General features: G+C 41.1%; 3 protein-coding genes and 1 long non-coding RNA gene across 5 annotated transcripts; 2 read left to right on the plus strand and 2 right to left on the minus strand.

The window, feature by feature from the left end:
* Window positions 1–32,831: 32,831 nt before the first annotated feature.
* Window positions 32,832–43,057, minus strand: SNRNP40 (small nuclear ribonucleoprotein U5 subunit 40). Its single transcript, XM_072136943.1, has 10 exons — window positions 42,783–43,057; window positions 41,756–41,885; window positions 39,330–39,423; window positions 36,748–36,913; window positions 36,358–36,480; window positions 36,112–36,232; window positions 35,687–35,769; window positions 35,545–35,606; window positions 35,336–35,439; window positions 32,832–33,340 (listed from the first exon to the last, which is right to left on the minus strand). The coding sequence occupies exons 1-10, from the start codon at window positions 42,867–42,869 to the stop codon at window positions 33,291–33,293; spliced, it is 1,020 nt and encodes a 339-aa protein (XP_071993044.1). The 5' UTR covers window positions 42,870–43,057; the 3' UTR covers window positions 32,832–33,290.
* On the plus strand, window positions 43,032–58,422 carry ZCCHC17 (zinc finger CCHC-type containing 17). Of its 2 annotated transcripts, none has more exons than XM_072136944.1 (8): window positions 43,032–43,174; window positions 49,949–50,035; window positions 53,457–53,514; window positions 53,891–53,991; window positions 55,444–55,535; window positions 55,617–55,717; window positions 56,638–56,771; window positions 57,260–58,422. In XM_072136944.1, the coding sequence occupies exons 2-8, from the start codon at window positions 49,994–49,996 to the stop codon at window positions 57,434–57,436; spliced, it is 705 nt and encodes a 234-aa protein (XP_071993045.1). In that variant the 5' UTR covers window positions 43,032–43,174; window positions 49,949–49,993; the 3' UTR covers window positions 57,437–58,422. The 2 variants fall into 2 exon arrangements, with proteins under 2 accessions (XP_071993045.1, XP_071993046.1); XM_072136945.1 differs by lacking the exon at window positions 43,032–43,174 and adding an exon at window positions 44,477–44,495.
* A 4,813-nt stretch (window positions 58,423–63,235) lies between these two features.
* LOC140116626 (uncharacterized) lies at window positions 63,236–64,507 on the plus strand. Its single transcript, XR_011852866.1, has 2 exons — window positions 63,236–64,130; window positions 64,416–64,507. It is a non-coding gene; the product is annotated as an uncharacterized lncRNA (long non-coding RNA).
* A 5,066-nt stretch (window positions 64,508–69,573) lies between these two features.
* LOC140118711 (fatty acid-binding protein, heart-like) lies at window positions 69,574–79,535 on the minus strand. The gene is made up of 4 exons (XM_072136946.1): window positions 79,378–79,535; window positions 75,234–75,406; window positions 72,242–72,343; window positions 69,574–70,496 (listed from the first exon to the last, which is right to left on the minus strand). The coding sequence occupies exons 1-4, from the start codon at window positions 79,448–79,450 to the stop codon at window positions 70,443–70,445; spliced, it is 402 nt and encodes a 133-aa protein (XP_071993047.1). The 5' UTR covers window positions 79,451–79,535; the 3' UTR covers window positions 69,574–70,442.
* Window positions 79,536–144,179: the final 64,644 nt, after the last annotated feature.

Raw genomic sequence — 144,179 nt, forward strand, 5'->3', positions numbered from 1 at the left:
CCCGGGGCTGCCTGATCTCTTCTGCAGTCTAATCCCTTTCATGAGCATGCCAGACAGTTTACACTGCTCTACAATGTATTAGTATTGTAGAGCAGTAAATTGGAAGTGATGCAGCCATCAGAGCATCACTGGTTCAAGTTCAAGTTTGTATAAATAGAAAAAGGTTAAAAAAAATAACTTAAACATCAAAACATTAAAATAAATAAAAATAAAAGCCCCTAAAATGTCACTTTCCATACAAACATTTAATAAGGTATATAAAGCACAAATACACAAAAAAACACATATTTGGTATCCTTAACAATCTTTATAATAATACAGACTTGGTCCTAGACCCGCACGGTAAACGCCTGAAAAAAAAACCCCAAAAAAACTTTACGTTTAAATAATGTTACATACTCTAAAATAAAACAAAACCACTGCAGTGAACAATTCTTCTCCCAAAAAAAAGGCCTTAACCAGATTCGTCAGCCGAAAAATAAAAATGTTATGCATATGGTGATGCTAAAATTTGATTTTCTCCAAATTAGTTTTTATTCAGTAAAATGGAAATAAATACACAAAACCTCCACATATTTGATATTGATGCATCCATGACAATCTGTATCATAAAACAGAATTGTTACTGGACCCGCACAGTGCACCCCGTAAAAAAAAAAAGATAATTTTTAATTAATGCTCTTTTAAAAAAAAGTGTGCTAAAAAAAGTGTGCTATAAAACTTGCTTCAAAATTAATTTAAAAAGAACAATGCTTCTCACAATTTGTCAGCCAAAAAATAAAAGTTATGTATTTGACGGTGATACTAAAATTAACAACATTTTCTCCAATTTAGTGTTTATGCAGTAAAATTGGGGGAAAAAAATAAATCTATATAAATGAAGTATTTTCACAATCATATAAATAAAATAATATAATAATGTATATTATTTTTATGGTATGGTGAACGGCCAAAAAAAACGAAACAATAAATATTTTACCAAAAATTGATGATTTTCTCCTCCAATAAAGAGTTAATAAAATCCTATCAATTAGCTATAGATGCCCCAATATTATGTACCAGAAAAGTGCATCTCATATGGCAAAAAAATAAACCCCTATATGTCCACATTAAAAAAAGAACAAAATTATGGATTGTACAATTTGACAATACAAATCTGCTCCGGAGGGAGCCTCCTTCCATTCTATGCCCATCCGTACGCCCATACACCAGTTTACCACCACATATAGGGTATGGGTATACTCAGGAGAAATTGGGCATCAAACTTGCAGAGTTTTTTGTAATTTTATCTATTTGTATCTAACAATGTCTCACCATAACAGTATTATCATGCTGGCCACTGTCAAAACCAAACATATCATGAGAATGCTGTAGTGACACTGATGCAGAAACATATCTTGTTTAATCCCTGAACTAAGTGGTTTTACTCAAAAAATATTTTGAAATTCAGAATCTTGGAAAAGCTGGGTTCCCTGGATGCCATACAGAAACAAATTACTTCAGGAGCTGCATGAACTGTCCAGACAGGACTAATCAACCTGAGTTGGATCACTCATACACAGCAGCTGGGGGACGGTGCAGCAATTGTCTACTTCTCCCTTTCAGGGACAACACAGTGATGACCTATTCTCAGCTTATACTGGGCAGGACAAGGCTGAAGCAGTGCATAATTAGGGCAAGAGGAGAAGTGCTGGAGCAGTCCCAGGAGCAACTTAAACAAGATATGTTTCTGCATCAGTGTAGCTACAGCATTCTTAAGGTATGTTTAATTTACAATGCATAAAAATAAATGGTAGATTTGTTAGACAAGCTGGGTGGTATACCAATTAAAAAAATTAGGATGAGGATTGATAAATACGGTTTTTCATAATCTTTCCTACAAAATAGAAAAGTTAGTGGCCAGTGGCTATTTGAATTTGGCTTATGTTATTGTGATCATAAATATCATCACTGTACACTTCACAGTAGAAACTTTCAGCTGGCTATATAATAATAATAATAATAATAATTCTGGATAAGATAGTAAGATAAGATAATCCTTTATTAGTCCCACAGTGGGGAAATTCCCAACATTACACAGCACAGCAAATTCCCAACATTACCAGTAGTCATGAGTAAGAGCACGTTGTGCTAGAAACGCGTTGATGTTCATATCCTGTGTACCTGTTATATGCTGCTGGATGCCATGTAATGAAAAATAAAGGCGGTTTTATCCCTCACAACAAGCTGGATCCGTAAAGTACACTTGTGGCCAAGTTGGATCCATGCTAAAAGGAAGTTGTTACCGCTAAACCGAGGTGTGCTGAAGACATTCTTATTTTGTGTTATCGTAGCCTTCTCTGACGCTTCCTGTGAAGTGCATTAATGTTCTCTGCCCACTCCAGTTTATTGTTGAGGAAGACACCCAAGTACTTATAGGACTTCACCGCCTAAATGTCCGTCCCCTGCAGGGGTGTACCAAGCCTGTCTGCTGCCTGAGGCGAGACATAGAGAGACGCCCCCCCCCCCTGTGCACATATATGTAATATATCATGGAGTGTCAGGACCAGATCCTTCATATTGGTTTGGTGTGAAAATAAAGCAATGCAAAATGCATACACCTCACCACCATGTAGTATAAAATGCACACAGCGTGCCACCATATAGTATAAGATAGATAAAGCATACCACCATGTAGTACAAAATGCATACAGAGTACCGCCATGTAGTATAAAATACATACAGCGTACCGCCATGTAGTATAAAATGCACACAGAGTACCGCCATGTAGTCTAAAATACATACAGAGTACCGCCATGTAGTCTAAAATACATACAGCGTGCCGCAATGCAGTATAAAATACATACAGCGTACCGCCATGTAGTATAAAATACATACAGCGTACCGCCATATAGTATAAAATGCATACAGAGTACCGCCATGTAGTATAAATGCATACAGCATACAGTCATGTAGTATAAAATGCATACAGCAGATTGCCCTGTAGTATAAAATGCATACAGCGTACCGCCATGTAGTATATAATGCATACAGTGTACCACTATATAGTACAAAATAGAAGCTCTTATAAATATCACAAATACAGCATATATATACAGCATATATGTACATATATACAAACAGTAGATACACCATATACACACACTGTACAAACAGCAAATATACACACAAACTATATATACACACACACATACTATATATATATATATATACACACACACACACATACACACACACATATATATATACACACACATATATATACATTTATACATATACACACATAAATATAAACACACACATATATACATACACACATATATGCATACATAAGATAACCTTACCTTCCTTTCAGGGTCTTGGTAAGTTTGGTCTTCTCCTGCGGCGGTAGGGAGGTGGGGGGACGGCTGGCCAGGGAGCGCGTTGTTAGGGACGGGGGGCGGACGTTCCGGGAACGGGGCGGGACGGTCCGGGAGCAGGGGTGGATTATGGTTGGGCTGGGAACGGGGTTGGACTGGGAACGGGGGTGGGTTGTGGTTGGGCTGGGAGCGGGGGTGGGTTGTGGTCGGGCCGGGAGCGGGGGTGGGTTGTGGTCGGGCTGGGAGCCGGAGCCTTTGCCGGAAGACAGGAGCGAAGGTATGTGGGGAGTGGGAACAAGGTGCCAGCCGAAGCACTGAAACGCCAGGCGGGAGTTCGATGCCAGAGAGCGAGGGGGCGGACGCACGCTGCTGGCGCGGAGCATGATGCATCAATCCACAAATTCCCAGATTAAATCTTTGTACTCCCTGTCGTTCTTGCCGGTAATGAGGCCTAATATAGCAGAGTCATCAGAGAACTTCTGAAGGTATATAATTTTTGTCCACATTGTCGAAAAGCAGCACCTAAAACATAATGGGACATTGAACATAATGGAGCATTAAAACATAATGTAAATGACCTTCTAGAAATACAATGTTTTTACCCCTACCTTTAACTTAAAACCAAGGATGACTGAAAATATCCCCTTCCCTTCCCCACAGCTGTGCCTGTGTGTTGTCTCCTCCCCACCACCCCAGTATGACCTGTTGTCTCCCTTCTGTTAACCTGGACTTTGAGCCCTCCCAACCTGCCCCTAAGATCTTCGTGACAATACCATTGGGTATATTGGAAAGGAGTTATTAGGCCCACAATTTCCAGTCTACTGTAATAATTCATTATAAAGGTTTTCCATTTTTGGAAAAAAGGTGTTTGCTCCTTTTTGCTTATGACGCGATGTATCTATACTATCTATACTGAAAAGATACTTTAGCTGTTCAATCAATTCTGGAACCGTGGGTGATGAGCTGCAGCCAGTGAGACAATATACACCGTTTGGCCACTAGCAGCACTACATGCGGAAACCTCAGTCGTTGTGGAATACTTCCCTCTGTCACTTTTCTTTCCTGTCCCCCCTCCTCTTCAACCTCCTCGCTTTGACTACCAATATCATGAAACAAGCACTCCTGGGGGTGTCCTGTGATATTTGTGTGCCAAAACCTATTGATGTACTCTACAACCTGTGGCCAATATCTTTGGATATCTGGGTGAGCCCTAATACCATGTCATAAATCAGGCAATACTGCCCCACATTTGGTACAGTCAGTTGTACGATCTGGTTTGGATGAGGAGGGGAGAATATCTAGGCTATATATTGCCTGATGCATCAAAAGCCTGATCAGAGAGTTCCTTTCTAACATCCCTCAACCTTTCTCTGCAAAAGTGCTTTGGCTTTTGCAGGGGCCCCATCCCCCAACTCCAACTGCGAACCCCCTTGTCCCTGCCAAGGTGATTCTGGATGTTTGGTTAATGGCATGTGTTTGGATAACATAAATGGTAAGCCATAGATACTCCTTACTCTTTTCCACATGATTATGGTATCCCTCAGTAGAACGGAGGACTTTGTCATCTTTGACCATCTAGTGTGTAGCAGTGGTATCAAGTCCCATGGAGCAGCTAGATCTCTTTCTAGATCCCAATTAGAAGAGGCCCTATGTCTGAATATGTCTGAGTAAACAGACTAGATTGTATCCCATCATGTTTGGAAAGTTTAATCCACCCTCCACCCTTGGGAACAGGAGCTTCTGAAGGGCTTTTCTTGCTTTACCCCCTCTCCAAATAAATTGTGTGAATGCCCTATTAAGTCTAGTGACGTCATTGTGTTGTAATAGCAACGGTAGTGTTGCAGCTGATATAGGATTTTGGAGAAGCTCATCATTTTTATTAGATGGCATCTTCACAATAGCGATAATGGTAAGTTTCGCCACCTTTCCAACTCCACTATTATTTTACATATTAGGGGAGGGTAATTCAGTTTCTAAAAAGATCCTGGGTGTCTACCTATTGTAATGGCTGAATACGTGATCTCATGGGCAGACACTTTAATCTCTAGGAAGCCCCTCCCAATCCCTAGGGTTGCCAGACTTTTTCAGCTCTAATACTTCACTCTTCCCCACTCTATATCCTGAGAATTCCCCAAACTCCCTTATAGTTGAGAACACTGCAGGAAGATGTCTTATAGGGTCTGATAAAAATAATATTACATCATCTGTGACCAACGCTATTTTCACCACTTCTTTTTTTATATGAATACCATCATATAGATCTGAGTCTTCAAAGGAGCGGGCCAATGGTTCTAGTGCAACATCAAAAAGAGGTGGTAAAAGAGGGCATACCTGGTGTGTTCCTTTTTGTAGTTGGAAAAGGTCCGATAAAAAGCCCTGTGTGCTGAGTTGTGCTGTGTTGTACTGTATACCCCCTTTAGATATGTGCTCACCAGGGTAGCCATCCTGCCCAGGAGATTTCCCCCCTGCTAACGACAATAACGCGCTCTTCACTTCATCCTCCAAGGATCATTCAAGGATATCTTCCTCTAGCTTTGTGTAGAAGGGGGGCAGATTTACCATTGGGACCATACATGTTGTATAGATCATATGCTTCTCCTAAATAGGAGAAGGTTAGACAAGACACCCAACCCTCCTGGTCAGGAACATGCAATAATACCTGTATGGGTAGATGTCTATTAATTAACGTTAGGACCCCTGCTTTCCTATTTCTGTCTGCCGATCCAAATACCCTCCCCAACCACATTTTGTGCATCCATTCAAAATCGTCCTCTTCCAGATGTGTCTCCTGCAGCATCACTATATCTGGGCGCAAACGCTTCAGATGGCGCAATGTTGCCATGCGCTTATTAGGAGAGCGCAGCCCTTTTACATTCCAAGTTATCAACTTAATTTGGGGTGTTTAAATAGGGGCTAAAATCAACTGTCATTCTTATTATTTTGTAAGGAGTTATGTGGGGTGATAACAATCCCAGACCCCAAGGGCATAGGGCAGACCAGGTATCCAGATTGGCATCAAGAGACAACACACAGGCACATCCCTCCCCCCTTCCCAACAAGAAAACTACACTCCCCTTAGTAAACTCATAACCATAAAGGAATAGTACCCTTATCCCCAACCATGTCAACATAAAATAATGGATCAGGGTAAGCCTTGTCCAATTGGTTGGTGTATGTGACTTCTCTTTTTTCTACCATGTGTATATTGCTTCTCCCTCCCTCACATTATAGTCGCAAATCGCCACATTCCATTTTCCCCTTTGGGGTATCATATCCATCCTCAGTAACATTAACCTTAGACCCTTTTAAGTAATGCTCCCCAGTTTTCCGGAGGTTGTCCCCTTCCCCTTTCTGTGAGCTACAAAACTGCAAAGACTTGGTTCAGCTTATCTGTCCTCAGTGTCCTCAAGTAGCTTGCCGAGATTTTTTCTGTCGTCGTCTGGATTCCCTCTGATCTTAAAGTGATGCTCATCTCTCCTCCTGCTGCGTTGTTGGTATTGCTGCGCCGCTTGCCTTTCTCTCTTGGTTATGTTGTCTCGGGCTCATCTCAGGGGGCGGGGTACATTTCAGAAAATACGTCAGTGCCATCTTTGCCTCTTCCATGGAGCGGAACACTTGAGCCTGACCATTCTCTGGGAACAGCTGGTAAGCTGGTAGGCCAGCTGGAATTTAACTTTGTACTTGTACATTTCCAAGCACACTTCACTGTAGGCCCTGTGTTGTTGTGCCACCGCCAAAGAATAGTCCTCAAACATAAGTACCTGCCCGCCTTTATATTTCAGTGGGCTTCTACGCCTCCTGTAGGCCCTCAAAAGCTCAGTTTTGTCATTATAGTCCAGAAATCACATAATTACTTTTCTGGGCTTCTTCAAGCGGGAATCCGGAGTGTTGCCTTGTATGTCTGGATCAGGCCCAATACGGTGGATTCTTTCGATGTTCTAGTGCCAGTGCTTATGGTAGCTCTCATTCACACAGCACCCGCAAAGCATTCTGTTTGACAGACGACTCTGTGAGCCACACAAGGCGTAGGTTATTCCGCCTCCCACGGTTTTCATGGTCTTCAATACGGGACATAAGTATTGTGTTATCCTCCTGCACCTTTTCCAAGTCAGTCTGCAATGTTGCTCTGTCATCCTTCAACATAGCAGTCCTGTATTCTAGCTCCTTAAAGCGGGCATTATGCTGTTGTATCTCTTCCCCCAGTCTGTTAAAGGTGGCTTGTAGTGATAGTTCGAGCGTTTTCTGAACTTCAGAGGCTAAATGTCTGGCCACCTCCACCACTAGTTGTCTGTAATCAATGCCTGGAATGTCTATTGGTTAGGGAGATTCAGGAGCAGCTTTTTTGGGGCTCAGTGCCTCTTCTCTGCCATCTGTACTGACCTCCGCTCCTTCAGTGGCTTAATGCGCTGCTGCAGCTGTTGTGTAATTATTAGCGCTATACTTAGCAGGTCAGCGAGATGGCATAGCGAGAGCTCTGTTCCTCACCTCCTCACATTGCAGCGCCAGAATCTGGAACCTGGTTACTGATTGCATGCGTTTCCAGAGAAGTGCATATGCGATATGCGATCAAACCAAGGCTTGCCTTACTCGCCCCTGGTACATGTGACCGCACCCTAAGCCTTTATTCAGATGGTCGTATTTATTTAGTATGTGGGCTGTGTTTCCCAGACCAAGCACTTTGCAGGGACATTAACGACCAGTATTATAGTCAGACTTTGTTTGGCCCGAAAAATACAGTATGGCTGACGTGATGATTTCCAACAAATAACAACAAATAAATATGGCTTTTTTAAGACCCAGCCTTTTTGTAAACACTGTTCATGATAGCACTAGCATTTCTGAGACAGGAAGTTAAGGCCAGTCTTTTTCTATAAAGTTATACCGTTTTCCAGTATACTTTCTGCATCAATTTTCACAGTTTTCAAGTGTCTGCAACCCTTAGTAAATAAGCCCAATAGAGTGAGTTATAGTTAACTAAAATGGAGTTCATGGAGAAAAAAAGATAAGTCCAGGCACAATAACCCAACCGTACTTTTATTTTATAAAAACAGAATTTTTTTTTTAAATCATCATGTGCGCTGTGGAGATTTCACCACTACTCAGATTCTAGATCCCTACAGCCTTTCACATCACGGTATTCAGTTTTGAAACTGGGCTCAGTTATGAATAGCCCATAAGATTTTAACCCCTTCGCGCTCCGCGGCGGATATATCCGCCACGGAGCGCAGTGACTTAGCGCTCAGTGGCGGATATATCCGCCACGGCTCCTATGCCGGCTCGGCTCTGGATCAGAGCCGAACCGGCATCGGGAAACACGGGGTGCCGGCTGTAACTAATAGCCGGCACCCCAGTGTAACACCCGCGATCGGAGTTGTCTCCGATCGCGGGTGCTTAACCCGTTAGATGCCGCGGTCAGCGCGACCGCGGCATCTAACAAGTATCTGGGGGGTCTTTCCCCCACGATCGGCCCCCCCGAACCGTTTTCGGGGGGCGCCGATCGTTGCTATAGTAACTCTGGGGTCCGATCTGGACCCCAGAGTTACTAGCAAGAATTGCCAGTAAGATGGCGTCTGTGACGTCATCTTACTGGCAAAGTGCCAGCCTATGCAAGTGCATAGGCTGACACTGATAATACTCTGCAATACATCAGTATTGCAGAATATTATCATGAAGAAGCAATCAGAAGATTGCTTCTTCATGTCCCATGGTATAAAAGTGAAAAAGTAAAAAAAAAAGTTATTCAATAAAAAAATAAAGTCATAAATCACTAAAAATGCCCCAAACCCCCAAAACATATAAAGAGACATATAACTCAAAAAAAAAGTCTAAATCATAACACAAACCCCACATATATAGTATCACCGCGTCCGTAACAACCCGTAGAATAAAAGTAAATCATTATTGAACCCCCACGATAAACGCCGTAAAAAAAAACTGTTATAAACCCTCCAAAAATTATGATTTTTACCTTTTCAATCCCACAAAAAATGATATAAAATGCGACCAAAAAACCATATGTACTCAGACATGATACTGGTGCAAAGTACAACATGTCCCGCAAAAAACAAGCCATCAACCAGCTCCGTAGCCAAAAACGTAACAAAGTTATGCCACTTGGAAGATGGCAATACAAAAATTATAGATTTTTCCCCACATTAGGGTTTTGTTTGACAAATTTAGTAAAACGTAAGAAAATATACTCATGTCTGGTATCCCCGTAATCGTATCAACCCATAGAATAAAGATAACATGACTATTAGTCTATACGGTGAACACCAAAAAAAAAAAAGTCAAAAATCCAGTACAGAATTGATGCTTTTCTACTCCTGCCCTCAAAAAAAGTTCCTAAATTTTCAACAATAGGTGATACCAACCCCAAAATGGTAACAATGGAAAAAGCATCTCATCCCGCAAAAAAAATGCCGTCACATGGCCCCAATAACGAAAAAGCGAAAATTTTATAGCCTTCAAAAGGGGCCAATGAGGAAACTAAATTCCTGGCAGCTGCAGCGCCCTCCTTCCCTTCTGCGCCTCGCTGTGCCCCCATAAAACAAGTAACGGCCACATGTGGGGGGTCTTTGTACTCAGGAGAAATTGCAGAACAAATTGTATGGTGGGTTTTCTCTTTTTATATTTTGGAAATGTGTAAATTTTGGTGCTAAATGAACGTATAAGGGAACAATATGACCATTCTAAATTTCACCTCCATTTTGATTCAATTACTATGAAGATCTCAAGGGGTTAACAATCTTCGTAAAAGCTGTTTCTGATAGCTTGAGGGGTGCAGATTTGAAAATGGGTTGGTTATATAGGGGGTTTTGATGCTAAATATGTAAAATTTCATTCAAAACTGTATTTATCCCCAAAATAGTCAATTCTGAAAATCCGGAAAAGCGATATTCTATTTGCAAGCCGCGTGACGTCAAAATAAATTATCCAGATATTTCAGAAATTATGAAAATGTAAAGTAGACAAATGGGAAATGTTATTCAGCAACTTATTTAGCTGGTAAATCTATCTGCCTGAAAACGTGATGATTTAGAATTTCGAAAATGGCAAATTTTTCAAAAAATTCATCACATTTTCTTTTTTTTGTAAATAAACGCAAAACTTATCTGCCAAAATTTACCACTAAAATGAAGTACAACATGTGGGGAAAAAACAATCTCAGAATCGTTTTGATAAGTAACAGTGTTCAAAAGTTATAACCATATAAAGCGAAGCAAGTCAGAATCCAAAAAATCGGGCTGAGCCTTAAGCTGTAAAATGGCTGCGTCCTTAAGGGGTTAAAAGGTGGTTAATGCCTCAAGGCATGTGACACACAGAGCAAAAACAGTTTGTCTTTTCCAGGTAGTGGGCTGACACTTTTTACTATGATAGTGTGAAGTATAAAAACTTGTTTCCTTACTAAGCTTTGGTTGACAATAAAAGAAATAAACTTTTCTACTTGCACAAGGAATAACCTATGTACAATTTCCAGCTAATAATACATGTCCTTTATTTTTGATGCACTTTTTGAAGCCCAAATCTAGGGGTGTATCATAAAGGAAGATAAAGTATTGATGCCAAATTGAATTTTATTTTAATGGTTTTGGTATTAAAAACTGCATAGAAATTCCTAAATGTGTGTCTTTTCCCTTCAACAAATTTTTTTGTTAAATCCACTGAAGCAGCTCAACTGAAAATCCTCAATAAAAAGGGAGTGAATGGCAAGATTTGCATAACACAAGGTTACCAGAAAATAAATTTAACCCTGGATAACAGAGAGTCTATTTGTGAGCATCTCCCTCGTACCTGCCAGGTAAATTATTTATGGGCAAATACGGCTTGATTCACATCATATTTTCCCATCTCTGTACCAGGCAAGATAAATATTATATGAACAGAATAAGCTAAGCCCCCATTTTAACACTTAATAGCCCAAACTATAATTTGCTGCCACATTTTAAGCAGTAAGTTTGTTAGATAAGAGGCAGTATAACAAGGGTGCCTGTTATTTTCAATGGAGATAGAAGCTCAAGTTGCTTAAATCATCCCCAATGGCCCACAGGTGGTCCTTACCCCCAGTAATTGGAGAAAACAAAACAAAATTAAAAAAGAAAAGAAAAAATGTGTCCTCCAGGGATCTCAGGCAGTGAAGTCCTATAAGTACTTAGGTGTCTTCCTCAACAATAAACTGGAGTGGGCAGAGAACATAAGTGCACTTCACAGTAGGGGTCAGAGAAGGCTATACCTGCTGAGGAGGTTGAGGGCATTTGGAGTGGCGGGGGGCACTTCTGAAGACCTTCTACTCTGTAGTGGCATCAGCCATCTTCTTTGGTGTAGTCTGGTGGGGAAGCAGCATCTCAACTAGGGAGAGGAGCAGGCTGGACAAACTGATAAGGAAAGTCAGCTCTGTCCTCTTGACACAGTGCAGGTGGTAGCTGAGAGGAGGACACTGTGTAAGTTGAAGTCTATTCTGGAGAATATCTCCCATCCCTTGCAAGAGACTGTATTGACATTAGGGAGCACCTTCAGTGACTGACTGCTTCACCCCAAGTGTGAAAGGGAGCATTATCAGAAGTCATTCCTCCCTGCTGCGATCAGGCTGTTCAACCAACAAGGCCCACACAGAAGTAACCTGTGCCCCCCACCTAACCAGTCCCTGCAGGTCCCATCCACAGAATGAATACCAAACTGCCGATCATGGCTTGTCTTTTTTTTTTGTTCATTTATCTCTAAAATGATTTTTCTATCATTGTTTGTACTGTACTCTCTGTATTCTCTCTGCTGCTATAACGTTGGGAATTTATCATATCTTATTTAAAAAAATTGCCATTGCCCTGTTTGCCCCAGACTACAGATATTGTATATCAAAATGACCATCGCACACTTCGGAATTATTTTGAAAACTAAAAAAATATATATACTATACATTGCAAAAAAAATTTCTCCAGTTTTTTTAACTTTAACCCTCCTCCAAAAAATGAAAAAAGGTCCTTTTTCACAAATGCAGCTAATGACAGGTTCCCATAATGCCCTATTAACTAACTTACACATTTATTTTAGCTAAAAATAGTTTCTCTTACATCACCATAAATAAACTTACATTACCTGGCATACGAGGGTGCATGCCCTGGTCAGCCGACCCCTCCCGCCTACATCTCCCCATGATTCTTCCCAGAATGTCATTTGACCAGGGTAATGTTAATGAAGGACTTTTACCCAGTTACGTTTGCAACTGAGGCATGCTGTGATTTCATGTGATGAGATACATACATGGGGTAAACTGCTAATGTAACCATAAATGACAATACCCTGATTACATGACAAGAGGTGGCCACTGATGTAACAGATCTCTCTCTCAATGTTCCACATACCAGCATGTTCTGTAGCTTTGAGACCTGTCAATCAGGAACAAGGAGGCATAGCAATGCAAGCAACCCATGAATATACAAAACCTCATTGGAGTCTCATAGAGTGGGGGAGTTGCATATAAGTTTTTTTTTTAACTGTAATTTTTATTAAACTGACTGTCCGAGTTATTAATAATTTAGGACCGGGCTGGAGCGGGCTATTTAAAAATAATAAACATGAACTTACCTCCTCCGATGCTGCCAGTGTCCCGCGCCACGGGCTATTTGATCTGTGAGCTGGTTTGTTTACAAGGGTGCACAGGGCCGGCTGGAAGCTCCCATCCGACACCATCTACCAGCGCTTACAATGCTTAGCGATAGGGACGGATGGGAGGAGTGCAGCTCCCTGTGCGCAGCTTCTTTGGCCCTGTAAACAAACAGGGGCACGGATCAGATCTATTGTATCTTATGAATAATATATCCCACCCTGTTATTATGTTACATGTGAATTTATATAGAGTACTACCCTGATTAATGTAAATATATAGCACCTCCTAATGAATATATATATATATATATATATATATAATTTATTTTTATAGGCCCCCCAGTATAAACAGTATCCAGCCCCATATAAATATATACAGCCCCCCCAGAATAAACAGAATCTGGCCCCATATAAATATATACAGCCTCCCCCAGTATAATCAAAATCTGCCCCCCCATATAAATATATACAGCCCCCCCAGAATAAACAGAGTATGGCCCACCATATAAATATATACAGCCCCCCAGAATAAACAGAGTATGGCCCCCCCATATAAATATATACAGCCCCCCAGAATAAACAGAATCTGGCCCCCCATATAAATATATACAGCCCCTTCCCCCCAGTGTAATAAGAATTTGGCCCCCCATATAAATATATACAACCTCCCCCAGGAAAAATGGGATCTGGCCCCTTATAACTGTACACAGCCTCCCCAGTAAAAAAGTATATATAGAAGACACCCTCCCCCCCCCCCCTCCCCACATTTAATTAATAATTGGACAATAAAAATAATAAAACTCATACTTACCTAGCGGCAGGGTGCTCCCACGGCGCGCGGCTCCCATATTCACGCGGCTCTTCTGGCAGCCGCGGCTCCGCTGAGTGACACAGGCGTGTGACGTCATCATCCGCCGCCTGTGTCACTGCACTGTACGGAGCGACGCCAGCAGCCGTAAAGGCGCTGCGCCGCTCCGCATGTAAATCGCACCTGTTTCTTGAAGAGACAGGTGCGATTTATCTGAAGGGAGATTCGGGCGCCGGCGGGCGCCCGAATCGCCCACATTGGAGCTGCAAAATGCCGCTTTTAAAGAGGGCCGCATTCTGCCGCCCGAGGCGAGATTTTCATCTCGCCTCATGGCAGATGCGGCCCTGCTGCCCTCTTTCCTCCACTGTTAATAGGGAACAGCAGCCCGTCCCTTCTTTAGTCCCTATCTTGTTTACAGCTCTATGGATCATAAGAGAAAGCAGCACAGCAAGTAGATGATAGCTTAGGCTAAACTGAGGAGAATAGCAAAGAAACTGTTGCACACCACGGTAATTAAGTTAATAAATTGTTCTACATCCCAAGAGCTATTGATTTATAAAAAAAAAAACAAAAAAAAACGTTGACCATTTTCACATATATGTTTCAGGGTTTCATCAGAGTTCAGTCAGTTTTCATTCAAAGTTGTGTCAGTTTTTAATGAATGTTTTTGATCAGTTTTAATGTTTTTTTACATGCATACAACACATTTGAGAAAAGAGTTTTCTGTATTTTCCAGACTATGAAAATATGTCTCATATTCTAGGTTTTTCAGAGTAGTCACCTTTTGCTTTGATTACTGGTTTGCACACTTTCAGCATTCTCTTGATGAGCTTCAAGAGGTAGTCATCAGAAAAGGTTTTCACATCACAGATGTGCCCTGTCAGGCTTAATATGTGGGATTTCTTGCCTTATAAATGGGGTTGGGACCATCAGTTGTGTTGTGCAGAAGTCAGGTGGATACATAGCTGAATAGACTACTACTACTAAATAGACTGTTACTTTTCCTGTCGTTGAATAAACCTTTACATTTTCCCATATGTATATCATTCAGCCTCTTAGCTACATGCTCTACACTCGCCTATGTGGGTGTGTCTAACATGTGCAAGCTATGGTCTCATTGGTCAGCAGCACATGCTCAAGATTGTGTCACAGGAGGCAGGTCCTGCCCCTCCATCTTGCTGATTGTAGGACTTTTCAGAGATGGAAACCATGGTTGCTATTGTCCAATAAAGGTACTAAGTAGGGACCGAGAGGTAAAATACTTTGAGGAATGATTCCCAGGAACACTTGGAGGAGAATGATGTTTTTTTTGTTCAGAATGATGGCTACCCTTTAAGGCAGTAACTCATGAGCAAGTTCAGTCTGAGAAACTAGCTGTGTACTTTGGAGGATATCCTGGACTGAGCCCTGAATCACTGAACTAAACTCAGCATATCAGTTCAGTTCAGTGATCCCATGTTCAGTCTGGGAAATCCAGCAAGCACATAGAGTAGTGTATGTGAGAACGAAATGTTCACAGACAAAATCCAATCAAAATGCCTCATTTAACCCCTTAGCGCTCCGCGCCATAGCTGTCCTGCGAATAGCGTTCAGCGCAGTACAGAGACAATGCCGGTTCAGCTCTGCACAGGACCCGAGCCAGCATCGGGGGTTGCGGGATGTCAGCAGTAATCTACCGATGACATCCCCGGGTAACACCCGGTGTCGAAGTGGACTCCGATAGCCGGTGTTTAACCTGTTAAATGCCACGGTCAGCACGACTGTGGCATTTAACCTGCCTTCCGGGGGTCGCTCCCCCTGCGTCGTTTTCGGGGGCGCTGATCGTTGCTATGGCACATGGTCCCGATCGGACCCCAGCATGTGCATTGGCTGATATCCTGCAATACATTAGTATTGCAGAGTATTATCATGAACAAGCAATCAGATAATTGCTTGTTCATGTCCCATGTTAGAACAAGTAAAAAAGTTAAAAAAAATGTTATTCAATAAAAAATAAAGTAATAATTCAATAAAAATGCCCATAAGCTCCAAAACATATAAAGAGACATATAGCACTCAAAAAAGTCTAAATCATAACACAAACCCACATATATAGTATCACCACATCCGTAACAATCCGTAGAATAAAATTAAATAATTATTGAACCCGTACGATGAACACCGTTAAAAAAACTTTAAAAACTCACCAAAAAATATGATCAACCAGCTCCGTAGCCAAAAAAGTAAAAATGTTATGCCACTTGGAAGACAGCGTTGCAAAAATGATAGGTTTTCTCCAATATTAGGGTTTTATTTGGCAAATTTAGTAGAACATAAGAAAAACATATTCAAGTCTGGTATTCCCGTAATCGTATCGACCCATAGAATAAAGATAACATGATTATTAGGCTATACGGTGAACACCAAAAAAAGAAAAGTAAAAAAATCCAGTACAGAATTGTTGCTTTTCTACTCGTGACCTCAAAAAAGTTCCTAAATTTTCAACAACAGGGGATACCAACCCCAAAATGGTAACACTGGAAAAAGCATCTTGTCCCGAAAAAAAATGCAGTCACATGGCCCCAATAACGAAAAAATGAAAATTTTATAGCCTACAGCTGCAGGTCCCTCCTTCCCCTCTGCGCCTCGCTGTGCGCCCATAAATCAAGTAACGGCCACATGTGGGGGGTCTCTGTACTCGGGAGAAATTTCATAACAAATTGTATGGTGGGTTTTTTCTTTTTATCTTTTGGACATGTGTAAATTTTATGGCTAAATGAACGCGTAACTGACAAAATTTGACCATTCTAAATTTCACCTCCATTTTGATTCAAATACTAAGAAGATCTCAAGGGGTTAACAATCTTCCTAAAAGCTGCTTCTGATAGTTTGAGGGGTGCAGATTTGAAATTGGGTTGGTTATATAGATGGGGTTTAATACAAAATATGTAAAATTTCATTCAACACAGTATTTATCCCCAAAATAGTAAATTCTGAAAATACAGAAAATCCATAATTTATTTGTAAGCCGCGTGACATCAAATTAAATTTTCCAGACATTTTAAAAATTATGAAAATATAAAGTAGACAAATGGGAAATGTTATTCAGCAACTTATTTAGGTGGTAAATCTATCTGCCTGAAAACGCGATGATTTCGAATTTCAAAAGTGGTACGTTTTTTAAAAAAATTCTGCATTTTTCTTTTTTTTGTAAATAAACGCAAAACAATTCAGCCAAAATGTACCACTGAAGTGAAGTACAACATTTGAAGAAAAAACAATCTCAGAATCGCTTTGATAAGTAACAGAGTTCAAAAGTTATAACCATATATAGCGACGGAAGTCAGAATTCAAAAAATGGGACTGAGCCTTAAGCTACAAAATGGCTGCGTCCTTAAGGGGTTAATAGAAAATTGAAACGTACCTTTTTGTAGAATTCGGATTTTTGGCTATTCTACATTTATTTCACACTAAGCCTAAATGCTCATTGTTAATGATAGGGTACTTTATTATGAATAGCCCTCCAATATCCTATTACACACAGATGTGTAATGTCCGTGTTCAGTCCGTATTGTATTCACATCCTTTTTTTTTTTTTTACATCCACCAAAAATTGGATGGGTTTTTTTTTTATTTGTCCTGCCTAGTTGGTTGCCTAACAACATTTAGTCCATTAAAAAATGGACTGCATAAGAATGTCATCCGTGTGCCGTTCATTTTTTTTTGTGCATCTATTGACTACTATGGAGGTCCGTTGTCTGCATGTGAGAAAAAATAGTGCATGCTGTATTTTTTTTCTCACTGACTGCACATCTGCAAGAAACGGGGCTGTGGGTGGAGTAACTTTTTGCAACTTTTGATGACATTTTCAATGCTACCATTTTTAGGACTGTATTTACGGATTTATGATTTTTACTGTTTATTTTTATTTATATAACTTCTAGGGAAAGGGGGGTGATTTGAATTTTTTGTTTTTTTTATATAATTTTTTTTATTTTTTTTTAATTTAGATTTTTACTATTTTTCAGACCCCCTAGGGTACTTTAACCCTAGGTTGTCTGATCGATCCTACCATATAGTGCCATACCACAGTATGGAAGTAAATGGAGATTTTCCTCCTCATTTATTACAATGTGCTAATCGCACATTGGGGCAGATTTATCAAGGTGTCTGAAAGTCAGAATATTTCTAGTTACACATGGCAACCAATCACAGCTCAGCTTTCATTTTACCAGTGCTCATGAATATTTTAAAGGGAAGCTGTTATTGGTTGCCATGGGCAACTAGAAATATTCTGACAGCTTGATAAATCTGCCCCAATGTGCGATTAGCACCATGGTAATCAATGGGTTAAAACGAGACAGCCTCGCGGGTATTACTGGTAAGTGTTTGCTGCAATATGCAGCAAAGACTTACCCGCTATGCACCCACACACAATGTGTGATATACTATTACTTAACTTGTTGGGAAGGGGATACAGGGGAGATTCTACTTAAAATGACATAAAAATTATGTTTCTATGTGCCAGGGATCAGAAGATATGACCATTTGAAGTTGGTCACTGTCAAGATGTTTATAGACGTCCTTTCTGCATTGGGCATGTGCAAATAGGACGTATATAACCGTATAGCATTTTATAGCTTTTTACTAGTATGGTTATGGCTTCTAGCCACTACACAAGAACTCTAAGCAGCTCCATGTTTATACTGGCTGCAACAGCTGGTACAGGAGCCAATCTGTAATGGCCCGATCTATGACACCTCGGGCTCCACCCAGGATATAATCCGCTCCTCAGGACGATGGTATAGAGCTGCTTGGCTGCACAGGATCTGATTGCCGGGTTAAGGTGACTGTGAGAGGAAATTGTTAATATAGTAAATATGCTATATATATATGGACAACTTCCTGAGCTGTTCTGTATGACATATGACATGTATAATAAAAATGAAACATCCCCCATCGGCCTAACCTTTTCTTGGGGCCTGGAGGCAGCCGGGGGGGCAGCCAGAAAAACTTTCAGTACCAGTCCCCACCACGTGGAGCGCTATTGATGGGAATCATTTGATGAGGGTCATAGAGAGGACATAGTGGGTTTTACATAGAACTGTTTTTACAACTGAGATCCCAAAAAATATGCATTTGGGTGATTTCTGGTTTTATTACTTTCATCCTTCACATATACATGAAACAATTTATTTATCATACATCGGCACCCTTGATGTATCCGGCTGAGGGCCTGCGCAGCATGTTTTGCTTTGCCAGGTTCTACCTGGCGTAGATATAAACATAGCCAGCAAATTTTGACAGATAAAATTTTGCAGGCTGCAGCGAGTGCGGAGGGACAGAAACGCCCAGCGCCGGACTACAAGGCTACCCCTGGCCGGCTGGCCTATTCACGCCCTTCCACATGAACTAACATTTGTGATTATTTAGGACATCTACGCCATTGCTGTGGTGCCTGATACATACCCCCTGAAATCTCTATTAAGCTGCTTTCACATAGCCATATGTTCACCTGGCTGTACAACGGGAGAGCATACAGCCGTTCTCTGGAAAGTGCTGCTCACCCATCGCCTCTCCATAGCGATTCACGCTGGCCAACCGTAAACACAGGAAAGGATAGAGCATGCTATATTTTTATCCTCTGCACAATATGTTGACATACACCATAGCTGTATATGGGGACATATATCCGGCCACTAATTGCAGCACTGTAAAAGTGGCCTTACAGTTTGATGTAAGGGATTATATAGGAGTGTAATAATCGCATTGATGACGGCGGCATGCAGCTCCTGGCAGCAGCTATACCAGGATGGTGGACGGAGAGGGAGCGGATCAGCTGGAGGCCAATGACGATACATAGGATTAGTGATAATATTCTGCACATTATGGGGCAGATTTACTTACCCAGTCCCGTCGCGATCCCACAGTGCGTTGTCCGACGTGGATTCGGGTCCAGCGTGAATCACTAAGATTGTGCGTCCGAGTTCCTTCCTGTGCCGCTGCTGCGCCTAGGTCCGTCGGAGTCCACCTGCTTCTTCCTGGTGCATGTGAGTGCTTGATCTTGTGACTTAAAACCTTTTTTAAATTCCTCGGTTTTTCCGAATTCGTCATGTTGTCCGACGGCCACGCCCCCGATTTCTGTCGTGTGCAAGCCGGCACCGATGCGCCAAAATCCGATCGTGTGCACCTAAATCCCAGTGCAATTCGGCGCAAAACAGAAATATTCGGGAAACCCAACAAAAGTGCGTCCGACGGACCCTTAGTAAATGAGCACCTATATCTGTTACTACCCTAGCTCTACATTACTGTCCTCACCAGTCATTCCTCTTCAGGAGCTTCAGGGGTCTCTCCTCTGGTTGGGCTGAGCTTGTATAATTGCATAGTAATAAATGGAAAAAGATTGTAATTCCATAATCTCAGATGTCATCAGTATGATCTGTATAATTATGTCATCATTCACTGCTGTTGAACAATGAATGGTCTTGTTTTCTATAATCAATTTGATAGGGAGTTGTCTGTGGGAGCGATATAAAGATTTCCTCCATTGGGTCAGTTTATCAGCCCCTCATAGCCTCTGTATACAGGACATCTGATACTTATAGCTCCAGGGGCCAGTCTTATGACTCTAATTATGAATATAATGGGGAACCTGGATGATGGATGGGCCACCATATTTTGCCTCCGGCAGCTTGGTTGTCTGTGCTTTAGGCCTGTCTTTATCCACAGAGAAATATAATATCAGCCATTCTATAGGTTCACTATACATTTGTATGTATCTCTGCTGGGACCAGACATTATCAGGATTGTGGGTGGTTTATTATCACACGTCACTTACATATTGGTCTTCTTGGAGACAGTTCCTCCAACAACAAAGAATTAATAAAATCTCACCAATTAGCTATAGATTCCCCCAAATTATGTACCAGAAAAGTGCATCTCATGTGGCAAAATATGTGGAACCTTAAAAAACCATGCCAAAATAAAGCAGACATTTAGAAAATGTTATGAATTTATTTGGGTGCTATGACTATCTACATCAAAAGTTGAGAATTTATAACTCTGGAAATAAAGAATTTTTCCAAATTTTTGCCGAATTTCGTTTTTCTTCATAACTAAACACAAAAGATAAGATCCAAATTTTTTAAACTAATTTGAAGTACAATGTGTCACGAGAAAACAATCTCAAAATCCCCTGGATATCTTATAGTGTTCCAAAGCTATAAGCACTTATAGTGACACAGGCCAGATTAGAAAAATGGGGCCGCGTCCTAAAGTCTGAGTCCCGGAGGGGTTAAAGGATGATTAAATGTCCCGGAGGGGTTAAAGGATGATTAAAATAACTGATAAAATCTGTAATGTGAATTGGACCTTATAGTCTGAGCCCTCATACTGTACATGTTTCTACTGATCAGGGTAAATTACATAATATAAAATAATGCAGGAGGTTTTCCTTCACTTTTGCATGACATGAGCTATGCCAAGTGACACACTCAGCTTAGCTACATCCCTAGCTCTTCTATAAAAATGTTTTACATTTTAAAGTTAAACTGGTCCATGTGATATGTTTATTTAAAATAACACAATAGATGGTTGGTTCCTTCTTTCCTGATCCAGAGGTTGATTTCCGTCCTGTTTCTCCTTAGTCATAGCTTCGGGTTTAGAGTACCGGGCAAATATCTTCTCCATTGCGGGTGTGGCTCCCTGCCATGATGGCAGGGAGCTACAAATCTAATTCTGATTAATATAAAACTCAGAAAATTCTGAAAATCTCTATCAATAAAGACAGAATCCACTGTTCTGTCACCTTAACCAAGGCTATAAAACAGTGGTGCTGAGCAGACCGAGGGCAGTGTTCTAGAGCACAGGTCTCTGTATGACATCATAGAATCACATGGCAACACAGCATTCTGACATCATCACTGACATTATTTTTTACTTGTTATGTTTGCATCTTTATTTATAAATTAACCCCTTCGCGCTCCGCGGCGGATATATCCGCCACGGAGCGCAGTGACTTAGCGCTCAGTGGCGGATATATCCGCCACGGCTCCTATGCCGGCTCGGCTCTGGATCAGAGCCGAACCGGCATCGGGAAACACGGGGTGCCGGCTGTAACTAATAGCCGGCACCCCAGTGTAACACCCGCGATCGGAGTTGTCTCCGATCGCGGGTGCTTAACCCGTTAGATGCCGCGGTCAGCGCGACCGCGGCATCTAACAAGTATCTGGGGGGTCTTTCCCCCACGATCGGCCCCCCCGAACCGTTTTCGGGGGGCGCCGATCGTTGCTATAGTAACTCTGGGGTCCGATCTGGACCCCAGAGTTACTAGCAAGAATTGCCAGTAAGATGGCGTCTGTGACGTCATCTTACTGGCAAAGTGCCAGCCTATGCAAGTGCATAGGCTGACACTGATAATACTCTGCAATACATCAGTATTGCAGAATATTATCATGAAGAAGCAATCAGAAGATTGCTTCTTCATGTCCCATGGTATAAAAGTGAAAAAGTAAAAAAAAAAGTTATTCAATAAAAAAATAAAGTCATAAATCACTAAAAATGCCCCAAACCCCCAAAACATATAAAGAGACATATAACTCAAAAAAAAAGTCTAAATCACAACACAAACCCCACATATATAGTATCACCGCGTCCGTAACAACCCGTAGAATAAAAGTAAATCATTATTGAACCCCCACGATAAACGCCGTAAAAAAAAACTGTTATAAACCCTCCAAAAATTATGATTTTTACCTTTTCAATCCCACAAAAAATGATATAAAATGCGACCAAAAAACCATATGTACTCAGACATGATACTGGTGCAAAGTACAACATGTCCCGCAAAAAACAAGCCATCAACCAGCTCCGTAGCCAAAAACGTAACAAAGTTATGCCACTTGGAAGATGGCAATACAAAAATTATAGATTTTTCCCCACATTAGGGTTTTGTTTGACAAATTTAGTAAAACGTAAGAAAATATATTCATGTCTGGTATCCCCGTAATCGCATCAACCCATAGAATAAAGATAACATGATTATTAGTCTATACGGTGAACACCAAAAAAAAAAAAGTCAAAAATCCAGTACAGAATTGATGCTTTTCTACTCCTGCCCTCAAAAAAAGTTCCTAAATTTTCAACAATAGGTGATACCAACCCCAAAATGGTAACAATGGAAAAAGCATCTCATCCCGCAAAAAAAATGCCGTCACATGGCCCCAATAACGAAAAAGCGAAAATTTTATAGCCTTCAAAAGGGGCCAATGAGGAAACTAAATTCCTGGCAGCTGCAGGGCTCTCCTTCCCTTCTGCACCTCGCTGTGCGCCCATAAAACAAGTCACAGCCACATGTGGGGGGTCTTTGTACTCAGGAGAAATTGCAGAACAAATTGTATGGTGGGTTTTCTCTTTTTATATTTTGGAAATGTGTAAATTTTAGTGCTAAATGAACGTATAAGGGAACAATTTGACCATTCTAAATTTCACCCCCATTTTGATTCAATTACTATGAAGATCTCAAGGGGTTAACAATCTTCGTAAAAGCTGTTTCTGATAGCTTGAGGGGTGCAGATTTGAAAATGGGTTGGTTATATAGGGGGTTTTGATGCTAAATATGTAAAATTTCATTCAAAACTGTATTTATCCCCAAAATAGTCAATTCTGAAAATCCGGAAAAGCGATATTCTATTTGCAAGCCGCGTGACGTCAAAATAAATTATCCAGATATTTCAGAAATTATGAAAATGTAAAGTAGACAAATGGGAAATGTTATTCAGCAACTTATTTAGCTGGTAAATCTATCTGCCTGAAAACGTGATGATTTAGAATTTCGAAAATGGCAAATTTTTCAAAAAATTCATCACATTTTCTTTTTTTTGTAAATAAACGCAAAACTTATCTGCCCAAATTTACCACTAAAATGAAGTACAACATGTGGGGAAAAAACAATCTCAGAATCGTTTTGATAAGTAACAGTGTTCAAAAGTTATAACCATATAAAGCGAAGCAAGTCAGAATCCAAAAAATCGGGCTGAGCCTTAAGCTGTAAAATGGCTGCGTCCTTAAGGGGTTAATAGTAAAACTGTAAACAATCGGCCTGTAATTTAGTACTGACAATAATAAGCATACAAAGCCTTTACAGGAGTAAGTAGTATCCTGCGGTGGTGTCGTTACAAATAATAGTGTGTTTAAAACACAAGCATAAGTGTTTTAGAAGTGTTGTGTATATGATCTGACACTGCTGGGTGATGGGTCTATTCAGTATTGCAATATAAGTAAGGGAACCTGTCACCGCTGTCTTGGGCAGGTTCCCATAGAGCACTTATTCCATAAGGGTACTCTTTGTTCGCCTAAAAAAATCTTTGCTCACAAAAGGATAAAATGAACTTTGATTCCCTTCCTGGTATCTAGCATTACTAAGCAGTAAGCGACATGCAAACTCCATAGGCCGGTGGAGTATGCAGACGACTCAGACCGGCAGCCAGGTGAGAGGAAGCCACTGGACTCGAGCATGTTTACTACACCCACTTCGACTCGCTGGATTCTCTTCCTGGTATCCAGTTCAATCAAAGTTCATTTTATCCTTTTGTGAGCAGAGATTTTTTTAAAGTGAAAGGGAACCTTTCCCAAGACTAAATTTTTGCAAACATCGTTGACAGGTTCCCTTTAAGATACTTTTTTTCCCTTATTAGAGGTTTTGGTTCTGAATATGTTATAACTGGTATTATTCAGGTAGTGTGACAGACCATTAATGTGCCATATATATGGACAGTGGGGGATATTTATCAGAAGTGTCTTAGGTAAAAATGTTCTAGTTGCCCATGGCGCATTTTTAATTTTGTAAATATCTGTGGGAAAATGAAAGCTGAGCTCTGATTGGTTGTCATGGGCAACTGGAACAATTCTGCTCTCAGAAACTTCTGATAAATCTCCCCCATTGAATGTATTGGGAGGATTCTGTGTGGATGAGTGGTTATTTTCTAATCAACAAAAAGGCAGGCACTGATAATCACAGTCAATCGTATGAAATTGGTCATGCATCAAAAATACCCCTGAGGAAGTCACATTGGTGACGAAACGCGTGGGGTCTTGCCTTCCCCTCCCACCTGCCTTCTACTTATCGTGGGACTCTGCCACTCTTTATTTTTTCATACATTACAATCCATTCCAAAGCATGTGGAAAGCGCTTTTCTTTTTTTTTTCCACATGCCTCGACCTCTTTGCTGCTATACTTATGCACTTTACATTTTCTCTACTATTTTGTATTGGCCATTGATGTTATTTGTATATTTATGCATTGGGTCTAGATTACTACAGGAGTTACCTTTGGATTTGCATAGACTGCCTTATTGCTTTGAGTTGGCTTGCTCTCTTTGCACTTTAACATTTTTAGGCGGTGTTGAAGGGGAATGCCACTGTAGCCCTGCTTTGTACTCCCAGGAGCACAGTGTATAATGCAACACATTGGGGCAGATTTATTAAGCTGCCTGAAAGTCAGAATATTTCTAGTTGCCCATGGCAACCAATCACAGCTCAGCTTTCACTTTACCAGTGCTCATGAATATTTTAACCCCTTCACGCTCCGTGGCGGATATATCTGGATCAGAGCCGAACCGGCATCGGGAAACACGGGGTGCCGGCTGTAACTAATAGCCGGCACCCCAGTGTAACACCCGCGATCAGAGTTGTCTCCGATCGCGGGTGCTTAACCCGTTAAATGCCGCGGTCAGCGCGACCGCGGCATCTAACCTGCATCTGGGGGGTCTTTCCCCCACGATCGCCCCCCCCGAACCGTTTTCGGGGGGCGCCGATCGTTGCTATAGCAACTCTGGGGTCCGATCTGGACCCCAGAGTTACTTGCAAGAATTGCCGGTAAGATGGCGTCTGTGACGTCATCTTACTGGCACAGTGCCAGCCTATGCAAGTGTATAGGCTGACACTGATAATACTCTGCAATACATCAGTATTGCAGAATATTATCATGAAGAAGCAATCAGAAGATTGCTTCTTCATGTCCCATGGTATAAAAGTGAAAAAGTAAAAAAAAAAAGTTATTCAATAAAAAAATAAAGTCATAAATCACTAAAAATGCCCCAAACTCCCAAAACATATAAAGAGACATATAACTCAAAAAAAGTCTAAATCATAACACAAACCCCACATATATAGTATCACCGCGTCCGTAACAACCCGTAGAATAAAAGTAAATCATTATTGAACCCCCACGATAAACGCCGTAAAAAAAAAACTGTTATAAACCCTCCAAAAATTATGATTTTTACCTTTTCAATCCCACAAAAAATGCTATAAAATGCGATCAAAAAACCATATGTACTCAGACATGATACTGGTGCAAAGTACAACATGTCCCGCAAAAAACAAGCCATCAACCAGCTCCGTAGCCAAAAAAGTAACAATGTTATGCCAATTGGAAGACGGCAATACATAAATGATAGATTTTTCCCCACATTAGGGTTTTGTTTGACAAATTTAGTAAAACGTAAGAAAATATATTCATGTCTGGTATCCCCGTAATCGTATCAACCCATAGAATAAAGATAACATGATTATTAGTCTATACAGTGAACACCAAAAAAAAAAAAAGTAAAAAATCCAGTACAGAATTGATGCTTTTCTACTCCTGCCCTCAAAAAAAGTTCCTAAATTTTCAACAATAGGTGATACCAACCCCAAAATGGTAACAATGGAAAAAGCATCTCATCCCGCAAAAAAAATGCCGTCACATGGCCCCAATAACGAAAAAGCTAAAATTTTATAGCCTTCAAAAGGGGCCAATGAGGAAACTAAAATCCTGGCAGCTGCAGCGCCCTCCTTCCCTTCTGCACCTCGCTGTGCCCCCATAAAACAAGTAACGGCCACATGTGGCGGGTCTTTGTACTCAGGAGAAATTGCAGAACAAATTGTATGGTGGGTTTTCTCTTTTTATATTTTGGAAATGTGTAAATTTTAGTGCTAAATGAACGTATAAGGGAACAATATGACCATTCTAAATTTCACCTCCATTTTGATTCAATTACTATGAAGATCTCAAGGGGTTAACAATCTTCGTAAAAGCTGTTTCTGATAGCTTGAGGGGTGCAGATTTGAAAATGGGTTGGTTATATAGGGGGTTTTGATGCTAAATATGTAAAATTTCATTCAAAACTGTATTTATCCCCAAAATAGTCAATTCTGAAAATCCGGAAAAGCGCTATTCTATTTGTAAGCCGCGTGACATCAAAATAAATTATCCAGACATTTCAGAAATTATGAAAATGTAAAGTAGACAAATGGGAAATGTTATTCAGCAACTTATTTAGGTGGTAAATCTATCTGCCTGAAAACGCAATGATTTAGAATTTCGAAAATGGCAAATTTTTCAAAAAATGTATCATATTTTCTTTTTTTTGTAAATAAACGCAAAACTTATCAGCCAAAATTTACCACTAAAATGAAGTACAACATGTGGGGAAAAAACAATCTCAGAATCGTTTTGATAAGTAACAGTGTTCAAAAGTTATAACCATATAAAGCGAAGCAAATCAGAATACAAAAAATCTGGCTGAGCCTTAAGCTACAAAATGGCTGCGTCCTTAAGGGGTTAAAGGAGAGCTGTGATTGGTTGCCATGGGCAACTAGAAATATTCTGACTTTCAGACACTTGATAAATCTACCCCATTGGGTTCCATTTTTTAGATGCTTTTATCTTATGTATGTTGTTTTGATTCCTTGTGTTGTTAATTTGGGTCACTACTGCATCCCTTTTTTCTTTACTTTTTGAGATGAGTGGTTATTTATCTTGGATGGGTCTACATTTCCTGTTGCAGCTGGCATTTTAACTACTATTCCTTTCATGTCCGGTTGATGTGTATATATATTTTTGTACAATAAAATTAGAATTTTGTATATATTTATTATTTTGGCCCAAAGTCTTCCTTTGTGTGTGTTTAGACCACTCGAGGACCTTGAAATGCATCATACGGAGCCGCTCCTTAGTTGCCCGGGCTCTTTGTTTTGGGTCATTGTCCTAATGGAAGATCCAACCATGACCCATCTCCATTGCTTATTCCAGCAGGTTTTTGTCCAAATCTTTTGATACATGACCCCGTCCATCTGCTCTTCAATAGAGTGCAGTCGTCCTGCCCCCTTTGCAGAAAACCACCCCAAACTATGATGTTTCCACCCCCATGATGCTTTACGTTTAGGATGGTGCTGTTAGGGTTGTACTCATCCTTCTTCTTTCTCCTATCCAATGGGGCCGTGAAGGAGGCCCACCAAGTGGGGGAGGAGAGGGGAGCTCACATGGGGGGAGGGGGTGAGAAATTCCTGTTGGCAGCTCTAGGATTTCAGTTTTGTGGATCTGGAACTATTTGTAGGTCTAAGGTTTTTGTGTTCTCACTATAATAATGATTCTATAATGGATAAATTACATCACCTATGAGTTGCTACTTTTTGTGTCTGATCAGTATTGTAGTCACTGATTTACCTTCTATTGTATGAGACATTCCTCCGCACCTACATTATAGTGTGATTCCTAGTGTGCCGGTGAAGCAAGCCTGTTTTCTGTATGTGGCGTGGTGATGCAGTGGAATTATTTGTTGTTAGTTATATTGTCAGAATTTTCTGATTTGGTGTGAGCAGGGCCTGATTAAAGGGGCCCCACCAAGTGTGGGCGATTTGGGCAGTCACAATAAGTTCCCTGCTCTGAAATAGACAATCGGAGGTATACAAAGATGGCGGCAGTGCACCACCATCTTGGTACATCTCCGATATCCACTATCCTGACACCGCAAGGGAGGGAAGGAGGTCGGCACGCATCGGGGGAACGATGGAAGGTGATTAAAATTTTATTATTTTACCTATAGTTATTATGGAAGGGGGCTGTATGGAGTTATAACAGGAGTCTGTATATAGTTATAATGGAAGGCTGTATATAATTATAGGGGGTTGTATATAGTTATAGGGGGCTATATTTAGTTGATGCTGGGGGGCTGTACATAAACATTGCTGGGTGCTGTATATAGTGATTACTGCAGGAGCTGTATATATTTATTGCTGGGGGCTGTATATACTGATTGCTGGGGAAGGTGTATATAATGATTCATGGTGGCTTTATATAGTGATTACTTGGGGCTGTAAATAGTGAATACTGGGTGTTGTATATAGTGATTATTGGGGAGTTTGTATGTAGTGATTACTGTTACCTGTCTAGACTACATTCAATGTGGGCCACCGCCAACTTTAATCTGGCCCTTGGTCTATGGCACCCAGTCACTGTGTGGTGAGCACACTGGGAGAGATGTTAATGTGCGGGTGTTTATACCAGTGCAGAGTAGAACTAGACTCTGGTGCGCCGGATTAATCATAGGGAGAGATATATCAATAAACCAAATGCTGCAATTGATGCTAGCAATGATCATGACTTAACCATAGAAATTTAACAATTATAAACACATTAGATCTGCCTTTGTTTGAAAAGTTTAACCAGAAGATAATAAAAATTCAAGCGTTCCAATCCAATTTCTATCTTTGTTTTATATTTTACAATTTGACATCTGATTAATTTGACTTTATGGACACCTGTGATACAGTGGAGATTTATCAATCCATCCCAGAAAACTAGAGTAATGTGCATCTGAAATGCCCTGTTCCACATTTACTGAAGGTTTTAGACCATTTTTAGGCAGTTATCTGAATGCTCCAAAAAAGGGCGTGTCCTTTGTAACTAAGGGGTGTGGTCAGAGAAAAAAAATAGCCACTGCACCAGAAAATACAATATTGTGGTGTAGCAATCCAGAACTAACAAGAGGTGCAAAAATCTTAGGCATGCCACTAAGCGCGGGAGAGGAGGTGACCCTTCCCCGTTCCATAGAGAACAGGGGTGCTCTATCTTGTCCCAGTGTACGTTGCCACACATGTGGCAAATTTGCTGCCACATATACATCCCCACAACGGATGTCTGAATGTACCCTTACATTGTACCAGATTCATCATCCAACATCAGACACAATAATTAATCTGGCACAGCAGAGAACTGTCTAGTTCTACTCCACACTAGTCTAAAAACCAACACATTAAAACATCTTCTCAAATGTTGTAACACATAAGCATGTTTGTGATCTGACGCATATGACATCTGCATTTGTTGGATGCATATGTGGATTTTTAATAACCCCCCCCCCCCTTTTTTTTTTTCATTTTTGACTTTCATTGTTTACACCTATCATTTAATATTCCATGCTGTGTACAGGGAAGCTGGAAATAATACATGCAGTCCCCGGGTTACGTACAAGATAGGGTCTGTAGGGTTGTTCTTAAGTTGAGTTTGTATGTAAGTCGGAACTGTATACTTTATTATTGTAAACCCAGTCAAACTTTTTTTGGTCTCTGTGACAATTGGATTCTAAAAATGTTGGGTTGTCATAAGAACGAGGATTAACAATAAAGATTCATTACAGACACCTCTGATCACTGTTACAGCTGTTTATTGTAGCCCAAGGCTAAAGTACAGCGAATTACCAAAATCCAGAGGTCCGTTTGTAACTAGGGGTCGTATGTAACTCAGGTGTTCTTAAGTAGGGGACCGCCTGTATTTCAAATGCAGTGGAGGTGACAAAAAACGCATTTGCGCCTTACGCTTGTTAGTTGTTTAAGGCATTCACTTATTACACCTCTGCCTTTATTCTTTGAGGCTGTATGCCCAGAGGAAGGCCCATTTTTATAGGTTTAAAAAAAAAAAAAAACTTAAAAATAAATTTCTTCATTCACCATATTCTATGTTAGCAATGTCTTGATACTTCGATGTACAGAAGTGTCAAAGTTGACAATTTTTTGCGTGCAAGGTGACATTTTCATTGCTAGCATTTTTGGGGACCATACAACCTTATGATTTTTTTTAATCCAATTTTTGTTCAAAATGGTGAAAAAGACGATTTGGCCAGTATTTTCCATTACAGGTGTTCACAGCCATGAGTAACTGTTAGATTTAGATCATGGACAGCCCTATTCTGACGCCAATAACTTCTTCTGTATATGGACCGCTTTTCCTTTGGCACACTGCACTTTAGGACCAGTCATTAGGAAGAATGTATAGCAGTCACCAGGCTGCCAAGGATCATCGCTCCCCATTGATGTCACTGGAAGCGACAATCCAACCCAAGGTGGCAGCACCCATGCACTGCTGGCATTCACCAGATTGGAGGAGTCAGCTGTATAATAACACCATGTATGAAAAGGCTCAGCCTGTGAGCCCTCTTCATTGTAAGGGGTTAACTCTAGGGGGTCTTATTATTCTTACCATATACTGCAATACAGCTGGAATCAAAGATTCCACAGATAATAGTGGATATGCCATAAATTTAGTTTAGGATCATATGCTTAAATCTCTATGAACGTGGAGGTGACAGGTCACATAGGACACGCCCCTATTCATGCGGGTCCATTTCATACTCTAGAAACATTTTCACAAAACATTCCCCCATTCTCCTATCACCCTTCCTGGCAAATAAAGCTAACTCTGCAGGTGTCCTATGCGTTTCGCCAGTTCAACATGCTGGTCCACCAGGGACGTGACATGTAACAGCATAATGCTAATGGCCCAGTTGACATCTCCATTAGAGCTTCATTTATATCCTTCAGTTATTATGAGCCAAGACTAGGAGTGGTCAAACATAGAACAGGTCCAAGTCTTACTTGTGACTATACAGAGATTAGGTATAGTGGAAAGACTTGCACCTGTTCTGCGACTCCTGGTTTTGGCTCACAATAACAAAAAGGAAATAACACTTAGTGCACTGAAGTATAAAAAAAAGTTATTGGTGTTAGGATATAGCAAAAGTATTCATTTATAAAAGGTGCTATGCTATAACAAAACTATCCGAATGTGTCATCTCAGATTTTGTCTAATTTATCCAGGTTCTCACTGCACCCAGTTAAATGTGCTGCACATTTCACCCTTTGGGAGCTTCAAACAGCCAAGGACCGATCCAAACAAAAGCCCACAATTACAACATAAAAAAGTTACTCGGAGCAGAGCTCCAGATCTTCTAAATATTTCTTCCAATTATTTTATAAAATAAATTTTATTGAGATACCAGCTTCATGTCCCCTGACCGGAAGAAGCACAGGTTGGCAAAACCCAGGGTCGGGTGAAGCTGGCGTCCCAATTATTTTATATGTGCATTTTAACTACCTGTTTGGTAAGTATATTTTATATCCATTTGCGCATTTCTTCCAGCGATCTACTATGGTGAATAGTTGCAACAAAATTTATATAAAACACCATGGTGATGGTCTTAATAGTGGCCTATTCTTATCAGAGGATCTGTGCAATTGTGCTAGTCCCTGGAGAGAATTTTATTATTGAAAGAAGGCTTGTGGAAAATTTTATTAATAGAAAAAGAAATATTTAAAAGATCTGGAGCTTTGTTCAGAGTAACTTTTTTTATGTTCTCACTGTACATTTTAAGGGGTATTCTCATCTGGGCATTCACATTCAGTTTCATTAATCTGCCATATATAAACATTTCTTCAATTAGATGTTTTAAAAAAATGTTGCTGTGTGAAGATAATTTCTCATAAGTGTAGCCATGTTCTCCCTTAAAAACAAGATAGTGAGTGCACAAAGAAACAAAAGGTTATTGTATATAAAATGTCCGGGAGTTACTACATGTCACACAGCCGTCCTGTGTGACATGTAGTCCTGCTGGATTCAGCAGGACTCTATAGCGCAAGTCTGGCCACTGCTGGAAAATGTGTATCCGTATCCGAGGAAGCCATCTGGTTTCTAAGGGACAACATGACTACATTTATGAGAAATTATCTTCACACAGTGCCTTTTTTATTAACATCCAATTGAAGAAATGTTTACATAAGGCAAATGAATTTAATTAAATGTAAATGCCCAGATAGGAATACCCCTTTAAGTCCTCATATGGCTTTGCACACAAAAAGAAGAAGAACCAAAACAAACAGACAAGAAAAAAAAAAAAAAACCCACTTAGTAGACAAGCTGAAATTAAAAAAAAAAAAAAAAAAAAAAAAAAAAAAATATAATAAAACATGGGGCACAACAAAGACAATTTAGTTTCCAGACATTTTATCTTTTTGGAACTTATGAAACTCAAATAAAATAGGTGACAATTTCGGATTAAAATAACAGACAATTCAAGAAACTGTAATAAAACTGTTTATAATACAAAATAAAAAAGGAATTCTATCAACCATGAGAATTTTCTCGATGTACAGACTAAATCTCCACCTACATACCACTTGTTCAGTGATCTTCATATATCACGTTGGACAACATGAACCTGGGAAGCTGTGAAATAAGTAGCATCCCTACTCCACAGTAAGGATACATTCTATTTTGGCAGATTTATTGTACAAATGGCGACTACTGAAAATTCATCCCACACATATGAAAGAGGTTGCTTATGCAGCATGTACAAGTGACTTACAAACCGCTTTCATATGTATGCAACAGTCACAGAAGTTTCTGCAGCAAACACAAACTAAAGAAGTAAAAGTATGTGGCTGCTTCATTGAATTTCCCCCATGTAAAGTCTTTTGTCACTGGAGGCAGAGAGAACTGTGAAGACAAAAAAAGAAAAAGTTATTTAATGATGTACTGTATGATGGTGAACATACAATTATTATAGCATAATATATAAAACCCTCCACCCATACTACAAAGATTATTACAGTACAAGAGTGTCATCTTGCAGAGATGCAGGGATTCCTTAGATCAGTGATGGCAAACCTATGGCACTGGTGCCAGAGGCGGCACTCAGAGTCCTTTCTGTGGGCACTCAGGCCATCACTGCAGGACAGAGTTCACCAAACAGGACCAAATCCACCAAATCTTCCTGCAGTCCCAGGCAACTTAAGAGTGCTATTTTAAAGTGACACGTCATTGGCTGTTTGGAACTGCAGGAAAAATGGGAAGGTGTGGACCCACCATTCTTCCTGTACTAAGAGACCCTGGAGAGAAGCTATCTGCCCTCTTTCTTTCAACTGTATTGGTAGCCTTAGGCTGCGGATACAATTGAAAGATGTGGAAGAACACGTAGCAATAAGTTACTGCTTAAAATGCCACAATGGCACTTCATGGTAAATAAGTAGATTTTGGTTGTAGTTTGGACACTCAGTCTCTAAAAGGTTCGCCATCACTGCCTTAGATCATAACTATAATGTTGGGAGTCTGGATCCCATAATAATAATAATAATAATAATAATAATAATAATAATAATAATAATAATAATAATAATAATAATAATAATAATAATAATAATAATAATAATAATAATAATAATAATAATAATAATAATAATAATAATAATAATAATAATAATAATAATAATAATAATAATAATAATAATAATAATAATAATAATAATAATAATAATAATAATAATAATAATAATAATAATAATAATAATAATAATAATAATAATAATAATAATAATAATAATAATAATAATAATAATAATAATAATAATAATAATAATAATAATAATAATAATAATAATAATAATAATAATAATAATAATAATAATAATAATAATAATAATAATAATAATAATAATAATAATAATAATAATAATAATAATAATAATAATAATAATAATAATAATAATAATAATAATAATAATAATTAAAAACACCCACTAGGAAAACTGCTTTTGGTCCATCAACCCATATTATGAATGGCTTCTCTTCATGCCGTAGGTGCTAAAAAAAAACCTCTTACTAAATAACAAACAGCCTGAGGATGCAAAGCTGTATACTTGTCCAATCCCCAAACTGAAGATATTGTATTGGATGTGAGTCCTTGGATCATGTAGAAATATGACAAAAGTACTCCCTGTATGCAGTCCAAACTGTAGCACTGGCGCTGTAACCGTTTTTAGCAGCTTGGCTTGCAGGGAGTCCTTGCATTATAAGAAAAACAGATGCACCACTTTAAAAAAAAAAAAAACTGAGTACTCAGTTTTGTTGTTAAGTAATAGTTGGCACTTCCTACAAAAGTGATCTGCTATTTTGGCATTCTCCACATTTGGTGTTTTTATATCTATAAACACAGTAGTTTTGCCTTCTGCTTTGGAGAACACTTGTTTTAGATATTACTGGTAATTTCCATTGGTTTAATTCTTGTATTTCCACTTCTGTTTTACATTGGAACATCCAGAATAGACATCTTTGTGCCCTTGTATGAAAATTCTCATGCTAGCAACTTGTAATCATATAGCGATTAGTCTTTTATTGTAGTTAATCAAATTCATTTACAAGCATTTAGCATATTGCTGTAATACTCAAAACATCAAGGTACTTTAATTATAGGAAAAAAAATAAGAACCATAAGATTATTTGTTGGTTTGCCGGATCTTTGTTTCTACTGTAAATTAGCACAAATCTAAAACAACTAGCAGAGGGAATAAACTCCTGCAAGGGAACCACCATGTCGGCTGTAAACCTACCAGAAAGGTAATAAAATGCCTCAAGACGTTACCCTATATTCTTCCAGACTAGAAAAACGCATTTCTGTTCATCTGGCATGTAGGAAATATATCAGTGCACACTCACCAACTGACTCTTCTGGGTGGAAGACTACCTCATTGACAGAGCCGGCGTGGCCTGGAAGTTTATAGAGAATCCTGCGGGATGTAGTGTCCCAAACATAAACAAATCTGTTCAGGAAAAAAAGCAGAAAATGTAACCCTAGATCCCTCAGTATCGAAGGGTAAAATAAGGACAAGTTAAGGCAGAAAAAAAGACATGTAGATGACACTTACCGGTCAGCTGACCCTGCTGCTATCTTGCTGCCATCAGCAGACCATGAACAACGCAGCAGATTCTGGAATATACAAGCAGCCAGTTAGTTTCAACTTTCTCACTCAGTAAAAAGTCCCAACATCAATTTAAGTAGTCACTAACCTTTTCAAAATTGTGCACATTCCCTTGGAAGATCTTCACACATCTTTCTTTTGGAGCAAAAGGGCGGATATCCCAAACGCGAACTATGACCAAAATACATAGATATAGTTCATTTTGTATTGTGCTCCCACAACCTTTTTTTACAACCAACATGAGTGACTGACCAGCAGAAAAGTAGTGCTAAATAAATCCTATGAAATAGGATTGTATGAAGGACTATAACCGGATATGCAATAGCATAGGCATGTCTGTCAGCATATGACTTGGGTACAGAGAGACAGTCATCAATGACAGATATAGATGACCATAGGAAGATAAACAATGTAAATTATTACATGACAAGTTTAACTTCTGCTCAATAATATGTTGCAGATCACATATCATTTTCATGGAGATAGATTATCTTTCTTCTTTTTGTACAATACCTGTGTTATCCATAGCATTGGAAAGCAAGTAAGAACCTTCAGAACTGAGGCTCAGGCCAGTCACAGAATCTCCATGTCCTCTCATTGTGTACATCAACTTATTTTGCCTCAGATCCCAAACCTGAGAGAAGGTTAAAATATTTTATATTTATAGGTCTTTCATTTGTGCCAAGAATATGACAAAATATAAACTATACCAATAAGATTCAGAACCACTGTATGCAAGAAACAACAGAAAAGACTTACTTTAATGTCATTGTCAATCCCTCCAGAGATGATCTGGTCACTGGTGTCATTAAAAGTGACAGATAAAACCTGATATGTGTTTTGGAAGGTCTGCACTGCAGCTTTTTTCCTAAAATCCCAGAGCTAAAAAGGAAAAAAAAAAATAAAAAAAAAAATAATTAATTAAGAAAGTAGGTATTATGCTACTTATTTTATTTTTGTAAACCAAGACCAGAATTTTCTGTTATTTGATGATCAATAAAACCCAGCAACCATTTTACATCTTGCATAAAGTCCAAAAGCAGAAAGCGATCATGCACTTCAGGGGTGAACTGCAGGGGAGATGTGGTTTACCTTGACAATCATACTACAATAGTTAAAATAGTTTTCCTAGACAAACAATTTACCCACCTTCACAGTTCCATCATCACTGCCTGTACAGATAAGTTGGGGGCCCCGTCTGGCAGGGTAACAGGAATTGACAAATGATGTGTGTCCCTTAAGACGCTTCACTCTCTCTCCCGTTTCACAGTCCCAAATGGCAACAGTTTTATCAGTTGAGGCAGAAAACAGCAAGCTGTGAAATTGATTACAAATAATTCAACTTATTACACTGTACGAAAGTAACTCACATAATAGACACAAAAACAACAGGGAAGATTTATCAATCCATTTACACAGAAAGAAAACTCTTAATTTGTACCACAAAAAGTTAATTTTTTCTGAACAGTTTTAGACACTTTCTCACCAGTTTTGTTGTAATAGTTAAAGGCTAATGGCTACACAGGAGCATGTTGCGAAAATACAGGTGGTCCCCTACTTAAAGGGTATTTCAGGAATCAGCATAATTCATATACAAATGGGTCCTTAACATATAAGCTTATATGTAATTAGTTATTTAAAAATGTAATTTATTGCATCATGGGTATTTGTATCAGAAGTTCATATTCCTTGAATACCCCTTAAAGAACACCCGACCCCCTAGTTACAAACAGACCTTTGGATGTTGGTAATTTACTGTACTTTTCTGCTGCAATAAACAGCAATAGCAGTTTTCAACGGTGTCTACAATTAAGCTTTAATTTTTAATTCTGATGACAATCCAACATTTTATAAAATCCAATTGTCACAGGGAGCAAAAAATAAATAAAAAATTTGGCTGGGGTGACAATGATAAATGATAATGCAACGATACAGTTCCAACATACATACAAATTCAACGTAAGAACAAACCTACAAACCCATCTTATTCGCAAGCCGGGACTGCCTGTATACCTAAACCAAAATCAAAGGAAAATCCAACCAAGTTCTAAATTCTAGGCTTTTAAGACAGATATCACCCAAGTAACATTTCATGAATGTCTGCTTCATTTTTTTAGGTTGTTAGGGGAGTTTAAAACTTTGTTTTGTTTTTTTGCAGTTTTATGAATAATCGGCAAAACCTATATTTATAGGTACTCGCTCAACTTTAAGAGGCCTTTTAAAAAAATAAATAAATAAAACCTTAAAAGTATGGAAAACCAACTTCAAGAAGTTTGTTAACCTTTTAGGTGATTCACAGGGGTTTTAACGAAATGGAGGTACAATTTAGTAAATAATGTGGTGATAAACAGCTGTATGGGCACATGTCCGGGCATAGAATGGAAAAACAGAACAGATTGCATTGTCACAAATTACCGGGTATAAAACGTTTATTTTTTTGTAATGTTGATTTTTTGCAGGAGGAGATCCACTTTTAAAGAACATCATTTAGGGGATTCACCCCAATTATGGCGAAAACCGGTTTAAATAGATTTTTATGGTTTATTAGTTTTGCAGATTTTACTTATTTGGAGAGAAATTTGCTTGCTTTTGCATCGCCACAAAAGGCATAACATTTTTTTTTATTTAGGGAGTGGTTTTAAACCATTAAACCATCATGTTGGGGTAAATGTTACTTTTTGATCACTTTTTATCCTGTTTTTATGTTGGATTGTGAAAATATATTTTGTGCAAGGTTGTTCCCTTTTTGATGGTGTTCACTGTGCAGGTGCAGTAACAATTATATTTTATTGTACAGGTTGTCATGGACATGGCAATACCCAATATCTAGTGTTTTTGTTGTGACTTTCACATTTTTTTATAACTTTTTTTTTTTTAACACACCATTTTCTTTTCCCCAGTGTACTAATGTATTGCAGAACAGGCTCTATGAAGACAGTCCTGGAGACCTTTCAGTGGACATCAGAGCCGAGAACCCACTACTGCCCTACAAACACTGGTCATCATGAACGTGGCATCGTAACAATCACACGATGCAACTAACTAAGCCTTATGACGTACAGCCTCTGCAGTTTACGTATTACTAAAGTAAATTTAAGTTAGGTTCCAGGATTATTAATTTACAGATTATGGCAGAGGCAAGCAGGAGGAATCTACTATCAGATCTACTTTTCATGGTAGGATTCCTTTAACTCCTTAGCGCTCTGCATTTCGTATATCCCTTAAAAGAACAAATCCCTCCAAAACCTGACTCCCACTCCACAATAAAGAATCTCTTCCCCAGATATTACCCAGTATCCCCACAGGTCTAGTCGTCCATCTATCTCCCCCTCTTCACAACACCCCTGCTGTATGTGATTGAGAAACCGAAGGGGCATGTGATGATCATCACAGGTCCTTTAGTCGGCAGGGAGGCTGTAGCAGCTGTATTTCTGTATAAAATACAGTTGCTATAGCCACCCCTGCAGCGAGACCTTGAATGGTCCTGCAGCCACTAGTGTGTGCATAATGGCTTTATGCTACCCCTGTGTTTTGGTCATTCTTCCCCCGGGTTGAGAACCACTGGGTTAAGGGGAGGTTTATAAATATACTATAGAAGAGTGCGTATATTTTGTTATTGTTCAATGTCACTATGTAATGGAGCTTGCAAACTACATTTCATCTGTAGTTGAGAGCCATTCACCCTCCTCAAAAGTCTGTTACCTAAGAGTCAGAACGATGTGCTGACTTACCTGCCATCTGTATTGTAATGCAATTCCATTACAGCTCCACTGTGACCTTTTAAGGTTGCATAGTTATCACAGTCTCCATAAACATTCCACAGAACTGCAAAAAGCAGAAAAACTAAATAAATACATAAGAAAAAAAAACAAGAAAAAAAAAAAAAAAAAAAAAAAAAACACTATACAGTTGGACAATTGTATTACGAGATCCCTACCCTAGCCAAAAAGTGTTTTTGGGAAGGTATGAATTTTTAAAGAGCAAAATCAAAATAACTTCTGTTTAATCCCTTTGGTTCATTGATGTTTGAATGTCCAGGTCAATGTTTGCAATTCTGTTATGCGCTTCTTTAAAGCTTAGGGAAAGCTTTACAATTTAAAGCAAGTTTTACTCATGGCATCTGAGACTATCTTGATAGGATAGTTTTATTAATGACATTTTTTCTTTATAGAAATTAGCCAGTAAATGACTCAGAACAGGCCCAGCGCCAGCACTCAGCTCTCAGCTAACCCGGGCAAGTGCCGGGGCACTGGAGGGGCCCACAGGTCAGCAGGACATCAGGGCCAGTGCGTATACAGGAAGAGGGGGGCGGGGCGCGCTAGTGCGTATACAGGAAGAGGGGGCGGGGCGCGCCAGTGCGTATACAGGAAGAGGGGGGGGGGGGGCGCGCCAGTGCGTATACAGGAAGAGGGGGGGGGGCGCGCCAGTGCGTATACAGGAAGAGGGGGGGGGGGCGCCAGTGCGTATACAGGAAGAGGGGGGCGGGGCGCGCTAGTGCGTATACAGGAAGAGGGGGGCGGGGCGCGCCAGTGCGTATACAGGAAGAGGGGGGGGGGGGGGCGCGCCAGTGCGTATACAGGAAGAGGGGGGGGGGGCGCCAGTGCGTATACAGGAAGAGGGGGGGGGGCGCCAGTGCGTATACAGGAAGAGGGGGGGGGGCGCGCCAGTGCGTATACAGGAAGAGGGGGGGGGGGCGCGCCAGTGCGTATACAGGAAGAGGGGGGGGGCGCGCCAGTGCGTATACAGGAGGAGGGGGGGGGGGGGGCGCCAGTGCGTATACAGGAGGAGGGGGGGGGGGGCGCCAGTGCGTATACAGAAGGAGGGGGGGGGCGTGCCAGTACGTATACAGAAGGAGGGGGGGGGGGGCGTGCCAGTACGTATACAGAAGGAGGGGGGGGGGGCGTGCCAGTACGTATACAGAAGGAGGGGGGGGGGCGTGCCAGTGCGTATACAGGAGGAGGGGGGGGGGGGCGTGCCAGTGCGTATACAGGAGGAGGGGGGGGGCGTGCCAGTGCGTATACAGGAGGAGGGGGGGGGGGCGCCAGTGCGTATACAGGAGGAGGGGGGGGGGGCGCCAGTGCGTATACAGGAGGAGGGGGCGCGCCAGTGCGTATACAGGAGGAGGGGGCGCGCCAGTGCGTATACAGGAGGAGGGGGCGCGCCAGTGCGTATACAGGAGGAGGGGGCGCGCCAGTGCGTATACAGGAGGAGGGGGCGCGCCAGTGCGTATACAGGAGGAGGGGGCGCGCCAGTGCGTATACAGGAGGAGGGGGCGCGCCAGTGCGTATACAGGAGGAGGGGGCGCGCCAGTGCGTATACAGGAGGAGGGGGCGCGCCAGTGCGTATACAGGGGGATGCGTACATGGGGATGGGGGGGGGGTATGGGGGGCAGTGTGACTACTGGAGGGCGGCCCATAAAGGGGCCCACTAGAGCTCTGTCGCCCAGGGGCCCATTAAAACCTGGAGCCGGCCCTGCCGTTTGTCATTTTTCCATTTTAATTTTTGTTTTAAATACAAGTAGTAAAACTGAATAAACTTTTACCAAAATATGTTATACACATGTACAAAATCATTCCATCACCCTTTACCCAAGTTCAGCCACAAATGCAAAGGGTGCGAGTACTTTTACAGTTCAACAAACTTTAAGATAATTCTTTCTGCTCCTTCAACATTCTGCCTTCAGCTCACAGGAGGGGGGCACAATTCAAATCACCCAAATATCTCCTGAAGCCTGGTACCTAGAGGGCGCATTCACATTGCATTTGAAATGCATTACAACAGCTGATGAGAGGTGATTTGCCCAATTACATTACCGTTTATGTTTGTTAACACATGTGTTAACAAAACACGTGTTAACGTCGCATTTATGACACGTTTTGTAAACGTAAATGTTAACAGTGAAGTAATAAGCCAAATCACCTCTCCTCAGCTGTTGTAACGCGTTTCAAACGCAATGAAAATGCAATGTGTGAACACGCCCAAAACACAATTCTTGTTGTAACCCTTTAAAGGCGTTTCAGGTCTGGACGTTGAGAGGTTAAGATACTTACTAAATGATATGCAGTGTACATACCTTCACTTTACAGAAACAACTTTCAGATGTGATCAGAACATGTATGTTTATTTTTCTTATATCATCTAAAGCCAAAATACTCACGTATTAATCTGTCAAATCCCGATGATGCCAAAGTCAGTCCATTGGGATGAAATTTGCAGCAGTAAACTTCTCCTTCATGTCCAGATAGCAGCATAATAGGAGCTTGGAGACTGGATGATCTTGGTGGTCCCTACAAGGCAACAAAAACAATGAATAAGACCAAGATCTTATACCAATACTTACACAACATGACTGCTGATCCTGAAAAACTTAAGAGCGGCATAAACCTCCTCTCGATAAGCAGTTCATAAACCGATGTCTATGCAATATTCTATACACACAAACATCTGCTACAAAACCGATATATTGTTATATAGTAAGGAGCTATCTGGATAAGATTTGAGCTTTGCAGACAGTAGATACAGTATATCTACAGCTAGCCAATGCAACTTTTCATCTTTAACATAAATAATGTTCACATCTATTTCAGAGTTTTCAGTTTCCGGAGAAACTAAAAACAGAAGATCTTCCATTCACTATTAACTGCAATGTACAGAAGTTTATCTATAAAAAATGAGGGGGTGGGGGTAGCTGACACACCATTTTTTCCATAATTGAATAATAGAAGGGGCTACACAACATGCCATCCCAACTGGAAAACTGTTGAACAACAATTTAGATGGATCGGTTGTCATCTTTATTAATAAAAGCAGCATGTAATTTTTCATGTATTTGTCACTGACAATAATTCCCATAGATCTACACAGTTTGGCATGTGACCTCTCCAAATCCTTTGTGGAGATGCACAAGTTAGAATGGTTGTTGAGGGCTCCTGCTGTATTCCCCATAACATCCAGGATAGCGCTTATGAATATCATAACTGCAACAGAGAAGATAGACCTTCATCAGTTGTTTTATCTCCAGGGCAGCTGTGCTCTTTCCAAGAACTAAACATGACTGGAAGCCAAAAATTGTGGTAAAATCCAAAAAGTGGGCACTTCCATTGTCCCTCCACTGCAGTCTAGCTCTATATGTGCACTATATGTGAGTGGGAAGCAGTTACCATGTGTTATAAATAACAACTTACCGCCGCCGCCACCACCACCTCAGTCCGCGGCTTCTTAGCGGGCACCGGGATCAACTCCATCCCTTTCCGCTTGTTCAGCTCGATCATCTTTCACTCTTTCCTACAACTATTACGCGAATAAATGAATAAATCTACAAATTCCTAACATGCAACCGGGTCTCGCCGTTCCGGCACCGAGAGATGACGTAGACTTCCTGCGCCGCGGAGACCAATAGCAGGAAGATCCTAATCACGTGGTAGGAAGTAAAAATGTCTGAGACGCTAATGAGCGACTGAGGTACAGCAGGTGGGAGGAGCTTCGAGCTGATTCTTCTAACAGAATGTAGACGCTGGGCTGCTATTGGCCGCTGAGCAGCGGTTGGGAGGGATTACGACATGGCGGCTTGCACAAGGTAAATGCTGAGAGCTGCACGAGTTTTATTAAGTTTCTGGTCGTAGGTCTTCATTATGTTGGTGTGCGGTGTCATGGGCCATGGGATTCCCACAGTTTTCTTCAATCATTAGGTTCTTTCAGTTTTAGTGGCACACAGGCCTCTAAACTTATCCTCCATTATTCATTTCGTGTTGATGTCCTTTTTTAATTTTTTTTGCTTCCATTTTTTTTTGTTTCCTTCCGTAAAAATATCCATAACTTTTTTCTTCCGTGTACAGAGCTGTAAAAAGCCCACCAAAAGACATGATTTGTACCTATTTCATCCCACATAAAATGCAATAAAAAGTGATCAAAAAAACATATCTAGGATTACTGCAAATTACTACATACCCCGCAAAAAACAAGACATGAACCAGCTTCATAGACAAAAAAGTAATAGTGTTATGCCACTTGGAAGACAGCCATGCAAAAACAATAGATTTTTCCCCATATTAGTTTTGATTGTGAGAAAATAAGTAATTATGGGGTATCCACATCATCTTACTGACAATGGGAAAAAAAAGAAAAGTATATTATAAGCTAACATCGGCTGCAGGTGAATGGAGAGGGCTCACGGGCTGAGCCCTCTCCATAGCCGGTAACTGTTTGCTGTATATTGTAGCAAACCGTTACCGTTAACCGTTAATGCCCAATCTATCAAAATAAAATAAAGTTTTTTCAGTGTTTATCCCTGTAACGGAAATAGCACGCAAAGTCGAAAATGCCACTTTTTTGCCATTTTGAAAAATCTAAAAAAATTCTATCAAAAGTGATCAAATGGCCGCACAGTCCTAAAAATAGAGGCATTGAAAATAATTGCAAATAATTACACCACTCACAGTCCCGAAGTATTAAAAAGTTATTAGTGCCAGATGATAGCAAAATTAAAAAAAATGTGTATGTGTAAATGTATGAAAACATTATAAAACCTATACAAATTTGGTATCCTTGTGATCAACTCGACTCAAAGAATAAAGTAGACATGTCATTTGGGGCGCACAGTGAAAGCTGTAAAATCCACAAGCCCACAAGAAAACGTCACAAATGCTTTTTTTTTCACCAATTTCACTGCATTTGGAATTTTTTTCCTGCTTCCCAGTACACGGCATGGAATAATAAATACCATCACTATGAAGTGCAATTCTCTTTACATGGAAAAGTAAAAAAGTTTTTTGAAGGTGGGGAATTAAAAGTAAAACCGAAAAAGGGCTTCGGCATTAAGGGGTTATAAATGGGATAATTTAGGATCCAGTCAATCACTCTCTGTCCCACCGTCAGTGGGAGCAGGAGGGGATGAGCAGGTATAGCATGTGTGATACTGGGACCAGCTACAATTCAGCCCTACAATAAGAGCTCTCATCTACCTCAGAAACACTGTGAGAAGTATGTATAGGTAATGGGGCAGATTTATAAAGTGTCTGAAAGTCAGAATATTTCTAGTTGCCCATGGCAACCAATCACATCTCCTTTTTAAAAAAACTCATGAGCACTGGTAAAATGAAAGCTGAGCTGTGATTGGTTGCAATGGGGAACTAGAAATATTCTGACTTTCAGACACTTGATAAATCTGCCCAATGTGTCTGATTATGTGTTTTTGTGTAGTGTGCCGTCTGATCTACATGTGCAGGGTCGGACTGGCACAACGGAGGGCCGGAGAATCCTCCGGTGGGCCCCGATTCCTGATACCTCAATGCTTGTGTGAGAAGCACATGTAGTTGTAAACAGCTCCTGAGCAGAAACAAGCTGTTTCCTGTGCACATCGGACCATCCAACTTCTTGAGGAACTGCAGGTCAGCTGAGCCGGCCTCAAAGGTTAGAAAAGAGGAGCATGGAAGATTCCAGGGCCCTCCATCCTCAAATGGGCCCCCACCTTCTGTGGAGGAACATTTCTACAACTGGTACAGTAGTTATTATGTGCCGGCAGGGCTGAAACCCCGAAACTTCTGAGACTTCCTGTCGGCCTCTGCAGCTGCGCTGTGAGCTGCTCGTTCTGCCTGAAAATGGCATAGAAAACACCAAGGTCCTCACCCACCTTGCTTCTACCTCAAATGCCAGTCACAGGAGCAGGGCACTGGTGAGATAAAGCAGTGTTCTCCACAGGGGATGGCAGCAGCCTCTGTCCCTGCCAGCAACACACTGTAGCAAAGCTGCAGATTCCCACATCACAGTCTTCCCCCAGAAACAGTAAGTGAGTTTCTGTGTGAAGTTTTGAACACCATAATGTACACCTTATACATGAAATATACTTGTATAAACTGTGTGTATATGTGCATTTTTGTATGTATACATGTGGCTCCATAGTCCTAAGAAAGCATCTATATCTATTATTATACTGTTCTTTCCTAATGATTAAATTGTATTACCTTTTCAGGCTGGAAAAAGATGCATTTTTTAATGTTTTGCAAAAGTATCAGGAATAAATACATGCATTTTATACCGCAACTCATATGAATGTTTTCAGATGTATTTTTGCTTGATGTGCTAGTAATGCATTTCAAAACTAGTGCATCTTGTGAATCTCACCTTTAGATACTCCTGATAATGTTTCACATAATTACAACCCTTTGTACCGAGTTTTAGAGTGTGCTCATACACCGCAATTTTGGGGATGCATTTTACATGCTATTATGCGTTTGCCTGCTTTGAAAGAGTTTTTTTCTCTCCAAAGCTGGAAGTGTAAGCAGCAGTGTTAAGGCCCGCTCCCCACTGCGAGTGTGATGCCATTACCTTGCCTCACACTCGCAACGCGTGCTTCCGGGATCTCCCGGCCCGAACGCTGCACTCCGGGACTTAGCATGTCATTTCAGTTCCGGTTTACAGCATGCGTTGCGAGTGTGATGCAAGGTAATGGCATCACACTTAATTTCTTAGCGTTTTGCTCTGTTTGTTGTCATTTTATACTAAACTTTGTGGTTTACTTCCTGTACCCTGCTCACGTGATATCACAGCTGCGCGGCTCATTATATCCCTGGTCATGTGATGTCACACAGGTGCACAGCTTGTTATATCCCGGGTCATGTAATGTCACACAGGTGCACGACTTGTTGTAATACACAGCTCTGATTACTGTAAAGAGCCAATCACCTGTGTGATATCACACGGCCAGGGATGAAAACTTCTTTTGAACGACAGCAAGCAGAGAATTATATGACCAATAATAATCACATGTATACTCAGCCTTTTGTGTTGTATTATGCTTCCTGGTTACAGTTCATTTGTGGGGAGTATAGAAGATGGTAGCATTCATTTGTGCACGAAAGTGGACGCTTTTACTATATTATTGATTATTACTTATGCTTGAGTTAGATCAGGGACACACACTGCTTAAATGAAGAAACTCTTCCATGTGCTGCGACAAATAAGTAATTATTACTGAGGATTTCACACATTGGGGGAGATTTATCATTAGGCAGGATTTTGAGCAGTTGTCTATGTGTTAGACTGGCAGGTTTCCGACAGTCGGATTTATAGTCCAGTGTATGTGCGCATCACACGATGCATTGCGTCGCGTTGTGTGTTGCGGTTTTGACGCATTCCACTGGCTTCAGCCTTGATTACATGCCAAGATTACATTGCGTTTCCACTGCATCTGCTGTGCACCTCGCCACGGTGGCGCCGGTATGCAGCACCTCGCCACGGTGGCGCCGGTATGCAGCACCTCGCCACGGTGGCGCCGGTAATCAGCACCTCGCCACGGTGGCGCCGGTATGCAGCACACCACTGTTTAGCTGCTCTTGTGGCTACTGCACAACTACAGAGTCCTGCAGTTCCAGAACAGTTGCGAGTCTGGTTATCTCGGGGGGGAAATAAAGAATATTTAGTTCATGTGTGGGCTATAAAACATAAAAACCTTATGACTTCGATTATCCTGCATTGTTGTTTTAAAGTTGCAAAATGTAAGCCTTTAATGGTAATATTAGGATAGCTGCACATAATGCACATCTTAATGCGGATGATGTGCAGGAAGATTTGCATCAAAATCTGATCCAGTGGGCCCTCCAAATCTATTCCTCTGGTGGGCCCAAGGTACCCCAGTCCGACACTGTACGTGTACATGTTTATTCATATGTTTGAATGGAGTGTGTATTTGCTTGTAGTGCATATGGTTTGTGTAAAAACACCCATCCCCCACACTGTATAAAAGGCCTACTTCATACACAGTATAATGCGCCACTAAAGTTGCTCAATCTCTTATTCCCACATACAGTAGGAGTTACACGATCATTACTGCAATATTTATGCAGTACGGCATGGCAATACACTCGCACAAAGATAGGGCACCGCACCGCCGCCGGGCCCCTATTGTTTCAGAAATAATGTATTAACCATTGATCAACATTTGATGAGTTTTGTACACCGTGTCAATAGAAAAGTGTACCCAAAGTACCATATATCAACATAAAGTTGGTGAACCATGTCGGAGCAGTGCAGGGTGCGCCACAATTCATGAATCTGGCACCTACTTCACAGGCAAACTGCACCTGGTGCATTTTGCATTCTTTTTGATAAATGTGGATGTGAGCCATAGTCTCTAAGGTGAACCTTCTGAGGAGACGATCAAAAGCACTCCTTGTTTAATACATGATGCAAGATTACTATAATTGCCTCAATTTCCTATTAAAGCATAGAAAGCACTGGCTGTAATGATTTTCTTGTATAACTAGTCATATATTAATATATTTATATATTTGTATTGCTGAAAATTTCATACTGTTGTTGTTATTATTATAGTATTATTAGACTTCTGGCCAAATCAGTAGGAAGTGTACACCCATTTTTCTGTGTGACTGGGGCTGCAAGAAAATTGCTGGATGATTGAGTGAAGAACACAAGGAAGAAAGCAGATGTTATTGAAGAAGTTTCTGATACACGCATGCAGTGCAGCTCCTGCTGCAGACAGTATTCCTCAAACCATGACACTTCCTTCACCACCTTTCACTGACTTCTTTACACACCTTGTATTCAGTCTTTCCCCAGTTATTTTCATCACTAAAATGAACTGTGGACCATTTCCACATATCATGATCCTCAGCAAAGGGGAGTCTAGCCTATGAGAGGATTGGTTAAATGCTCTTAAACGTTGTGACACTGTATGATGAGACAGATCCTTACCCTGTTCAGTGCTGAACTGGCTTGAAATTCCTGCTGCATTGTTGAAATGATTTCCCATGGATACTCTCCTCATTATACTATCAACACTTGCATTTGTCTTCCGAGAGTGACCAACCTTCTTAGGGGCCTCAAATGCGTTTGTGATGTTGCAATGGTGCAATATTCTAGAAATCAGACTTGGGACAACCAACTTCTCTTGCGATGGTTGATAGGGTCACCCCTTTGACCTTCATCTCGACAACCTGCTGCCGAAATATTTCAGTCACTTTGGAACAGCACACCATTTTTGCAAAGTCAGTGAAAACTGGACAGATATGTTCCAGCTAAATAGGGTTTGTTAGATAATAAAGTAAACTAGCACCATGAACCAGATAAACACGAATAACTTAAGCGTGCAGCACATGTAGCAGTTACAATCAGTTTTGAGGTGGTTTTAGGTACATTTTTGTTAATTTAGCAGGTGAAAGACATGCATTAAATGGGGAATTACATTTAGGAAGGGGGAGCATGTTCAACAAATGTCATTTACCTGTTCAGATCATAGAGGAGATTTGCCTGATTACTTAGCTGTTAACATTGCGTTTACAAAACAAGTGTTGACATATATGTGTTAACACATTTTGTCTATTAAAGGAAACCTACCACTGCTGATGGTAGGTATTAGATGTAAACACCGGGCACCAGCTCAGGGTGAGTTGGTGCCGGAGCTTACCTTTGCTAGTGTTTTAAACCTCTATATCGCGGTTTAAACTCATTTTGATTTACAGCCCCGAGGTAGCTTCGGCGCTGCGCGTGGCCGTGCGCGCGCGTGTGCCTCCATAGGAGGTGACGGAGGCGTCACGCATGCCGAAGCTACCTCGGGGCTGTTCATTAAAATGTGTTTAAACCGCGATATAGCGGTTTAAAACACTAGCAAAGGTAATCTCCGGCACCAGCTCACCCTGAGCTGGTGCCCGGTGTGTACATCTAATACCTACCATCAGCAGTGGTAGGTTTCCTTTAACATTGCTAACAGCTATGTAATCTGACAAATCTCTTCTCAGCTTTTCTGATGCATTTGAAAATGCATGTGTTACTGCCTCGTGAGATTTTGCCCTCAGTGTGTTCTCTAATTTTGATCAGTGTTCTTCTGCAATTATCGAATTTACCATATATACTCGAGTATAAGCCTAGTTTTTCAGCACTCGAGCTTATAATCGAGTAAAAAAATAGGTTTTTGTGGTAAAATTAGGGGCCTCGTGTTATACCGTACTTGTGTCGGCTTATACTCGAGTATATACGGTACATTTTTATTCTGTGGTTTAGAATGTAAACAATTTATGAAATAAGCTTACAATCCTACTATTTTACTCATGTTAATATATATTCACATAGGACTACACCATTACCTTTTTAGAAAAATTTTATGCTCTCTAATTTTGACCTTCAGTTCATGTCCTAAACAGAATTTTGTACAAGTTTGAAACGCGTACATAATCCTTCAAGTTAAGTAAAATGCACATTGGTGGTGTCGGGGTGTTAATGTGGCAGCTGAGGGCACGACTGGGCATAGAAACGTTAACTTTATACAGTTTAGTAAAGTTCTACATACAATAGAATTATTTTATAGTATATAAAACTAACAATTTATTTTGTCCTTCAGATAAACATCCTAAGAATTAACATTCCAAAGGACTAATCCAGAGCCATGGATGACTTGCCAGGATTATATGAAATTTTTCAAGGAGAGGTAAAATGATTAGGTTGTCTTCTAGTAGCTGTTTTCCTCCGGAGTTTACTTTTTGTATTTAGTTGTATTATTTAGTCTTTGGAGTCTATTATAAATTGCCAGATTATTTATGCAGAGCCATGAATAATTGTACTGCTTAGTTCTTACAATGCTCCCCTTTTGGAACTTAGTGGGACAAGTGGCGAGTCAATTGGATGAACATGAAATAGAATTAGACCCCCTACTTTGTCACGTCTCGAAGATCCCATTGGAGAGATATAGGTTCTCATTCTTAGATCCTTTAGTTCATGCAGCCAGACCATGCATATCTTCAAATTGTAAGAATACATGTACTCCTACATGTAAAAAATGGGTACAAAGAGTTGAGAAGATGAGGAGGATGGAGGAGCTAACAGCATATATGTGAAAGGAAAACCTGTCATATCAGAAGATCTAGGGAAATTGGGTAGAGTTCTAGGCTACAGTAGAATATAAGAGGTTCTTGGAAGAGTGATAACTTTTTTAAGGAGGACTATGAGAAAGACCAAAGGACTAAAGTTTTAGGTGGGTGGAGGGTCTGCTGAGGGTCTTTTTTCGTGTTTGGTAAGTCTATTATTTTAGTTGTAAATCTATGGGAGGGAGGGGGGTCGGGTGCGCTATAGCATATGTTTGTGTTGTTGAAGCATATGTAAATACAGGCAGTCCCCGGGTTACATACAAGATAAGGTCCGGAGGTTTGTTCTTAAGTTGAATTTGTATGTAAGTCGGAACTGTATATTTTATAATTGTAGATCCAGACAAAAAATTTTTTTGCCATTAGTGACAATTGGAATTTAAACATTTTTTGCTGTAATGGGACCAAGGATTATCAATAAAGCTTTGTTACAGACACCTTACAGCTGATTGTTGCAGTCTGGGACTATAGTAAAACATTCAGAAAGCTTCACCAGAGGTCAGAGGGGTCTGTATGTAACTATGGGTTGTCTGTAAGTCGGGTGTCCTTAAGTAGGGGACCGCCTGTATTTAAAAAAAATATATTAAATATTATTTAAAAAGTTCTTATAATTCAGTATTCTTGGTAGTATGTGATTCTGGAAAACTAGACTTCCATAACTAATAGTCACAGTTATATACACATTTATCATCTATACAGCAAATAATAAAATACCCTGCAATCAACAGAATGGTTTAATCAAGGTTTATAATGGTGTAATCACAGGTTTATAATGCCTGTCAGCTTTAAAAGACACCTGTCATAAGGTCTCTGTCACTATTTCTGTCACCTCTACCTGTTGGAGCTGCTCACAAGGATCCCATCCCAGCCTTTATCTAGTTATTTCATACATTAATCATTATAATATCCTCTTTTATTTATTATGTAAATGAGGTAGGTCACATTGTCAGAGGCAGTGATGTTACCCCTCCCCTCTCCTCCCCCTGCTCATGTATGTGTGTAATGTATGGTAAAGCATTGCTAGTGTCTGTGCTTTATCTGCTGACATGCTGCATCCACCACATACACATGTGAGCTGTTGTATCTCTCCTATACACACACAGGCTGCAGGGGGCGCCAGCTCCAGGAAACGCATGGAGGAGCCCTCACACCATTATACCTCACATCATTATACATCACATCGTTGTAGAGGCTGTCAGTCAAGCACTGGGGGTGTGGCTGTACCTCCCACTCATGAATAAGCTGAACAGCTTGAATATGATAATGACTCATTGGACATTTCACAGGTCATTTGCATACAGCTTTAGGACCTCATTGCTTAGGTTTACAGGCATGTAGAGGGACAATGAAGGGATAGAGGCAATGCTTTCTAATGGCAGTTTATGAAAATATATTTAGTTTAGGGGCTTAATTTGCCTGACGGGTTCTCTTTAACCCCTTAAGGACGCAGGTTTTATTTGCTCATTTCTCGCTCTCCACCTTCAAAAATCCATAACTTTTTTCATTTTTACGCGTACAGACCTGTGTAAGGGCTTATTTTGTGCGTAACAAATTTTACTTTCCCGTAATGTTATTTCTTTTAACATGCTGGAAAAATTGAAAAAAAAACCTGACTCACGTTCTTGTGGGCTCAGTTTTTACGACTTTGACTGTGAGCTCCAAATAACACCTCTACTTTATTCTCTGGTTCAGTACTTTGGTGATACCAAATTTATACAGGTTTTATGGAGTTTTAATACATTTTCAAAAATTAAACGAATGTGTATAAAAAATATTTTTGACGCTAATAACTTTTTCATACTTTGGCGCACGGAGCTGTGTGAGGTGTAATTTTTTGCGAAAAGGGGACTACGTTTTCATTACTACCATTTTGAGGACTGTGCGACATTTTGATCACTTTTTATTCCATTTTTTATATGATGCAAAAAGGTGTAAAAGTCGCATTCCGGACATTTGGTTGACCGTTGACCGTAACTGTTTTTATATTTTGATAGATCGGGCATTTTGGGACGTGGCGATACCTAATATGTGATTTTTACTGTTTATTATGTTTTATATCAGTTCTAGGGAAGGGGGGGGTGATTTGAATTTTTAATATTTTATTAATTTTTTTTTCCTTTTTTTTTTCACTATTTCTTAGACCCTCTGGTACATTAACCCTAGATGGTCAGATCATTCCTACCATATACTGCAATACTTCTGTATTGCAATATATGGCATTTCTGCATGTTATTCGTTACAATGAGCCACTGGCTCATTGTAACGAATCTGCAGAAGCCATTTAGCCTTGGGTCAAACGAAGACCCGAGGCTACCATGGCAACCGATCGCCGCCCCCCCGATGACGTTCGGGGATGCGACGAACGGAATAAAGATGGCAGCATCCCCAATAAAGACTTTGCCGGCTGAAACGGAAGGGTTAATAGCCGCGATCGGTGCAAGCACCGACCACGGTTATTAGCGGTGGGGGCTTGCTGCAATATGCAACAACTCCCACCATTGTATGAAGAGGACTCAGCCCGTGAGCCCTCTTCATACAATCCCTGCACCTCTGCGCCATAGAGCTACGGCGCAGAGTGTTAAGGGGTTTAATTGACATCACCACTGCTCAGTACTTTTCTGATACCCTGATATATTAGAATTTCTGATCTATAGTGCTGCTGCTGCGAAAGAGGCACGGTACACACATGACTATGGCAAAGTACATTTTTAAGCACATTTTTCCAACAGCATCAGGGACCCTTGCAATTCAACATACAGCTGAAATGCATTTGTGATCAGGACAAGCCTCTCTACGCTCCGATGAAATTAAATTACATTTAAAAATGCATTTCAATCAGAAAATGTGAAGAAGGCCTCGGTATTGTTAATTTTTTTTTTTTTTTTTTTTTTGCTGTTGTGATATTTTATTATCCTGATGTATATGTTGTCACATATGATGTTTTGTTGAAACTGTACCTTTCGTTACCTGACTGCCAACTTTCCACAGGTGGCAAATGTGACTGAATATGGAGCATTTATTAAAATACCAGGCAGCAGAAAACAAGGTAACACAGCTGGACTATTCTCTTCTGAATCCTCTCTGAGGTCTGATGCATGCAAACGTGACATGAAGGAGTGTATAAACTGTTGTATCAGCAGATGGCACACATCCCCTTTTACTTGTATGGGCTCATGCACACAACCCTGGATTTCATGACCCAGTCCATGAGCCAACTGTCCAAAACATTAAAATGGGCTTCCACCCGCCTCAGTTTGCAGGCCGGGCAGTCTTCTTCAGTTATCGCACGTGTTCAGAGCTGACAGACAAGCCAACAAAAGGGATTACAGTTCCTTGTTTGTGACCCCCATGTATTTACCATTAGCATGCTAAAGAAATAAAATAAGGATGTTTGTGAAATTCTTATTTAGTTTTCTTGTTAGGTCTTGTTCACAGGACACATTTGTCATGTACCCGTGTTGAACGTCCTTCTGAAGTCATAGATGTTGGAGAAAAAGTGTGGGTGAAGGTCATTGGCCGTGAGGTACAGTTCCTAGATATAAGCTAATGGATACCTGAATTTTTATAGCACTTTTAAAGAAAATCTACCATTTGATTTGATGCATTATGAAGCAAACATACCTTGAGAATGCTGTAGGTACACTGATGCAGAATCATATCTTGTTTATTCCCTCTGCTGAGTTGTTTTGATGAATAAACAATTATAAAATTCAGGACCTTGGGAAAGCTGGATCCACATTACACACAAGTTTTCTGAACAGCCAATACAGGACTAATGGACCTGAGCTGGATCACTTATACACAGCTGCTGGGAGATGGTGCAGCAATTGATTATTCTGCCTGGCAGGGAGAACAGTGATTTCATCATCCATTGGTGCAGTGCATAACTAATGTGAGAGGAAAAGCACCAAGCCCAGCCATAGAAGCGCAAGAGCTTCTATATCATAATGTTATAATTGTTTTTTCAGCAAAACCACTCAGTACAGGGACTAACCAAGATATGATCCTGCATCAGTGTAACTATAGCATCTCAAGATATGTTCGGTTCATAATGCATCAAATCAAATGGTAGGTTTCCTTTAAATTCAGCAGAATCTCTTCTTTTGATAATTCACCCTACCCTAAACATTGTTTTGTTCTTATTTTTTAGGGGATAATTATACTATGTTCTGTAGTTTACTGAAAGCTTCAGGGCAGGTCCAAGGTGTTTGCCAGAAGTACCTTCGGTACAGTAGTTTCTATGAGGTTTTTAGTCCTCCAGGCAGTGCACACTTCTAACCTTAAGCCCCTTACACATGAAAGTATTACTACAGACAGATTCTACCTGTACAATTTAAATATGGGTGGCACACAGCCACACTCGTTACAATGGACAATACGGTCATCCCTTTGAATAGCCGTATTGGCCACCGTACCGCCTGGCTGCTCCGTAAGGCCACTTGCACACCCAAATGGATTTTTGGCGCAGCTGCCCAGCTTCCTATGGAGAAGGGTGGCCTGTAGGAGCTCAACCCCATCTCCTCATTACTGGAAAAAAAAAAAGGATGGGTTTCTGAACTACGTCTGGCCTGCCTAGCTGGTTGCCTAGAAACATTTTTGAAGCCACCGGCAGCGATCGCCGGGAAAACACCCATTAATGGTAGGCCTATGCAGCAAAGACTTACCGGCTATGGAGAGGGCCCAGCCCGTGAGCCCTCTCAATGCACCCGCATCCGGCATGTGATGTTATATTACGTCACATGTCATTAAGGGGTTAATATTAATGTAAAGCAAAGCGATGTGGAGCCGCATTCAGGTCTTTGTAGGGGTTCCTACAACGTACTGTAGCAAACAATGAAGCAGCACTCCGTAATAAAGAAAAAGTTACTTTTTATATGTGACGTTTCACCTTTTCAATAAAGGCATAATCAAGCATGTCAATGTAATGTAAATTATTTTTGTAGGTTTTTATTAAAATGTCTGCTTTCTTTTTCAGATAAAAGATGGGAAGGAAAAAATCTCTTTATCCATGAAAGTTGTGCACCAAGGAACTGGAAAAGATTTGGATTCCAATAATGTGGTGCTGGAGTAAGTGATGTCAAGGTTGTAAATATTTGTGTCTGTACACCTGCACCTGCTGGTTCTATTAATGTTGTGTTCCCTCTTTAGGCAGGATGAGAGAAAAAGACGAGAGTTCAGGGACTACAGCAAGCAAAAGATTACACTAGAGGCAGTGCTCAACACTGTGTGTAAGAAGTGTGGCTGTAAAGGTACGATGTGCACTTTTGTCTTCTACTACAGTAGCTGTTGGGTTTGTTAAAGAGTGTCCTTCTCCCATGTTTTCAGCCGATTCCTATTATAGATCTTTTCATGTCTGGAACTGGGGGGACTCATTAAGTGTTTTGCAGTGATGACCTTCAGAGAACAAGACCTATGTTGCACTGGTTAGGCAATACAGCTGCAGTAGACTAGTCCCTATTGGCTTGTGTTTATATACAGATCACGCAAACACACACGTCTACAGCTTTAGCCACGCTTCTTCATGAGTTTCATTGCAGCCTATGCATATAAACTGAAGCTGTAGACATGTGTTGCTGCCGACTCTATATACAACTTGTGGCAGTGGCTCAAGTTTAATGACAAGCGGCTCAGTGGTGCTGCTGCTATCTGGTGTTCAGGGAGCGTTATCTGAAGACGACCTGAGTCGAGAGGGTCGGTCTACTTATAGTTACTATTTGGTGCCTACTCAACCTAAGAATATTCCTCTCTGCAAAGGTGTTCAATATAAATAACTTCTTGTAGGACTTTGAGAGAGTTTGAATTGGTTTTCTATTGTTGTATGGATTTCTGTCAAATAAACATACCTTCTGACACTTCCATTTCAAATGTTCGGTATATTCTTTTCTTGTGAAAATAATGTGCAGTCCCAATGATACCAGAAAGGGGGCCTAAAAGGTTAGGACATGGAATTGGCCGACTGAGGTGTGCCAAATGAGAGCTGACATATAAAAGTCTTTTTAGTCTTTTAGTTTTTACATTGCTTGCTATGTCTTGGAGGATTGGGGACTCGCTGTACTAGCCACAGTTATGCAGCTGTAGTACCTCTTGTGTTCACAGCTTGTGTTAAAACTTTTACAAGGAAGAAAAAGCACATGCCTTATTCTTTTATATATGACATTGGTTCTTCTAGGTCACTTTGCCAAGGATTGTTTTATGCAGCCTGGAGGTACGAAATACAGTTTAGTACCGGATGATGATGATGAGGAGGAAGATGCTGCGGGTAATGACAAGAAAACAGAGAAGCATCATAAGAAACAAAAGAAGGTAAAGTTGTGTCATAATCTCATAATATGAGCTAAAACATGGCTGTTTTCTTCCAGAAACAGTAACCCATATTTTGGTAGATTATGTACTGTATTGTATTGTACCCTAACTCTGTTGGACTAAAATAGAGCTAATTTGCTATTCCGTATAACTGCTGGATAGTTGGGGAACTTTGTCCTGAAGAAATCGGTCTTGTTACTTTAATGTTATATAACCACTTTACATTTAGGATCTGAGTTCTGTTGACTGTCCTAAGCTAATGCATATTTATGCTTCTGACATCTGGAGCTTTTGTTGCAGTCCCTGTGTGTTCTTATTTTATTCCCGCTATAACTTACTACTGAAGGTGTATTTTGATAGTTACGCTAGCCATACAAATGACTGTAAATTATCTAAATATAGATCCAAAATGCCTTCTTCAGGTTCTTAGAAAGTTCTGGCATGATATTGTTATTATTACTTGGTACCTCAACCGCGCTCCCTTTCAGGAAAAGAAGAGAAAAATGCATCGGAAAGACAAGGATGATTCCTCAGAAACAGAAAGCAGTAGTTCTGAAAGTTCGGACTCTGAGCCCTCTAGAAAGAAGAGACGCCATGCAGAGAAGAGTAAAAAGACCTCAAAGAAAAAGAAAAAAAAGCACAAGAAGCACAAACAAAGGGACTGAATAGAAGGGTCGCTATTTACACTGCTGTAGTCCTGTTGTGTTGGGACTGTTTTATATCTTCTCAGAGGGTACAGGAAGCTATTTCCTGTGCAGCTGGTCTATGGCGCTGTATGTGAAATTTAGGCTGTCCTGTTCCCATAGTCCCAGGAGTATCTGACGGCTGTATCATACTAAATAAATAAATAACCATTCTCTAGTTATTTGTCATTCAGAGACAACATTAATAGGATATGGAATAGCTTTTTGCTATTTAACGTCATAAATCAAATTCTGATTCCATTTGAACAAAGTAGGTGTACCTTTCCCAAAGAATATCCAGCCAATTAGCAAAGGCATGTCCAAAAATAAATTGTATTAGGTGCTGATTGGATAGTAGCGTCTCTTTACAGTACAATGCAGTCCTATATGTAATGATTTTCTCTTGCATCTGAACAGTAAAGAGCACTGGGATGAGTTCCTCTGCTTCTGGAGCTCTGTATACTTTGCAGAACTCCAAGTCCTTAACACTGAAAGTGTATATCTTTCAAGAGATTGTGTGTGTTGTTGTGGGTTTTTTTTAAGTGATATTTTATTTGGTTATCCAAACAAAAACATAACATAAATAAATAACAAAAAGTTCAAACATGGTGCCTTATTGGGCATCTGAACAAGATGGTCATAACAACTCTACATGTGATAATATTTGTAATATTGATATTAAATTATGTCAGGTGGCATTTACTGGGCTGAAAGTGCAAGGGAATGAGGATAGCCCTATTGTTGGGCTTGATCTGGTAATAGGAGGAGCCAAATAGGTACATTGTTAGATGTTGGGAATCTCTTTGGAACCTCAAAGTTTGCGGTATGAACTAATTATATTTTGAGAGCTCCCAAGGAGCCTTTTAAATTCCCAATGTTGTACCATTGTATAAGATGGAATCGTGTCACCAGTTCGACCATCTCTTATGGGTCCACATGTGTGGTAATAAAGGACATTCATGGAAAAATCTTTTGGTCGGTTTTTCTTTTGTCTCATTGTTTCCATTCTACAGTACAGATCAAAAGTATGGACACACCTTCTGATTCAAAGAATTTTCTTTATTTTCAGGACTATAAAAATTGTAGATTTACTGAATGCATCAAAACTATGAATTAACACATTTGGAATTATTTACTTAACAAAAAGTGCTGAAAATATGTCTTATATTTTAGGTTCTTCAAAGTTGCCACCTTTAGCTTTGATTGCTGCTTTGCACACTCTTGCCATTCTATTGATGAGCTTCAAGAGGTAGTCACCTGAAATGGTCTTCCAGCAGTCTTGAAGTTCCCAGAGATGCCTAGCACTTATTGCCCTTTTGCCTTCACTCTCTGGTGCAGCTCACCCCAAACCATCTCGATTGGGTTCAGTTCTGGTGAATGTGGAGGCCAGGTCATCTGGTGTAGCACCCCATTGCTCTCCTTCTTCGTCAAATAGCCCTTACACAGCCTGGAGGTGTGTTTGGGGTCATTGTCCCGTTGAAAAATAAATGATGGTCCAACTAAACTTATACCAGATGGAATAGCATGCAGCTGCAAGATGCCCAGTGTCCCTAGCAAACCACCATCACACCTCCTCCTCCATTCTTCATGGTGGGAACTAGCTACATAGTCTATTCAAGTTTTTTTTTCTGCGTCGCACAAAGAGACGGTGGTCGGAACCAAAGCTCTCAAATTTGGACTCATCAGACCCTGTTCTAATGTCCATTCTTTTTGTTCTCTTGTGCTTGTTACCTGGTCTTAGCAGTGGTTTCCTAGTAGCTAGGACTGCTGCACGCAGTCTCCTCTTAACAGTTGTTGTAGAGATGTGTCTGCTGCTAGAACTCTGTGGCATTGACCTGGTCTCTAATCTGAGCTGCTGTTTCTGTGGCTGGTGACTCAAATGAACTTCTCCTCTGCAGAAGAGGTGACTCTTGGTCATCCTTTCCTGGGGCGGTCCTCATGTGAGCCAGTTTCTTTGTAGTGCTTTTTGCAAATGCATTTGGGGACACTTTCAAAGTTTTCCCAATTTTTCAGACTGACTGACCTACATTTCTTAACCCCTTCACGCTCCGTGACGGATATATCCGCCATGGAGCTGTGAAGGTTGTATGAAGAAGGCTCACGGGCTGAGCCTTCTTCATACGGAGATGGGCTTTGCTGTATATCGCAGCAAAGACCCATCGCTATCACCCTCGCTTGCACCGATCGTGGGTGTCAACCTCTTCTTTGCCGCCGGCGGCACTTTAAATTTGGCGGTGCATGGGTGCCGCCATATTACCTCCGATCGCTGCTCCCCCGAACGTCATCAGAGGGCGGCGATTGGTTGCCATGGTAGCCTCGGGTCTTCGTTTGACCCGAGGATACATGGCTTCTGCACATGCATTACAATGAGCCTGTGGCTCATTGTAATGTATAGTGAGCAGAAATGCCATATACTGCAATACAGTAGTATTGCAGTATATGGCAGGAGCGATCAGACCATCTAGGGTTAATGTACCCTAGAGGGTCTAAGAAATAGTGGGGAAAAAAAGAAAAAAAAAAATGTAAAAAAATAATAAAATATTAAAAGTTCAAATCACCCCCCTTTCCCTAGAACTGATATAAAATATAATAAATAGTAAAAATCACAGACACATTAGGTATTGCCGCGTCCCAAAATGCCCAATCTATCAAAATATAAAAACGGTTATTGACGACGGTGACCTCCGGAACGGCAAATGGCGCCCAAATGTCCAAAACGCGACTTTTACACCTTTTTAGATAAAAAATGTAATAAAAAATGATCAAAATGTCGCACAGACCTCAAAACGGTAGCAATGAGAACGTCGGCTCATTTCGCAAAAAATTACACCTCACACAGCTCCGTGCGCCAAAGTATGAAAAAGTTATTAGCGTCAGAAGATGGCAAATTTTTTTTTCTTTTTTGTACACATTTGTTTAATTTTTGAAAATGTATTAAAACGCAATAAAACCTATATAAATTTGGTATCACCGCGATCGCACCGAACCAAGAATAAAGTAGAGGTGTTATTTGGAGCGCAGAGTGAAAGTCGTAAAAACTGAGCCCACAAGAACATGACGCAGATGCAGTTTTTTTCAATTTTTCCACATTTGGAATTTTTTTGCGGCTTCCCACTACATGGCATGGAATAATAAATAACATCATGGGAAAGTAAAATTTGTTACGCACAAAATAAGCCCTCACACAGCTCTATACACGGAAAAATGAAAAAGTTAAGGATTTTTGAAAATGGAGAGCGAGAAATTAGCGAAAATACCCTGCGTCCTTAAGGGGTTAAAGTAATGATGGCCACTCGTTTTTCTTTACTTACCTGTTTTTTTCTATCCACCTTCACAATAAACACCTTCACAACTGATGGCCCCAACCCAATTTATAAGGCAAGAAACCGTGATGTGAAAACCTGTTCTGGTGACTACCTCTTGAAGCTCATCAAGAGAATGCCAAGAGCGTGCAAAGCAGTAATCAAAGCAATGTGGTTGCCCACGGATATTTATAATTAAAGGTGAGCTCTAGTTGCCATGGGCAACCTATTCCTCAGACACTTCTGATAAATCTCCCCCACTATGTATATATATGGCACTTCAATGGTCTGTCACACCATCTGAATAATACCAGTTATAACATATTCAGAACAAAAACCTATAATAGTTCAAAATAAGGGAAAAATTAACAGTGCCCAAAAAGATAAGTATCTTAAAAGGAACCTGTCACTGCTGTTTACAAAAATTGGGCAGGTTCCCTTAGAGCTCTTAAAGCATTTTTTCACCTAAAAAAAAAAATCTCTGCATAACAAAAGGATAAAATGAACTTTGATTCCCTTCCTGGTATTCAGGCAGAGAATCCAGCGAGTCGAAGTGGGCGTAGTACATACGCACGAGTCGTCTGTGTACTCGATCAGCCAATGGTGTTGGCAAGGCTAAGCAAGAAGCCTCGTGTGCGCAGTGACCCGGCCTGCAGAGTACACGGACCGCTCCAAGCTCACTGTGCATGTCAGCTGCAAGTGGCTAATGGGCAGGCAGGTGTGGTTTTCATACAAAGGTGCGAGGAAGCCGCCAGACTCGAGCGTGTGTACTACGCCCACTTCGACTCGCTGGATTCTCTGCCTGGATACCAGGAAGACAATCAAAGTTCATTTTATCCTTTTGCGAGCAAAGAAAAAAGGGAAAAAGGTGCCCTTATGATATAAATGCTCAATGGGAACCTTCCTAAGACTAAATTTTTGCACACAGCGATGACAGGTTCCCTTTAGGGAACATCTATACAGAAAGTCTAAAATAAAACAGTTCCAAAGATGTAAGAAGTAATATACTACCGTGCCTCATAGCTGTGCAGAGTCGGCTATGTACCAAGACAAGAAAGCAATAACCTCAATGTATGTTTAACCTCATCAGCTTCATCAGGAGGTAAATGCATAAAAACTACAGGCTGTTTATAGACATGAAGTGGTCTAGCTGGTCTCCAGACCTGAACCCAGGGGAGGATTAAGACTGACATGGGCCCTGGGTTGTATGAATATTATTGCCCCTACAAGTCTGGAATCACTTCCTACACCTGGTACTAGAATCAGCTTTTTTGGGGAATGGAGGATGTGTCCCTTCAATCTGACGTTTCAATAACTTTTGAGGACCTTAAAAGGTCCTGAAATAGCTCTTGTGTACATGTGTATTGAAAGCAGAAACAGACATATGGGAATTTCATGGGTAAAGATTCTCCTCAGTATAAAATTTGGTTGGGGGGGCATGGGCCCCCTGGACAGCTCAGGCCCTGGGATACTGAAATCACTTATATTGCAATCCACTACTGAATGGACCCATCGCCCAGCAGTGTCACATCATATACACAACGCTGCTAAAACACTAATGCTAGTGTTTTAACACACTAGTATTTGTAATGACGCCCACCACAGGATACTACTCACTCCTGTAAAGGCTTTGTGTTCTTATTATTGTCAGTACTAAATTACAGGCCGATTGTTTACAGTTTTAGTATTAATTTATAAAGATTCAAACATAAAAAGTATAAAATGTGTTATAATTAAGTGTTGCCATGTGATTCTATGATGTCATACAGAGACCTGTGCTCTAGAACAATGCCCCCGGTCTGCTCAGCACCACTGTTTCATAGCCTTGGTTAAGGTGACAGGACAGTGGATTCTGTCTTTATTGATAGAGATTTTCAGAATTTTCTGTGTGTTATTTTAATCAGAATTAGTTTTGTAGCTCACTGCCATCATGGCAGGAGAGCAGGGATTGTACAAAAATGGTACAACATCCCGACCCCCTTCCTCCCGGCTGGGCAACAGCTGGTCCAGCCTGGAGGATTATTTAGAGAGAGAGGGCTTAGTGGACCTACAGTCCCCCAAATGGACTCCAATTATACCGGGAAACTGTAATGGCGAAGGTATTTGCCTGGTACGCTAAAGGGTAAAGCTACGACTAAGGCTACATTCACACGAACGTATGGGGGACGTATATACGGCCGATATACGTCCCCCATACACTCCTATGGGCGCACGGCACCCTACGGGAGCGGTACGGTGCAGCACACGTGCGGCACCGTACCGTTCCGTACCCGGGAGAAAGATAGGACCTGTCCTATCTTTCCCCGTAATACGGCGCCGTGCGCCATAGGTTGCTATGGAGAGGGGCGGGGGTGAGCTGCGCTCACCTCCTCCTCCTCTCCCCGTACACTGCCGTTGCCCGCTACGGTACGGTACGGGCGGGCAACGGCAGTGTGAATATAGCCTAAGGGTAAACAGGACAGAAACCAACCTCTGGATCAGGTAAAATGGAACCCACCATCTATTGTGTTATATAACATGAACTTGGACATGGACCGGTTTTATAACTTAAAACATTTTAGAGAAGAGCTGGGGATGTAGCAGAGCTTAGCGTGTTAGCTCGTGTCATGTAGAAGTGAAGGAAAACCTCCTGCATTATTTTATATTATGTAATTTACCCTGATCAGTAGAAACATGTACAGTATGAGGGCTCAGACTATAAGGTCCCATTCACAATACAGATTTTATTAGTTATTCCAATCATCCTTTAAGATAAGAAAAAATGGAGAAGTCTGTATTCGAGTGACCTTCTTTATTCACACTGAACACGTTAACGACATGTGAGGAAATAGTAGGTTGTTAGGATGTATGGAGGAGGCTCATGGGATTAGTCCTCTTCACCCTCCATATCGGGAAATTGCAGCAAACACCAACCCCTGCCATCACTGCCAGCACCAGTTACAGCGTGAGTGCCGCAATGTTGGCGTGGATTGTGGTTCCTGGTAGCGTCATCAGGAGTGATAATATATTTCTATGACAACCGGGAGTCTCTTTGAGACGAGACTACCAGGCCTATCATTCTACAGGATCTGTAACAGCAATACACTTGTATTTGGTATAAGGGATCAGGCTCCTGATGGTCAAAAATCAATTTGCAGCTTATATTTTAGAATACAAATAAAAAGAAACAAACACAATGTTGGATATCACCACATCCCAAAATACTATCAAAATACAAAACCAATTATTCCTAATGGTTAACATCTAAATGGAAAATCTCCATTCTACACTATGACCATTATTCCATTATTTGCTCTGATGTTTCCAGCATCCGAGCAGCTGCCAGAGATTACCCCCAGTTACTGGACGGCAGGATGTGACGTCTGCAGCGCCATGTAAGTAGTCAGTATTGGCCGCCCATCTATAACACTACACGTCCAGTAATGGAGACGTCTACAATATCGTAATAAAGCATATCCTGCTGACATGGCTGAGCCTGCACCTAAGCAGAGGCGCAGAAAAATCCAAAATTCCTGTCCCTAAGATGACCAATATGTAAGTGACGTGTGATAATAAACCACTCACAATCCTGATAACATCTGGCACCAGCAGAGATATATACAAATGTATTGTGAACCTATAGAATGGCTGATATTATATTTCTTTGTGGATAATGACAGGTCTGAAGCACAGACAACCAAGCTGCCTGAGGTACAGACAGGCCAAAATATGGTGGCCCAGAACTTCGGATGCATCCATCATCCAGTTACCCCATTATATTCATAATTAGAGTCATATGACTGGCCCCTGGAGCTATAAGTATCAGCTGTCCTGTATACAGAGGGTCTGATGGCTGCCCCCGATAAACTGACCCGATGGAGGAAATTTATTCACACTGAACTACAGTCCCTAGTAACAAAGTAAGTATCAAATATGTTGCTTGGAACTGCAAGAAGATTCTGAGTCCTGTCTGATGTGCTTGGACGATGGCCTGGATGCCCACAGAAAGAGCTCCGAGTGCCGCCTCTGGCACCTGTGCCATGGGTTCGCCACCACTGGACTAGAGCATACAGAACCATTGTAATGTTATTATACATTTAATTGATGATAATTACATACATACAGATTTATATTCACTATCTGGGGATTTTATTGATGCTCATAAAATATATATTAAGGTCTGGTGAAGTATCAGGAGCCATGAGCTATATATGAAGCTCTATCTATTGCACCCAGGGATTAATGGGCACAACAGTTTCCTTCTTGGAAACCAGACCCTGAGTTTAAACTGTTATGGTAAATGTGCCTTTTTATGAATGCTCCTTAATCATGGGTATGCTCATGAAACATGACCAAGACCTAAACATACTTTAACAGAGACTAGAGGGGTTGGAAAAAAAGAAATTATACATTTTCTTATCAAACCTGCCAAAATGATGAATAAATACAATAAATAGTACAGGGCAAAAATTTAAATTTCACAGGGACAAGATGGATTAATTAAGAAGGATAAATCTACAAACAACCAAACCGAGAGAAAGAAATGTCCAGCAGCAGCCTCCACTCACTGAAATGATCAGCAGCAGCCTTCACTCAAAGACATGTCCAGCAGCAGCCACCACTCACTGAAATGTTCAGCAGCAGCCTTCACTCAATAATACTATGTATAGCAGCAGCCTCTCTTCACTAATAAATTGTCCGTTAGAAGTCATGGGGCCCCTCCATATTATTTTGTGTCTCCATTTTTTGTTCCTCACCTTCAAAAATCCATAACTTTTTTTTAATTTTTCAGTGTATAGAGCTGTTTAACCCCTTACCAACGTGTGGCGTATCTGTACATGGAGAGGCTTGCCACTTTTTCCCCATTTTTCATCCATGAAAATTTGAATTAAAAAAAATGATCAAACAGTCATATAGGTTCCACATACCACAAAAAAAAATTACACCTCACATAGGTCCGTACACCAGTGTGCAAAATGCTAAATATTTTTTATGTAAAAAAAGATTAAATTCTAATAAAACCTTTATCAATTTGGTATCTCTGTGTTCGTAGGGACCCAAAGAATAAAGAGAAATTATCGTTTGGACTGCAGAATAAAACCCCTAAAAACAGCCCACAAGAAAACGCTTCAAATCTTTTTGTCAATTTCACTGGGAATTTTTTTTCCAGCTTTCCGATACAATGCATGGAATATTAAATGGCACCACTTAAAAGTATAATTTGTACTCATACATCTCTGTACATGTAACAATAAAAAAATGTATTGCTTTTGGAGTGAGGGGCGTAGAAAACTGAAACGCTAAAACAAAAAAAGGGCTCAGTCCTGTAAGGGTTAAAGTGCCCTACAACACCTCCCTCATAAGTTTCATCTACAAATAGACCCCAAAGAGAGATTTGGTGTAGGAGCAACTCCTATTAGATTTAGGATTGTTTCAGCAGGTCTCTGTTTAACCGGTTCGCGACCGCCCGCCGTGTATTCACAGCGGTGGTCGCGTTCCGATGCATGGAGAGGGCTCGCGGGCCGAGCCCTCTCCATAGCCGGTAAGTCTCTGCTGCATATTGCAGCAAAGGCTTACCGGTAACACCCGCGATCGGTGGCGGCACCGATTGCGGGTGTTTTATTGCTGAACACCGCCATCTTTCCGAGGATCGCCGCTCCCCGTGACGTCATCGGGGAGCGGCGATCCGTCGCCATGGTAGCTTCGGGTCTCACGAAGACCCGAAGCTACTTCGGGTTAACCCATTCATTACAATGTGCTATCAGCACATTGTAATGTATGAGGAGTAAAATCCCCATATTCTGCCGTACTGTAGTATGGCAGTATATGGTAGGATCGATCAGACAACCTAGGGTTAAAGTACCCTAGGGAGTCTGAAAAATAGTAAAAATTTAAAAAAAAAGTTAAAAAATAAAAATTATAATAAAAAAACCTAAAAATTCAAATTACCCCCCTTACCCTAGAACTGATAATATAAATAAACAGTAAAAATTATAAACACATTAGGTATCGCCGCGTCCGAAAATGCCTGATCTATCAAAATATAATAACGTTTTTTCACTGCGTTTAACCCCGTAACGGAAAATCGCGTCCAAAGTCAAAACTGGCACTTTTTTGCCATTTAAAAAAAAAAAAATAAAAAATTCTATAAAAAGTGATCAAAAGGTTGTACAGTCCTAAAAATAATATCATTGAAAACATCATCAAAAGTTGCAAAAGATGACACCACCCTCAACTCCATACAACGAAGTATGGAAAAGTTATAAGCACAAGAAGACTGCAAAATAAAAAAAATTTTTGTTCATGAGGTTTTAATTTTTATAAATGTATGAAAACATTATGAAACCTATACAAATTTGGTATCCCTGTAATCGTACTGAGCCAAAGAATAAATTAGATGCGTCATTTGTGGCGTGAAGTGAAAGCCGTAATATCCAAGCCCACAAGAATACGACACAAATGCGGTTTTTCACCATTTTCACTGCATTTGGAATTTTTTTCCCGCTTCCCAGTACATGGCATGGAATATTCAATGAGATCACTATGAAGTGCAATTTGTTACGCAAAAAACGAGCCATCACATAGCTTTTTACGTGTAAAAATAAAAAAGTTATAGATTTTTGAAGGTGGGGAGTGAAAAATGGAAATGAAAAAAACGGAAAGGGTCCTCAACCGGTTAATTCACACTGTATGATTGAAAGTAGGAATGAATGAGAAATTATAAAGAGAAAAAGGGTAGCGAATCCAACAAGTGGCCAGAGTCAAATAGCAAGCTAGCAGCCAATTCAGAGCCGAACAGAGTACAGCACTTCTAACAACAAATATTTTAGACACCATAATAAATACTGTGCGTACCCAGAAATAGCTACCTAGGCTGCATTCAGTGAGACGACAGTCTAAAAACCCCGAAGAGAGGGACATTAACATGAATATGGTTTAAAACTCATGACCGTTTGAGTTTACTCCCCTAGTGACTGTAGACAGTAACAATCAAGAACCTGCATTAAACCACTTTGGGGTAGAGCGAGTACAGCACAGTTATTCCATTGATACTAGCCTGTTGGTTCAAGCACCCAAATACCTTTGTGATCAATGTGAACATACATCAAAGCTACAACATTCCCTCTCACGTACAAATGAAAAACTAAATCTCTATTCCCACCACTCTTACTTTTAACATTTACTTTTGGTTTCCATACATAGAATCTAAGTGGGATAATATTCCCTGTTGTTCTTAAAAGATTGATAATTAATAAAAAGTTAATTTTTAATAAAAATATTTCTTCTTTGGTCGAAGGACCTTTGTTTGCAGAAATGCAAAGTATGTAAATAAATAGTATCACTATAGGTCCAGACCACACAAGTGGCCCTAGGTGTATCTAACCCTATTGTACCCAGGGTAGGTACAGTCACACATTTGTCACCTGCAGTTTAGCATAGGGCCGGTAAGTAGGCAGGGACAGTGGTTACTGAGGTATTAAAATAATTGTTTATTATAAAAAACATTGAAGGGACATTTAATACCCTTCCTGGTGTTGCAAGTAGTTTAATTGGAAAAATTCTATTGACACCCTTTAAACATGTTTTGACCAAACGCTACACGGACGCCTCCTGTATGTGCCAGTCACTGCACAAGTTGCCCGTCTCCTTCCATATTTACTTTAAAATAATGACCCTCATCCACAAAGCTATGAATAATGCTGCACCTCCCTATCTTCTCATGCTCTTCGATCTGCCAGTGATATTAGATTAATTCAAACCTCTCATGCACGTCTCCAGGACTTCTCCCGAGTCACACCAATTCTTTGGAATGCCCTTCCCCTAGTCAGACTAATACCCACCCTCCAAAGTTTCAAACGTGCTATTAAAATCCATCTCTTTAGGCAAACCTATCACACTCGCTGCATGAAATGTCAACTCTCTCTTTACTAATCCATCCTGTGTCCTATCGCCCGTCTGTTATCCGGCAAATAACAGATATATACCAGGTTCCAAGCTTCTCTGCAGTCACTTTCACCTTGGACCTTATAAATAAGATGGCGGCTGATGGCTGGTTCAAGCAGCAGAATTTTTATTTATTAAATTATTTTATATTGTTCTCATATAAAGAATAGCTGGACCATTTTACAATCTCTTTACCTCTTGTGTCAATACCCCCATCCTCAGAATGTAAGCTCTTGGGAGCAGGACCCTCACTCCTATTGTTCCATATGACTATTTGTACTCTGTAATGTAATATTATATTTGTATATGTCCCCTATGATTTGTAAAGCTCTAAGGAATTTGATGGCGCTATATAAATAAGATGATTATTATAATATGGAAAAAAAAGGTGGAGCTTCAAAATTTTTTTAACAGAGCATTTTTATTTGGAATCACTGGTGTATAAAAACAAAATTAATACAGGAGTAATTTAGGTTAACAGATCAGAGTATAACTGGGTAACGGCCCATGCTAGCTATTGTTCCAAAATTTCTGTTCAGTGCTTGTTATCTTCCATAATGAGGTATAGGAATGGTGATCAGGCATTGATCATTGTAATACAACTTGGTACTCACTGAAATACAGGCTCAAATTCAGTACTTGACCAGATACAGCAGATTAAAAACTTAATACATTTATTTAATACAGAAATCCTTAAATAGACTGAACATGAATCAAATGGCTGTCAAGTCGCACGATTTTCCATATGGTCCACCTCAAGAAAAACTGAGTTTGCAGCAACTGCATTCCAACAGCACTAGATGTAAAATGTCAGGATATTTTGTACATATCACATGTGAATGGACACTGCTAAAACAACTTAAACCCAGTTCCTGAGAAATTACAGATTACAAATATCTTTCCAGATGAAATTTAATATTGTTTGACAGCTGTCTGGACAATAGATCTGAAACATCTTAAAGACATAAAACAAGCTTTGCATTCACTTTGTCTCCAACATGTTTGAAGCAGAGGCAACACTTTAAGGCCACAAACAAAAGCATAACTAACTTATCTGCTCTTTATGTGTCAAATAACAATACCAAAGCAATGTGCAGCCTTACCAACAATGAATTATGAAGAGATTAGTCATTTTTAAGGATGAGTGCCGTGAAGGGGTTGTCCAGTTAGTTTTATTTTATTTTAATGGTTTTTACAGAATAGAAGCCAAAAGTGCCAATTAACTCACTAAAACCAACCACTCCTATTCTAACATTTCCCGGGAATCAACATGCAGAAGATGACTGTTCAGCCAATCACTTGTGTCTGTAGGAATCCTAGGAAGCATCATAACAAGAGCAGCAGGGGGTTGTTGGAGGGGGGGTTCACTCGTTGGCTCCTTTTTATAACATCCTGACTTTTCTAAGTCATTGAATGGACAATCTCTTTAAATGAAGGTCATATATTTGATTTTTTTAACTCAGATATTGAAAGGCTGAGATCAGCACAACTGGAAATTATCAATCACAGATAACAAATTTGTAGAGATTTTCATGAAATACACATACAGCTTGTTTATGTAGCTTTAAGAAGTTTACAAGGTGAATTTCCATCATCAGGAAGCAATCTTTGGCACTGCACAAAAAAACTACTTTGCAATCAAACTGACAAAGGTTTCTAATACTGTTTGTAGCCCATTCAGTGCAAAAGGAAACAGGCAAGGTAGAAGTTGTTATGAAGACAGTCAACTGAACAAAACCAGGATAGTAAGCAGGAGGGCCAGGTTATTGGGCTTTTTCGTAATGACGTGTGCTGACAACTTCTCCCAGAGTAAGAGTCTGTTTCAAGAGAGAGAAAGAACAACATTATCAAAAGACTTCTACAGTTCTTAGACTACATTGCAGACCACCATCATATAGCTTTCATTGTAGAGTGCAATATCTAAAGCCAATCTTTATGCTCTGCTAGCGTTTCCTATCTAAATATACACTCATTTTTGTACATATTAACATACAAAATGTTATGCGGCAGATTTACTTATAGTGCCTAACACCACATTTATCCCACCGTTTAATACTGTATGATAAATTTGTCTGGCTTCAAGAGTGTCTGATTTAACTGTAAAGGGGTATTCCCATTTGAGAATTCAGATTTAATTTAAACATATATACACACACGTTATTTAAAATAATATATCCAGGTGAAAATAATTTATATTTATACAAATGTAGCCATGTTGTTCATTAGAAACGAGATAGCTTTCCTTGGATATAGCCACCCCTGCACCCTGGCAGCGGAGGCCACACATGTGCTATTGCGGTGTCTGAGCACCTGGAGTCAATGTTCATTATCCCAGGACGGCTGTGGGATATGCAGTAATTCCCAAACATTTAATATGAAAGATTTATTTGTTACTTTGCACAATCACTCCAGCAGCAGTTGTATCCAAGGACAACTATCTCTTTTCTAACCAACAACATGCTACATTTATGGAAACATATCTCCACACAGGTACATTTTTTTTTTTTTTTTATAACATCCAATTGAAGTAAAGTATATGGCAAATGACAATACCCCTCTAAACCTCCTATTTGATGGCTTTGTTTATAGTAGCCAGAAAAATGGCTCATATTAATTTTTATTCATTGATTTAATTTTTTGTGTAACTTAGGCCACACAAATTTCCCAGGGAGTGAATCAATGTCCACTGTATCAAAAAAGTATTATAGGGGTTGTCCAAGACCCTATTAAAAATTTTATACGTGGCCAGAGGTTGCTTAAAAAATAAACTTGTACTTACCTCCGCAAACTTTCCAGGTGTGCCAGGCGCCCACCTGTCCCCATGTCTCAGTGCCTGATACACACAAAGGCACATCCCAGAGAGATGGTGGCGCAGGATACTGGGAGGGACCGCAGAGGTAAGTACAAGTTTATTTTTTTATGCCCCCCGGCCATATATATATTTTTTATAGGGTCTCGGACAACCCTTTTAAGTGTCCAAGACACAAAAACACTATAAGTGTAGCAAAAAGAATTTTAGACCAAATTAGAACAGGTATTTATTTAAGTAACAAATATGCCGTATGCCATGGCGAGTTGGTCAGAGTTACTTAATCAGCCAAACGAAATGTTCTATGCCGTTTCCGTAACTCTTAGAGGTGATTGGTCTCACAAAAAAAAAAATCATTGCAGAGCAAGCTTCAGAAGTTACAGAAACAGTGTAGTGAATCGTGTTTCTCTGTATACCAGGACATACTCTATACCTAGAACTTGCAATTTGCACTAAACATTAGATGCAGTTTTCCAGCTTAACTTAAACCCAGGAAATATTTCTGTTATTAAACAGAATGAACTCTATGCTATCTCCTTTACAAGTCACAAGGGTTAAGTAATGCAGAGTGTAATGAGCAAGATAGATAGGTAAACACGTGAGGGATTGTTCCAGGTACATGGAAATGAAAGTAACCTTCACACAAGGTTAAGTAGGAGCAGGCTAGGTCATTCTTTTAATGTGCTGTGGAAAATATTTAAAATGCAGGATGAACAAAAGTGTATTTTTCCAACAAATTGTTTCTGTACTCACCAGTACAAGCTTGTCATCATTGACTTCTCTTACCAGCGTGGTCTCCTTCCCATCCCATTTCTGCACCCACTTTAGTTTCCCGTCTTCCAAGGTTACCAAGGACTGAAAAAGGAATATTTATATACAAGTCAGGGAAGAGTCTACTCACAAATGCCAAGTACTCTACTTTCCTATGAATGAATGGCTCCAAATGATGTCATCACCCGACTCCATTGGTATACAGAGATTCAGAGGTCATGTTGAATTGACTGTGCACTCTAGCTTCAGCCTAATAAAGAATGCAGATGACTGCTGAGCCTCTGTATACCAACACAGACTGGTACTGACAGGAGACACTGTGCGGGACCGGAGACACAGCCCGCCTGGAGACAACAGTACAAATAAAGCAACTAAAGCTGACCATACAGAAGAGACGATTGTTGATGGGACTCTCCCCTGATTGTACAACACTGTACAGTGTAAAAGGGAAGTGAATGATATTGCAGTTCTGCCCATTCACTTGCATAAAACACTGAGCTGCAGACAGGTCTCATGATGTTACTGGCCTGTAGAGATGAAGATGCGCTTTCTGGAGCACTAGAGAGGTTTCGGGCAGCCAATTTTCTGAAATTGTCTTAGTGTTAGGTATATCAGTTTTAACATGATAAAGGATTTTGTGTCAGGCTTTTGAACCAAACACAGAAGTAGATAGGTAAGAAACAGCCAAATAACCTAAGAGAAATGCTTAAGATTCTTTCCCAAATAAGTTTAAAATTCAACATTATTTAGCTTCCAGATACATCTCTGAGCAAGCCGAATTTTTTCCAACCACTAAGCTAGCAAAATAGTTTCCATTCCAAACCTCAGTAAAACCTTCCTTTTTTTCCCCCCCAAAATCCTAAGATGTCACAAGATATCCATATCTCGATCTTGGCACAATTTACCACCCATCTGTTTAAACTCCTACAGTTATCTTGAATCAGAGAGCTAAAGATTTCTGCTTTATCTAAATGAATAACACTTATTTATTACATACAGTATAAATGTAAGTTCCTGCAAATAATACCTATGCCAATCACAAATTTACACATAAATTTAGCAAACTGTAGATTAAATACAGTGGGTATGGAAAGTATTCAGACACTTTAAAATTTTTCACCCTTAGTTTCATTTCAGTGGATTGGTAAGAGCAAGTTCTTTTTTTGCTCATTAATGAACACTCTGCAACCCATCTTGATAGAAAAATACGGAAAAGTTGATATTTTTTCTGATATATTAAACAAGAAAAACTGAAATATCACACGATCATAAATATTCAGCCCATTTGCTCAGCATAGAGTAGAAGCAGCTTTTGAGCTAGTACAGCCAGGAGTCTTCTTGGAAATGACGCAACAAGTGTTTCACACCTGGATTTAGGCATCCTTGCCATACTTCCTTGCAGATCTTCTCCATTTCCCTCAGGTTGGAGGGTGAATGTTGGTGGACAGCCATTTTCAAGTCTCTACAGAGAGGCTCAATTCGGTTTAGGTCCGGGCTATGGCCCGTGCCAGTCAAGAATGGTCACAGGGTTGGTCTGAAGCCACTGCTTTGTTATTTTAGCTGTGTGCCTAGGGTCATTTTCTTGTTGGAAGGTGAATCTGTACTTGGCGGCATTCATCTTTCCTTCAATTGCAACCAGTTTTCCTGCCTCTGTCCCCAAAGCATGATGCTGCCTCCACCATGTTTTACTTTTGGGTTGTATCTGGCAGGTGATGAACGGTGCCTGGTTTTCTCTACACATACCTCTTAGAATTAACACCAAAAATGTAATCTTCACATCATCCCATAGCCTGGGAGTCCTTCATGTGTGTTTTTTGCAAACTGTATGCAGGCTTTCACATGTCTTGTACTTCCATCAGCACACTCTGCCATAAAGCCTCAACTGGTGGAGGGCTGCAGTGATAGTTCCAAAGTCAACTTTCTCCCATCACCCGTATGCCTCCTTAGGTCATGTGAACAGAGTGACATAATCTCAGGTCCTTTAGCTTGTTAATAATAGCAAACTGTACCCCATGCATGTATCTGACCACATGAAGTCACAGCTTGATGGAATTCTACTCCTCTCCATCCTCCATGGAGGCTGCTGTGTAATCACATACATGGTGTACAGTTTGCTACTCTTAGAAGTCGGAAGGACCTGCAATAATGTCACTGGTCACATGTCATGAATGAAACACAAGGCACTGTGTAAAAACTATACCTGTACATTGAGCTTTATAAGTCTGTAGTTGAATATTAGCAGACAGTCCCCAAGTACAAGGAGGCAGAGCAGGGATTTGAAGAGACACAGAGCTGTCAGTCAGAATAAAGGGACGTGGTTCTCTATGACTCTTCTCCTCTCTCAGAAGATTCAAAAAAGCTAATTTGCATATCAGTAAAATGGCTGTAATTAAGGTACAGGGTCTCACTGGCAGCTAATTTTAGGTGATATAGGGAGGTCTTGTAACTTTTTATCAGCAGACATTGTTAGTTGGGAAGGGGGGGGGGGAATCTGCTGACAGGTCCTCTTTAAGTCAATTGGACACTGAAACAAAGACAGAGTTGTACTAACTGTCATAGATGGATGGGTACATCCATCATGTATCTGTTAATTCATTCTCTTTTACATTCTGCATCAATAATGGAACTGAATATCTGATGGTTATCATTAATAAAGCAGCAACATAGTCTGCAGTGCAATACCAATGCTTTTCTCAGCAAAGGCTATGCCAGTGTGGATTCTCTACTTATCTTAAGTGAAATAGAGATGTGTCAAACACTATTCCCATGCTGCTGGAGATGAAAGTTTTCTGTGGCTCAATGTGTAGAACTGATGTAATCTTACCTTCCACAGAGTTTGCAGCTCTTGTGTATATATAGATAATAATAACTATTTCTGACACCAGCTTTTTCCACTGGTGGTTTCAGATGTCACCATGATCTTGCTAGTAATGTCCCAGTAGCAGAATCTTTGTATAAAGAAAATATGTCTCACCTTAACCTTACGATCGTCTGCTGTGACCTCATCAAATTCCTCATTGAGTTTGAACTTGACCTCGGTGTTCTTGAATGTGCTCTGTGTCTGCAACACAATTACGTCCCCTTCTGAGCTGATTATAGTTGTGGGTTTAGTTACATTGCCAATTTGTCGCGTGGCAAAGCCAACACCTGGACAGATGAATAAGAAATAAAATGTGAAAAATCTTTGTATGTAGAGCCTGAAGATAAAACTACATAATGTTATGTTATTACTCAAAGATTGCAAGCTCTTGTATGCAGGACTCTCACTCCTATGTCTGAATTGAACAATGGAACATTCCCAACTTCTAGGAGAATTGCTAAAGATGTAGACACCCATTAAGCACCTATACACCTATAGCATATAATGTTAGCTCCCACTGCTTCAGGCCCTTAGTACACAACCTTCACGGCAAGGTTAGAGGCAGTGGAAAGAAGGTCGGTCATTTAGATGTGCATGTGATTCCTTTGGCAAGCCTGTGTGGTACGTTCTTGGCAAGGAGATAGGACAAATGCAAATTCTTTCATACAAATTGTTCACATATAGTCCTGACAGTAGTTGGAAATATTGATATGGAACTAATTCTTACTCTCTGAGCAGTGCTATGCAGATATCTAGTGTGGCAGCTGTGCTGAGGGCAAAAGTCATTCATTTTCTATGCAGTTTGTGAATACATTCAGTCTTCTATGCCTACACAGTGTGCGCTACTTAAGGATCACTCCCCCTCCCCTTTAAAACCTCTGGACGTGTATTAACAATGAAACCTTTGTCATCTGACAAGACCGAGACTGTAAAAACCCTCCTCCCCCACAGAAACCCCATAGGTTACTAGCCAGCTATACAAAACACCTACAGAATACATATGTTCCCAGGACAAGAGTCTCTTTTAGTAGTGAAAACAAAGCTGAATAAGTAGTAGTAGTGACACTTTAATCTCTTTATATCCTAATGTAAGGCCCAAACATGTGCTCCATTGCCTGGAATTATGCCTGTCCTACCAATGGACTGTTAACAGTCCTCCAACTGACCTCTATCTCTGGCCAACCAATGGGAATCCTGGCCTACTGGCCCCTATCCAAATGCTGCTGAAGGAGCCCTTTCTCAGCTTACTGTGGTCTCTAAACATAAAGTAACCTAGGTAAATAGAGAATTTAAGAGGCAACATACTATATTTTTACTTGCCCATTATATGAATTTTATCCTTTTTTTCAGAATGAACTTTAAACAATGAAATCCCAATAATTCTGGTGCAAGTGACCATAAAGCAATTCAGTTGAACATTTAATTCCCTTAGAAACATGTGGCTCCTATATACTTGAACCCCTTCCCCAATATTGCCATTTGTCATATAGCTTATAGTTGTCCATATATTCGGCTCAATCAAGAACTTGTCTTTCATAAAAAAGACATCCGATGGTATTCTACAGTACATCAAACAAATAAACGAGTACATCCTGAATGTGTACATTTACATTGTTCCCCTCAGATTACCATATATTCAACTTGTGTTGAATATCTATAGCGACTCGAGGTGGCCTCCTGGGTCTGACTCCAGCAGCTCCTCCCCTTGCTATCTGTGAATGCAGCAGTGATGTCATGTGACCAGAGTGACATCATTGCAGGTCCTTTAGCCTTAAAACATTAGAAACTGTACACCAAGCATATATCTCATGAAATAAGAGCAAATCATATCACATGATATCACAGCAGCCTTTATGGAGACAAGAAAAAGTCCATGCAGGCATGCTGTGATTTTTATGTGGTCAGATGTGTATGGGTTAGAATTTGCTAATTTTACCAGGCTAAAAAACCTGTGATGAGGCCATGCCCCTCGATTCGCTCTAAAGATGCTTTGATACCAGGCAAGTTAATAATTCCGATTTTATGGGGATTTTATGATCTGAGGGAAACTATTTTTAGCTAAAAGAAGGGTGTCAGGTGGCTCTATAGGAACTTGCCACTAGCTGTATTTGTAAAAATGAGCTGTCAGGTTCCCTTTAAGAGGCTTAGGATGTTGTATGTATATGGAAGGTCCTACCTGGCAAAGAAATAGGCAGAGCCAGTGACTTTTTGACAAGGACTCCCCAAGCATTTGCGTTTATTTCAGGGCTTCTACACCACTGTTCTGGCATAGAAACCCAGATAAATAGTCCGACTTGGCAGAGAAGTTTTCCTGATCTACCAAGTGCTTAGTAAAGCATGGACGCTGTGGGTAGGCATGAGAGAAATATTGTCGTAAAAAATCTGACAAAATATATCCCATTAGACTGCAGTTAGTGACAAGAGCAGTGAATCATGCCTACATGAGGATCCTACTAGAAAGTCAGAGGCTTGTATGCATAGCATTAGTAATGACAGAACTATCAATAAATTAGCACAATATATCATACACTTAAAGAGGGCTTCCGGCGTTTGTAAAAACATGGCTGCTTTCTACCAAAAATAGCGCCACACCTTACTATGGATTGTGCTGGTATTACAACTCAGCTCCATAGAGATAAATGGAGCACAGTTGCAATACAGGCACAAACCGTGGTCAGGTGTGATGATGTTTTTTAAACAAGGCAGCCATATTTTTCTCGCTCTGGATTACCCCATTAAAATGGGTTTGCAAGGGCTTTCTAGAAAAGTTCTTCTCTAGTGACCGTTTCAGGTGTTGCAGCCCCGGCAAATTCAAGCAGTTGGAAATGAAATCCAACCAACCCTATATAAAAAATAAAATCAATGCTTCATTAGATGCTTTTCTTTTTATCTAAAGTCTCATCTATAAGCCCTTTATCTGTGGAATTCTTCTCTGTCACATGCTGTGGCATCTATTGGATCTTCCTACTAATATACCTGCATCTTGTTCTATGGCCACTAAGTATTCCCCTATTAGGGACACATTTTAGTAGCCAGGTTGCAAATACACTAATTGTTATAAAATTCTTCTACTTTTTAACTTATTTCCATTTATTCTAATGGGTCTTAATATTGCCTTACTATTAAAAAAAAAGTTTTTCAATAGGTGCTACTGGCTCTGAAGGTCAACCGCATACTTCTAATGTTGCCCTTGAGCATAAATGATAGTATTGTTTGGTTCTATACAATATAACCGACAACAGCTAATAGTCGTTCCTAAGAAATATTACACTACGCCTCCAAGAATGTCAGCATTTACTGTTGTAAAGTAAACCTCCTTCACACAGTGAGTGAGCTGTGCAGAGGGCAGACATGTATATGTATACACAAAAACCTCTTTTATGTGTCCTCACATGGAAGTGTAAGGTCACAGTAATGAAGTGGCAGCTAGCTGAAGCGTGAAGAGACAGTACCCGCCAAGGTTCACTGCTCATAACCTATGGATCCAACATGCTGCCTGGCAATGTGCTGACCCACGCTTTCCACTATTTCCTATCATTGTCACTTCATTTCTCATAGAAGCCTTTCTATATCCTGTCAGAACCTTATTATAGATCAGATGTAGAGTTATTAGATTATGAGCTTTCTGAACGTTTCTATTTTTTTCCTGTGGCATACATGACATGCATCTACTACCAGCCTTATGCTATGGCAGTGCCAACCTGGTGACTGGGTGGTGTAAATGTATTATGGTTATATGACATGATGCCATTTATCACCACTTTGTAATGCTAATATGATCCAAGTGACATTGATATTGACAGGTCATGCAGTGACATAGTGTTCATGATATATATAATATAAAATAATCATATTTCTTTTTTTACTATGATATCGTTATTTCAGCTCAACCTTTGCACCCCAGTCATATTGCCCCCACCGTGCCTAGCCCTACCTACCCTGCCTCTCCCTCTGCACACAACCCCCTCCCAGAGTGGCTGCTCCTCTCCATCCCTGGAAAAGCCGGTGTCAGCACACAGCCCCTGCTGCACTGCTCCAGTCACTCCGCCATGTGAGACACTCTCCAGCCATCCTCCCCTCATTCATATGCCAGACATTCATCCCCGGCCATATTTACTGCACGTCTGAGCAAAACCATCTAGATATATTCAAGATATTCAACAGAAACATATATTAATGTATCATGTAGTATTATATTGACTAGATATGATTAATATATGTATATATATTAGAGATTTTGCTATCCTCTTATACTCACCAAGCGCTTTCATATACTCATCGAAATTCTTGCTCTCCACCATCCTCCAGGTTCCTAAGAATTTCTCCACCATGGTGAATGAGTGCGTCTCAGAGCTGCAGAGATTATTCCCTTACACTGCCGCCGCTCTATATATAAAGCTATGGAGAGTGTCACGTGGCCGCAGCACCAGCCGTTAGACCCCGCCTGTAGCATCAGGCGAGAGGTTACCACCGGGCGCCCTGCATAGTATGGAGCGTCCTGGGCAGTGGTGTAGTGTCTGTGGTGGTGGGCAGGATAATACAGAGAACTATATATGTAGTAGTAATTCAGTTATGTAGTACTCCGGACACCTGCTGTTTAGGGCTCTATTTCACTGATGAGAGGAATAAACTGCTGCCAATAAAGATGGAGGAAGTTTCTGCTAAATAATGAATGACTATAAAGAATAACAGTTGACGATTAGTATGAAGTAATGACCACTTCACACAAATACAAACTTTACTTCAGTAAAACAAGGACATTAAAGTCTTCTCCGCACACTGTTTCTTCAATTTCTGCCACATTCAGGTCAGGACAAACCGCATGCTCAGAAGTTCCTGTAACTCTGGTCGGAGACTCACAAAACTAATCAAAAAACCCATTTAGGTTTGGAAAACCACGGATATCCTTTTTTTTAAAGTGCTATATGCATGAGGGCGCATTCACACGTTGCGTTTTGACCTGCGTTTTCATTGCGTTTGAAACACATATACAACAGCTGAGGAGGGGTGATTTGCCGAATTACATCACTGTTAACATTTCCGTTTTCAAAACGCATCGTAAACGCGATGTTAATGCATGCGTTAACATTGCATTTACAAACGTAAACGGTAATGTAATTAGGCAAATCACCTCTCATCAGCTGTTGTATGTGCGTTTCACACGCAATGAAAACGCGACCAAAACGCAACGTGTGAACGCGCCCTAAGGTTTTTTTTTTGCATCCAAAAAACTAAACTTGAAAATAAGCTTGAGGTGATATCTCCTTCCATGTCCATTGATGGGTCTTGTGAACATGTGACTGCTCCATCCAATTATTGACTTCAATGAGGATCCACTAAAGCCAGTACTTACCTGCAGCAGTCACCTGTTATCAGTGGACCTGGAAGTGGAGATCATTGCAGGAATCCCAAAGGCAGTTAAGACTTTATCTCACAGCATTGTAAGCTGTTTTATAACTAATTCTCTGTCTGGATGATAGTGCAACACTTTATCTTGGTGCCCCCTGCCCCTAACCTTGTACAAATTACCATACCATATAGTGCTTAAAGGGATATTCTCATTTTCTATCCTAAATGTCTGCAAAATGCAATAAACATCTGATAGTTGTAACCTGTGGCTGATTAAGGCTACCTGTGAGGGTGCTGTCACACGACGCGTTTACTGCATGCGTTTAAAAACGCATTGCTACAGCTGAAGGGGTATTTCCCTAATTAAACAGCTGTTAACGCATGCGTTAACATCGCGGTTAACGCATGCGATTGTTAACGCATGCGTTAACCGCGATGTTAACGCATGCGTTTTGTAAACGCAAGCGTTAACAGCTGTTTAATTAGGGAAATATCCCTTCAGCTGTAGCAATGCGTTTTAAACGCATGCAGTAAACGCAACGTGTGACAGCACCCTCAGATACCTGTCCAGCAAACAACACAACCACACTTGGCGCAAACTGTCAGACTGGGTAAGGGTGAAGACACACATGGCGTTTTTAGGCCGTTTTTGGGCCGTTTGCGTTTTCAGATCGTTAAAAACGCATGCGTTTTTGACAGGTTTGAGCAATTATCTTAATTCAAACTGGTCAAAAACGCATGCGTTTTTAACAATCTGAAAACTAAAAACGGCCCAAAAACGCCATGTGTGTCTTCACCCTGAGGGCGCGTTCACACGTTGCGCTTTGACCTGCGTTTTCATTGCGTTTGAAACGCATATACAACAGCTGAGGAGGGGTGATTTGCCTAATTACATCACTGTTAACATTTCCGTTTACAAAACGCATCGTAAACGCGATGTTAACGCATGCGTTAACAACACGTTAACGCATGCGTTTTGTTCACGTATGCGTTAACATTGCGTTTACAAACGTAAACGGTAATGTAATTAGGCAAATTACCTCACATCAGCTGTTGTATATGCGTTTCAAACGCAATGAAAACGCAACCAAAACGCAACGTGTGAACGCGCCCTAAGGGTGTGGTGCAGTCTTGGTCCGTTCTTGGTTCCTTTTTTAATGCACTTAAAATCCATGGCAAACTCACCCTGTAATGTTCCTGCAGGCTACAGCCCTGCCTAAAGCAGATATACCACCCTGATAAGAGTGAACCCACTATCAGGAACCTGCTAACAGACCCCGAGAGACCCTGGAGGTGAATAGGGAGAACTTACTTTTGCTGGATGGTGGACCAGCATACACACAAGGACACAGAGGGACAAACAGATACAAACAGATGAGGGGTAGGCGATGGCCTAGGGTGCTACCTCTGCTCTAGTCCTAGGGCAGGGGTCAGGAACCTTTTTGGCTGAGAGAGCCATAAGCGGCACATATTTTAAAATATAATTCTGCGAGAGCCGTACAATGGGGCTTATTTAGTGAGGGTCCCGCGGCCGCATTTTTGTCGGGGATCACGCCACCCGCCGCAGAACATTATTATACACCCGCCACCCGCCGCAGAACATTATTATACACCCGCCGCAGAACATTATTATACACCCGCCGCAGAACATTATTATTTTATCCCCGCCACCCGCCGCAGAACATTATTATACACACGCCACCCCCCGCAGAACATTATTATACACACGCCACCCCCCGCAGAACATTATTATACACACGCCACCCCCCGCAGAACATTATAATACACACGCCACCCCCCGCAGTACATAATTATACACACGCCACCCCCCGCAGAGCATTATTATACACACGCCACCCCCCGCAGAGCATTATTATACACACGCCACCCCCCGCAGAACATTATTATACACACGCCACCCCCCGCAGAACATTATTATACACACGCCACCCCCCGCAGAACATTATTATACACACGCCACCCCCCGCAGAACATTATTATACACACGCCACCCCCCGCAGAACATTATTATACACACGCCACCCCCCGCAGAACATTATTATACACACGCCACCCCCCGCAGAACATTATTATACACACGCCACCCCCCGCAGAGCATTATTATACACACGCCACCCCCCGCAGAACATTATTATACACACGCCACCCCCCGCAGAACATTATTATACACACGCCACCCCCCGCAGAACATTATTATACACACGCCACCCCCCGCAGAACATTATTATACACACGCCACCCCCCGCAGAACATTATTATACACACGCCACCCCCGCAGTACATTATTATACACACGCCACCCCCCGCAGAACATTATAATACACACGCCACCCCCGCAGTACATTATTATACACACGCCACCCCCCGCAGAACATTATTATACACACGCCACCCCCCGCAGAACATTATTATACACACGCCACCCCCCGCAGAACATTATAATACACACGCCACCCCCCGCAGTACATTATAATACACACGCCACCCGCCGCAGTACATTATAATACACACGCCAACCCCCGCAGAGCATTATTATACACACGCCACCCCCCGCAGAACATTATAATACACACGCCACCCCCGCAGTACATTATTATACACACGCCACCCCCCGCAGAACATTATTATACACACGCCACCCCCCGCAGAACATTATTATACACACGCCACCCCCCGCAGAACATTATAATACACACGCCACCCCCCGCAGTACATTATAATACACACGCCACCCGCCGCAGTACATTATAATACTCACGCCACCCCCCGCAGAACATCCCAATACACATTTGTTAAAGTGTCTGCGACAGTTTTATGTGACGGCTGCTCTGTGTCCCACAAGACTGCTAGACTGCTGTTACTGCTAAGCCGGACCATGTGCCACATTTATTACTGACGTGCACCACAATTTTGTCTTAGGTCCTAGCTTTTTTGTATCTCAGCTGCTGCAGAACCTCACATTAATGTAGAAATGCAGTGGTGGGGAATGACATGAGGGGATGCTGCAGAGGGGTCTGTAAGGGACACATAGCTGCTCCTGCACACAGGACACTAAGGGGTTAGTGCAGAGTGTGAGGAGACACTGGGGGGAGGGAGCACTTATCTGTGGCTGATGGCTGCTGACTCCTTCTCCTCAGGTGCTGCATGTCTCCCCGAGTATATGCAGTTCTCTCCTCTGTCTGAATCTCCCGCGCTGCTACATCCAGCGCTGGGATTGGCTGCAGGCAGACAGTCTCCTCCCCTCCCTCTCTCACACACGGAGGAGACTGCTGCAGGGAAGGAGAGGGAGGTGCCGCCCCTGAATTAACCCCGCGGACCCTGCGCTGCTCTGCCGAATACATCCAGGGGCATTACTACAGCATACCTCCCAACATTTGGGAAAAGGAAAGAGGGACAAAATGGCGGCACGCGTAGCGTGCCGCGGCGAACCCCCTAAGCCACACCCCCAATCACTCCCTGGCCACGCCCCAAATTTTAGCCATATTAAAAATAATAAAAATCATAATTTAAAAAAAAAAAAATATATTATCCTCATTGGGATTTGTACCCAGAACCTGCAGTGTCCATGTACAATAATAACACAGTGCCTCAACCCACTGAGCTATAACCTCTGTGATTAACAAGTGGAGAATTTTGGTAACTAAGAACTATATACTGCCTTGGTATATAGGGAGGGATCTTCTCAGATTATTGTAATTATTGAGACTATTATTTTTATTATTATTATTATTATTATTATTATTATTGAGATGATTATTATTATTTTTACCATTCTCAATAATTACAATAATAACCTCTGAGAAGATCCCTCTCTATATATCAGTGCATTAGTCTGTGTCACAGTGTAAATGGCAGATAACATGTCTTACTTACCAGAAATCCTCAGCTCTGTATCACTGGGCTTATAGCTCAGTTAGTTAAGGCTCCTGTCTATGGTGCAGAGGGTCCCAGGTTCGAATCTTAGCCTGGCCAAAACTTTATTTAATTTAATTATATAAAGAGCTTGTGTCTGGGGAAGACCTGGAGACCATATATGGACAGATAGAGATCTGAGCTGATGACGTGGTCCCTGCTCTCTCCACTAAGCCGACACTTCTCTGAAAAGGATTCCCTGCCCGATGTCTGCTCTGGGGAACCCTAGGAGATGCAGTGACCATATATGGACAGATCTGAAGCTGATGACGTGGTCCCTGCTCTGCGCTAAGCCCGACACTTCTCTGAAAAGGATTCCCTCCCGATGTCTGTAGAAGCCATTCTGTACTGTGAGTTCAGACTTTCAAAGTATTTACTATGCGGACACAGCAGCGGGACACAGCGGGACCTGGGGGGAGAATCCGTGACAATATCATAGCTGCCCGTGACGCGGGGCAGAGGTACAAAAAACGGGAAAGTCCCGTCAAAATCGGGACGGTTGGGAGCTATGTACTACAGCCAGGGGCACAACAGGAGCCAGATATGGGCCCCTGGTCTTGACAGGCAGCGTAGCAGATGCCACGGCTGTAGTAATGCCCCTGGATAGGAGCCCTGGCTGCGAGCCAGATGCGGCCATCAAAAGAGCCATATCTGGCTCGCGAGCCATAGGTTCCCGACCCCTGTCCTAGGGGGTGCAAAAATTACTGAGAGAGCGTACTGAAGAGAAATTGATTTGCGTCCACCTTCACCAGCCTCCGAGGACAAAGCAGCTGTGTATCGGGATTATCTCAGATTTCATGACTGTGTTCAGTGCGCTGTGACAACTCAGCATGAACCTGCGACCACGCTCCATGGGCATAGCGCAAATCTGCTGTCCTGGCCCTCCTGTGCTAGACAGTGGGTCCGGGAGGCTTATGGGTCCTATAAGCGTCTGGAAGCCATTTGGCCACTCTGATTACATAGCTACAATTTATGGTACTTACATCTTTAACCCCTTAACGACTTGGCCTTTTTTAGTTTTTTCACTTCCATTTTTCACTCCTCACCTTCAAAAATCTATAACTTTTTTATTTTTCCACATAAAGAGCTGTGTTATGGCTTATTTTCTGCGTAACAAATTGCACTTCGTAGTGACGGTATTTAATATTCCATGGTGCGTACTGGGAAGCAGGAAAAAAATTCCAAATGCAGTGAAAACGGTGAAAAAACACATTTGTGACGTTTTCTTGTGGGCTTGGATTTTACAGCTTTCACTGAGCGCCCCAAATGACATGTCTACTTTATTCTTTGGGTTGCTACGATTACGTGGATACCAAATTTGTATAGGTTTCATAATGTTTTCATACATTTTAAAAAAATTAAAACCTCCTGTACAAAAATTTTTTTTTTGATTTTGCCGTCTTCTGGCGGCAATAACTTTTTCATACTTTGGTGTACGGAGCTGTGGGTGGTATCATTTTTTTGCGACTTTTGATGGCGTTTTCATTGCTATCATTTTTAGGACTGTGCGACCTTTTGATCACTTTTTATAAATTTTTTTATATTTTCCAAAATGGCAAAAAAATTTCATTTTTGACTTTGGACGCTATTTTCCGTTACGGGGATAAACGCAGCGAAAAACCGTTATTATATTTTGATAGGACATTTTCGGACGCGGCGATACCTAATGTGTTTATGATTTTTACTGTTTATTAATATTAACCTCTTAACGCTCAGCGTCCGATATATCGGACGCTGAGCTCAGTGAGTTAGCGCTCAGCGTCCGATATATCGGACGCTGAGCTGATGCCGGTTTGGCTCAAGATCTGAGCCGAACCGGCATCGGGAAACACGGGGTGCCGGCTGTAACTAATAGCCGGCACCCCAGTGTAACACCCGCGATCGGAGTTGACTCCGATCGCGGGTGCTTAACTCGTTAAATGCCGCGGTCAGCGCGACCGCGGCATCTAACATGCCTCTGGGGGGTCTTTCCCCCACGATCGGCCCCCCCGAACCGTTTTCGGGGGGCGCCGATCGTTGCTATAGTAACTCTGGGGTCCGATCTGGACCCCAGAGTTACCTGCAAGAATTGCCAGTAAGATGGCGTCTGTGACGTCATCTTACTGGCACAGTGCCAGCCTATGCAAGTGCATAGGCTGACACTGATAATACTCTGCAATACATGAGTATTGCAGAATATTATCATGAAGAAGCAATCAGAAGATTGCTTCTTCATGTCCCATGGTATAAAAGTGAAAAAGTAAAAAAAAAAATGTTATTCAATAAAAAAATAAAGTAATAAATCACTAAAAATGCCCAAAACCCCCAAAACATATAAAGAGACATATAACTCAAAAAAAAGTCTAAATCATAACACAAACCCCACATATATAGTATCACCGCGTCCGTAACAACCCGTAGAATAAAAGTAAATCATTATTGAACCCCCACGATAAACGCCGTAAAAAAAAACTGCTATAAACCTTCCAAAAATTATGATTTTTAGCTATTCAATCCCACAAAAAATGCTATAAAATGCGATCAAAAAACCATGTGTACTCCGACATGATACTGGTGCAAAGTACAACATGTCCCGCAAAAAACAAGCCATCAACCAGCTCCGTAGCCAAAAAAGTAACAATGTTATGCCACTTGGAAGACGGCAATACATAAATGATAGATTTTTCCCCACATTAGGGTTTTGTTTGACAAATTTAGTAAAACGTAAGAAAATATATTCAAGTCTGGTATCCCCGTAATCGTATCAACCCATAGAATAAAGATAACATGATTATTAGTCTATACGGTGAACACCAAAAAAAAAAAGAGTAAAAAATCCAGTACAGAATTGATGCTTTTCTACTCCTGCCCTCAAAAAAAGTTCCTAAATTTTCAACAATAGGTGATACCAACCCCAAAATGGTAACAATGGAAAAAGCATCTCATCCCGCAAAAAAAATGGCATCACATGGCCCCAATAACGCAAAAGCGAAAATTTTATAGCCTTCAAAAGGGGCCAATGAGGAAACTAAAATCCTGGCAGCTGCAGGGCGCTCCTTCCCTTCTGCGTCTCGCTGTGCGCCCATAAAACAAGTAACGGCCACATGTGGGGGGTCTTTGTACTCAGGAGAAATTGCAGAACAAATTGTATGGTGGGTTTTCTCTTTTTATATTTTGGAAATGTGTAAATTTTAGTGCTAAATGAACGTATAAGGGAACAATTTGACCATTCTAAATTTCACCTCCATTTTGATTCATTTACTATGAAGATCTCAAGGGGTTAACAATCTTCGTAAAAGCGGTTTCTGATAGCTTGAGGGGTGCAGATTTGAAAATGGGTTGGTTATATAGGGGGTTTTGATGCTAAATATGTAAAATTTCATTCCAAACTGTATTTATCCCCAAAATAGTCAATTCTGAAAATCCGGAAAAGCGATATTCTTTTTGTAAGCCGCGTGACATCAAAATAAATTATCCAGACATATCAAAAATTATGAAAATGTAAAGTAGACAAATGGGAAATGTTATTCAGCAACTTATTTAGGTGGTAAATCTATCTGCCTGGAAACGCAATGATTTTGAATTTCGAAATGGCAAATTTTTCAAAAAATTTATCATATTTTCTTTTTTTTTGTAAATAAACGCAAAACTTATCAGCCAAAATTTACCACTAAAATGAAGTACAACATGTGGGGAAAAAACAATCTCAGAATCGTTTTGATAAGTAACAGTGTTCAAAAGTTATAACCATATAAAGCGACGCAGGTCAGAATCCAAAAAATCGGGCTGAGCCTTAACCTGCAAAATGGCTGTGTCCTTAAGGGGTTAATATCAGTTCTAGGGAAAGGGGGGTGATTTGAATTTTTAGGGTTTTTTTATTATAATTTTTTTTTAACATTTTTTTACTTTTACTATTTTTCAGACTCCCTAGGGTACTTTAACCCTAGGTTGTCTGATCGATCCTACCATATACTGCCATACTGCAATATGGCAGTATATGGGGATTTTACTCCTCATTCATTACAATGTGCTGATAGCACATTGTAATGAATGGGTTAAAACGAGACAGCTTCGGGCCTCCGTGAGGCCCGAAGCTGTCATGGCAACGGATCACCGCTCCCCGTGACGTCATCGGGGAGCGATGATCCGCAGCAAGATGGCGGCGCCATCTTTCTGAAGCCTCCGGCAGCATTGCCGGCGGCGATCGTAGTGAAAGCACCGATCGCGGGTGTTACCGGTAAGCCTTTGCTGCAATATGCAGCAAAGACTTACCGGCTATGGAGAGGGCTCGGCCTGCGAGCCCTCTCCATGCACCCGGCGCGCGCCGTACTAGTACGGCGCGCGTCGGGAAGGGGTTAAAGGAAACCTACCATTTAGAATGGTAGGGGTAAGCTGTAAGTACCGAGCACCAGCTCAGGGTGAGCTGGTGCTGGTACTTACTTTCGTTAGTGTTATAAACCGCGGTATCGCGGTTTTAACACTTTTTAAACTTTAGAGCAGAAGAGGCTTCGGCGCTGCGTGCGCACGATCGTGTGCGCGCCTACATAGGAAATAGCGGAGATGTTGCGTGCGCACGGTCGCGCTCAGTGCCGAAGCCTCTTCTGCTCTGAAGTTTAAAAAGTGTTAAAACCGTGATACCGCGGTTTATAACACTAACGAAAGTAAGTACCGGCACCAGCTCACCCTGAGCTGGTGCTCGGTACTTACAGCTTACCCCTACCATTCTAAATGGTAGGTTTCCTTTAAACGCAATGAAAACGCTACCAAAGCTCAATGTGTGAACGCACCCTTAGGCCATTGACACATTCTAAATGGTAGGTTTCCTTTAAGATGCAGATACCATAGAGTTGGTGAAGGTACAGCATAGTGAGCTCTACCGGTAACTTCTCCTGACACAGAGGGCGTGATCTATGTCTTGTAGATCATGCTGTTTATGTACTCTTAACTATGCTGCCGAAAGAAGCTCCTGTCAATGCAGCAGGGGCTGGGAGGAAAGTAAAATTTTATTGTCTTACTTTTCCCTTCATTGTATCTGGGGGGAGCACTATCAGGGGCACTTTCTTTGGGGATCTGCCTGGAGAAGAAGCTCTGTCTGTGGGGATCTGCTTGGGAGGGCACTGCATGGAGTACTGGCTAGGGAGGCCTGTATAGAGGGGGTTAGCTTTGTATAAACAGGGCACTGCATACAACGGGGCCCTCATAGAGGGGACGGAAGTATAGAGGGTTATCTATAGGGGATGCAGTAAAGGGGGGTTATGTTTAGAGGTAGGGGGTTACTATATAACGGAGGAGGTAGGAGGCAATGCTATATAGAAAATGGGCAGAAGGGGTGGCTGTTTATAAGGCCAGCACAATATGGCATGAAGGGAGTTCTGTATAACAGGTTTCACCACATATAAAGTTATAAATGGGCACTATATATCAGAGTTTCTGTATAGTAGGAGGAGGGCTGTATATAAATATGGGCATTGTATTGTGGAGGCCGACTGGACAGCAAGGGTACTTTATATACATTCCTAAAGAGGGTCACTGTAATGTCATTAAAGAGGTTGTCCTGGGCTCCAGGGCAAAATTCCTACCAGGGCCCTTACCCCCTAACCACAGCCATATTGTTGTTCACGTTCACAAGGTGCATTTTGAGACGCAATCCAAAGGCTCCAACTGTGATCACATGCTGATGTAACATTAAAGGGGTTGTCCACTTTCAGCAAATAATTTATATTGTTTGTGTAAGAAAAAGTTATACAATTTTCCAATATACTTCCTGGATCTCTGCTTGCTTTGCTACTATAGAAAGCTTCTCTATTAACTTCCAGTGGATAGAATCTGTCCATGGTCATGTGATGGACATGTAGGTGAACAAGCTGTTATTATCACAGAAAGTGATAGGAGCTGTGTGATACTGACGGCTCATGCATCTGCACGTGTATCAAATGACCATGGACAGATTTCTATTAATTGGAGCAAACACAGAAGCTTCCTATAGAAGGATGGCAAGCAGAGATCTAGAAAACTGTGAGGAATAGATACAGAGAGTAGATTGGAAAATTGTATAACTTTTCATTACTCAAACAATATCAAATATTCGCTGAAAGTGAACAACCCCTTTAAGTTTTCATTGTGCCAAATGTGATGGAAAAACAATGTACATGTGATCATGGCGGAAGCCTTTGTAATGTGTGTACATTTACAAACTCAGCACAAGTGCACGGGGGCGAGCCTTGGCCCGATTATATGTGTTTCCAGTGAAACACATGCAATTGGTAACCAATCACATGCACTTCACTGGAAGCGCATATGCAATCAGGCCGAGACTCGCCCCCATGTACTAGTGGCACATGTGACCGCACCCTAAACAATGCAAGTTACAGGGTGCTAGTTACTGTATATATGTATATATATATATATATATATATATATATATATACCTACATATACATGCAAAAGACAATATAAATCAAGCATATTAACACAGAGTACAGACAATTTCCACATGAACACATACAGCATATACATTATACACAAGAACATATAAAACACATGAATATATGCAATACACACAATTTAGATATAAACATATGCAGTACAAATACAATATGCATATACACTACAATATACCCATGCAAATGCAATATACATTTACATTAATAATACCTTACATTAATAATTCACACACTTACATGTGAGATTTCCCCTTTATCCGCTTCCCATTTTTCTTTTATAGTGAGGGGATATTCTTTCAAATACTCCTCCAAAAGGTTAGAATAAATATTGGAGATAATTCCCATTTTCAGGTTACATTTAAAGGTTTTGAAAGTGGGGGACATTCTGACATGTTTTGGTAGAGCGTTCCAAAGTGCACAGAAGAAGGCCTGGAGACTGTTGTAAAAGGACAGTAAAAAAAAAAAAGAATATGTAACCTATAATTCACGGATATAATAATACTGAATAGGTTTTTGTTTATTCTATATTTTAATTTGTATTCATTTTTTCTGTACTACCTTTTATTTAGTATGGTGGTATTACGGCACTATGTAAAGATAAAGATTATGGTTTGGCTGTATTATTCAGTCATTATAGAGTGGTAGTGGTAGTGCGAAGCTGAAAAAAAATTCCAAATGTGGAAAAATTGGGCTCAGTTTTTACGACTTTGACTGTGCACTCAAAATAACACCTCAGCTTTATTCCTTGGTTCGGTGCGATCGCGGTGATACCAAATTTATATAGGTTTTATTGTGTTTTAATACATTTTCAAAAATTAAACGAATGTGTACAAAAAAGAAAAGTTTTTTGCCATCTTCTGAAGCTAATAACTTTTTCATACTTTGGCGCACGGAGTTGTGTGAGGTGTCATTTTTTGCAAAATGAGCCGACTTTTTCATTGCTACCATTTTGAGGTCTGTGCGACAATTTGATAATTTTTTATTCCATTTTTTATGTGATGTAAAAAGGTGTAAAAGTCGCATTTCGGACATTTGGGCGCCATTTGCCATCTCGGAGGTCACCGCCGGCCGTGACCGTTTTTATATTTTGATAGATCAGGCATTTTGGGACGCGGCGATACCTAATGTGTCTGTGATTTTTACTGTTTATTATGTTTTATATCAGTTCTAGCTAAAGGGGGGGTGATTTGAATTTTTAATATTTTATACATTTTTTTTATTTTTTAAACTTTTTTTTCTTCTTTTTTTCCCACTAATTGTTAGACCATCTAGGGTACATTAACCCTAGATGGTCAGATCGTTCCTACCATATAATGCAATACTTCTGTATTGCAACATATGGCATTTTTGCAGCTCATTCATTACAATGAGCCACTGGCTCATTGTAACGAATCTGCAGAAGCTAGATAGCCTCGGGTCAAACGAAGACCCAAGGCTACCATGGCAACCGATCGCCTTGCGCCACCGTCTTTTAAATGCCGACGACGACTTTGCCGGCGGCAATGAAAGGGTTAATAGCCACGATCGGTGCAAGCACCGACCGCGGTTATTAGCGGCGGGGGTTTGCTGCAATATGCAACAACCCCCACCTCTGTATGAAGAGGACTCAGCCCGTGAGCCCTCTTCATACATTCCCTATACCTCTGCGCCGTAGAGCTACGGCGCAGAGCGTTAAGGGGTTAAAGGAAATCTACCATGGGGAATCTACCAGCGTGCACCAGATGAATTGTGTTGCATGTTCTTCATGAATCTGGCAACCCCAGAACTGCTCCGGAAGAGTGCACCTTTTTTTTATCTGGTGCACTTTGTTCACTTTGCAGAATTGTGGCACACGTTTGACAGATTTGTGACACATGGTCCAACTAAGCACTAACACACCCCATTGGTGCACATTTTTTCTGTCTTGTTGGACACAGCACAGCCAGGACACAAAACTCGCGCAGACATTTTATAAATACATGTGCAAGCTGTTTGCGCCTGCTTACTAGTGCAAAGTCAGACACAAAACTGGTGCAAACACTTTAATAATGTGGGACATAAATCTTTTTTGAAGTAAATTGTTTTTTAACTGCTTGATGTGTATAAAGATTGTTTCATCTGAGGAGGCATATTCTTTGTAGATTATTTTGCTGATTGTTTTTGGACTTCTTAACGATTTTTGTAATATTTAAGGACCTTTTTGTATGAGTTAATTAATATTTTCTATCTCAGGTTGCAAACCTTAATAGTAAGTTTGCCTGCGTAGGTATTTGTATCTGAAATCCCAACCGAATAGTATTTACACCCTACATAATCTTTTGTAACAAGTGAAAAATAAAAGATATTTGAGGAGGTAAAAGGAAATCCACAGGCATAGGATTTCCTTTACCCTACTGAGCATAAACAAGGGAACACATGCTGTTTTGTGTCTATAACTTATCCTAAAGTAATAGAAATAGTGTGGTTTGTTATGTCTCCAGTAGCCAAAACCACTAAAGAGGAGAAACAGGGAAGAAGTCATTCATGATAGGGAGTATATATTTAGATGTGCAGTATATAGTATTTGTTACATGTTACCGTAATTTCTGGTCAATATGAAGGAATAATAGGCAAATTATTAAGTCTATCAAGTATCTATTTTACCTTTTAAATGCTCTCTCTACTTGCTGACTGCTGTTATACATTGACATGACACTGTAATTGCAGCACTCTGTGTCCATTGGTGTTTCAACTTGTATATATACCCTCTTTTTCCCTGCAGCTCCCAAACATGGTCACTCTTCATGATATGATGGTTGCATGTCTGCTGCTACCACCTTAGTGTAGAATGTATGATCCTGGAAAAACCCATGGTTGGACAAGGGTAAGGGATGGTTTAAACAGTTTGGAAGTCTTCAGTTTCCCAGATACTGCCTGCTAGGCTGGAAGTATTAGGGATCATGGTATCTGCCTAGGATATCCAGAAGGGGAGGAAGTATTGTCAGTATTAGGAAACTTTTTTATTTTTAATTCTTATTTATTTTTATTTTTTAATCTCCTCCCTGGGCAGTCTGCATAAGGAGTCATAGTTTGTAGGAGTAGAAGCGTGAGGTTAATAGTACATAGGAGTGGAGACACAAAGGTTAATAGTCTTTAAGGGTGAGAACACTGGAGTGTCATAATGCCTTGGAACAAAATAAATTAATAGAATAAAGGAATAGGGACATAGCTGGTAGGATTAAATTTAAGAGTACGGGGGTCATACTATATACTGTAGGAATAACACAGATGTCAATACACTTAAAGTGCTCATACAGTTTTGTGTTAAAACTAGAGATGAGCGAACATGCTCGTCCGAGCTTGATGCTCGGTCGAGCATTAGGGTACTCGAAACTGCTCGTTACTCGGACGAATACTTCGCCCGCTCGAGAAAATGGCAGCTCCCGCCGTTTTGCTTTTTGGCGGCCAGAAACAGAGCCAATCACAAGCCAGGAGACTCTGCACTCCACCCAGCATGACGTGGTACCCTTACACGTCGATAGCAGTGGTTGGCTGGCCAGATCAGGTGACCCTGGGATAGACTAGCCGCTGGCCGCGCTGCTCGGATCATTCTGTCTCTGGATGCCGCTAGGGAGAGAGCTGCTGCTGCTCAGGGAAAGCGTTAGGGTGTTCTATTAGCTTACTGTTAGGCAGGAGTGATTCTCAAAGAACCCAACAGCCCTTCTTAGGGCTACAATAACGTTCTACTTTTTTTATTTAAATTTGCATATTTTACCATTTTGTGAGGAATTAGCAGGGGGACTTGCTACCGTTGTGTTTAGCTCTTAGTGGCACACATATCCATAGCAAAGACCGAAGTGGGAAAATTCAGTAGGGGTTGGATTTCTATTAGGCAATAACTCAGTGTCATCTCATCTGGCATAGTACTGTGCTTCCTTTGATACTTGGCTAGAAAATAGCCATAGGAGAATACAAACAGCTTCTTGAAGCCTACAGTAGCGTTCTATATATTTGATTTCTGGTTGATCTGCTGGTGGCTGTAGTTTCTGCAGTGCATGTACTTGCCAATTCTGAGCAATTTGTAGTGAGACTTGCGACCGCTGTGTTCTGCGCTTAGTGGCGCACATATCCATAGCAAAGGCTGAAGTGGCAAAATTCAGTAGGGGTTGGATTTCTATTAGGCAATAACTCAGTGTCATCTCATCCGGCATAGTACTGTGCTTCCTTTGATACTTGGCTAGAAAATAGCCATAGGAGAATACAAACAGCTTCTTGATCTTGAAGCCTACAGTAGCGTTCTATATATTTGATTTCTGGTTGATCTGCTGGTGGCTGTAGTTTCTGCAGTGCATGTACTTGCCAATTCTGAGCAATTTGTAGTGGGACTTGCGACCGCTGTGTTCTGCGCTTAGTGGCGCACATATCCATAGCAAAGGCCGAAGTGGCAAAATTCAGTAGGGGTTGGATTTCTATTAGGCAATAACTCAGTGTCATCTCATCCGGCATAGTACTGTGCTTCCTTTGATACTTGGCTAGAAAATAGCCATAGGAGAATACAAACAGCTTCTTGATCTTGAAGCCTACAGTAGCGTTCTATATATTTGATTTCTGGTTGATCTGCTGGTGGCTGTAGTTTCTGCAGTGCATGTACTTGCCAATTCTGAGCAATTTGTAGTGGGACTTGCGACCGCTGTGTTCTGCGCTTAGTGGCGCACATATCCATAGCAAAGGCCGAAGTGGCAAAATTCAGTAGGGGTTGGATTTCTATTAGGCAATAACTCAGTGTCATCTCATCTGGCATAGTACTGTGCTTCCTTTGATACTTGGCTAGAAAATAGCCATAGCAATAGGATAGCATTGTTTGGTTTTAAAAACTCAAAAAAAAACAAAAAACACAAAAAAAAAAAAAAAAACACAAAAAAAAACAAAAAAAAGTAAAAAAAAAAATAAAGTTATAACTCTCATTTTAAAAATGTTTAACCCGAGGGCTAGGGGTAGAGGACGAGGGCGGGGACGTGGGCGTCCAACTATTGCAGGGGTCAGAGGCCGTGGTCCTGGGCGGGGTGAGACACCACCTGCTGATGAGGGAGCAGGGGAACGCCGCAGAGCTACACTCCCTAGGTTCATGTCTGAAGTTACTGGGACTCGTGGTAGAGCACTGTTGAGGCCAGAACAGTGCGAACAGGTGATGTCGTGGATTGCTGACAATGCTTCGAGCAATTTGTCCACCACCAGTCAGTCTTCCACGCAGTCCACCCATGTCACCGAAATCGCCACTCCTCCAGCTCCTGCACCTCAGCCTCCTCCCCCCCAGTCTGCCCCCTCCCAGGAAAATTTGGCATTTGAACCGGCATACTCTGAGGAACTGTTTTCTGGACCCTTCCCACAGTCACAAACCACTTGTCCGGTTGCTGCTGAGCAATTTTCCGATGCCCAGGTTTTCCACCAGTCACAGTCTGTGGGTGATGATGACCTTCTTGACGTAGTGGAAGTGTGTAAAGAGGTGTCCGACGATGAGGAGACACGGTTGTCAGACAGTGGGGAAGTTGTTGTCAGGGCAGGAAGTCCGAGGGGGGAGCAGACTGAGGGATCGGAGGATGATGAGGTGACAGACCCAAGCTGGGTTGAGAGGCCGGGTGAACACAGTGCTTCTGAGACGGAGGAGAGTCCTCGACCTGAACAGGTTGGAAGAGGCAGTGGTGGGGCCAGACGGAGAGGCAGGGCCAGAGCTGGTGCATCAGCGCCACTGTCAACTAGTGAAGCTCCCGTGGTGAGGGCTCTTGCGGCGAGGGCTAGATCTTCAGAAGTGTGGAGGTTCTTTAAGGAAACACCGGATGACCGACGGACTGTGGTGTGCAACATTTGCCAAACCAGGCTCAGCAGGGGTTCCACCACTACTAGCTTAACTACCACCAGTATGCGCAGGCATATGAATGCTAAGCACCCCACTCAGTGGCAACAAGCCCGTTCACCTCCGGCCGTGCACACCACTGCTCCTTCCCCTGTGTCAGCTGCTAGTCAGCCCCCTGCCCAGGACCCTGGCACAAAAACCCCATCGTCGCCTCCACGATCCTCCACAGCATCCACCAGCGTTCAGCTCTCCATACCCCAGACGCTGGAGCGGAAACGCAAATATAGTGCAACCCACCCGCACGCCCAAGCCCTTAATGTGCACATCTCCAGATTGCTTAGCCTGGAGATGCTGCCCTATAGGCTAGTAGAGACCGAGGCCTTTCGCAACCTCATGGCGGCGGCCGCCCCTCGGTATTCGGTCCCCAGCCGCCACTACTTTTCCCGATGTGCCGTCCCAGCCCTGCACCAGCACGTGTCAGACAACATCATCCGTGCCCTGACCAACGCCGTTTCTGACAAGGTCCACCTGACCACGGACACGTGGACGAGTGCTGCCGGGCAGGGCCACTATATATCGCTGACGGCACATTGGGTTAACTTGGTGGAGGCTGGGACCGAGTCTGACCCTGGGGCTGCTCATATACTGCCGACGCCGAGGATTGCGGGGCCTACCTCGGTCCAGGTGTTTCAGGCCTACTATGCCTCCTCCTCCTCCCACCCCTCCTCCACCTCCTCCTCCGAACTACCATCCGTGGGCACGGCGCCATCAGTCGGTAGCTCTAGGCACAGCAGCAGTGCCGTCGCTAAGCGACAGCAGGCGGTGCTCAAACTGCTGAGCCTAGGCGACAAAAGGCACACCGCCCAAGAGCTATTACAGGGCATCACGGCGCAGACTGATCTGTGGCTGGCACCGCTGAACCTCAAGCCGGGAATGGTTGTGTGTGACAACGGCCGTAACCTGGTGGCGGCTCTGCAACTCGGCAGACTGACACATGTGCCATGCCTGGCCCATGTGTTAAATCTGATAGTGCAGCGTTTCCTCAAGACATACCCCAATCTGTCTGATTTGCTCACGAAGGTGCGCCGCATCTGTGCGCATTTCAGGAAGTCCAGCCCAGATGCTGCCACTCTCAGGGCAGCGCAGCGCCGCCTCCAACTGCCCGCTCACCGACTGTTGTGCGACGTGCCCACGAGGTGGAATTCAACACTGACCATGTTATCCAGAGTTTACCAGCAGCGCAGAGCGATTGTAGACTGCCAGATGTCAACTTCCACCAGAACTGGTAGTCAGGTCAGTCAGCTTCCTCAAGTCTACAATGAGGAGTGGACGTGGATGTCTGATATCTGTCAGGTGCTGAGTAACTTTGAGGAGTCAACACAGATGGTCAGTGGCGATGCCGCCATCATCAGCCTCACCATCCCGCTGCTTGGCCTGTTGAAAAACTCTCTGGTCAGCATGAAGTCGGAAGCTTTGCGCTCGTCACAAGAGACGGGGGAAGAATATTCCCTTGTTGATAGCCAAAGCACCCTGAGGTCTGTTTCTCAGCGCATATCGGAGGAGGTGGAGGTGGAGGAGGATGAGGAGGAAGAGGAGGAGAATGTTGGCGAGACACAAGAGGGGACCATTGTTGAGTCCTTCACTGTTCAGCGTGTATGGGCAGAAGAAGAGGAGTTGGAGGAGTTGGAGGAGGAGGAAATGGACAGTCAGGCCAGTGAGGGGAGTGAATTCTTACGCGTTGGTACTCTGGCGCATATGGTAGATTTCATGCTAGGCTGCCTATCCCGTGACCCTCGCGTTCAAAGAATTTATTCCAGCACCGATTACTGGGTGTTCACTCTCCTGGACCCACGGTACAAGCAAAATCTTCCCACTCTCATCCCTGGAGAGGAAAGGAGTGTGAGAATGCATGAATACCAGCAGGCCCTGGTGCACAAGCTGAAACAGTATTTCCCTTCTGACAGCGCTAGCGGCAGAGTGCGTAGTTCTGCGGGACAAGTAGCGAGGGAGAGTAGGCGAGCAGGCAGCTTGTCCAGCACTGGCAAGGGTACGCTTTACAAGGCTTTTGCCAGCTTTATGTCACCCCAGCAAGACACTGTCACCTGTCCCCAGTCTCGGCAGAGTAGGGCTGATCTTTACAGAAAGATGGTGAGGGAGTACGTAGCTGACCATACCATCGTCCTAAATGATCACACAGCTCCCTACAACTACTGGGTTTCAAAGCTGGACATGTGGCACGAACTGGCGCTGTACGCCTTGGAGGTTCTTGCCTGCCCTGCCGCTAGCGTCTTGTCCGAGCGGGTTTTCAGTGCAGCTGGTGGCATCATCACCGATAAGCGTACACGCCTGTCGACTGACAGCGCTGACAGGCTGACGCTTATTAAAATGAATAAAGGCTGGATTTCTCAGAATTTCCAATCTCCACCAGGTGAAGGAAGCTCAACCTGAATAATTGATCCACTCCTCCTCCTCCTCCTCATTTTCCTCCTTCTCCTCCTCTTTGTACAGTAAAGCAGAGGAAAATGGCTATTTTTTGACAGGGCCCACTGGCTCTTGCTATAGTACTTCATGCATTTAATTTTTCTGGAGGGCCACCTACCCGGTCCTCTGTTTGAAACAATTTTTGTGAGTGCCACATACAGGCACTCAATCTATTCCATTTTTCTGGAGGGCCACCTACCCGGTCCTCTGTTTTAAAAAATTTTTGGGACTGCCACATACAGGCACTCAATCTATTCCATTTTACTGCAGGGCCACCTACCTGCTCCTCTGGTTTGAACAATTTTTGGGACTGCCACATACAGGCACTCAATCTATTCCATTTTACTGGAGGGCCACCTACCTGCTCCTCTGGTTTGAAACATTTTTGGGACTGCCACATACAGGCACTCAATCTATTCCATTTTACTGCAGGGCCACCTACCTGCTCCTCTGGTTTGAACAATTTTTGGGACTGCCACATACAGGCACTCAATCTATTCCATTTTACTGGAGGGCCACCTACCTGCTCCTCTGGTTTGAAACATTTTTGGGACTGCCACATACAGGCACTCAATCTATTCCATTTTACTGCAGGGCCACCTACCTGCTCCTCTGGTTTGAACAATTTTTGGGACTGCCACATACAGGCACTCAATCTATTCCATTTTACTGGAGGGCCACCTACCTGCTCCTCTGGTTTGAAACATTTTTGGGACTGCCACATACAGGCACTCAATCTATTCCATTTTACTGCAGGGCCACCTACCTGCTCCTCTGGTTTGAACAATTTTTGGGACTGCCACATACAGGCACTCAATCTATTCCATTTTACTGCAGGGCCACCTACCTGCTCCTCTGGTTTGAACAATTTTTGGGACTGCCACATACAGGCACTCAATCTATTCCATTTTACTGCAGGGCCACCTACCTGCTCCTCTGGTTTGAACAATTTTTGGGACTGCCACATACAGGCACTCAATCTATTCCATTTTACTGCAGGGCCACCTACCTGCTCCTCTGGTTTGAACAATTTTTGGGACTGCCACATACAGGCACTCAATCTATTCCATTTTACTGCAGGGCCACCTACCTGCTCCTCTGGTTTGAAAAATGTTTGGGACTGCCACATACAGGCACTATCCAAATTAAATTGTCTCCATAGCAGCCTCCACACGTTGTCTCCATTGCTACCTCCAAAAGTCGTCCATATAGCTGCCTCCATACATCGTCCCTTTATCAAACGAGGTGTGTCAGGCAGAAATTTGGGTTGTTTTCATGGATTCCACATCAAAGTTGTTAACTTTGTCACCACCCTGCTGTGTAATCCCCAAAATATACTGGCAAACTTTTACCATTTAGGGATATTATTTCAGCGCTTCTTGCGCATCTGTTTACATTCCCCTCACCCGGCATATCCTAAACTTATAAGAACGCTACTACACTTGATCTTATACAAAAGGTTCTTAGAAGTGCTGTTTGGGGAGTAGCCTAGAGACAGGGGCTTGGATTGGCGAAAGCTCGCCTGGCAGCGGAACGCCAGCTCCATGCGCATCATGCGCTTCTTGCGCATCTGTTTACATTCCCCTCACCCGCCATATCCCAAACTTATAAGAACGCTACTACACTTAACTTGGTGCAGGCTGGGACCGAGTCTGACCCTGGGGCTGGTCATATACTGCCGACGCAGAGAATTGCGGGGCCTACCTCGGTCCAGGTCTCAAAGGCCTACTATACCTCCTCCCACCCCTCCTCCACCTCCTCCTCCTCCGAATTACCATCCGTGGGCATGGCGCCATCAGTCGGTAGCTCTAGGCACAGCAGCAGTGCCGTCGCTAAGCGACAGCAGGCGGTGCTGAAACTGCTGAGCCTAGGCGATAAAAGGCACACCGCCCAAGAGCTATTACAGGGCATTCCACATCAAAGTTGTTAACTTTGTCGCCACCCTGCTGTGTAATCCCCAAAATATACTTGCAAACTTTTACCATTTAGGGATATTATTTCAGCGCTTCTTGCGCATCTGTTTACATTCCCCTCACCCGGCATATCCTAAACTTATAAGAACGCTACTACACTTGATCTTATACAAAAGGTTCTTAGAAGTGCTGTTTGGGGAGTAGCCTAGAGACAGGGGCTTGGATTGGCGAAAGCTCGCCTGGCAGCGGAGCGCCAGCTCCATGCCAAGATCCAACTAACATAGTTTTAACTGCAGCACCTTTAATCTACTACTAGTTCACTGCCTCCATACATGGTCCCCTTATCAAACGAGCTGTGTCAGGCAGAATTTTGGGTTGTTTTCATGGCTTCCATGTTAACTTTGTCGCCACCCTGCTGTGTAATCCACAAAATATACTGGCAAACTTTTATCATGTACCGATATTATTTGAGCGCTTCTTGCTCACCTCCTTTGGTTCCTCTCTGCCACCCATTGGTTTGAAGCCTGAGTCCATTTAGGGTATGTCGCCATGCCACTCTCTAGCCTGCTGCCGCTGCCTCTGCATGCCGTCCCCTATAGTGTCAGGGTCAATTATTGGATGTTTTAGATGCTATCTAGCTTCATTCTGTCACTCTGTCATGGCCATGCTGTTGCCCATAATTTTGGCATAATGGTGCGATTATGCAGCCTCAGAGGCATCCATGCATGCTGCCCCTGCTGTTTCCTGTCCATTTCCGTGGTGTTTCCATCCTTTTCTGAGGTTCCCAGGTGTTTGGCCAAGCTTCCCTGTGCAGAGCCTTGGTCCCCTTGAAAAATGCTCGAGTCTCCCATTGACTTCAATGGGGTTCGTTATTCGAGACGAGCACTCGAGCATCGGGAAAAGTTCGTCTCGAATAACGAGTACCCGAGCATTTTAGTGTTCGCTCATCTCTAGTTAAAACCCTTTTTCAGTATTGTGGTACTTTGTTAAAGTGCTTTTTATGTAATTTGACAACAATATGGAGTTGAATATGCATTGTCTTCCTATCACTTTGTAACATTAGGCAGATTTATCAAGTGCCTGAAAGTCAGAATATTTCTAGTTGCCCATGGCAACTAGTAGACCTGCTACTAGCTGTTCTAAAATGTGGCACCCCCTCCTTATTTTTTTGGTACATTGACCATTTTCTGCCCAGCCACTGCCCCTTTTCTGGAGACCTTGCCCCCTTTCTCAAGGATATGACACCGTTGTTGAAAAAGTGCCAATAATGGTTTGAAAGCACAGCGCTCATGTGTCTCGCCTCACAGGTTCTTAATGTTTTTATTGCCTTCCTGTTGTAAATAAGATGTCCCTGTTTTTATCAATCTGTTGTTTTAGAGGTTTTTTTTAATATCCTTTGATGATCACTGTTTAGTGTGTATAAAATGCTGTGAATTTTCTGTTTCATGCATAACATCATGTCTGACGAAGAGAACTAGTATTCTCGAAAGCTCACCATCATATATACTCAGTTAGCCTCTAAAAGGTATCGCCTGATTTCTTCACTCTTCTTCTCCTTCAATCAAGACAATGACCCTGAGGACAGGCTTAGGGCTTAGGGACTCTGACTGCCAGATCCCTGACTTGAACCTGCTTGAGTATCTCTGGAGAGAACCAAAAATGGCTGTCCACTCATAGAGGACCCCAACTGACAGAGCTTGAGAAGATCTACACTGGGGAATGGCAAGAAATCCCCCAATTGAAGTGTGGAAACCTTGTGAAATCATATATAAGAAGACTGGAGGGTGTAATCACTGCCAAAGGCTTATTTTAACACAAGGCTACAACAAAATTTTTTTAAAATTGTCTGAATACTATATATTTGTTACTAGAAAAGGAATGTTGGAGATTCAGCAGGTGGCTTTAGTAACCTTTGCCCTACTCTCCTCCAGACTAAAGTGACACAAGGTCATATGCCAGAGGTTCTTTGTTCATGATCAAATTAATTCTACCAACCCCCAATCTCAGCAAGTTCTCACAGCTTTCAGGAAAACCCAAGAGACTGCACTTCTTACCATCAAAGTCAAGATTCTTGATAGTTATTTACAATAAAGATTCCTGCGGTAGTCACTAGACTAGTGATTTTTGGCATACATGACACAATATCCATGGATCTAAGTATTTACCATTTGACTCTTACTGGCTTTGACCATCAGTGTTTATTACTCCAATGCAACTAAACTAATAAACAACTTTCCTGACTGTAGGAGTAGTGAAATTATGGTACAAGATATTGTGATGGTTGAGACACTGAAGTCATTAAAATATTTACAATGTTCCCCCGTTTTATCATAAACAGCCCCCCTCCCCACCAAATAAAAAATATTAGTGACATGCATTTATGCATGGATTTTAGTGTATGCAAGTATCATTCCACTAAGTTGGCTTAGACATTGCTCCCCCGAATTCATTCCAATATCTACAGTGTCCCCACTTTAATTAAAATGTACAATGTCTATAAAATTATAATTTTGTGCCTGTCATGAATTATTATAGTCACAATTTACAATTCGCTAGAACAAAGCCCAGTACATAAATACAATACCAGTGTTGAGTTCTATACATAAGTACAGTACTAGAAATTAGCTCTGTACAGAAACACAGCACCAGGACCAATTACAGGCGGTTCCCTACTTAAGAACACTCGACTTACATACGACCCCTTGTTACAAATGGACCTCTGGATATTGGTAATTTATTGTACTTTAGTTCTAGGCTACATTTAACAGCTGAAACAGTTATCAAAGGTGTCTGCAATGAAGCTTTAGTGTTAATCCTGGTTCTTATGACAACCCAACATTTTTAAAATCCGATTGTCACAGAGACCAAAAAAGTTCTGGCTGGGGTGACAATGATAAAATATACAGTTCTGACTTACATACAAATTCAACTTAAGAACAAACCTACAGACCCTATCTTGTATGTAACCCGGGGACTGCCTGTACTGGTCCTTGTATCATATATACAGTGTCCCAAATGATTTTGTATATTTACAGAGTCCTCTAATTTACATGTATACAGTACCCCAAAATGAATGAATACATGCGCGTGCCCTCTTTTAATTCATACTGTGCCCCCTCTATTAAATACCATCCTTACTTTATTAGATATATATATTGTGCCCTTCTCTATTATACACTCACCGGCCACTTTATTAGATACACTATGCTAGTAACGGGTTTGACCCCCTTTTGCCTTCAGAACTGCCTCAATTCTTCGTGGCATAGATTCAGCAAGGTGCTGGAAGCATTCCTCAGCGATTTTGGTCCATATTGACATGATGGCATCACACAGTTGCCGCAGATTTGTCGGCTGCACATCCATGATGCGAATCTCCCGTTCCACCACATCCCAAAGATGCTCTATTGGATTGAGATCTGGTGACTGTGGAGGCCATTTGAGTACAGTGAACTCATTGTCATGTTGAAGAAACCAGTCTGAGATGATTCCAGCTTTATGATATGGCGCATTATCCTGCTGAAAGTAGCCATCAAATGTTGGGTACATTATGGTCATAAAGGGATGGACATGGTCAGCAACAATACTCAGGTAGACTGTGGCGTTGCAACGATGCTCAATTGGTACCAAGGGGCCCAAAGAGTGCCAAGAAAATATTCCCCACACCATGACACCACCACCACCAGCCTGAACCGTTGATACAAGGCAGGATGGATCCATGCTTTCATGTTGTTGACGCCAAATTCTGACCCTATCATCCGAATGTTGCAGCAGAAATCGAGACTCATCAGACCTGGCAACGTTTTTCCAATCTTATACTGTCCAATTTCGATGAGCTTGTGCAAATTGTAGCCTCAGTTTCCTGTTCTTAGCTGAAAGGAGTGGCACCCGGTGTGGTCTTCTGCTGCTGTAGCCCATCTGCCTCAAAGTTTGACATACTGTGCGTTCAGAGATGCTCTTCTGGTTGTAACGTTGGTTGTAACGGGTGGTGATTTGAGTCACTGTTGCCTTTCTATCAGCTCGAACCAGTCTGCCCATTCTCCTCTGACCTCTGGCATCAACAAGGCATTTCCGCCCACAGAACTGCCGCTCACTGGATGTTTTTTCTTTTTCGGACCATTCTCTGTAAACCCTAGAGATGGTTGTGCGTGAAAATCCCAGTAGATCAGCAGTTTCTGAAATACTCAGACCAGCCCTTCTGGCACCAACAACCATGCCACATTCAAAGGCACTCAAATCACCTTTCTTCCCCATACTGATGCTCGGTTTGAACTGCAGGAGATTGCCTTGACCATGTCTACATGCCTAAATGCACTCAGTTGCCGCCATGTGATTGGCTGATTAGAAATTAAGTGTTAACGAGCAGTTGGACAGGTGTACCTAATAAAGTGGCCGGTGAGTGTATATACATATATATATATTAGAGAGAGAGAGAATTGGGTCAGTTATTGCTATGTATACAGATGCATCATATATATGTAATATATATATATATATATATATATATATATATATATATATATATATATATATATGATGCATCTGTGTACATAGCAATAACTGACCCAATTTATCACTGGGGTGGTGTCCACAGGGAGAAAACGAAAGAATCCATACGATGAGCAGAATCCCCTCCCCCAGTAAGTGGGTATCTAACGCACTGTCCCTCAGTATGTATGCATCCAGCGCGGTGCCCCCAGTGTATAGGTATCCAGCATAATGCCCCCCAGTACATATATATCTATATCCAGCACACTGAAGGGCCTTTTTTTACCCAGCATTTGCAAAATCAAGTAATGGCTATTCTTAATGCGCAAAGCTTTCTGCTGCTAAAAAGTCAAGTTATTAGCTATAAGAATATGCAGATTTTGTATTAACCATACACAGGCATGGAGAAAAGGTTCATGTAGCCATCCATCATCGTAAAGGCTGGGACAAGGGGTAGGTTAGGGTAGGATGTGCCTAGGGCAACACCGTGCCTCTCACCTTGGGGAGGTGCCATCTCGGCCCTCAACAGTAATTAAGGTAAATGTATCTTAAAGAGAACCCGTCATGCAAAATAACCCCCCTAAACTAAATGTTTTCATAAACTGCCATTAGAGAGCATTGCCTCTATCCCTTCATTGTCCCTCTACATGCCTGTAAACCTAAGCAATGAGGTCCTAAAGCTGTATGCAAATGACCTGTGAAATGTCCAATGAAGCATTAGCATATTCAAGCTGTCCACTCTATTCATGAGAGGGAGGTACAGCCACACCCCCCAGTGCATGACTGACAGCCTGTATAATGATGTGAGGCTGTATAATATGTGCTTCCTGCTGCTAATGGCCACACCCCCTGCAGCCTGTGTGTGCATGTATGTGTGTATAGGAGAGATACAACAGCTCCAGGCAGCCATGTTACAGCAGAACATGTCAGGTACCTGTGTAGCTGATGTCTGTGTCTCTCACCTGTATATTAGGAGGATGCAGCATGTCAGCAGATGCAGCATACACACACTAGCCATGCTTTACTATACATTACACACAGACATGAGCAGGGGGAGGAGAGGGGAGGGGGAACAGGGGTTACATCACTGCCTCTGACCATGTGACCAGGCTCATTTACATGATAAAAAATAGATGATTTTGCAATGATTAATGTATGAAATAACTAGATAAAGGCTGGGATGGGATCCTTGTGAGCTGCTCCAACAGGTAGTAGTGACAGGACTAGTGACACAGACCTGATGACAGGTGTCCTTTAAAGATGCACATATCACTGATTGCTGGATGTTGGTTGTGCGATGTTACCGCTGTCTGCAAACTCTGTGTGACCTAGGTGGCGCTGTCATTATCATTGGGAATGGGAGGGCCCCATTTTTGCTTGTCTGCCTAGGGCACCAAATTGACTTGTCGCCCCTGTCTGACATCATCCCTCCCAAACTACCAACCAACTCTTAGTCACACTATTATTACATGACTAGACAGAAACCCCCTGATAAATTCAATAGCAGTACACATTAGACAGATATCCAGTCAAAAGGCTAACTATACTCTGAACAGGGACACAGATTTTGGAGGCAAGAAAAAAACCCAGTGGGCCTGCCCTGTAATTATGATAATGTTCATGGATACAATTTTAGTTTTCTCTTTTCTTTTAAATGTAATGACTTCATCACCAAGCCCAGGTTTATTTAAAATTACCCTGCTGCCTCCCAGCAGTCAACATTGAGGCTAAACTGTTCACAATAAGAGAATGGGAGAGTGGCTAATTAGAAATGAAATGTATTCTCGTTTTATGTCAATAAGACTGACATATGTTACACCACTAACTGAGCAATTAGTCTTGTGTTCATTTATAAGTATGACTCTTTATGGTTAAAGGGAGTGTTTTAAACAATTGTAGTGGTGGATGTTCCTTAAAGTTTAATCACTGACAAACAGTATTACACATTGCCATTTCTCTAAGACAGCATGACACTCTTCAGAGGTTAAAGGTCAGAAAATAATGCATGTTATCTCTAATAGCTTTTAACCTACAAAACTGTTCTTGATCCTTGCCTGTTTCATATCTACTCTATATGGCATTTGATAATAGTACTATGTCAGCAAATTACCATTATAGGATAAATGGGACTGGTTATATAACCTAAAATCAAGCTCAAGATTGAAACAACAACATCCAGTGTATTCTATAGCTGTATTTTTCTGGAATGTTCAACTTAAAACCTTCCAGAAATTCATTTTAGCAATTTCATAATGTACTTGTCTTTTTTGAAGGTTTCCATGTACTGTAGCCATTGGCAAACTGCCACCAGAGCAGCCATTGTTGCTATGAGGCACACTCAAAATAAGGACATCAGGGCATGTAGTTGTTATGAAATATGGACACAAATTGGAAGAATACTATAAAAAGGCAGAAAAGTTGGGGGGGGGGGGGTTGTCCAGATATATCATTATAAGTTGGGGGGGCTATAGAAAGGAGGACCTAAGTTGTGTGCTACAGAAAGGTGAAATAGGTAGAGGGGCTACAGATAGATGAGCATCATTTTGGATGCTACAGAAGAATAGGGAACATGGGAAGCTACATAAAGATCAGCATAAGTTGGGGGGCTAGAGAAGGATGGCATACATTTGGATATATAGAAAGGGGGGGCTTTTAATTGGAGAGGGCATATAAGAGGTGAGGAGGACTCTACAACAGAGGTACATTATATGAGCAGGAACAGGGCAGAGCTAATGTTCGTTTTTCAGGGCCAGGAGAGGTCACATGGCCAGCTATACAACAGGCAGTAGCAAATACAATATGAAGATCTTTTACAACCCTATAAATTTAAAAATACAACAGTCTCAAAACAATAAACCTCAGCAAAGAAATCCTCTTCACCTAGTTCACCTCTTTCTCACTTACACCTTTGGCCTCGGACAGCTCATTAAGTCCAATGGCTTTCAATACCACTCATGGGCTGATGATTCCCAAACTTATATCTTAGGGATTTATTTATTTGTTAGCCAGATTTCCAGTGTGTCTATAAGCCATATCCTCCTTCTTTTCTTCCAAATACTTGGGGTAAACTTTTACTCTGACCTATTCATTAAGCATCACATCCAAAACCTCACTGCATTCTTGTCACGGGTGCCTCTGTGACCTCCCTCCCGGGTTGCAGGGGCACCCGTGCCGCGCTTCATGGCTGCCCCGGTCCCCCGGTTTCTTACTCACCCCGTCCCGTTCCCACGCCGACTCCGCGCGCCCTAGGAGGCGGGGACGTGCGTGCGCCACCTTCTGCAAATTTAATGGGCCAGCATGCCACTAATTGGCACTGCCCATTTTCACTAAAACTACTTAGGCCTGCCTCTTCCTTTATCTCTTGCCGGATCTTTGTGCCTCACAGCCTGAGAGAAAGCTTTACTGCGATTAGCCTGCGTTCCTGTGTCTCCTGCGTTCCTGTGTCCCTCTGTGTTCCTGTGTTACCTGAGCTCCTCCATGTTTTCGTGTACCAGTGATCCTCCGTGCTGCTGTTCTGTGTTCCCGTACCCCTCTGCTTGGACCTCCTGTTGCTGACCCCGGATTGAACCCTGACGTTGCATCTCTGCCGCCTGCCCTGACCCTGTGCCTGGACTTTGACCACGAGATTGATTGCCGTTCTTGTACCTCAACCTTGGCCGCCACTGCAGACAAGTCACGCCTGAGGAACGACCTGGTGGTACCACGCTGCAGCTTGTCTAACCCGCTTTGCGGGGAGCTCTGGTGAAAACTGGGTACCACTTAGACTCTGGTCCCAGGTAGTGGCTTGAGTCATCGTCTGCAGTGGTCCAGAGGATCCACACCTGCAAGCCTGACAATTCTGCTACCTCCACCTCAAGAACATCTCCTGTATCCAATCCTTTCTTAACATGGAGTCGCCTAAATTGCTTGTTCATACCATCATTGTCTCCCTCTTAGACTATTGCAACATTCTTCTCTGAGGTCTCCCAGCTATTTCTGTTAAGCCCCTCCCATCCACCGTTAACTATTCTCTCTGTATAATCCATCTCTCTTTTTATTACTTATCTGCCTCCTCTCTCTGCCAATCTCTCCACTTGCAACCCATTTAACAACAAATTCAGTTGAAAAAATTACCTGTCCTCTGATCCTCACAAGACCTTCTGCATCACTCTCCTACTATCTGATCTTCCAGACTTCCCATGTTCCCCCTAGACATTTGAACAAAATATGTCAGCCTTTCTCTCTGATGCTAAACCTTCCAACATAACCATAAAACTCACCTGATTTGCCTATAATACTCAATAACCCCAATGCTATGATCCTTACCCTATTGTTTCTACCTACCCACCCACCCATTTAGATTGTGAGCCTTCATGAGCAAGGCAGTCCTCCCACTTATGCCAGCCTAAGCAATAGTAGGAAAATAGCCTTGGGAATAAAGTTAAAGATGAACCCCAAGATCACTGTAGCTAAGTTCCATAGATGCAGTAGGGAGATGGGAGAAAGTTCCACAAAGGCAACTGTCACTGCACCAGTTCGGGCATTACGGCAGAGTGTACCAAAAGAAGCCTCTCCTCCAGGGCCGTATTTAGTATTGATGCTGCCCTAGGCACCCTCAGTGCATACCGCCCTAATGGAGCCATCAAACTAACACTTCTGCCCATAAACCCCAGAATGTTACTCGAAGAGATCAGTGATGGACACAGGAGCACTATAAGCATTAGATTCAAAAACTGCTTAAGGCTGTGTTTACATGATGTGTTTGCATTGTGTTTTGAAATGAATAGGGCAAAATACATAATCACATGTAAATACATTTTCTGAGTAGCAGCATGTGTGTTACATTGTTAGTCATCAATCTAGCAAGTTCGGTGCTTGGCTATCTTCATCAGTTCCATAGAGATGAATGGGGCAGCCCGCACATGCAAGACCAGCTTCTCCGGTCATCTTGGGGAGTTACATCGGACCCTTGTTCTCATAATCTGTGGAGGTCCCATCAATAAGACCCCCACCAATCAGCAAGTTAGGCCTTATCTGACAAACCTTTTAATGTTAAAAGAAAAAACACATGTTTTTTACATAACATAAGTGTTTGATGCGTTTTGCCCAGTGCACCTAAAATGCAAACACATCATCAGAATGCGGCCTCCGGCTGTGTACACACTCTGCACTTGAATTACATTTACAAAGACAATTCTAACATAGTGCGGGGGAGTTTATTCAGATTGAATCTGCATTTATGGTGATACACTTGTGTTTTGTGCACATGCGATCAAGTGACTCCTCCCCACTGTGCATGAATTGTATTTCTAAATGTAATTCAAGCGTAATGTGTGACCATAACTACCAGAAACCTAATTCTGCTCACTAACCCTAAGCCAACTACACCTAGTCCTACTAACCCTAAGCTACTGACACACTAACATATATTGAAGGGGTTGTCCAAGCTGAGGAACAGGGGGATTAAAAAAAAAGAAAGCAGCTGTACTTACCCCATCTGGTGCTCCGGGCCAGGGCTGTGCCTCCCATCACTCTGGGACTGTATATATACAGAGGTGCAGCAGTGACATCACAACCAGAGTGCCATCCGATGTAACACTTACACAGGCCGCAGGCATAGGCTGCACAGAGGCTGTGATCTTGACATTACTACAGAGACTGTGGTGATGGAAGGCACAGCACTGGACCAGAGCACCAATGGGGGTACAACTGCTTTCTTGTTTTTACCAGCCTCCCCACTCCAATAGTAAAAAAAAATACAACCCCTTTAATCATGAAGGCCATGTTTGTATATATATTATATATAGATATGTTTACATACACACACACAGAGGGGGATTAAGGGTGGTGGAGGACCCTAGGCGCAAACTGGGGTGGGTGGACCTCCCCTCCCAACAATTGTTGCTAATAAAAATTATATCCAGACCCCCTAATACCATCCCCCACGTCCAGCCCTATAATAACTATTTTCAGCCCCCTATAATGTATACAATCCCCCTATAACAGTGGTGGCGAACCTATGGTACTAGTGCCAGAGATGGCACTCGGCGAGCTCTCTGTGGGCACACAGGCTCTCTCCCAGGCATAGAGTTTGCCAGACATGGCATCTTCCTGCAGTCTCAGGCACTGCAAGTAGTGCCCTACTATTTTAAAGTCACTCATCCTGTGCTGCTTGGTCCTGTCCAAAGAGTGAAAAGGTGAGGACAGGTTCGGATTGGAGCTCCAAAATTCTGGTAGCAATAAGTTTGTTACTGCCTAAATTGCTGTGTTGACACTTTGGGAAAAGCTAGTGTTTTTTGGCTCTCATTTTGGGCACTTGATCTCTAAAAGGTTCGCCATCCCTGCCTATAAAATACACAGCACCCCTAAAATTACTATATAATAATTCTTTATTTATATAGCGCATACAGATTATGCAGCACTGTGCAAAGCATGTCAAATTGGTCCCTGTCCCCTAAAAGTATGTTTTTGGAGTGTGGGAGGAAACTCACGCAAACACGGAGAGAACATTAAAACTCGTTGCAGATGTTGACCTGGGTGGGATTTGAACCCAGGACCCCAGTGCTGCAAGGCAGAAATGCTACTCACTCTGCCACCGTGCTGCCCTATACAGCTGCCCTTTAATAACTATATACAGCCCCTATAATAAATATATACAGCCCCCGAATTTCAAAGTGGTGGGGTTAAATATATATTCATGGTCTCACATCTCAGGGGAGGAAGCCCATTTAGCGGGACCATTTAGTGGGCATTCCAGATCTCCCTCCAGCCCAGCTTCAACCTTTTTGGTAATGTGTTTATTTATTTATTTCAATATGAGATTTCACGGCACAATTGTTTTAACTCCTTTACTTGGGAATTATCCAGTTTGGTATATATATTACAGGAGCGCAATTTTATATACTGGAAGAATATAACCTGTATTATAAATGTATATTGTTTATATGTACTGGGTTTTGGGAGATCTTTGTTCTCACCCCCTGTTATGGGGTATTAATTGGTTTTATATTCATATATTTGCATTTAATAAAGACTTATTTGTTCAATTATCGCATCTGCCTTTCCTTTTGATCATTCTCAACAATATACAGCCCCTATGATAACTATATACAGCCCCCTATAACTATATCCTATAACAACTATATACAGTCCCCCTATAATAACTATATACAGCCCCCGCTAACTATACACAGTCCCCCTATAACTATATATAGTCCCCCTATAATAACTATATACAGCCCCCAAATAACAATATACAGTACCCCTATAATAACTATATACAGCCCCTATAATAAATGTATACAGTCCCCTACATAACTATTTACATCACTGTATAACTATTTACAGCCTCCCTGCAATAACTATATACAGTCTCTTATTATAACTATATACAGCCCTCTATAATAACTATGTACAGTCCCTTAAAACAACTATATGTAGTCTCCTATTATAACTATATACAGCCCCCATATAATAACTATATACCATCCCCTATTATAAATATAGACAGCCTCCTATCATAACTATATACAACCCCCTATAATAACTATATACAGTCCCCCTATAATAGCTATATACAGCCCCCCTATAATAACTTTATACAGTCCCCTATAATAACTATATACAGCCTCCTATTATTATAACTATATACAACCCCCATAATAACTATATACAGTCCCCCAATAATAACTGTATACAGCCTTCTATTAGAAATATATACAGCATCCCATCATAACTATATACAGCCCCCTATAACTATATACACCCCCTATAATAACTATATACAGCCTCCATATAATAACTATATACTGCCTCCCTATAACTATGTACATCCCCCTAAAATAACTATATACAGTTCCCCTATAATAACGACATACAGTCCCCTAAAATAACTATATACAGCCTCCTTTTATAAGTATTTACACCACCATAATAACTATATACAGTGCCCTACAGTCCCCCATATAATAACTTTATACAGTCCCGTATAATAACTATATACAGTCTCCAATTATTACTATATACAACCCCACAAAATAACTTTATACAGTCCCCTTTAATGACTATATACAGCCTCCTATTATAACTATATACACCCCCATAATAACTATATTAAACGCTCATCATAACTATACACAGCCCCATATAACTATATACAGACCTCTATAATAACTATAGACAGCCTCTTAATATAACTATATACAACCCCCTATAATAACTATATACAGTCCCCCTATAATAACTATATACAGTCTCCTATTATAACGGTATATGTCCTCCCATAATAACTATATACAGTCCCCCTATAATAACTATATTCACCCACATAACTATATACAGTCCCCTATAATAACTTTATACAGTCCCCCTACAATAACTTTATACAGTCACCTGTAATAGCTATATACAGCCTCCTATTATAACTATATACACCCCAATAATATTTCTATACAATCCTCATAAAAACTATATGCAGCACCCCTATAATAACTATATACAGCCTATGATTATAACTATATACACCATATCATCATAACTATATACAGTCCCCCTATAATAACTATACAGCATCTTATTTTAACTATATACAACCCCCATAATAACTATATACAGTCCCCCTATAATAACTATATACAGCCTGCTATTATAACTTTATACAGCCTCCCATCATAATTATATACAGCCCCCTATAACTATATACAGCCCCCTATAATAACTATATAAGCCTCTTATTATAACTATATACAGCACCCTATAATAACTATATACAGCCCCCCTATAAATAACAAAAAATGATTGCATGCAATAGAAAAATACAGTATCAATCTTTATTAAATAATCTCATAATATAAAAACATAGACAGCATCAAAACGCAATTAAAAGGGTGCGTATCCTTATACATGTTATCCTATATTCTATCCTATAGTCTGATGCATAGTAATTATGCAGTAGATCAACATTATACATGTAAAAGCAAGCAAAAACATATAGGGGCAGATTAATGAAGCTCTCTGAAAGTCAAAATATTTCTAGTTCCCTATGGCAACCAATCACAGCTCCCCTGTATTCATATTCATGAGCACTGGTAAAATGAAAGCTGAGCTGTGATCGGTGGCCGGTTAACCATTGGAATGCAATGCGACACAAATGGAATGCCAGGCGACATAAATTAAATGTACGTGTGTGCCAAAAAAGCCGGGATCACTATAGTCATAAGTAATACATGCCACTGGTAGTGGAACATATAATATGAAAGTGTATATAGTGCATGTAAAGTTACATAGTCATAATTTAGTGCCAACTTTAAAGGTACAGGTAAACCATATTGCACAAAACCCAGTATAATAAAGTGTCCTCCGTGACCGTCCTGGATTTTTCTTGGATGGTAGTTTGAACATGCACTGCATGTTTTGCATTGTGCACATACGATTGGGAGAAACTCCTCCCCACTGTTCATGAATTGCGTTCCTAAATGTTATTCAAAGAGGGGGTTATTTATCATTAGACTAGCTACTTGGGGCAGTTCTATGTCTATTTTTGGAGCACTGCTGCCCATCAGATTCACTAAAGAGGCTTTGGCCCTTTAATAAATGTTCTTATGGTTTATTTTCTGTCTGGTATTTTTTTTTTCAAAATGCATACAAAACCTCAGCACATAGACCATCCGGGTACTGGAGGAAGTTTGAGATTTTTTGCAAAAGTCTCAGGTCATGAATCTGGCTTTCCATGGTGTTGCACTAGCAGTAGTGCCATGTTTAGGCTAGATTAATGAAGAGGTATATATAGTCCTGTGAGACGTTTTAGCAGTGAAGAGTCTTAAAAACCCTCAATGTGACTACTTTGAGACTTTTTTTATTGTCAAAAAAGCCCAAGAAAAACAATGATAAATAACCCCCAGCATGTCAAAGTAACCACCGAGAACATAAATTTGCCAACTAACCCTAAGCCAACTAAACCTAGCTACACCAATCCTAAGCTATAGACCCACTAATATACAATGCACTCCGTAATTAACAGGGTTGTCTGAGTTGGGGTGAGGCCATAGAACCAATAAAGCAGTTGTGCTTACCCCCCTTTGGCACTCTGGTCCAGTGATGTGCCTACCAGTCTCTGTATGTATGTCCATACTATATGTATAGTATCATAGCTCCCAACCGTCCCGATTTTGACGGGACTTTCCCGTTTTTCGTACCTCTGCCCCGCGTCACGGGCAGCTATGAGATTGTCACGGATTCTCCCCCCAGGTCCCGGCGCTGTGTCCGCATAGTAAATACTTTGAAAGTCTGAACTCACAGTACAGAATGGCTTCTACAGACATCGGAACGGCTTCTACAGACATCGGGAGGGAATCCTTTTCAGAGAAGTGTCGGGCTTAGCGGAGAGAGCAGGGACCACGTCATCAGCTTCAGATCAGCATCTGTCCATATATGGTCACTGCATCTCCTAGGGTTCCCCAGAGCAGACATCGGGCAGGGAATCCTTTTCAGAGAAGTGTCGGCTTAGTGGAGAGAGCAGGGACCACGTCATCAGGTCTGATCAGTATCTGTCCATATATGGTCTCCAGGGCTTCCCCAGACACAAGCTCTTTATATAATTAAATTAAATAAAGTTTTGCCCAGGCTGAGATTTGAACCTGGGACCCTCTGCACCATAGATAGGAGCTTAATTAACTGAGCTATAAGCCCAGTGATACAGAGCTGAGGATTTCTGGTAACTAAGAAGTGTTATCTGCCATTTACACTGACACAGACTAATGCACTGATATATAGAGAGGGATCTTCTCAGAGGTTATTATTGTAATTATTGAGACTATTATTATTATTATTATTATAAATTTTATTATTTTTATTATTATGGAGATGATTATTAATAATGGTAAAAATAATAATAATCATCTCAATAATAATAATAATAATAATAATAGTCTCAATAATTACAATAATCTCTGAGAAGATCCCTCTCTATATAGCAAGGCAGTATATAGTCATAGTTCTTAGTTACCAAAATTCTCCACCTTGTTAATCACAGAGGTTATAGCTCAGTTGGTTGAGGCGCTGTGTTATTATTGTACATGGACACTGCAGGTTCTGGGTTCAAATCCCAATGAGGATAATTTTTTTTTTTTTTTTAGATGATTTTTATTATTTTAATATGGCTAAAATTTGGGGCGTGGCCAGGGAGTGATTGGGGGTGTGGCTTAGGGGGATCTCCTACGCGTGCCGCCATTTTGTCCCTCTTTCCTTTTCACAAATGTTGGGAGGTATGTAGTATGTATGTCCATACTGTATGTATGGAAGGGAGCATTAGAGGGGTAAGTACAACTGATTCCTTGTTTTCATAGCCTTCCCATTCCACTTAATAATATATTTTAATAAAATATGCAAGCTTGGACAACCCCTTTAATCTGGAAGGCCATGTACGCACACATACATGTATAAGGACATGAAAACAGAACCAAAATCAAGCTCCGTATTGTGCATTGAATTGTATTGGCCCACAGTAGCCAGTAGTCACAGGGCTGCCACCAGTAGCCAATGCTTCCCCCAGTAGTAACAGGGCTGCCCCCCAGTAGTCACAGTGCAGCCCAAAGTAGCCATAGGACTGCCCTCAGTAGCCAGTGATGCCCCAGCACTTGTGGTCTGTGTAATATGTGGAGTGCAGGGGAGCATAAGAGAGCTCCTGTGCTCTGCTGTAACAAAAATGGGGTGCAATCAGGGGCAAGTTGGAAGGGACAGGATTTTGGGCCAGCGCTGCCCCCCCCTCTGTAAAATACTGCCAGTGAATTTACATGTTTTTTAAAAAATAACCACGATATCCTCACCTCTGGCTTTACTCCCCATGTCTCCAACTTCTTTCTGGCCTTGGCACACTAATCATGACGTAATGCGGTGTTGCGGCCGGGTGATGTCATAGTTGCGGGCTGGGAAGAAGACAGAGCCATGGATAGAAGAAGCTGAATGTGAGGATATTGGGGGTCATTTACTAAGGGCCCGATTCGCGTTTTCCCGATGTGTTACCCGAATATTTCCGATTTGCGACGATTTTCCCTGAATTGCCCTGGGATTTTGGCGCACGCGATCGGATTGTGGTGCATCGGAGCTGGCATGCATGCAACGGAAATCGGGGGGCAAGGCCGAACGAAAACCCGACGGATTCGGAAAAACCGCCACATTTGTAAAAAAAAAACGTGTAGCGAAAATTGCACTTACCTTCACTCAGCCCGACTCGGTGTATTCCAGTGCGTTCCGATGCTCTTCAGCGCAGCAGCGCCACCTGGTGGACGTCGGAGGAACTGCCTTAATAAATCCCGGCCGGACCCGAATCCAGTTCAGAGAACGCGCCGCTGGATCGTGAATGGACAGGGTAAGTAAATCTGCCCCATTGTGTTTTTTTTAAGGGGCCCTGTTACAGACATTACACTGTGTGCCCTATATAAATGGAAATGGAAAAAGTGAATTATTATTATTACATTAAAGGGGGGCACTGCATGGACATTCCTTTACAGGGGGACTCTGCATGGGACATTACATCAAAGGACACCTGTCATCAAGTCTCTGTCACTAGTCCTGTGACTACTACCTGTTGGAGCAGCTCACAAGGATCCCATCCCAGCCTTTCTCTAGTAATTTCATACATTAATCATTATAAAATAATATTTTCTTTATTATGTAAATGAGGCTGGTCACATGGTCAGAGGCAGTGATGTCACCCCTGTTCCCCCTCCCCTCTCCTCCCCCTGCTCATGTCTGTGTGTAATCATTATACAGGCTGTCAGTCAAGCACTGGGGGTGTGGCTGTACCTCCCACTCATGAATAAGCTGGACAGCTTGAATATGCTAATGACTCATTGGACATTTTACAGGTCATTTGCATACAGCTTTAGGACCTCATTGCTTAGGTTTACAGGCATGTAGAGGGACAATGAAGGGATAGAGGCAATGCTCTCTAATGGCATTTTATGAAAATATATTTAGTTTAGGGGGCTCATTTTGCATGACGGGTTCTCTTTAAAGGGGGGACTCTGCAGGGGACATTACATTAAAGGGGGGGACTCTGCAGGGGACATTATATTAAAGGGAGGACTTCAGGGGAAATTACATTAAAGTGGGCTCTGCAGTGGACATTGTGTTAAAGAGGGGCTCTGCAGTTGACACTACATTAATTAAAGAGGGGCTCTGCATTGGACATTACTTTAACCCCATAGCGCAATAAGACGTACCCTTACGTCTTGCTGCGCATGGGGGAGTATGAAGAGGGCTCAAGGGCTGAGCCCTCTTCATACTCACAGGGCATTTGCTTCATAATGAAGCAAACGCCCGTCGCTAACACCCGCGATGTTAACCCTTTGATCGCCACCGGCAAAGCTGCCGGCGGCAGTAAAGAGCCGGCGGCACGTGGGCGCCGCCATCTTGGCTCCGATCGTCACCGGGACGTCACTGATCCGTTGTCATGACAGCCTTGGATCACACAAAGATCCGAGGCTGTCATGATCGAGGCTATCTATTACAATGTGCGATCTGCACATTGTAATAGATGGTATGCAAAATCCCCATATACTGCCATACTGTAGTATGGCAGTGTATGGTAGGATCAATCAGACAACCTAGGGTTAAAGTACTCTAGGGAGTCTGAAAAATAGTAAAAAAAATAAATAAAAAAAAGTTAAAAAAAAAAATTATATTAAAAAAACATAAAAATTCAAATCACCCCCCTTTCCCTAGAACTGATATAAATATAAATAAACAGTAAAAATCCTAAACACATTTGGTATCTCCGCGTCCGAAAATGCCCGACCTATCAAAATATATATATATTTTCACTGCGTTTTACCCCGTAGCGGAAAATAACGCCCGAAGTCGCAAATTGCATTTTTTAGCCATTTTGAAAAATAGAAAAAATTCTATAAAAAGTGATCAAAAGGTTGCACAGTCCTAAAAATAAAAGAGTTGAAAACGTCATCAAAAGTCGCAAAAAATTACACCACCTACAGCTCTGTACACTAAAGTATGAAAAAGTTATTAGCGCAAGAACACTGTAAAATGAAGATTTTTTTTTCTGTACAGGATGTTTTAATTTTTGTAAATGTATGAAAACATTATAAAACCTATACAAATTTGGTATCCCTGTGATCGTATTGACCCAATGAATGAAGTAGACTTGTCATTTGGAGCGCACAGTGAAAGCTGTAAAAACCAATCCCACAAGAAATGGCGCAAATGTGTTTTTTCATCATTTTCACTGCATTTAGAATTTTTTTCCCGCTTCCCAGTACACGGCATGGAATATTTAATACCATCACTACGAAGTGCAATTTGTTACGCAGAAAATAAGATATCACACAGCTCTGCACATGGAAAAATAAAAAAGTTATAGATTTTTGAAGGTGGGGAGTGAAAAATAAAAACGCAAAAACGAAAAAGGGCCTGGTCCTTAAAGGGGTGCTCTGCAGTGGACATTACATTAAAGAGGGGCTCTGCTGTGAACATTACATTAAAGTGGTGCTCTGCCATAGGGCTGGTACACCCCTGGGTATAGTAGAAGTCTGTGGAACAGGCAGGGGAGTAGGGAGGGGGGTAGCATTTGGGTCCCGTCTGAACTTTCTTAATTTTAAATGAAATTAATTAATAATTAATTTATTGTATATAATGCACACAGATTACGCAGCACTGCACAGAACTTGCCAAATCGGTCCCTGTCCCTAATGGGGCTCACAACCTACCAGTATGTTTTGAAGTGTGGGAGGAAACCGGAGGACCCAGAGGAAACCCATGCAAACAGAGAGAGTACATACAAACTCTTTGCAGATGTTGACCCTGGAACTTGAAGCCAGGTCCATAGTGCTGCAAGGCTGTAATGCTAACCACTAAGCCACTGGCTACCCTATGATAATAAAAAAAAACTACCCCACCACCTGTCCACCTCTTAGAAGAAAATGATATGCCTGGCGTTAAAGACAGCCCTGCCTATAATGCTTTTAAAAAAATTTAGAGACTAATTGATTTTCCTACGGTGATGCCAAGAACACATAGAAATGGACACATAGATAAGCAATAAATAGACAAAATTCATAGATTACAGATGGCTAGCAGCAGGGGTTTCCCATCCTTTGGACACAGAGTTGAGTACTCAGCATACTCCACCATACAGCCTCTGCTGCTACAGTTTAGTGGCTTACAAGTCTACAGGAGACATAATGATGTAATTATATCAAGCTTCCTGCACCTAACCACTCAAGATGGAAAGCAGCAAGAATTTCTCCCTTGAGGGAAGAGAGGAAAGTAATATATATATATATATATATATATATATATATATATATATATATATATATATATATATGAGTGTGTAGCATTAGTGGAAAAATATAGAGGTCTGTAGGGGCTGGTGCATATATTGGGAGGTTTTGCAGTGGCTTGCATGTGTATTGGGAGGTTCTACAGCAGCTGACGTGTGTATTGGGAGGTTCTGCAGCAGCTGACGCGTGTATTGAGGGGTTCTGCAGTGGCTGCCGCATGTATTGGGGGGAGGGTACTGTTGTAGCTGGTGTGTGTGTGTTGGGCGGTTCTGTAGTAGATATCACAAGTATTGGGGTGTTCTGCAGAAGCTGGTGTGTGTATTGCGAGGTTCTGTAGTAGATGATCAATGATAAGGAGACAAGGCCCATACACTGATACTCAGTATGAGTGGCCATAATGCCCTCTTTGTATGATTCTCACAACTATCAAGTGTTTCCATTATCTTCTTCCATTATGGAGAATACCAGAGACCAGCAGTAGGTGGAAGACCCTCCCCTACCACAATTTTTCATAGATTTAAACATGGGACCATTTCTACTGTCACTAATAACAGAAAAACATATGCAGCTATCAACATTATTTTTACAGCTATTTATACAGTGGACGTGATCTAAGGAAACCTTTAGCTTACTGCTGGTGCCCATTAGTCTCCTCCATAATAGAAAAAGGTATTTGAAAGCCCTATGTAAAACTGAGGACCTGTGGGGAGAGGGCCCCACTCATTTATAGTTACGCCACTGTTCTTCATCCTCCATTCACATATATGATAGTTTATTATAAACATGTCACATGTTTGATCAGCCATAAAAGTAACAGATGAATGCAACTAGATATTGCATGTTAAATATACATAGCTGTCATGATAAATAAACACACAAAAAAAATAATTATTTATTTAAAAAATGTTATACTTAATTACATATATTTAACACATTTTTGCATTGTAATCTTTAGAGATCAGAGATTAACAATAAAAATGAAAGAATTTGCACTTAAAATTAAGACAACCTATTAAAAATAGACTCAAGAGGCTTAGTTACAGTTATTTTCACAAGATGACAAGTGACCCAAGCGGATGTACCCAATTAAATGCAGGCATGTCATAATGGAAAGCTGATGATCTTGCTATTGCTTTGTATTTCCAAGAATATACTGTAATGAGTTTGAGTTCACATCAATACTTAATGTTTCTATTATCCTGATTCATCAGATAAAAAATGAAATTCCCAGCCATCTTAACCTGCTCTGTCAGGTTTCTACCCTTGTAACAAAAAGTCATACAAGTTACTTAGCTATTTTTCTGTTAAATAACACCTAAACACCTGAAAGAAAAAAGTTTTTCATTTATCATTATTCAATTCGAGTCAATACAAGATAAGTATAAAACAAGATTTTTCATTTTTCCAATGTAAATATATGATCTGTCACACCGAAATCTCTTCAATAGTAATATATAAATGTAGTAAAATTAAGTAATTTATCAAAGAGAATTCATAAAACACTCTAATAGGCATTTCTCGGATTAAGAACAGTATAGGTTCTGTAGATTTGTACTTAAATTGAATTTGTATGTAAGTCGGAGTACATATATTTTATAATTGTAACTCCAAACTATTTTTTTGCAACTATAATATTTTCATAAATTTGAATTGTCAAGGATTAAAAATAAAGCTTCATTGCAGACACCTTTGAAGTATAATCAATCAACGTATATATATTTGGATATATCAATTGTGACTATTGCGATTCTGGCTATACGACAAAAAGGAGCTTGAGCGCTGGTAGAACGGGCCAACAAGGTGCATTCCTGCCCCATGCCTGCATACTTCCTAAACACCTGCAAACATTTGTCACGCAAACATTGGCTTATGATAAATTCCTCCCATAATATTTTGGTGTGCCAGATCAAGTACATACATTTGAGTCTCATTTTTATGACCCCGGTAATACAGAGGGCTACGATCATTCACTAATCTCTCTTGCTCCATCTTATCCAGAGGTGAACATCCCTAACCTTACTAGATTATTCTTTTTTTCATTATTCTGATCTTCTGATGGATTGACAACTCCTCCCTCTTAAAACAAATCAACATTTCTGTATTAATGGGGTTATCGGAGGGTATAAAATGGGGCATAGACCAGAGAGATTGCAGCGCTGGAGGCCAGGAGGGCGCCAGGAGTTGAGTACATGTTTATTTTTATTAATCCTCCCCATCCTAGCCACCAACGGGTTTTTTATACCCTCAGATCACCCCTTTAACAGCCATGTCAAGCTGAAGTCACAATTGTAGTGAATGTTACTCTGTGTCATTTAGGCATATCTTAGAAGTCTGTGAACTGGTGGTTTGATCTCTCTGTTCCAAGTTAGAAAGTCTCTACTGAAATCAAAGTGTGATCTTTGGGGCTAATGCAAGGATTTATATTGGTAAAATCCTGTGTTTGAGAGGTTCTTTTCTGTCCCTTTGCATGTACATACTGAATTGTCACTAGAATACCTGCTGTATTACCCCGCTGCTGCATAGAGAAAAGTTGGGGGAATACACGTTGATAGAAGTCTAACTAGAAGCTCCGAGCCTCTCCTAGTAACATGGTCCCTAGCCTACCATCTCTTTATGTGGCGGAAGGGTCATGCCCTGGAATTTTAAAGATATATCTGAATCTTTTTTACTTGTTGGTGAGTGGAGAAAAAATGAAAACTCAGAAAATTTGGTCTGATGGCATTCTGTACCCCATAGGCAAAAGTAATGCCGTACTATATAATGGTCAGTAGTTGAAGCAGCTCTTCCATGAGGGCAGAGCCGTGATTTGTAGAGCCTATAGGGAATATGTGTAGTCTGCAACACACCCCTTATCTCAGTATTGGTTCAGTAGGCATCGCTGTCTCTCCAGATAGTATAATGTGCATAAACACCAGAAGCTGGGTAGAGCTGATGTATAGATATTTATGATGTGACTAGAGCATTAGAAAAAGAGGCCTGGAGGGTCACTTTAATGTAAATCAACTTTGGTGCATCCAAAATTGTACTATTTGTGTAAATATGGCATGATTGTGAATCTAGCACAAGAAGATCTCCCAGGCTGTACTGCACACAGTGAGATGACATATCTCTACTCATCTGGGAAGTGTCTTAGGAAATTATTTTTAAATGCTGGCAGCTGTCAAAACCATGTGCTTTGTACATTATGAGCTGCACTAGACTCACCACTTGTAATGGATAGAACTTAGCTTTGGTTTTATAGATTGTATTTATACATGTTTTCTTATGCTGACTTTTTCTGGCTGTTTTTGTCCACTTATTTATAATGTGGAAGTATTTTATGCTACACATACGTTTTCTTGCTAAGAGCTTAGCAAAGCTACAACTTGAGACATAATTATGAATTGAATGAATGACCTGAGAGACTTTTTACGTGCAACAAAAATGTGCCCAGTCTTACACCACAACACTTTTGTTCTCAACACTAACTATAATGTATAACAAACGCTCAGTTTATTTTTATAATAGGTCAATGTAAATCACAATGGCAGCAATAATGTTCACTAATGGCTGTTATTCCCCATAAATGAATTCCTTCTGGAAATCTATGAATACATTGAAAATTTGGTGTTTCCATTCTCCCTGTCAAAGGGGTGTGTATAGTCTGGTAGGTATAGGGCCATAAAAAGTGCCCTTTTCAGATTGCAAAATAACATGTAAACATACCCCCATGTCTCATGGTCCTTATTTATTAAATATTATATTTATATTAAATTGGTCTGATGAAAAACTGGCATCTGTATTTTTTTTTATACAGAACTGAAACAGAAAAACTGGAAAAGCAGCATTGTGACTGTTTTCTGTGGGAATTTATACTGTGGGAACTGTATTGACAGTTTTTATTTTATTTATAAGCTCATTGACACAACTATCTATATAATAAGAGAGGAATAGATTCTCATGATAAAGACATAGTTTTGCCCTTATACAAATCCCTGGTCAGACCACACATGGAATATTGTGTACAGTTTTGGGCACCAGTGTATCAAAAGGACATAGTAGAACTGGGTGCAGAGGAGAACAACCAGGATTATTAGGGAAACAGGTGGACTAGAATACAATGACAGATTTAAAAATTTGGGATTATTCAGTTTAGAAAAAAGATGGCTGAGGGGAGACATCATTACAATTTACAAATACCTGAACGGGGAGTACAAGGATCTCTCCAAAGTTCTACCATCACCATAGACAAGGATTCTTCACTGTAAGAGCAGTGAAACTGTGGAACTCTCTTCCGCAGGAGGTTGTTATGGTGGATTCTTTGTACTTTTTTCAGAGAGCCCTAAATCTCTTTCTTGAGAGTAAAATTATCATGGGTTATGAGTAAAAAACATTAGTTTAATTCTCAAAGGTTGGACTTGATGGACTAGCTTCTTTTTACTTATATACTATGATACTATTTTGAAGCATGCTGAATGTTCCATCACATGAGGAAACACCACTGTTGAGTTACTATCATAGAGGTTTATCAGTGGTTTTGTCTGGAAGGTGGTTTCAATGGAGATATTTGCCACTGGAATCACTGCAGGTCCTGTGCTACTTTCAACCTCTGCATTGCAAAATTTTAAAGCTGAAACCCAACCTCGAATTAGGCATCAAACCAAAACACTTGTTTCTTGGGTGATCAATGAAGCCAACAGATTGTCATTCACTGTAAAGAAGTTCTCCAAAAACATTTTTCCATGAACAAAACTTTACAGAAGTAATTAAACATGTAAGACCTATGTATATTAAAATATTTATAGTTGTGTTAGTATAACAATTGTAGACCAGGCGACTGCTGATTCAATGGTTGTCCAAACAATAACATACTTTTATACAGAGTTATGTGTATGGCCACTCTAACAATAACAAGCCACCCTGCAATTTCCAGACAGCTTTTTTTTAGTTAGTAGGTAGTATATATCAAGCTGAGATCTGCGTAGTGTTATATCAAATAAAAAGCAATAATTTTTCAAAATCAATTCAGGATTATAAACCATCCCTTCAGTAACCCACATCAATACACAATATTAAAAGCTAGACATTAACAGGCTTCCCAATGGGAGATATCCTGATGACATAGAAACTGTACAATGTACATATGTTACCACCTATTACATATGTAAGAGGAAGGTTAGTGGATTTTATCTAAATAACCCTGTTTATAAGAAGACAATGTCACATATCAACAAACACCTGAAAAGGTAAATGTTTCTCTGAGGTACAAAGTCATATAACAGCATGTTGCATTTTAGTGAGTACCAGTGTGAGTACTACTGCTTGATTTAGATACATTTAGTTACATTTTGCAGACTGAACTCCCTCTTTTCCAAAAGTCACCCTATTTTACCATAAGTATCACTTAGAACACTCTGTCCTTCTCCAAGTGTCCACCTTCTGCAAACACTTGTAGCTATTTCACCTTTCTCCATATCTCTATTTGTTTAAAAAAATTAGTTTTATCTAAATACTCCAAGTAATGTTCCTTTAAGGGTCACATTATATGTGCAATCCCAATGCGATTCATTACCTCCTTTCTTTTGTTAGTTAGATTACTGTTTAACAACACACATCAGAAAAATACAAGAACAGGACAACCTGCAAGATAACTATACATAAATATACATATGTATGTATATATATTCATGTGAGGATACACCTCACATTCTCAGTTCTAAACTATAAGAAAGTACATTTTCTTCAGCTTCCAAACTTGTTTAGATCTCTAAAGTTAAATTGACGCAAATGACAAAACATCGTCACGAAGATTTCATAGGTGACATAATGCATCTCTTAATTACTCTTCCTCTGTAACACCTTTGCATCAAGTTCTCCCACACACTAGGACTGGTAAGCTGCAATATTAAATGGCTGGTTCACTTGTCCAAATCTTCTCAGGCTCCTGTGTTTCTGATCAGCTTCTTGCAAGCAAAAATGCCCTTAGTACTAGAATGTTAGAGATCCTTAAGATGTGTCCTTTAGTTGAGGACTTTCTACTGCCTCATGGGGTGACTCATTTGAGGGAGATTGTAAGTCCGGACCTGGATATAGAAGAAAAATGTAATTATATTGTTAGATATCTAATAAAAGGTGCCTGATTTAATTCACATCCTTCAGTTAACAAAACCGGGAAACCCCCTGGATACCCCTTCCAATTTTTGGCCCATTTCCCTTCTCAACTCAGATTTAAAACTGTCTGCAAAATTGTTGGCCTTGAGACTTGCGGACTTGCTCCCTTTGGTTGTGGCCCCCAGATGAAGTAGGTTTTGTTAAAGGGTGCCAAACCACTGAAGGAACATATAGATTCATCAACATTATTTTGTTGGTCGATGCCTGTCGAATGCTTTCTCTGCTCCTTACTTTGGATGTGGAGAAAGTGTATGGTCAGGTACACTGGGGGTATCTTCACTTAACATTGGAAGCTTTCGCCATTAATGGCCCCTTTGTAGCTGCAATACTGGCTCTATACACGCTCAACTCAGCCGTTTTCTCCCGCATGTTCATGATTACCAATGCAGGAGTTAACATACCAAAATTTTGGAAGTCGCCACAGATTCCCAAAATTAAAACTATTGACGTGATGTTCAATATAACTGTACATTACAGCATCCAATAGCTACGAGAACTGGTCAGGTCGACACATGTAAGAAATATTGGGAGAAGTGGTAAAATTATATGGACCTCTCCATCCTTGGTTAAGCTACATAATTTCACTTCCTCGGGCACAATATCTAATGCTTGGGTAATACTATCACTCATAAGAGATATACCTACCAATGAGTGTACTCTTATAACCATATACATTCATGTTAATACTGTTATGGGGATTGCCTTTTTGTTAGCTTAACCCCCTCCTTCTACTTTGATGTATTGCTGCATTACTATGGCAATTACTATGGCAATTACTATGGCAACTATGGCAATTTTTATGAATGCATCCTATCTCATCCTCTGGCCTTAGGATATCTCGACGGGTTTCCCTGACACCTGTTTACCTTTCTTTACCTCTAAAGTGAATAAGTTCTTCCCTTGTCTTGCAAGAAAGAAGGGATTGGTGAGTATCCTGTTATCCTTAGAAACAAAGTGTGGCCCTCCCCATGGCCCATCTGACAAGATGCACAGAGAGGTGACACGATGGCTGGTAAGGGGATGAGACCTCTTATTTTGAGTATTGGCATGCCATGACATGTTGCTACCATCAATTATGATAAATGTATTGATACATAATAAATTAGGTTTTTAAACTTCCCTTTTACTTTCATGCTATATTTAAGATGCAGTGTATTTGAAGAGCGGTGAATAATGAAATTATTCGGAAGGTGCTACATATAGATTATGAATTCATTGTTGTTCCACTGTATATAATCACAGGGGGTTCTGTTCATACATAAGTGGGTGACAATTTGTATATTAAAAGTAATTTGAGGGGCAGCAGGTTGTTATGCATAATATAATATATGTGAATGGTGTACATGATAATTTGGGGTGGGGACACTATATATATATATATATATATATATATATATATATATATATATATATATTATTAAAAGGCTTTTCCCATGAAAAAAAGTTCTCAAATTTTATCTTGTAGTGATGGTAACACATTTTTACCTTCTTACTTTACAATTTTACTCAGTTTTATTGCTGTTGTAGCTCCTATAACTCAGTGATGGTCAGTGTTGGATTCCAGAATGTGGGTGGGGACTCTCTAAGCAGACACTTCATGATTCCTCTGTGCTATAAAATGCTGTGTGCTGACAATGTGCTTAGATTATCAGGTTACAGGGTTTATCTACACTTATTTAGCTTCTGAACAATTTACTAGCATCTGACACACAGAAAAAGAGAGATAAGACAAATCAGAGATGAGAGTTGATGAGATCCATGAGATGGATATAAAACACAGTGACACTCGCAGCTCTGCTAACTCACTCATATGACACAGATTCAGCTCTGCTATATGCCTCCCTAAAATAAAGACCTTATCTGTCTATAGCTAGTAGAGTAAGTCTCTGCACACTGCTGCTTGCTGGTAAGAAGTGCCTTAGTCTGAATCCAGGGGCAACCAAAATTGTATACACCAGGACTGATAGAGACAGGTTGGAATTATATCTGTGAAACGCTGTATGTTTGTTAATTTAAGAATGTGTTATTTTGTTATCCTGAGTATATTTAAGAAGCTTGTCCTTGTGGTAATAAGGTAATTGAGGTTCTGTAACTCATATAATTGAGGGTATTGTATTAAATTTGATTTTATTTAATTTTAGGGGGCTATATAACTGTATATGTTTTATATACATTATTATACAGTGGATAAAAAATACACATATTAAGCAGGCACTGTATTAAATAGAGGGATATAGTATATTTTATAACATAAGTTTTACAGAATGTATTTCCTGTATGTACGGGGCATGTGTCAAGAGTATATATTGTTTAGGGGCATAGTGTGGGACAAAGTTGTTATCCAGGAGATACTATACTGTAAGTGGCATTTTTAGGGGTGCAGTATGGAGCTTATCAGAACTTCTGTGCGGAAAATTCTGCAGCGATAATTCAAGGCTGGAAGAAGTGTACATAATAGCCACCATATAATATCCCTGGTAAGATGTAAATTTACAATTTTTCTTACCTGTATTTAAAGACATTTCAGCTAGTTTTAGAGGAAGGTCAGAGGGAGCTACTCCTGCTGGTGAACCTAATATATCAGGCAATGCATTTCTACGACCTGTTCTTGCAGAAGAAGCAAAATCCAAAACTGGCTCTACCTCTGTCATCTTTACCTAGGTACAAGGAAAAACAGAATACAATTACAAAATGTACATTATATGAAGAAAACCTAAAAAAAAACAGCACTATTCACCACTCAATTTTCAGACATGTCTTGTTTGAAAATGATACAGTATTTGCCCATCTCAACACCTGAATTAGTCACTAGTAATCCAACCCTGCTCGATTTAACTCAGTTGATGTGGCTGGTCCCTGCATTGCCTTACTTTTGTATTTTTGGCAACAATTAGATAAATTGCTTTTCTGTTTTGACATTTGGTCATAGCTACTTCTTTCTCTGAATGGGGGAATAAAGCCACTTTGTGTCACCACATCCATAGGAGTGCTGCCTGCTTTCTCCTATACTTCTGTCTCTGGATGTTTTACAAATGTTACAAAGCAAACCTTTAAGGGATAGCTTCTCACCTTTCAGAAGTCCAATTGTTTCCAGTACTGATGCTCATTTGATCGTCTAAGTGTCCATTTGTGCATGGCACCAGAGCACTGGTGTATAACAAGTTTTGCTTTGCAAAAACACTAGGAGTTCTATCATTTGTATACAAATGGTACGTCCCTTTAATGTCCCTATTTTAATATTCCATTCAGATTTTTTTCAACAACTTTAAACAACTATTCACATAATTTTTTTTCTAATACATTGTCTATCATTCACGACAAATAACCCATTCCACATAGAAGTAGTTTCAATAATACCATTGAAAAGCAACCGGGTAATAGAGAGTGCACATTGACGGGTGAGGATCTTTGGCCATAAAGTGAAGGATTTTCTCTAGGAATGGTATCATAAATAAATACAAATTTAATGCAAATATATCAATACTTACAATATTTATTTGAAAAAGATCATGTACAAATAAGTGCACACACTGAATCGACATTTTTGGATCAGTAGGCATCTCTGGACAGAATAAAAAGTTGTTGTAGACCAAGCTCATATTGCTCTATAAAATTAACATGAGGAGGACAGCATACATAAATTGATTACTGTTTGTTATGTTATGTTTGTTATATAAAAATCTACTCAATTTTGACTTCAAAATTGCCTTCATTACACAATTAGAAATTACAAAGTCATCAACCTGCGGCCTTACTTTATTTTGATGAAAGGTAGACATGAAAATAGGTACGCAACTGTCTACAGGCTCTAGTGTGATGGGTATTTAAGCGCAATATTGCCATCTAGAGGTACAATCTGCTAAAGTTTACAAATAGCTTGGATTAGTGAAATAATAACACACAATGCATAGTTAGACTTGTACGGTAAATCTTATTTTGTGCCAGGTTAAGCTAAGTGTCTGATGTTGGATGTTAAATCCTCACTTAATTGGGTTAATTTACTTGAAATAATTTAGATAATATGCCCCTAATAAGTGTTGCTTTTGACTGAACAGCAAGGAGCATCATAACAATATAAGCATATATATATATATATATATATAGTGGATTCTCTACAGTTACTTTGTTTTTTAATGTAAAACTGTTTTATTCAACAAAACCCCCCAGAGAATACAAGACTGTCCGAAGGAATCCCTCGCAGGGGACAATGTAGCATAGGTAGTACTATAAAGCAGTCCGATGGTAGAGCGCCTGTTGAGATTCATTTTAAAAATACTCAATTGCAATTATTAAAAAAATATACAGATAAAACCAAAAGAAAAATCAGGCACAAGTTTCCACCTGACCCAACAAAAAGACAAAAACGTCTATACAAAAAAGAAAAGGAAGGGAGAGGGCGACACAATATAATCACAGAAAGGAGAACTCAAGATAACAAGGGAAAAAGAAAGGAAGGCGGAGGGCTAGTAGCATCCCCAAACAACCTATAAGTGTAGTGTAGTCAGAGTTGTGAGAAGAGGTGGGTCCATGTTGGCACTGAGTTATGGAGCTAGTAAGGTGGAGGGTGACGGCAGCTGTTCGTAATCTATCTGAGGCTGCCACGTTTTATAAAACGCCTTCATGTTATCTTCCTGTATTGCAAAGACCTTTTCATATAGCAACATCTGCAAGACCCTTGCCTTCACCTATTCTACTGACAGGGTCGATGACTTCTAGTCATCTAGTCAGGCTGCGACATGAATCCTGGCTGCCATACAGATAAACCAACACAATTTATGCATGTAAACTTCTGTGGTTTATCTGCCAACAACAGTAATTCAAGAGTAGGTTTTTCATTTTCAGGATCGTTGAAATCATTTGAGCTACGTGGCTCCAAAATACAGTCACCCGTGGACATGACTACCAAATGTGGGACATTGTTCCAATCTAGCCACAACCTCTGAAACACAAGGATTAAGCTGAAAGGGTGATTTTATGAATGCGTTCCGCGACTAGATAGGACCTTTGTAGGATCTTATTGGAAATCTACCATTTGATTTCATGCATTATGAACCAAACATAACTTGAGAATGCTGTAGCTACACTGATGCAGGCACACATCTTGCTTAATTCCTATGCTGAGTGGGTTCGCTGAAAAAACAATTCTAAAATTATGATAATGAAGCTTTGACGCTTCTGTGCTGGGGCTCGGCGCTTCTCCTTTCACATTAAGAATGCACTGCTCCAAAGAATGATGTAATCACCATGTTGTGCTGTAATAAATCGCTGCACCATCCCCAAGCTGCTGTGTATCATCCAGCTCAGGTTGATTAGTCCTGTCTGGATAGTTCAGGAAGCTCAAAGTGTAATGTGTTTACCCAACTTCCCCAAGGTCCTGAATGTTTTTTCAGCAAAACCACTCAGTACTGGGATTAAACAAGATATGTGTCTGCATCAGTGTAGCTACAGCATTCTCAAGGTTCTTTGATTCACAATGTATAAAAACAAATAGTAGATTTCCTTTAATGGACGTTTTTGCCAACATCACCTGGTGACTTCCCCTCGCAACTGTCTCACAACAATGGGGCTCATTTACTAAGGGTCCGTCGGACACATTTTCCCCAGGTTTCCCGGCGATTTCTGTTTTGTGCTGAATTTCCCTGGGATTTTGGCGCACACAATCGGATTTTGGCGCATTGGCGCCGGCTTGCATGAGACAGAAATCGGGGGGTGGGCTGTCAGACAACGCGCAAGATTTAACATTTAGAATTGTGTCGCAAGACACGCACTTACAAGCAACGGGAAGAAGAAGGTGAACTCCGGCGCACCGTGGTGCAGAAGCGTTGGATGCAGGAACTCGGGTGCACGAGTTTAGTGAATCGCGGCAGACCTGAATCCTCGTCGGACAACGCACCGCGGGATCGCGACAGGACCTGCTAAGTAAATCTGCCCCTATTTTTTCATCTCTGCAACGACATGTTGACGATCAAGTTGAGTCATGAAAGAAAATTGCTGATCCCTAGGTGGTTGATTCAATATCGAATAGATAAAGGCCAAAACATCCCCGCTCTCCGCCCCAACTAAAAGATTACCCACTGTGCGGTAATAGCTGCTTTACAGACATTACGATTTGCAGAGAGAGTCAGTGATATCACCAGCTCTATGATTGCTCTGTAGGCATCCAGGGAATGTGAATAAATTACTCTGTGAAGTGCCTCAGGCTCATTTGAATATTTTATAAACTTCTATTTTGCCAAAATGCGTCCGTTCATTGAGGGAGGGACTAAGATGCTGAATTTATTTTTGCCCTAAGCCATGCCTTTTGCTCTGCCCTTTACTGCACCACCTTGGTGCCCTCCGACTCATATTGGGGCAGATTTACTTACCAGGTCCATTCGCGATCCAGCGGCGTGTTCTCTGCGGAGGATTCGGGTTCTGCCGGAATTCACTAAGGTAGTTCCTCCTACATCCACCAGGTGTCGCTGCTGCGCTGAAGTTCATCAGAATGCACTGAAGTTTACCGTCCTATTGTGGGTGCAGGTAAGCGCGTGTCAAGCTATCCTTTTTTTTTTTTAAATGCGGCGTTTTTTTCAAATCCGTTGGGTTTTTGTATGGCCATGCCCCCCGATTTCCGTTGCGTGCATGCTGGCGCTGATGCGCCACAATCCGATCGCGTGCACCAAAATCCCGGGGCAATTCAGGGAAAATCAACGCTAATCGGAAATTCTCGGATAACTCATTGGAAAAACGTGATTCTGGCCCTTAATGACCCCCATTGTGTCCACCCAGCTGCCACATTGCAGCTCCTCTGATATTGTGCCCCAGTTCCCACTCATATTAAAGCACCCTATTTTTTACTCCCTAGCAGCTCCACATCATATTCTGCCCCCCCCCCCCCCAGCAGTTCCACCTCATATGGTGCTCACCCAGCAGTTCTGCCTTCATTTGTGACCACAGCAGCTCACCTTCATATTGTGCCCCCCCCCCAGCAGCTCCCCTTCTTATTTTGCCCTTTGCAGCAGCTCCCCCTTAGATTTTGCTCCCAAGCAGATCCCCCTCTTATTGTGCCCCCAGCAGCTCCACCTCTTCCAGTGCCCCCTCTAACTGTACCACAGCGTAAGAGTTTTTTTAGATTTGGAATTGATACATTTCCCAAGGGTGAGGGGGAAACCACTCCCCACTGGCCACTCCGAGGAAACTAGGGACACAGATCTGCATATAGAAAGGTAAACTTTGATTTACTGTAAACATTCTTTGGCAATGTGTACACTATTCTCTATGTTGACGTGGGGGAGTCAGAAAAAAAGGGCTCCTGATGACAGGTTCCCTTTAATAATGAAGAAACACTTTAATAATGGTCATTTGAAAATTCAGTGGTTAGTGATTAAATACTAATTGGGTTCAAAAGCTCCACATCAGTATTGTTAGTAATGATACTAAAGTATGACATTTGGGGTATTCTACAAATACTAAATGTACTACTGTGTGCAATACAAGGAGTTAAGATTCAGGAATGCAATTTGGGAATAGCTGAAAACTTAGGACCACAGGTAATTGAGGTTAGTCACCATGACAACGCCAGATTTTTTTCTCCGGGCAGCCAAGTACTGATATTTTACACAGAAACATGAAAGTGATGTGCAGGAATGGAGGAGGACGGCATAACATGGATGATATAATATAATATTCAGAATACTTGCTCTACTATATAAATACATTTATAAGATTCATTCCTTAAAGATGATCTATCTTCAGAATGCAAACTGTACTTATTATTAACACATTAGTGACTGTCATACATATTTTTTAAATCATTAGCCACTAATGGACTTTATTCCAATACATAAGTCTCCTGAAGGGGCTTACCGAGCAAAATCCCACATATACATTGTCATATACATTGGTCATTGATAAGTTATTGGTTACAGGTGCATCTGTCATCCCTGCTGATCAGCTGTTTGACATCGTGGATGGAACTGAAACAAGACAGTTCCATCTGTACTATAACACTTGCCAAGACTGATTGAAGCTGTTACTTACATTACATATCACTTTATTTCTGACTCAGTCTGTAGTGTGAAACAGCTGACTGGCAGGCTTACCTGATCGCCACCAAGTACCTATTAACCTGTTAAAAATGCCCAAAAAATGTTAAGTACTTTTATAGATTAAAAAAAATGTGAATCACTGTTTCGTTAAAGTACCAGGCAAAAAAACCTGCCATGTTATTCATCTTTTATCACTTAACAGTGAAGGACATATAGAAAACACAAAAAACTGCGACAAAAACACTCTGAAAAGTGATCAAAAACACTGTTTCCCAAAATGGCCTAAAACATTACATTTTATCATAAATGAAAGTGCTATTACAAAAGTCGTTCAACCCAAAATTATATACAAGAAATTTCCCACATCTGGAATATATATAATTTTTCTTTTTTTCAAGACTGTGTTGGTTCTAGAATTAGTATTAGACATTGGGGCACATTTACTAAGGGCCATAAATGTCCAGATTCATGAAGAACAGGCGCTAGAAATCCTGAATGTGACGCTCTCTGCACTATAGATAGGCAAACTGCATATAGCGCACTTTGGACTGTTGTTAGTAAATGTGCCCCAGTGTGTCTGTCTTTCTCTGGTGGGGAAAGGGGATATCTACTATTGAAAACATTTGGAATGGAGATTCAACAATGTTAGCTGATCCTAGGAGCAAGACATAGGTAATAGGCGGTCCCCTACTTAAGAACACCGACTTACAGACCACCCCTAGTTACAAATGGACCTCTGGATGTTGGTAATTCACCATACTATAGGCCAGTGATGGCTAACCTATGGCACTGGTGCCAGAAGTGGCACTCAGAGCCCTTTCTGTGGGCACTCAGGCCATCACCAGAGATGTCTCCAGGTATCTTCCTGCAGTCCCAGACAGCCCAGGAATTGCTGTGCACAGAGCTATTTTAAAGTGACAGCGCTACCTGGGACTATTTTCTGCTTTATTGGTGTCCTCAGTGAAAACTGTGACAGAGCAGGGAGTATAAATCACAAATTAAATTTCTATGTTGGCACTTTATGATAAATAAGCAGGTCTTTGTTGTAGTTTGGGCACTCTGTCTCTAAAAGGTTAGCCATCACTGCTATAGACCTAAGCTATAATAATCAGCTGCAGAAGTCATGATAGGTGCCTGCAAATAAGCTTAGTTGTTAATTTTGGATTATGACAGCTCAACATTTTTAAAATCCATTGTCAGCGACCAAAAAAATTTGCCTGTGGTTACAATTATAAAATATACAGTTTGTGACTGTCTGTATGTCTAAGTTTAAAAATCCCCTAAAAAATACTTACAAAATATTTGTGTCCTTGTTATTTTACACTACTAAAATTACACAAAATTTCTCCAAAAGCTTCAATGTAAGAGCTTTGATGTCATTCTGCAGAGGGTTCATTAACCCCTTTGCACACCACAATTTTAAAGTTATTCCATCCATAAATATTTCAATAAAAATTGGTCAAAAGCTCATATATCAATGAGAACTCTGGCTTTGTAAGCATGAAACTAAAAAATTGTGGCTTTTAGAAGAAGAGGAGTAAAAAAACACAGAAAGGGAAAAATGAAAATGGGCTAAGTCTTGTAAGGGTTTATTTATTTATAATGGAGTTGCCCTCAAATAGGTAAACTCAGCAATGGTGACTCTGGGTTGCTTTCATCAGTTCCCCACTAAAGATTCCACTTAATTGGACATTAGCATTACCATAGCTCCCAACCGTCCCGATTTTGACGGGACTTTCCCGTTTTTCGTACCTCTGCCCCGCGTCACGGGCAGCTATGAGATTGTCACGGATCCTCCCCCCAGGTCCCGCTGTGTCCTGGCGCTGTGTCCGCATAGTAAATACTTTGAAAGTCTGAACTCACAGTACAGAATGGCTTCTACAGACATCGGAACGGCTTCTACAGACATCGGGAGGGAATCCTTTTCAGAGAAGTGTCGGGCTTAGCGGAGAGAGCAGGGACCACATCATCAGGTTCATATCACCATCTGTCCATATATGGTCACTGCATCTCCTAGGGTTCCCCAGAGCAGACATCGGGCAGGGAATCCTTTTCAGAGAAGTGTCGGCTTAGCAGAGAGAGCAGGGACCACGACATCAGGTCAGATCAGTATATGTCCATATATGGTCTCCAGGGCTTCCCCAGACACAAGCTCTTTATATAATTAAATTAAATAAAGTTTTGCCCAGGCTGAGATTCGAACCTGGGACCCTCTGCACCATAGACAGGAGCTTAACTAACTGAGCTATAAGCCCAGTGATACAGAGCTGAGGATTTCTGGTAACTAAGACATGTTATCAGCCAGTGTTACATTGTGATACAGACTAATGCACTGATATATAGAGAGGGATCTTCTCAGAGATTATTATTATAATTATTGAGACTATTATTATTATTATTATAAATTTTATTATTTTTATTATTATGGAGATGATTATTAATAATTGTAAAAAAATAATAATAATCATCTCAATAATAATAATAATAATAATAATCTCCATAATAATAATAATAGTCTCAATAATTACAATAACCTGAGAAGATCCCTCCCTATATACCAAGGCAGTATATAGTCATAGTTCTTAGTTACCAAAATTCTCCACCTTGTTAATCACAGAGGCTATAGCTCAGTTGGTTGAGGCGCTGTGTTATTATTGTACATGGACACTGCAGGTTCTGGGTTCAAATCCCAATGAGGATTATTATTTTTTTTTTTTATTGAGATGATTTTTATTATTTTAATATGGCTAAAATTTGGGGCGTGGCCAGGGAGTGATTGGGGGTGTGGCTTAGGGGGATAGCCGCTACGCGTGCCGCCATTTTGTCCCTCTTTCGTTTTCACGAATGTTGGGAGGTATGGCATTACATATGATGAGACTAGATTACCCAACAAGCCAAAACTATCATTATGCGTGCAATTGTAACTACATTCAGAAAAAGTTTAAAAATGCATGTCTGAAATAATTCCTCAGAGCCCATCTATTAATACTGGTGTGTTGTGTACCATTCCTAATCATCAGCCCACCCAGCATGCAGCATGCCAGGAGAGTGACAGATATATGTGTTGCTGTCAGATATGCAGCGCCAATCAACAAGAGAGATATTTGAAATTGCCAGTTGCCATTTTAGCTATTGCATTTAAGTCTACAGCAACATATTTTGCTATCACTGTAGTTGCTCCTGTACAGATCTCTGGATGTCAGGGACTGCTGGAGACTGCTTCTGCCTTTCCTTCTGTCACTATGCTGAAGTGGTGTTATGTAGTGTACAGGGGCACCAATAATGCCACAGCCTCTATAAACCCAGTAGTCGCTGGGTCTGAAATGGTTAACTGGGTCTCATCACCCAGTACAGCTCTGCCCAAGGCATCTGCCCCCACAAAGTTTGTTTCCCTTGATAACTGAACCTCTCAGAGCTTACTTTGGCACACATAGGGGAGGATTTTGAGCAGTTGTCAATGTGTTAGACTGGCAAGTTTCCAACAGTCGGATTTATAGTTCGGTGTATGTGCAGTGTTAAATGCCTTCTGATGCGAGTATCATCTGTGTGTGCTCTATGCGAATAGACCACCACCACCAGTTGCACATATGTTTAATATCTGCTCAATTTCTTCTGTTTTTGCTATGTTTTTGCACAGGAAATTCACAAATACCTCAAACATAAAATTGAGCAAAAACTTCAAAATTGAGCAAAAATTACAAAAATGTGAAAGTTTGAGATAAATCTCCCCCCTGTAGTAACAATGCACCCATTTACACCACCTCCTATGTGGTGTAGTTTTGCGTTTTTTTGAAAATTCTCAGTTGATAAATGTGGTGTTGCACAATATTTTTTCCGCCATTGTGTGACTTTAGAATTACATTTTTTTCTCGCCAAAAAACTAGCATAAACAATGTTTGTGTAAAAATTTGCGACAATTATACGCCTAGAAGCTACATAGGACTAATGATAAATCTCCTCCATAGTGCCTGTGGAGAGAGCAGGCTTGGAGTTGAGAGCGGCTGTGAACTCACCCCCTTTAGTAGCAGGGGCCGGCACTGGAGGAGTCAGTATCCTAGGACTGTGGCAGGTAAATTTGGGGCTATAAGTACTTGGATATTAAGGTAACAAAGACAAGCTTGCCTTGTAGTCTTCTGGTGGAGCATCTTTGGTTTGGTTGGTCTCTAGGTCCCATTAGCGAAGGGCTTGCACAACTATTTCTCTGTTGTGTTCACAGTAGACATGCATTACACATATATATACACATGTGCATTATGCATGTTCTACACACACAGACCATTTATATACCACAATTTCACACAGACACATACGCCATATACACGCTAAACACATTTATACATACTATGCTGTATATACACTACACACAGACCATATAAAACTTGTTAAAAACTAAAATATGTAAATTAACTGCAGAGGCTACTGGGGTGTGTACTAGGCTACTGGGGCAAGTACACACCCCAGTAGCCTCTGCTGTGAATTTACATATTACTAAAATAAAGTTTAAGGGCAGAGGCAGGAAGAATCTACCATCAGATCTACTTCTGATGATAGATTCATCATGGTAGGTTTACTTTAAGATTTTGAGGCCGACCTCCTTTCTTTGGGATAGTCTAGAGACTGACTAGGCTACTCCATGACCTTAATGTGCTTCTTCTTGAGGCACTCCTTTCTTGTCATAGCTGTATGTTTTTGGTTATTGTCTTGCTGGAAGAGCCACGACTCATTTTTAATGTTTGGCGGAGGGAAGGTTGTCACTCAGGATTTTATGGTACATGGCTCCATTCATTCTCCCATTGATGCAATGAAGTAGCCCTGTGCCCTTAACAGAGAAACACCCCCAAAACATGTATCCATGCTCTATGCTTGACAGTGAGGACAGCATTCTTTGGGTCATAGGCAGTATTTCTCTTCCTCCAAACACGGCGAGTTAAACATTTTTTTGCCTCATCTGACCACAGCACCTTCTCCCAATCACCCATAGAGTCACCCAGGTGTTCATTGGAAAACTACAGACGGGCCTCCACATGTGCCTTCTTGAGCAGGGGGCACTGCAGTATTTTAAACCATTACGGCGTAATGTGTTATCAAAGGTTTTATTGGTGAAAATGTTCCCAGCGGCCTTGAGATCATTAATAAGCTTCCCCCATGTAGTTTTAGGCTGATCTCTCACCTTCCTCATGATCAAGGATACCCTTAAAGTGAAATTTTGCATGTTGCCCCAGATCAATGTCTTTTAACAGTTAATATGTATTTCTGTCTATGAAAAGTGGTCTTTTATACATGTGACTATATAAGACACTGTTTATTTGCCCCTGTGGCAATTGGATTTTCTAAATTTAGTGCTTTCATGGGAACAAGGATTATCGTTAACAATTCATTACAGACTCCTACAGCTGATCATTGCAGCCTAGGACTAAAGTAAAGCATCCAGAGGGCTTCACCAGAGGTCACAGGGTCAAATATATGATCTCTTAAAGGGGTTTTCCCATCTGGGCATTTACATTTAATTAAATTCATTTGCCATCTGTAAACATTTCTTCAATTGGATGTTAATTAAAAAAATATTCCTGTGTGAAGATAATTTCTCATAAATGTAGTCATGTTGTCTCTTAGAAACCAGATAACTTCCTCGGATACGACCACGTCACACTCTGGCAGCGGTGGCCAGACTTGCGCTATAGAGTCCTGCCGGACCACCAGGCTTCAGCGATCATTACCACAGGGTGGCTGTGGGACCTGGAGTAACTCTTCGGACATTTTATATACAATAACCTTTTGTTTCTTTGTGCACTCAATCCATCAGAGGTGGCCGTATCCGAGGAAGCTATCTCGTTTCTAAAGGACAACATGGCTACATTTATGAGAAATTATCTTCACACAGGAACATTTTTTTAATAACATCTAATTGAAGAAATGTTTACATAGGGCAGATTAATGAAACTGAATGCGAGTGCCCAGATGAGAATACCCCTTTAAGTAATATTAAATAGTGTCACACAATGAAAAAATGTTCAGGTCTCACCCATTTTGCAAGTTGTGATGAAGAGGGCTATAGATGTACTGATAACCTGCCAGCAATAGCCCTCTTCATCAGAACTCGCAGGATGGGTGAGACCTGAACATTTTTTCTGAATGACACTATTTAATATTACTTAGAGTTCATATATTTGATGCTGTTTGTGTTTGCATTAGGACTCTGATAGTCACCGTGTTCTATTGAGATATTGACCACAATTTAGTGGTTAGTGTGATCTGTGGATGTACGTTGTGGTTTTTGTTGTTGTTTTTTAATATATTCATTAAAAGTTTTGTTTTATATGCCCTCACCTTTATAAATGTGTACAGGAGGTTTTAGTTTTTGTAAATGTATAAAAACATTATAAAAATATATAATTTTAGTATCCCGGTGATCGTACATGTACAGGAGACATGTCATCTGGGATGCACAGTGGAAGCCGTAAAAACCAACGCCACAACAAAATGGCACAACTGTGTTTTTTCCACCAATTTCAATATATTTGGAATTTTTTACCTGCTTCCCAGCACAGGGCATGGATTATTAAGTACCGTCACTATAAAGTGCAATTTGTTCTGCAGAAAACAAGCTCTCACACAGCTCCTTACTTTGAAAAAAAAGTTATAGATTGAAAATGGAAATGCAAAATCAAAAAAGGGGCTTGGTCATTAAGGGGTTAATAGTTGTGCAGCAAATGGAAGGAAAAGTCCTGCAAAGGGCACTATCTTATTGTTGACCAGCTAGGTCTGTAGATATAAAAGTATTTATAGTTAAGAGAATGTTAAATTCTTACCTAAGAATATTTAGGATGCTAATATTTGCTTCAAGGCATAACAAAATAGCATTCTTGCGATTCTAGAAGGGAAGTATCACTTCAGGTGCTCCTATCTTGGGCATCATGGCACCTAGAAGCATTCTCCTGGTGTCTATGTAGGACCAGAGATAGAGGCAGTTAGAGTAATTGATGATACTGGCGTTTTTTTAAAGCTGAGATTTAGTTTTAACATCAAACAGGGAAAAGGATATTTCATTCCCTACCTGAGGGTGCTGTTGTTGTTTAGTGGTGTAAAAGCTGCTGATGGTTCCCTTGAAATCTTTTTCCTATTTCATAAATTTATAGATGAGGTGATAACATTTAACTTTGTAATACATATTATTAAAGGAAAATGTTAAGTTCTCCTGCCATTTGTGGCAATAATCTACTGGTTGGGCACACGGCAGGACAAAATGGAATAACTGCTATTTGGAGCACAGATATTTAAAAAAAAAAATTTTTGGCATCATGAGGCATTTGTAGATGCCCTTAGGGACTAGTATAGTTGAAACCCCTGAGAACTGACCCTATTTTGAAAACTACACCTCTCCATGAATTAATCTAGGGGTGTAGTTAGCATTTTTACCCCAAAGGTGGACCCCAAAGAAAATGCATAATGAATAGTGCCTAGTAAAAAATATCCATTATTTCATCTTGTGTCCAGCTCCTGCAATGGAAGACAAAAACCCCAAAAATCATGATGCGGGGTTCTCCCGGGTACCGCAATACCCCATATGGGCACACGGCAGGGCTTAGAAGGGGAGGTGCGGCATGCGGCATTATGTATAAGCGGTGCATAGTACATTATGGTAAATCTGAACGTCCAGGGATGTATGATAAATACGGAAACACTCTTTCATACATAGTCCTGGTTTTTCGGGGCATGTTTTAAAATGGTAAATGGTGTCCTTCCGAATGCTTTGGAGCACACGCTGTCCCTTTTTTGTGTCATTCCCTTGTTGGTAGGAACTTCTCCTGGAAAGTGCTGCCCTGGTGCAATACATGTAGTGTTCTCGCTTTTAGAAGTACGTACACTCCCCCCTTCCTGGTCTCCAAAAAGAAAATGCTTAATGACCACCTCTGGACTGCATATTGATGTAGCATTATTGATGTAGCATTATACAGCGCCATCTGCATGATGTACACGACCAGCTTTTTGTACCACACATTTGATTTCTACATGGTGTTATATGGCTGAAGCACAAGGTCTGACAAGTCAATGCCTGCCATGTACCTACTGTAGTCCAAAATGCAGTTAGGTTTTGTACTGGTACCTCATACTGGGACAGGCATACCTCCCAACCATCACTGATTCGGTGGGACAGTCCTGGTTTGTGGGAACTGTCCCACCATCACAGGTGGCTGGGAGAATGTCCTGGGTTCCCCCTGTATCCCCAGGATTGTCCCGCCTCCTCCTGGACCTGTACATAAGAGCTGCAGAGCAGCCAAAGCATTGGAACCAGGAGGAGGTGGGATCAGCCCCTGCTGAGCTCAGCACCTCGACTGGCTCTGCCTTCTCCTTGAGTCAGTTGGAGCCCGGGAGAAGACAGAGAATAACTGTGGGGGAACGAGGTAAGGTATGTTACAGGTTTTTTTTGTTTAAAACCAGGGACTGGGGGCCACAATAAGAGGAGGCTGGAGGCCAGGAGGTGGATAGAAAACAGGGGAGGCTGGAGAACAGGAGGCTACAGTAGAAGGATGGAGGACAGGAGGGGGCTACAGGAGGGTCCAGAGGACAAGAGACAATATAAAGAGGCTGGAGGACAGGGGGCTACAGGAGGAGGATGGAGGTCAGGGGGTTACAGGACTGGCTGGAGGACCGGGGCTCACAGGAGGAGAATGGAGGACAAGGGGTCTCAGGAGGAGGCTGGAGGACAGGAGGCCACAGAAGGAACATAGAGGACAGGAAGCCATGGGAGGAAGCTGGAGAACAGGAGTCGGCTGGAGGACAGGAGGAAGATGGAGAACAGGAGGCTACAGGAGGAGGCTGGAGGACAGGAGGCCACCGAACGAGGAGGACAAAGAACAGGGACCACATCATGTGAGGAGGTGTAGGAGTACAGATAGTATTATTATAAGTTTGTGGAGATAAATATAAGTGGAAAACCAAATGTAAAGGGAGGATAAAATTAAAGAAGGGTTTTATATGTTGCAGACTTGCATTAGGAGGTATTATAGGGGTACATAGGGGGAGGGTTGGCCAAAGTAAGAGGCATTGTGCCATGTGGGGACCATCAAGGTCGATATTATACACTATATTAACAATAATAATCAGGAAGGGGGGCATTCCGGAGGTACTATTGTGGAGTCCTTCCCTTCATATACCCTGAACTTGTACATATACCCTGATGCACTTTTTTATACTGTACCATGCCATCTTATTGGG

The sequence above is a fragment of the Engystomops pustulosus genome, chromosome 2, assembly GCF_040894005.1.
Source record: "Engystomops pustulosus chromosome 2, aEngPut4.maternal, whole genome shotgun sequence".
NCBI classification, from domain to species: domain Eukaryota; kingdom Metazoa; phylum Chordata; class Amphibia; order Anura; family Leptodactylidae; genus Engystomops; species Engystomops pustulosus.

Excerpts from the sequence above, each read along its gene's own strand:
- SNRNP40 (XM_072136943.1), bottom strand. The coding sequence starts at position 42,869 with ATGATCGAGCTGAACAAGCGGAAAGGGATGGAGTTGATCCCGGTGCCC. Across the intron at positions 35,607-35,686 it reads ATGTGCACAATTTTGAAAAG|AATCTGCTGCGTTGTTCATG; the intron begins GTTAGTGACTAC and ends TGTATATTCCAG. Across the intron at positions 35,440-35,544 it reads GCAGCAGGGTCAGCTGACCG|ATTTGTTTATGTTTGGGACA; the intron begins GTAAGTGTCATC and ends TTTCCTGAACAG.
- ZCCHC17 (XM_072136944.1), top strand. The coding sequence starts at position 49,994 with ATGGATGACTTGCCAGGATTATATGAAATTTTTCAAGGAGAG. Across the intron at positions 53,992-55,443 it reads TGAAGGTCATTGGCCGTGAG|ATAAAAGATGGGAAGGAAAA; the intron begins GTACAGTTCCTA and ends TTTCTTTTTCAG. Across the intron at positions 55,536-55,616 it reads TCCAATAATGTGGTGCTGGA|GCAGGATGAGAGAAAAAGAC; the intron begins GTAAGTGATGTC and ends TTCCCTCTTTAG.
- LOC140118711 (XM_072136946.1), bottom strand. The coding sequence starts at position 79,450 with ATGGTGGAGAAATTCTTAGGAACCTGGAGGATGGTGGAGAGCAAGAAT. Across the intron at positions 75,407-79,377 it reads TGAGTATATGAAAGCGCTTG|GTGTTGGCTTTGCCACGCGA; the intron begins GTGAGTATAAGA and ends TCATCTGTCCAG. Across the intron at positions 70,497-72,241 it reads ATGATGACAAGCTTGTACTG|ACTCTTACTCTGGGAGAAGT; the intron begins GTGAGTACAGAA and ends CTCTTGAAACAG.